The sequence below is a fragment of the Lissotriton helveticus genome, chromosome 7 (genome assembly GCF_964261635.1).
Source record: "Lissotriton helveticus chromosome 7, aLisHel1.1, whole genome shotgun sequence".
NCBI lineage: Eukaryota > Metazoa > Chordata > Amphibia > Caudata > Salamandridae > Lissotriton > Lissotriton helveticus.
Genome location: NC_136068.1, coordinates 216,770,112 through 216,914,290, shown reverse-complemented (window position 1 = coordinate 216,914,290; position 144,179 = coordinate 216,770,112). Strand labels below are relative to the sequence as shown.

Here is a 144,179-nt window from a genome sequence, read left to right as displayed (position 1 = left end):
TTTGTCACATTTCTGCCCAGTTACATTGACAGGCTCCTAAGGTTGGCATGGCCTCATTCAACGCAGATCCACCTGTTCTAAAAGGGCATTAAGGCTGAAGAAGAGTCAGTGACGAAACAAAATGTGAGCTGTATGACCCCTTACCCTCCATAGTGGGAAACATAATGATGTCCTTGAAAATGCTAGCCTTCGGCCGCCAGTCTGCGCCACAGTGGCACCCTGCACTTTCTCCTGTCTACTGGGGACGTGTCGAGGGCGAGCAAACATGTCTCTCAGGACCTCCGGCATAGACGCGTCGACACGTCCATACGCAGGCACTGTTGTGATGCGTGGTGTGCGCATTGACGTGCTTCTGGCGACCTGTTGACCCCGGGATGTCACTATCTCCTCCGGTTTCGCGCCTGCCGCACAGAAACAGACGGGCCTACTTGCATCAGAGTTCAGGTAGGTCAAAGGTCACCTATACAACAGGTTGTGCAAATATGTCACTCTGTGAATCCTCAAGCAGGAAAAAAAAAACACGACGCCGCCTCCTGGAACTTAACAGCCAATAACCTGATCAATCATTACTCCCTTGAGGGCTGTGGTTTCTTGTAAATTGTTTATGAATATGTTGTTTATGGCCGAGTTCCAAGGGGAGGGATGGACACCTGATGATGTCAGTGACAAGCCTCCTTCACTCACCTGTGGCAGCAGGGCGGGCTCTGAAACCCAAGACAACTATTTAAAGCCACACAGAAGAACAGTAAGTCAACAACACTTCAAGAGCAAGAGACGACTCGAAGAACCTAGAAACCTCCTGAGCGTAGTCAAGGAACTTAAAGAGACGAACCCATTTTACAACTGACTGAGTCCTCCAGCCACATTCAAAGAAAAAGGTAAGCCAAATACCGACATTTAAAAAAATACAATTTCTTAATTTAAATGACATTTTATTACGCTTTTTTTTCCAGCTGTGTTGTTTGTTGAACTATTCACTATAAGTCTTCTATTTCATTTTGTATTGAAAGATTGGTTCAGAAATTGAATAATTAGCAAAATTTATCAAATGCTCCCTAATATTTTCTAGCGATGTAATTTGTTAGCTGAAGGTGCTTTGCACTACTGTACTTCACCTTTTCTATATTGTAATTGTTGTTGTATTTATATAGTGCTTACTACACCTGACGAGGCGTCGAAGTGCTTTTCGGCGAGTAGTACGCTACTCCGAAACCCAAAAAGGTTTATTGGTGTATTAGTATACGGAAATTTAAGATTAATTTGAGTGGTGGACATGCGAGTCTTTTAGTTGGATTGAGTAGGATAATGGAGGGATAGAGGAGGGATGAGTCTAGAAAGTGTTTATTTGGGAGATCATAGTAGTAAGATGAGGTTTGCGATTCGTCTCTCACTCGTCTTCAAGAGGAAACTCTAGACTTAGAGCCAGTCATACTAATCCCTTTTGTGGTCGCAAATGGTCAGATTAGTAAAACCAGACCATTTGTGATAACAAAATTACCTTGTTGCATGCATTGTTAGAGAATCACGGTTTGTGTTTAAGACTAAATACTGAATTGATGTTTGGGAAGGGCATGTTTAGGCGTTCCTTCAAAATATTGATTCAGAGTTGGATGTAATAATGTTTTGCTACAAAAATATGGTCACGAAACATTAATATTTTACCTACTACTGAAAGGTAGAGGTAAACCACTCGCAAACGGAAAGGGGTTCTCAAGAGACACTCCTAGAGAATGTTGACAAAAACATCTTTAAGAGTATAAAATGTTTGTTAAGCTTTTCTTTTATTTTTTAAACACACCCTGTTTTACTTTAGGGAAAAAAGGCTGCATTAAAAAAAAAAAAGCTTTATTTAAAGACAATCACACACATGGTGGTCTGCTGACACCAGCGGTGGGCGCAATTTGTGACGTTCTTTGTTGATATTCATGAGCTACGTCGAATTGAGATCAAGTGACACTTGGTATTTTGCAAAATGACTCATTAGTACATAGGCAAAATGCAGCAATGGTTGCAAAAGTACTGGTTTCAATTGCGACCTGTATTTTGCAGCCAGAGTTTAGAACAACTACATCCAGTAGTCTGTTACCCTTGTGGACTAATGCCCACCATAAAAAGAGATCTCCGCAGGCTTGGTGGAGCTCTCTGTGCCTTTAAAGGCTCCTCTGAAAGCACTAATAGTTTGCTGAGTGGCCACCATGTTTCATGCAACCACTGAGCAAACTTTTCTGTTTTACAAAACAAACTCCCAAACCAGGAGTTTGTTTATGTAAAATAAGAAACAAACAACGCTGACACTCTGGAGTTTTCTCCCAGGTTGTAGACGTTATTTTTATTTTCTGTTCGGGCTGGCAGGCTTTCCATGGTGGTCCAAGAAAGAAAGAAAAAGTACATGGGGCTGTCGGGTCTAAATAGGGCGGATTGTCTGGTGTACTTACGCCGATGTCCACAAGTCCATCGGGCCATCAATGTAAGGATTCCTCTGGAAGTTTGCATTAGAATTCTGAACTTTCTGGGCACATTGCAGGTCTGCTAGACAACATTTTGTCAGGTAAAACAATGCAAGTCTTCTGGACATCATTTTATCAGGTAAATCCATGAATTGAGGCTGTTCCGTTCTTCTCACTGAAGAACTTGACTGAAGAAGCAATAGACCACCTCCCCCACTTTCAGCCCTATTTTACTTTCTCCAGACAACTGTTTTACCTACGTTTCAACTTCCTTAAACAGTTTGCTTGTCATCACCTCCATATGGGGATTGGAGAAACGTGGTTGGCAAATCCCGCCGTGTTTCACATCCCTCTGTTTGTGTTCTACATATTCTTATGTCTTCACCAGACTCCAGTCTCAATAAATACCTGGTGAGCTGCCCGCTGGTGACCCCAGCATTCAATACAACAACCCCAATAGAACTGCTTCCATAATATAATTGATTAGATATAATGCCACTTTGGTTGCTTTGGTTTTTGGATCAGATGTTTACATTCAAAATGTATAGATTTTCCATAACCTGAACCGTCTTTCTCAGCCTCTGTGTGTTCTGTGGGTCTTTGATTTCAGGTTTACCAGCACATTTTTGATGGATTCATTTATGTGACACCTTAGACTGGGCAGTTAGGCTTAAATGCCCTGTTAGATATATATGTTGTGCTCAATGTGAGAAGTGTGTAGTTTACAGTCACGTCAAAGATTTATAGGCGAGGGAATGAAAGAACAGAGAACAAAACAATTTCTATTTTGTCACAAATTTGGTCAAATGGAACTTAGGTTCAGAAGTTGATCTCATCCTTTATTTATTTTTTTACTGCTTTTTTTCTAACTTGAACCTGGGCGAAGGGCATTAGCGGTCTTTACAACAGAACCAGACTATGTCACACATTTTCTTTCCTATTCAGGTACAGGGAGATTAGGTGATTTACCCAAAACCACAGGCTCTTGAGCCTAAGCTAGGATTTAAACTTTCAAACCTGTGTCCAATATTCAAAAGTCAGCTGCTCTAGCCACTAGACCATTGAGCCACATGTCCTTGCTTTTATATCTGGCAATTTAACAAATAGGCCACATCTCTTGTCTATTGACGCCTGCATTCCATCATTCACCTGCATAGTCAAAAGACGTGATGAGGAATATCGTTGACCAGGAGGTAGGGGAGACAAGCAGCACAGCAGTCTCCAAAACATGTATGAAGTGTTAAAGCAGACAGGAGACAAGGGAGTGAGGGGTGTTCGCAATCTGTCACCCTCAGTAGAGTTGAGACGTCACCGACCAGCATGAGTCGACATCTGCAGAAGACAAAGAGCAACCAAGGCCCCCTTGAAGCAGCCAACAATAACATATGGCACATTTATTAAAATATTTATGAGATGCTGCATGCAGACAAACATTAATGCCTTCATTATATCGACCCTGTTAATTGCGATATATGCAGTAACTCCTGTTACCAAACCTATCGCAATTATGAGTTGAGATAATGTCCACTATGTCTAAACTGCAGATATTTATTTGGGGGAAAATGGATGGTATTTACCAGGAAATGCAGCATCAAAATCCACCTTATTCCCTCTAAACTCCCAATTGTGTGGTCCAAATTGCACCTGATAAATTCCCGCTCAACAGAGTCAGATTTTTCTGGTGTGATAAATATCGTACCAGTTATCTGGCCACTTGAAATATAAAGTTGTTCTGTGAGTGTACACTTCATAATTGACTACAGGGAGGAACTTAAAGACGGTTGTGATACCTTTTGAGGGCCAGGTAGTCCAAAGCACACGAGAGGGCGCCCATAGCTTAAGCTTTAACTACTGATAACTAACCTGTTAGTACTACTTCACAAGAAGTGTAGGCTAGCCCAGCTGGGATAAGCATGAAGACAGGAATGTGCAATCCTCACCTTGGCAGGAAAGAAGGCAACATCAATGGATCAATGTTGGGTGTTAAGTAGGCCTGTGCGTAATTTTTCTCCTGACATTTTGTGAAATTCTAGGAAAATTGTGTGAAATTACACAAAATTACACAAATATTTAGCACGGTATCTCCTGTGACTTTTCTAGGTGAAGGCACAGTGCAGGAGAGAGGAGAGGGTTTTTTTTAATCAGAAAATGTCTTTCAAAGAGAACTTCTCTACCCTAAGTAGTCTTTCTTAAGCAAAAATAGTGTTTATTTTTTAATATGTGAAATGGCTAAAATTTCAGATTTAATGTGAAATTTGGTAATTTTGTGGGATTATGCCTGTGAAATGAAAATTATGCACAGGCCTAATATAAAGAAGGAAAAAAGGTTGTAAATTGTCTGACATTCCACAAAACCTTCTGATTAAGCCTTAACCCCACCCCACACCCCCACCACCAGCTTTAGAGGCTTCAGACTTGATGTTGGTTTCATAATACAGCATGCAGTCAATTCACGGGCTTCATGGATACCAACCTTAGGGAACTCTTGCTGGCAGTGCTTAATTTGAGCCAGTAGTTGTAGGTGGGGACAACCAGCACTTATGTTTGTGGGCCAGCACGTATTTTTCTTCAAAATGCTTAGATTCAGAGCAAGAACAATAGAGAGATCAGCATAAAAAGGTGAAAGAAGGGGGAACAGAAAGATGGAAAAACTGTGACAAAGGGAGAAAGCAGGGATGAAAAGACCAAGAGTGAGATGGTGTATTAAAGAGGCATGTGTGGAATCAGGACTATGGTCCCTTGGTATTCAGCACCTGGCCTTCTATAGCACCAGCCACTGGAATCTTTGGTCCCAGTTACCTATTCTATTACAAATGAGGCACTTTTTGTTGGTAACCACCGTACAAGTCAGAGGCCACCAAAGTCATCTGCGGCGTCCCTCAAGGATCCTCACTGAGCCCCACCCTCTTCAACGTCTACATGAGCCCCCTCGCGACCATCGCACGCCAACACAACCTCAACATAATCTCCTACGCTGACGACACCCAGCTGATCCTCTCCCTGACCAACGACCCCGCCACCGCCAGAGCCAACCTGCACGAAGGGATGAGAGACGTAGCCGAATGGATGACGACCAGCCGCCTGAAACTGAACTCAGACAAGACGGAGGTCCTCATCCTGGGCTCCACGCCCTCCGCCTGGGACGACTCCTGGTGGCCCCCCGCCCTGGGCACCGCACCCAAACCGACGGACCACGCACGCAACCTGGGCTTCATCCTGGACTCCTCCCTCTCCATGACCAGACAAGTCAACGCCGTCTCCTCGTCATGCTTCAACATCCTGCGCATGCTACGGAAGATCTTCCGGTGGATCCCCACCGAGACGAGGAAGACGGTCACCCAAGCCCTCGTCACCAGCCGACTGGACTACGGCAACGCCCTCTACGCCGGAACCACTGCCAAACTCCAGAAGAGACTCCAGCGGATCCAGAACGCCTCGGCGAGACTCATCCTCGACATCCCCCGACGCAGCCACATCTCCGGACACCTGAGAGATCTGCACTGGCTCCCGGTCAACAAGAGAATCACCTTCCGTCTCCTCACCCACGCGCACAAAGCCCTACACGACCAAGGCCCGACCTACCTCAACAACCGGATCAACTTCTACACTCCCAAGCGCCTCCTCAGATCAACCAACCACGCCCTCGCTGCCGTCCCCCGCATCCGAAGAGCGACAACAGGAGGAAGATCCTTCTCCTACCTGGCCGCCAAGACCTGGAACTCACTTCCGACCAATCTGCGCCTGACCCGAGACCACCTCTCCTTCAGGAGGAAGCTCAAGACCTGGCTGTTCGAGCAGTAGCGGCACCCCCCCCCCCCCCCAGCGCCTTGAGACCCTACGGGTGAGTAGTGCGCTCTACAAATGACCTGATTGATTGATTGATTGAACCCAACGGGTAGGGCCATTGTGTGCTTTTTATTCATTCCTTAGATAGGCTATTATAGCAATATGTAAAAATAAACTGTCACCCCATCTTTAGAGTAGGCTATAATGGGTGTCTTAATTAAAGAAGGAATCAGACTTAACATCATTGATACTAAATTTATGGAGTATCTGAAATCTTCTTTTCCATCTTCTATTCCGTCAGATGATTCATTCGCTGAGACACACTTCAGTCTCTCCTAAGATGGCGCCGCTCTTGCAGAATGAGGGTAAGATCACCAGCAAGATGGTCCAAGGGGAACTGAACAGCTTGAGCCCAGATGTAAGAGCCTTTGTGGTGGGCAGTGCCAAGGTGTGCCAGCCCGAGAGCATCCACATCTGCGACGGGTCCGAGGAGGAGAACGAGGGGATCCTGACCCTCATGGAGGAGCGCAACATGATCAAGAGGCTGACCAAGTATGAGAACTGGTGAGTGAAGGGCGTCCTCTCCTAGACGGGTCCGTAGTCTATAAATACATGTTTATTTCACAGCCAATTTGCAGTTTGACTCCTGAGACCTAGAGATTCTCTAGTAACTAATTTAATAGTCTAGGGTTGTGACAGGATATAAATGACGATGAGGAGAGATATCAGATTTCTGCAAACAGATTGTACCAGTTGGTAGAAATAACTTGACAGTTCTCCGCATTTCATAAACATAAAGGTGTTTTCAGAAGGCAATCTGCCACATTCAAGGATACACTTGTCTCTCATTTAGCTGCCCATAAGTAACTTGCGGTTTGAAGTCCCATGGTATTTGTTGAAGAGTACTTACACAGTCTGTCCTCTCTTTCCATAGCTGGCTGGCTCTTACTGATCCTAAGGATGTAGCCCGAATTGAGAGCAAGACGGTCATTGTTACTCAAGAGCAGAGGGACACCGTGCCCATCTCCAAGACTGGAACCAGTCAGCTGGGGCGCTGGATGTCGGAGGACGACTTCGATAAGGCATTTAAGGCCAGGTTTCCAGGATGCATGAAAGGTGAGGCTTAAAATACAACATCATTTAGAAAGCCCACAAAGATGACGAGGGAACAAAAATAATTGATGCACAAGATTCTTTAACATGTTGAAAATATGTCGAATACCATACATAGCAATGTTTAATACTTTAGCTTAGAGGTACATTGAAAATATTTGGGGACCATTGTAGGATAAGAATCTCTGTGTTGGTTGGAAGTGCCAATCAAATTATTCAATACAGGGAAATAGCAGATTTTGTTAATGGTCTCATAAATAATGCCACGTGTAGGAATCAACCAAGCCAATGTTATGACAAACATTGACTACATGAAGTTGATTGGTTAATACATCTGCCAAAGACCAATGTATACAGAGATAAATAGGAGTTTGGCCTGTTGTTTTGTAGAGTGGATAGGATGTTGACAGTAAATCATGTAAACCAATAGACAGCTGGCACACATATTCTACAGCTAACTGTAGGACAATGACACACCCTCTTCTTAAACAGGAAGGTAGATGGGTAGATGGATCATCAGTGCACTATGTTGGAAGTTGCTAATTGATAAATAGAAAAAATTGGACTGAAAGAAATAGGGAAAACAGGAATGGTGGCAAACCATTGCTTTTGATTTGTGGCAGCAAAATGGAGGCGGAAAATGTCTGATACTCCAAACCTTTCCTCATTCAGAGTTCGCACATTTAACTGGATCGGAGATGGTGTTAATCCCCAGTTTCATGAGAAAATGTGTCCACTAGTTAAGACACCTTATAAAGCCTAAAAAGTCATAAACACAAAAATTAAATAAATGATTGAGTCCAATAATTGAGTTAGAGATCAATCAAAAGTTAAAGTGTTTTATTTCAAAACTCAAGAATAAAGCGTTACACAGTCAGTGTCATGAAAGCCCTCCAATGCGAAGTTATACAGAATATGCAAAAATCTGAAATTATTCTAAGTCCCAAATAGAAGAAATCAGAAATAAAACAGACAGCATCCCATTCTAGCATTCAGGAAGGCTCTGTATCATGCCCAAAATCAAGGTGTTTTTATACATTATTTTCGCAAATGACATTAAAGTGACCATGAACTCACTGTGGTGTGAATAAATGTATAATTTCATCAGCAAATCAGGACACATGAAAAATAAAAATCACATTGCCTTCTAAGCACTAACCCACCACATGAATACATTATTCAGCTCCGCTCCCTCTATGCTAATGTCGCCTGGAGATGCTAGAACATAACTACATACATGAACAATAAGGCATTATGTAATGAATGGAGCACAGTGTTTCAAATTGTGGAGGAACAGCGAAAAGTTATTCAAGAGCAGACTAGTAACAATAGAAATAAACCATTATATTTCAGCTTGACTGTGTGCTGAAGAGTTTGCAAGGAGAGAAGATGGGTAGGGGAGAAGACAGGATGAATGGCAGAGATTGACTTCTATTTTTGAGAATATGGAGTTTGCACTAATAATGTGGTCTATTTAACATACATCAAGAAAAATACTCATAAACATCATAGAAAATGAATTCCAAAAGCAATAGCACTACAGCAGTGTATACATGCTAAATCGGGTGTGAAAATGCATGTAGCACATTGTTTATGACGCACAACAAAAATATGAATTCATAAAAATCTCTCACAGTTTCCATCTCTTATCAAGACCAATTAGTTAACTTTTAAGTGAAATCTGTATGTAATTGATGAGATCAATTGTGATTGTTTACGCGTTTTTTTTAAAAGTGCATCCAGATTTTTTCGGTTTATAAAAGGCTCCCCTTCAGGTCATGAGTGTTCACCATGAAGATAGGCAGTCTAGTCTGTGTGACCTGTGGTACATAATGCCATCTCTATGGCAACTTTCCTTGACATGAAACCTGTGTTGTTTTGTAGGTCGCACCATGTACGTCATCCCTTACAGTATGGGTCCCATTGGGTCGCCCCTGTCCAAGATTGGGATTGAGCTGACGGATTCGCCGTACGTCGTGGCCAGCATGAGGATCATGACCCGGATGGGCACCGACATCTTACGAGCCCTGGGCGATGGCGAGTTTGTGAAATGCCTCCATTCGGTCGGCTGCCCCTTACCACTGCAAAGTAGGTTAACAACAGGTTATAGGGAAGTTTCCCTTCCTCTTTCTCTCCATCTGGTTCAATTTTCATATTAAAGTTGCACTTATTGTATGTCTGCAGATCCTTTGGTGAACAACTGGCCATGTAACCCTGATCAGACACTTATTGCGCACATACCCGAACGCAGAGAGATCGTGTCCTTCGGCAGCGGCTACGGAGGAAACTCCTTGTTGGGGAAAAAGTGTTTTGCACTGAGGATCGCCAGCAGGATTGCCAAGGAGGAGGGATGGCTGGCTGAACACATGCTGGTAAGAGATGGTTATATCTACATGAAAGTCATACAGTGTACTGTAGGCACCAAACACTAAAACATATGACAATTGTCTTGCTTTATCATCAGCTTTTAGGCAATATGTGATAGTCAAGGCCACTGAAATTATATGATTCTGCGGCTCTGGTGTTTTCCGCTTCATTATGGATTTACTGCATTTGCCGCATCATCCCTCATTTGCTGCATAATCTGCAAAATTTAACAAAAACAAGCTCAAATGCATTAAAAGTTACAAAAAACACAACAATATGTGTTCCCGTGCAGTGGAAGGCCCTTCTTAAAGGTTGACTGGTCATCTTCCCATTGCTTATTGCTGTATTTGGTTGTGAACCTGGTACTAACGAGGTGAAATATTTGCCCAGACTTTGTTCCAATGTGCAAAAAATGACAAAATAATGAAGTAATACTATCACAAATTGTGTCACAATTTAGTCAATGCTGTAACATAATTTGGTCCTCCCCTGCTGCATAATTCCAGTGGCCCTGGATAAAGTGTGAGATCCCTATCAAAAGCAGGTGGACATGTTGAATACAATTGCAGACATAGTGACAGATCTAAGATGTAATTATTATTGTAATGGTAGTAAAGTACATGCACATTTAGCGTAGTTGAGAGCCGGCAACCGCAGTCGTTCAGGGTTAAGTCGCAAATTCTATGCGAATGGCACGAGAATGTAACTAAATGTGTGCACAATGGAGGAAAGGAGCCCTAAAGAGGATATCATGGAATCCATTAGATACATCAGAGGCATAAACACAGTACAGGTGATAAACATGCTTCAGAGAGGCTGTATAGCACCTTATCGCTGCTCAAATATAGCCCTACAGATATATCATGACCATAATATCGTCTATGAAAATATTGTCAAGTTAAGAGTGGATTTCCAATTGTTAACTCCATCAGAACAATATTCTGGGATTCACAATATAAATGTAGGTCACTAGGTCTCCCAGAATATTTTGGTACAACTCTCTTCAGGAGATCAAGTAACATTAGAACTGACAGGAAAATGTGAACGTGTGAAATGCAAAGGCTCTAACGCTAAGTCGCTGTAAATTTGGTGTGATAATTGCTCACACATATTTTGAGATACCCTGGTGTGCATTCATTAGCAGGTGGGCAATTACTGCGCCAAGTTAGTTTCAGAGTTTGTAATGGGAGCTAAAGCTGTAATTGTGCTTGTTTCCTCCTTCTGAGGTGGACAAACTCTGCTCTGTTGTCCCACAACATGTGTGGCTTACTGTACTAGGTGAAAATCATGCAGTCAAACACCTGCAGGATGATGCAGTTTGTAAACTTGGTGCAAACAGTCACACATGCAAATCTAATCAGGGAGGACTTTTGTGAAATTCTATTAGACTATTAATTGGAGTTTACAGGGTGAGACCAACACGTTGTTACATTGCTGGTAAAGTTGTGTGCAGCTACCAACACAGTTACATCTCTCTCACGACAGACAACTTACCTTTTAGTGAACAACTAGATAACGCTACTTTGTAGGCTTACAGACCATCATGGCATCGGGCTGCACCAGTGGCATAGCTAGAGCTTTTGCCGCCCGGGGCTGTCCCGAGTTTGCTGCTCCGTGATGGCCGGTGCATGTAAGTGCGCGAGGGGGTAAGTCAACAGACAATGGCGAGGGAAAATAACATTTAAAAAAAGAAAACCCCTTACCTGGGCGCTCGCCGAAATTGCTCACCTCACCCGCCGCCCCCCAAAAAAGTGCTGCACAGGGTGGACCTCCCCCCCGCCCCAGCTACGCCACTGAGCTGCATTTAAGTGTAAATCTTTTATAAGTTCGATCTGTCAGTAGTTTAGAAATACCTTTATGTAGAGTGTCTTAAAAGAAGCACAGGTATCTGAGAGTTTGCAGCGGGAAACATTGTTTACAATGCGGTGTTTACACCACTACCTTAACAGCGATGCCATTACAACGCAAGTTGTTACTACGACTTGCGCTGGATGGCGCTGTTGGATAAGGAATATTGTAATTTTATATTCCAACACCTTCCCTACTGTTACGTGGGCTGGTGTTGGAATATAAAATTATAATAATCCTCAATCCGCGTACACCAACGCAAGTCGTTGTAACGACTTGCATTGTAATGGCAGCATTGTAAAGTACCACAATCTAAAAGATTGCATTGTACTGATGTACATCCGTTTGCAGCACAGCAAATCATAGAAAAAATACCAAAATACACTGGTTCTCTCTCTCTTATGGCTGCGGATAAACGGACTGAAATTGTCGTAATCCGTATTCCTCCTTTTTCTTAACATCCATGAAGCATTGTGAAGTCCAGAAGGACTATATGCATGTCGGATGTACGTTGTTACAACGCATGCCTTTACCACGCATGCTTTTACAACGCAGGTTTTTCAACGCAAGTCGTTACAATGACTTGCGTTGGGGGGGTGCTGGATAGTGAATAGTTTAATTTACTATTCCAACTCCAGTCCCCGTGGATAGTAGGGAAGGTGTTGGGTAGTAAATTAAACTATTACCTATCCTAGAGCGCCCCCCAGCGCAATTCGTTGTAATGACTTGCGTTGAAAAACCTGCGTTGTAAAGGCACTGCGTGGTAAAAGTTGCGTTGTAAAGGATGTTTCCAATGCATGTCACTACTCTTTAAACAACCGGAATCTATATGTTGTGGATCCTGAATATTGACTACAGAATATAGTTGAACATTAATATCACAGACAGAATACCAAGGGACAATATATCAAAAGGTAAGTATGTATAGATTATATATATGTTTGCAAAGTACAGAGATGTGGAGTTAGTATAGAATTTCTATACCAACTCCACATCTACATATCTTGACAATATATATATATATGTGGAATTAACAATAGTAAATCTGTACTTCACTCTGTGCACTTACCTTTCGATATGTTGTCCATCTGTAATTATGTCCGCAGTGTTAGTATATCACGATAATGTTGTTTCGAAATTCCAGAGTACAATCATTTTTAGGAAGTGAACACAGGAGGGCACATATTGATGGAGCATCAGGTGATCTGATAGACAAAAATAAGGATATAAAGACAGTAGGAATTGTCATCTGTGGAGGATGATAGAAGAAATATGATATTATATTTACTTATTTATTCATTTGTGAATTCATTATATAACAAATCACAATTCAACCTGCACGCTGTACAATATAGCAACAGGTGGGATTGGGTCTGCCCATTCACATCCTAATAAGTAACCAATGAAGGCATAACATCAAAAAAAGATCATGACAACAGTTCAAACCAGTTCCAATAAGGAGCATAAGAAATGAATAACTAACACAGCCGTCTGATGCTATGGGGGATTAAGTGGGGAGAAAAGGAAAAGTTTAGAAAGTTTTGAACAAATTAGGAAATATTGAGTAAATATAAAAGAGATCATTTAGGACAAAGACATTTTTAAATAAAGCTTGAGGTTGGTTGATATTGGGTTCCGGCCAGTTCTTTAAAGCAGCAAAAATACTATCACTCTTGAAAAGAAACGTGTCCTTCATTTGGCTTCGAGAAAGGAGCCCTGTTCAACAGCCCAGAGAGATGCTTGTAGCGAAAAGATTATGCAGGTGCCTGTTTCCTGCAAGGTGACACCAAGGCTGGGACGCTGAAGGAGGAAGCCCGCTTGATGAAGCAGAGGAACCTGCACTGTTCAAGATGGGGGAGTAGGCCCCTGTAAAGTGAGACAGAAGAAAGGCCCAGCAAACTCATGAAGGCCACCTTCAAGAAGAGAAGTGCCCTGGAAGTACAGTGACCTTGCAGCCCAGCTGCTCTGCTCAATCCCATGATATAATCAAGAATGTTAAGGACTTGAGGGGAGCATTTAGAAATTATGTTTGTTGGTGACCCTGCATTGTCCCTGACCCTCTTCATACCATTTTTGAATTTCTGGTAGCCTATATTTGCCCGTTTGCATCTCGCGAGGTACTCAGTGTTTTTCCTTTTCACACGCATGTTGGATAAGGCTCTCTGCATTCAACATGTATTCTCAGGTCAGTCATGTTTGTAACAGGTCTCTCCACTGCTCTGTCCACTAGCATCTGGATCTCTGGTAGCACGCAAGTTTGTTTCTGTTGTGAATTTGGGAGCTAGTTCCTAGCATCCCAAAAGTGTCAACTTTTGGCTTGAGATGAACCTCTCATCGTTTTGTGTACTGGGTTTAGGTCCTCTTACTCTCAGGGACTGAATTTCATTTCCTAAACCGTCTAGGCTCACACTCCCTGAGTTGCACAAACCTGCACCCTGACCCAACGCTGATGAAAACCCGATCTCAAAATACTTAGCGCTGCTTCTATGTTCCACTGAATTAGTACTGTCATCTCAGACCGCAATCGGAAGTTCACAAAGACACCTGAATATGAACGTACCCAAACCTTTTCCATGCGGAAAGATTGGCCAAAGATTCCCATGATATTTGCTTCTAAACTTTAACGGATGCTATTCTTCTACATAAAGAATGTTATGTCATTTTCTTTATGCAAAGTAAAAAACAATGTATTTTATTAAATAGCTATCCATGAGCAGATCTTGGAGAATTTACTCTGTTTAGGTACTTACGTCATGCAATATCTGTATTTCAAAACCTCTACTATCTTCTGCAGTCATTCAAGACTAAGGGCCTGCTTTAGATCTCAGCAGATGGGTTACTCGGTCACAACGGTGAAGGACATTCCATTACAGGTACTGCCCAGCAACCTCTGACTGCCCCAGATGCCCTAAATCATCTGTAGGACTTGACATTCCCATGTACACATCTAATATGTCTGCAGCAATGATCACAGAGAGAATCTTCTTGAACCTTCTCCAAAGGGTTCCAAACAGCTTGAAGTGACTCAAACATCCTTAGTCTCATGTTGGATACGTGGAAAATATTGCGATACCTTGTTTCTAGTAAGTAGATAGGAGAAAACAGGCGTCTGTTCCATTAGAGCAGAGTGAGCAGTAATTTGTGTTTTTTGGTTGGTGTGACAATACATGGGACACTCCACAGTGAGCAAACATCTGTTTATCTTCCACAGATATTGGGAATTACAAATCCAGAGGGTGAGAAGAAATATTTTGCAGCGGCCTTCCCTAGTGCATGTGGGAAAACCAACATGGCCATGATGAACCCAACGCTGCCCGGGTGGAAAATTGAGTGTGTGGGAGATGACATTGCCTGGATGAAGTTTGATGAACAAGGTAACTTGCTCATGTCTAAGGATTTTGGCTGCTTTACTCTTATACATTAAGAGCTTTAAGACCTGCTTTTGGTTCAGGATAGTGAGACGGATTCACCAATTCCAGCTGGTCTCTCTGCAGCAAAATATAGGGATTGCTAGTTACTTTCCAATGCATGGGGAATAATACTGGTTCCATGTGCTTTTTACCATTCCAGGGAATATAATGGCACAAGTCTGCATCAGTTCACCACCTGCTTGGAGCAGATGGCAAACGGATGCAGGGATCCTGTTATGGTATCTGGTGTAGGGAGGTGGAGTTGGGAGAAGGGCCAGGAGTGGGAGGAAGAGCCAGGGAAGCTTTTGCTACCCCTGCATGCTGAAAGAAGATGAGGGGCAGGGGGTGGGGCTATGCTGCACCCCAGTGTCTTCTCTGTCAGGAACACAGTCTCAAAGCTCGGGATTAGCAAATCAAGTAATTGAACTCATCATAATTTGGGACCCAGAGATACCCAAAAATCTGTAATTAACCGGAGCACTAATCTAAGGCACACCATTCCAGGTTGTACTTAATAAGGTTGTATATGATGCACTATGTGAGGGCAAGTCTTTAGTTTCTTTCTAACAGATAACATTGCTGTGTTGCTGTGCCTATGACAGTCAGGCGAGAGAGAAATATCTCACCCACCGACGAGCATATCATAATCTTATCAGGATAACAAAAACTGCCCACTACGCAGAGAGAATTTTGGATGCAGAGAACTCAGCAAAAGAGCTGTTCTGTGTATACAAATCTCTTGCTGTCTCCGAATCCACAGCAGGACCAGAGGACTGCTCTTTGGCTGCCTGTAATCGTATTGCCGACTACTTCAGCGACAAAGTGTCCAAAATATACTCCGCCTTCCCTGCCCAACCAGCGATAGATGGAAAAGTTGAGGCATCAGTTAGAGAGGTAGATGGTCACAATCTGCTGCTCAATTTCTTCACCCCACCAGCTGAAGACCTGATCAACATATGTAGATCAGTGAAATCAGGTTCCCCACGGGACCCAGCATCTCCTAAACGGCTGGGGGACAGCCTGACAACATTAGAGCCATATATCAGGCACCTGCTGGACATTTCCTTTAGGTCCAGCACTGTGCCTTGGGAATGGAAACAAGCAGTTGTGCTCCCCCTTCGCAAGAAGCCTAATATTAGCTTCGAAAAGCTGGAGAACCTGCGCCCCATTTCCCTCCTTCCTTACTTCTCGAAAGTGGCTGAGAAGTTGGTGAATCGGCAGCTAATGCAGTTTGTGGAAGAGTCTAATCTCCTTCACCCCACCCAATTCGGATTCAGACCTCGACATTCGACGGAGTCGGCACTCCTCATGGCTTCCGAATCCATCAGGCAGGGGGTCGACGAGGGCCACACTATGGCCCTGATCCTGCTGGACCTCAGCGCCGCGTTCGACACTGTGGCACATCCCATCTTGCTACAGTGTCTGAACAAGGCAGGGCTGGGTGATGCAGCGCTAAAATGGATCCAGTGGTTCCTATCGGGCCGTGGCTTCCAAGTCAGGCAGGGCGACTGCTATTCCAGGCGAATGGCATTGGACCAAGGGGTACCACAGGGCTCGTCCCTAAGCCCAACGCTTTTTAATCTATATGTGGCCCCAGTCGCCTCCATAGTGGAGAGCTACGGTCTGCGCTTGGTGTCATACGCTGACGACACGCAGCTGGTCATCTCCCTATCGCGTGCACCCGGCCTTGCGGCAGACATCTTCAGAGCATGCATGCAAGATCTTGCTGCCTGGATGTCTGCCAACTGCCTTAAACTTAACGGCAACAAGACCGAGGTGCTGGTGGTAGGGGAGACCGAGCGGCGTGGACGTCAGCGTGGTGGCCTCCTTGCTTGGGAATGGCACCCACCCCCTGCCTGGAGGCGAGGAATCTAGGGGTCTGGTTCGACTCCGATCTAACCTTTGGCACCCAGGTCAACCGGGTGGTTGGCACCTGTTTCGGGATCCTCAAGACCCTCAGGAAGGTTCTGGAGTTCCTTCCCACCAAAGCCCGCCGAACACTAGTGCATGCTCTAGTCACGTCCAAGTTGGACTATGGCAACCTTCTCTACCTGGGAATCCCTGAGAAGAATCTGAGCCGCCTTCAGGTCTTGCAAAACGCCGCTGCTCGGCTAGTCCTCAGACTACCGAGAAGATCAGCCTCCAAAGCCGCGCTCCAAGCCTTGCACTGGCTTCCTGTCAGGAGCAGGATAGAATTCAAGGCCCTCTGCACCTGCCATAGGATCATCAACGGCAGGGCACCCTCTCCACTTCAGGATCTCTTGACACAATACGAGCCATCCCGTACGCTAAGATCCTCTGGCTCAGGGCGCCTAACTATTCCAAAGGTGTCCAGAGCGAGGATGGGTGGCAGATCCTTTAGGTACCTTGCCGCAACCTGCTGGAATAAACTCCCGGTAGCGCTGCGCCTGGAACCATCAGAGTCTATCTTCAGGGCTGAGCTGAAAACATTTCTCTTTGCCAGATAGCGGGCCTCCCCTCTGATCTTCCTCTGAACACGCTCGCATCTAAGCGCGGGGACACGCCGTTGTGCGTCACCATTGCGCTCTACAAGAATGCCTATTATTATTATTATTATTATTATTGTTGCAGGTAACCTCAGGGCTATTAATCCAGAGAATGGATTTTTTGGTGTTGCTCCTGGAACATCAGTCAAGACAAACCCAAATGCCATGAAGACCATCGAGATGAACACAATCTTCACCAATGTTGGGGAGACCAGTGATGGAGGCATTTACTGGGAGGGCATTGGAGATATCCTGGAACCTGGGGTGACTCTGACATCATGGAAGAACAAGGAATGGACACCTGACAGTGGTAAGAAGGAGCGCACAGACACTTCTGAAAGTAGAGCTTTTTTTTATCCCTTTTTGGGCTAGCTTGTAGACTTGATCTTTGGTTCTCATATGTTCCATTGCCTTTTCATCACTCCAGATGAGCCTTGTGCCCATCCCAACTCCCGGTTCTGCACTCCCGCCAACCAGTGTCCCATCATTGATCCGGCATGGGAATCCCCTGAGGGCGTGCCCATCGAGGGCATCATTTTTGGAGGCCGCAGACCTAAAGGTAACTACTGTTAATCATTTTTTGAAGAATTTAAAACTAGCCTCTTTGTGTGCAGAGTTGCATACAATTGGTGACAAGTATGTAGTCACTATTTATCCGTTTACCCACAACAACTTGGCATCGTAAAATAGAAGGGTGGAAACATTTCCACAGTTGAAAATGGAGAGAACCAACCAGATGCAAGACACCCGTCTCTGCAGCTCCTGCCACGCAGGAGGGGACGGGGCAAACCTTTAGGGTCCCCGTTAAAACCAAGGGCAATATATATATGTGTGAGATATGGGATACCTAATTGCCCCTCAACACATTTTGCAGTGGGTCCCATCATTTTGTAGTATACCACTGGTGCCAACATAGTGCTTATAAAAGGCATTGCTTCTGTAGCACAAGCGCCTAAAACGGATTTGTCTCCTACAAGTATAAACACGGTTATCCCATGAACTGTAGGAGCAGAATGATAAGCGCTGTGCTGCATCATTTTCTTCAAGTCCATTTTTCCCCTGTTACTGGTCCACCCCATCACTCTTGCAGGAGGGTGATGATTCTGTACCTGTACCGCCTGTCAATAAACACTGAACCTCACTTTTTTCCCCACACAAAGTAAAATCCTGGCATCGTTTTATTTAAGATGCTTGAAAGAAATCTTGTATTATACTGACCCACTGGTTGAGTCTAAAATATAGATGTCTGAGTACTATCCCCACAACCATTCATCTCAAGCATCCAGTAATAAACCACGGGCCATATTATCAAGAAAGGGCAATACATTATTACCGCTTTTATCGGCAGGAAACTGCGGCTAAAGCGGCGATAATGGCTTGATAATATGCCCTTGTGAATTCCCATAGAAGCCCAGGTTAACACCAAAACCTGGGCTTCTATTGGAATTTACAAAGGCATATTATCAAGCCCATTATCGCCGCTTTAGCGAAGTTTCCTGCCGATAAAAGCGGCGATAATGTATCGCCTTTTCTTGATAATATGGCCCCACATTTCTTTTTGACTTCGTCACATGGCGATTTTTAACATCGCCCAATAAACCCCAAATCTGGATTAAAAAAATGTAGACCTTGAACCTCCCCCAAAATACCTCTATTGACCCCTGGTAATGTGTGCACATTTGGGGAATTGATACAGAATAACATCATCTGTGCCAGAAATAATAAGCAATTTAGTTGATTTTGAAAAAAGCCTATAAGTAGGGCCACTGGAATTATGCTGCAAGGAAGGAACAAATTATAGAGCAAGAAACTGAAAATTATGCAACATAATATGGCACATTGTGTGATGGTAGCAATTCATTATTTTGTCATTGTTACACATTTTAACACTGTCTGGACAGAGGTTTCACCTAATTAGTACTAGTGTAACACCAAACCACAGCACTATGCAACTGAAAGGTGAAGTACCTTCTGCAATGCAGCAACAAGTGTCGCTGTATTTTTAGTAACATTTGTTCCGTTTGAGCTAAAAACAACTTTTTTGGATAAAAAGCTGCCAATTATACAGCAGGAGATGAGTTATGTGGCAAATGACACAAATCAATAATTATGTGAAAGATGCTGCAGAATCAATTCCAGTGGCCCTGCCATTAAGGATCTGCCAAAATATGGCTGATTCTTAGTGCGGTCTACATCTCTTCGCCTTAAGACTTTCGACTGATCACTGTGTCCTGAAGTTATTTTATAGGCGTAATGGGGGAATATGGAGAGTGATTTATTAGACTTACCCTGTACCAATAAGCCACATTTGTGGCATGATTTGTATTACTTTCACAATAAATTCCCAGTGGAATGGTTAAAAAAAATAGTTTTTTGTAATCATAACTAATTGGTAGAAGTTGCCATGGTTTTCCGATCGAATATGGGACTTATGGTCTTCCTCTGGTCTGCAGGTGTTCCTTTGGTCTATGAAGCTCTGAGCTGGGCGCATGGGGTGTTTGTAGGGGCGGCCATGAGATCTGAGTCCACAGCTGCCGCAGAGCACAAAGGTAAGTCAAATTTAAATTTTGTGCTATTAAATGACTTGCAAGGTCTGCTCTGTCACCGTCTGGTTGAATCTACACCAGCGTTCAAACAAAACAAGGTCATTTTTTAAAAATATAGGGGCATATTATCAAGCCCAATTTCGCCTCTTTCGCGGCCGTTTTCGTCCGAAAAGCGACAATTTAAATATCGATCTATTATCAAGGACGTGCTAACACATGTTTCCTTCAGTTAGCAGCCGTCTTTTCTGAATGTCAGCGATTATTATCGCTAATGACATGCAAAGTGGGTGATCCTCACAGAACAACATGGAAAAACATCGATAATACTGGATTACGATATTTACAAGGATGCCCCAGACCCGCGAATCGATTATCAAAGTCGCGCTAAGGCCCCTTCATCGAAAGGATTTTAACTCCTTCTATTAATCCGACTTAGTCATCTGTAACATGGGAGGTGGATCTCAGGGCTAAGTCCAAACCTGCCTATTATCAAGGTTTACATTATCGCAGAGCATTTTTCGCTGCTTTTCCCACGCTAATCCATGTTATCGCCCTCTATCGCTGGATTTCACATCGGTTGGGGAAAGGCGTTGATAATACGTCGCTAACCGGGTTCTAAAATCCAGCGATGGACGGCGATAATGAGAATCGCGCTATGGGTGATTTACGATAATTATCTCATGTGCTTGATAAGATGCCCCATATTTTTCTGTACTTGCAATTAAGACTCCCTGCCACTCCTTTGACACAAAAAGACAAACCTTCAAACAAAGTACCTAAAATTGGACACCATAATTTCCAAACTCAACTGTCTTTAAAAAAAACTCACCCTGACTAACAAAAAGTTTTTTTAAATGAGTGTGTATAAGTCTGTGCTCTCCCCTAAAAATAACTTGTGTAATTTACATGTGATTCTTTACTCATTCAATTTCAGGCAAAGTCATCATGCACGATCCTTTCGCCATGAGGCCTTTCTTCGGCTACAACTTCGGCCGCTACCTCGCCCACTGGCTGAGCATGGAGCACTTCCCCGCCGCCAAACTACCCAAGATCTTCCATGTAAACTGGTTCCGCAAAGATGCACAAGGTAACTTCCTCTGGCCCGGATATGGTGAGAACTCCCGTGTTCTGGAGTGGATGTTCCGAAGGATCAATGGCGAGGGGTGTGCGGAGCGCACAGCCGTCGGCTATGTGCCCACTGCCACGGACTTCAACTTAAAAGGGCTGGGAGATGTCAACATGGCAGAGCTGTTCCACCTGTCCAGGGAATTCTGGGAAGAGGAGGTGGAAGACATCAAGAAATACTTCGATGAACAAGTCAACACGGACCTTCCATATGAAATAGAGCGGGAGCTCCTCGAGCTGGAAAATAGAATTAAACAGCTGTGAGCTGCAGCTCAGAGTGATTGGTGAATCACTTAATGAACATAATTGAACAATAACTAAGAAACCTCGAGAACTGAGGTACAGGCAAAGGCCAGTTGTGGTGACTACTATATTGTTATGTATATAGTAAAGTCCCATTAAAAGTTGATACAATGACTGCGGCAGTCCGGAAAAGCCTCAGTAAAGCCTATAGCAGCACTGTATCAGCAATGCTTAGAATGTTTAGCTATGAAAACATATAAGAGTCATGTGCCAGAGGTTGCTATGCAGTTGGACCTGTGGTCTTCAGTTTTTTTCTGACTTCCCGAGTAATGGTAAATTTTACACAACGTCCACTTCAACAAAGGGAGTCTAGGAAGAGGATGAGTGTGAAAGCAACAGATGGAATGCAAAAATAGTAAGCTCACATCCTTATCACCTCTTGCTTTTATACTACACAAAAAAGTGGCAAAACATATGGATTTTAAAAAACAATGCAAGATAGAGTGAAACTCAATGAATCGTTGGATAGCTGCACGGTTTCAGGAGGATGATTGAAACTGTACCTTAAGAAGGAAATGGGCAATAAAAGATGAGAGAAAATTAAAAGATTACATTTTATAGCAATATATAGGTCTCTGTCTACATTAATATGTAAATAGTGCAAGCAAATTCTACTATATCTCATAAATATTTTTTTCTAGAACACGTTTGTATTAATTCCAATTGCTTTTATAACTGAGCTGTTATAATTAATAAATTATATTTTAACAAACATTTGAATATATTCCTAATTTTACTAGTTTAACCACAACTTGGGAGGGTCTTAATGCTGTCAAGGAGGAAAGACATCAAAATTCAGTTTATGTAAATGTATTTTCAACCATATTCCGTATGCGTGATTTTCACTGGTCAATAAGTAAAACTTTATTCAATCATTATCAGGTAAGATCATAAAACAGCAGTAAATTATCAATTATTCCCACGGACAACGTACAAAAACAGTTCATAATTTCTTTTTTTTAAAAAGACATTTGAAAAGAGGATAACAAATTCGTTCTGAATTTCAATGTATGCATGCACAGATGGCAGATTAAATATGGGCTAAAATACAGTATATAATTGAAAATGTTTTAGGGAGTTAAAACAATATATACCAGAAACAGTTATGGTCCCAGAGTCTTTCGTTTTTTCATGCAGACCCATAAGAATGAGCCTACTGAGAAGCACGCTAGATGGTCACTCGCTGTACACATATGAGATACAATAGTTTTTTTTTATATCTTGTTTTTTATTCTGACCGGCAATTACACATCTTGCATTATTTTATACAGTCAAGTACAATACATAGCTGACATTTAAAAAACTGTCCTGTAGAATACATACAATCCTGTGTTCTGGACATCACACAGCAGTTCACATAACCTTGGGTACAAGCCGCAGTATCATGCCTCCCTCCCTCACATATACCCGCTCAACACTTGACTTTCACAAAAATAACCAACTTGCTTTTTCACTTTGAGGATCCTTGTCTGTGTGTGGAAATGTTGGTAGCCGCACCTAACATTCAGTCTGAAGTGTCTTGTAGATACACCATCAGTGGCTCCCAAAAGTCTCTGGGTCTGGACGCCTCTGGTATTTCTTCAGCATATGTCTCTAGTGTCGTTTTACAGTACGTCATGTCCGTGATCCAGTCTTTTAGTCTGGGTGGTCTCTTGATGAGATACAATAGTTAGCTTTCAAAAACCAATATCCAAAAGGTTAAAAACAATACTTTATTATTGTTGCTCAACATGTAAGGGCGTTCCAAACCTTTTCAAATAAGTTGCTCTAGTTCACACCACTTGTTACCAAGCTATGACCCTGACTGGTGCAGAGAAAGCACTTGACCACATTAGGTAGAACTCCTCCGATGGACATCTTGGAATTGTTTCAAAACAATTAAAAGATGACCTCTACTCACTGTATTAACAGAGGTCAGTGGATGGACCAATAGAGGAGTTGCAAGTAGAGAGGGAGAGAAAATAGTTGTTCAGGCACTACAATGCATGTACCTGACTTGAGCAATGGAAGGACGCAACTCATCCAATCAAAATATGGTGAGACTGAAATACTCCGGTACAGTGGCACAATGAAACTCGAGGGCCTCCCCCCTGCAGAGTACATGCAGGACACCCCCATGCTCCTGCCCCAGTCAGGAGCTCTCAGGCTAGGGGCTCACAGCACATGCAAAGTGCCAGACGGGGCGGGCCCCTTGGTGATGCCCCCTACCCACTGCAGGGACTGCAGTGGCTAATATTACACCACTGCTTCTGAGTGATAAACACAAGAAGGGAATGGAAAGTATAGGAAAACTGAATAATATGTGGAATGGGTGAGTGCCCTTATCGTGCAATATTATAACAATGCCTCAAAGATGATACTTCGGTTCACAACAACAATCCTTAGTTTAGTCCTGGTAGTGTGGCAAAGAGCAGTAAGGTGTTACTGGAAGAACATGTGTTAAGTATTTTACAGTACCATAAAGGTTCATAAGTAATTGACAAAACTTGAGAAAAATACAACACCAATTTATAAAAATAGAGAATATTTTTAGGTAAATTTAGTCACCAAAAAAACTAAACAGCATACATATAACCGGAGTTATGGATTTTCAAAACATTAGAAAATAAATGCATTGAATAGTGCAGATGTTTAACATTGCGATCAATGGGAAAATCTGCTAGTGACAATCAGTCACTTAGGGCTTGAGTTGTATTTTAACCTTGCAGGGTAGAAGTCCTTGGGTTCCTAGGACCTGGGCCCAACACTCAGTTCAATTTTACCTGGTCCATGGCGTCTGGATGTAGTGGTTGTCCCGGCTGTCAGTGGTCTTTAAACAGGAGTCACACTCAAGATGCTTTTACAATAGGGACGACGCCACCAGAAAGGGGATGCAAATACATAAGAACTGGGTCATTGCTTGCATTGGTCGCAGATGTTGTGAAGTGCTCTCTTCATGTAGCGTCGAGTTAAGGGGTCAGTTACCCTACTAGTAGGTAGTTGTTAGACCTAGCATATCTTGGCGTGATTACCCCTGACTTTTTGCCTCTGCCTTCTTTGCTTTTAGATGCTTTGGGTACTTTGCCATTGCTGATCAGTGTCAAAGTACAAGTGTCCCCTATGTAAAATGTAATGGTGATTGGTTGGCCATGATTGGTATGTTTGCCTCACTAGTAAAAGTCCCTAGTGATGTGCCCTGTGTGTGCCAGGTCTAGTAGTGCAAGAGCGTGCAGAGAAGGGAACTCAGGCCTTCAGTGTAGGATCTGCGCGCAGAATGCTAAGTTAGCATGCAGTCCTGACAAGTGCAGCCACTTGTCAATCCTGACATTCCCTTTTACATACATGTTGGGCACCCCTGTGGTAGATCCCAGTTAACCCCTGGGCAGGGTGCAGTGTAGGTAAAAGGCAGAACATATGCTGAGGAGTGTGCTATGTCCTGATAGCGAAAAACTCTCCATTTCATTCTTCACTGCTGAAGGGCCATCCAGCCCATAGGACAGAATGGAGGATGCTGGGTGTTGTGTTTGTTAGCCTAGTTTCCTTTCAGTTTATAATGGAGAGGTGAAGCTTAGATTGTATGAACTCACAGTGTTATAACACATCTTTCTGTGAAGGTGGTTTTGTCACTGTGTGTTCATAAACCACTCTTTTAGAAAGTGGCTGAGTTTTGTGCTCTGAGCATTTCTGTGTGTCTCTGAAATGTGGATTGTCTGTCTGGATCTGAGAGGTGAGAGGAGCTGGAGAGGTCTTGACCCAGGAAGAGGTTGAGATGGCACGAGGATGCCCAGCATCTGGAGAGTAGGGGGTAGGAGATGCCTGTGAGGTGAAAAGGCCTGGGCTGGTGCTATAAACCAATTGACCCATCTCCTGCTCAGTGATTAAGGATCCAGACCCCCAGTATCAAAGGAAGAGAGGTGACAATGGGAGGGAGACACCCAGAACTGATTTAGGGAGGGGTCAGGGACCCTTGGGCACTTATGAACTTCAAAGACATTAAGGGGTATATCTAGGAGAGTGGAAACCCCTGACAGGGGGAATAAAACATATATGGATTGAGACTGTAAAGGCTTGGACCCATTCTGTGGTCAAGAGGAACCTATGCTAAAGAAGGAGCAACTGAAGAGACTGCTGTGGACAGACCAATCCTTGCTTCGTGACATGGGGCTGGTCTGCAGTTTGCTGTTCTAACTAAGGGAGAGGCTGTTGGGACTGTGCTTGGAGGCGCTGGGTCCCCCTGCTTGAAGAAGACTGTGCTTTGTGCTGTGTCTTGTAACCCCCAAGGGCCTGAGGTGAGCTGGCTCCCTGTTTGGAAAATACAGGATCATAAAAGTTCAGGAGAAGTCCCAAGCAACGTGGTGTGCACGTGCTTTTGCAGTTTGTGACCCTCAGAAGTTGTGCCGTGTGATCGTGGGTACGCAGGAGTAAGCTAAGCCTCAGACACGCTGGGTGCATATCGAAGTGCAGGCCAAGGCGTTGGTGAGGAGCGCCTGGTCGTGGTGTGCATGGGGAGATGATGTGAGGCTCGGACATGCAGTGTGTGTGTTGTGGTGCAGCCCGAGTGTTGGTGAGGAGCTCCTGGGCCTCGTGTGCACCAAAGGAAGAAGCGAGACTCTGACGTGCTGGGTGCTTGTCGGGGTGCAGCCAGGTTGCTGGTGAGCGTCGGGGCATTGTGTGCACTAACAGAAGAAGTGGGTCTCGGACATGCTGGGTGCGTGTTGTGGTGCAGCCCGGGTGTTGGTGAAGAGCGCCTGGGCCTTGTAGGCACCAACAGAAGAAGTGAGTCTCGGACGCGCTGGGGGCATGTAGTGGTGCAGCCAGGGCATTGGTGAGGAGCACCTGGACATCGTGTGCACCAGAAGAAGTGAGCCTCGGACGAACAGAGTGCGTGTCTTGGTGCAGCCAGGGCGTTGGTGAAGAGCGCCTGGACATCGTATGCACCGGGAGAAAAGGGGAGACTCGAACGCACAAGGTGCGTCCTGAGGTGCTAGCGGAGCAATGATGAAGAGCGCCGGATCATCGTGAGCACCAGAGAAGAGGCGAGTCTCAGATGCGCAGTGTACGTGTACGAAGTGCAACCTGAAGCGCTGGTGAGGAGTGCCTGAGTAGGTGGTGCACCGAATTGGAAGTAAAGTCTCCGCAGTGCTGAGGCCGGATCTCGTCAGCCACGGCCCGTGGAGGGAGTTTTGGTGGGGCAGAGAAGCGAGGCGGGCCGGGGAGGAACAGGGTGGGGTTGCTAAAAACTGGAGTATGGATAATTGAAGGTAAGTAAACAATTTAATAAGTAAAACGAATTTTGTAGCGCGTCCTGCATCGCATTTTGCGATGCAGGGCGCGCTACGAAATTCATTTTATTAATTAAATTGTTTACTTACCTTCAATTATCCATACTCCAGTTTTTAGCACCCCCCACCCTGCCCTTACCCCGCCCTGCCTCTCCGCCTCACCGAAACTCCCTCCACGGGCCGTGGCTGGATCTCGGTGTGGACTGAGACTGCTTGAAGGAGGGCCAAGTCATTGGGCCCCCTGAGTCACTTACAGCAGCCCGGACTGGCAGCCATGGAAGAGCTGAGCCGCCGGCCTGAGTCCGCCGCAACCTGTGACAGAGTTCTGAATCAAAGCCCAAGGCACTAATGTTGGAGAGGAGAGTGGGGTCACGCCCCCTAGGTTATGTGGATCAACACCTGGGGTGGGGTGCGGGCCCGGAGGGACACTCTCTCGGCCTCCCGTTTCAGTCAGCTGCTTGAGCCGATGCTTCATCTCGGATCCCGGCCCGTGATGAACCAAGGAGTGGCAGTGCTGGGACCGGAGTAGGAAGCAGTACTTTTGTGTCATCATTTGATCCTGTCATGTATTCCTATAGGTTCTGAATCGATCCCCCTATTCCTGACCCTATTCTGGTTAAACTAACTATCAAGTTAACTAACAGTCAGCCCATGAGGCAAGAAAAGCCCCCATGATGCAGATACCGTTATCTGACGCAGTCACACTACGGCACAGGAACGTGTTATCTGATTAGGTCATAACGCTTGAGATCTAATTAGACAAGCGACATTCCTCCAGCCCCTGATAAGGCATACGACGTTCTCATAACAAATCAAACCTATGACAACCTGGAAAATCCGTGCGGCCATTGTTTTGATTTCACAGAGAACTTCAGTAAAAGAATGTGCTAACGAGCAAGTCGTATGACATCTTTATTGACGTATCTATGTCCATCCTTACGTCAATCTCGGCACCTTTAAGGTATAAATATTGCCGATCTTGCCCTATGCAAACACACGCGTGGTGACGAGACGGAGCAGCCATACTTGCCGAAGCCCAGAAGCAGAGCAGACCCCGCTGGCAGCAGCCCCGCCTTCCTGACGCGCTGAGAGACGCGCTGCTATCTCAAGCCGAGAGACCCAGCACCGGCGCTTCCGGGCAGCCCTCGCAGGCAGCCTGGAATATCGAGAGCAGAGAAAGAGATACCATTCCTCATTCATCCTAACTTCCAGGTACAGAACTGAATAACCCCTCACAGAGAATTCTTTAGTTATTCACTTGGCAAAAACAAACTTAACTTAAACTGTAACTTTCTATTCCCGCCCACGCATTAGACTTAGGTCAGGTACACGGGGTAGGCGTATTTAGAAACACCAGTTGAGTACGTTTAGTCAAATGTATATGTGTATGTAATATATTTTAATCATTTTAAACATCATATGGCTCAGAAACCATATCAATGTTTTTACAGTATTATTTTATACTATTGCTTTTAATGTATGCACTTTACTTAACTATAAGTATTGCAATAATATCGATCCATTTCTCTTGTACGAGAAAAGAGACTGATCAATAAATAACACCTTTTTATTGAACACGCCCGTCTCTTCCTTTTCTCTACAATCTGATGAGACTAAGAATGCACGTACTGACTGAGTAAAATAATTGCCTTGTGCTCACACGACTCTCGAGATTGACTCTTGATTAGGGGAGAGCAAAGTTGTCATGTTCTATGGTTGTCAGAAACTAAATCCCTTCTTGTCTAATCAGGGAAGTTAATTCCTCCTTGAACATTCGAGAACGTTTCTAGCGAACTCTGAGCTACGCTGGCAAACCCAAAACTTAAGTCTAGTATCGACAGTAGTAGACCTAGTTAACATCTGGCCTAGGCCTTTACTGCTGTAGGTATTATTCCAATGCGCAGAGCCTATTGGGAAGATAGGAACTACACTACATGGCGCCCAACGCGTTTGGAACGGGCGATAAAACTAACGTAAGACATTTAGAGTAACTCAGTCGTGCTTTCTCACTCAGACCCCTTTTCCCAAATACTCCAAAGACGTCTGGAGTGGGTGAAAGGTAATATCCTTCAAAACCTCGCAGGAGGGAACTCCTATGTATGGTTCTTGGTATAGTCAACGTTGAAGGATAAAACAGTTCCAAAATATTGTGCATCTAATCTCTGTTTCCATAAGAAACCTGATCTGCAAACAAACAAAATAAGCTTCCTGTCGGTAAAATGGCAGAGAGTGATGAAGAAAGAGAGGCAGTTAGATTAGCAACTGAACTCGCAGCAGCTGATGCTACCATGCAGGCTGCAGACGGGGATATAATACTCATCCCGGTCATCAAAAGGAGATCTATAACTCTAAAACTTATAGAAAATGGACTGACACCTAGAGGTGGCACAGTCATATTCGTAATTGAGGCACACGAATATCGGCAGACAGAGGTATACTATTCATGGATACATTTTCCAGCAGCAAATGCTGTAACAAAGTACTTCCACTATTACAAAATAGAGGAACCTCCTAATGAGTACACTCCTTTCGAGGAGGTGGAAGTACCACTCAAATTTCAAGAGCATTTGCTCTTATTTGATGGCGCCCTAATACATAACAATCACATTACAAGGCTTGGTCCTTTAGGTAGACCAGGAGCAACGTGGCCGGTCTTAGCCGGATACACACCACACCCAGACATCGAAGGGATGTCTACAGGAGAGCTGTTAATACAGCTGAAACAATTACTAAAAATTCATAGACAATTGGTTCTGTATGTAATGCGGACTTCAACAATTCAGCCAGCGATTAAACTTCCACAGCTGACCCCTCACCAGGGGAACACAAATAAAATTACACCACAGAACATCCAATCCTGCCTAGGTAAAGTTCCGGCTAAACGGGAACAGATACCATTCTGGTTGGCACAGAAAATCACCCAAATAGAGGCGGTGTTTCCTGACACCACCTCGCTAGAAAAACACAGGATTCTGACTATATGTCTCCCAATGGGAATCGCACCACACATAGAGGACTGTGACACTTGGGGTACAGTCTTTGCTTCCATCTACACAAAAACGCACGGTGTTCCATCCATTTCGGTGATACCAGATGTGCTAAAACAAATTCAAGATGAATACGGTCCAGAACCTGCTTTAACTCTTGGTATGAAATTACTGAAAGACTTCAAGCAGGTCTCGGCTATATTATTAGCCAACATAAAAGGTGAAGCAGCAAACGTGGCGATCCGCCAGAGGTTAAAAGAGACAGATATAGCAGACCAACCAGCTGAAATTGCCAGAATCATAGAAAAATCCTATGAGGAACTAGGTAGAGATAGTTTAGGTGGAATACCAGTAAAACCGCAACTGACTGAAAGTCCAGAAAAAATATTTTTTAATAAGAATTCACCAAAAAAGAACTGGGATGGAAATAAACAATCCAATCCTAAAGAAAAGAAATTCCAGTCCAGAGGAAGGTCTCCTAGGCGAAGAGAAAAATCTCCAAACCAAAGACAGAGGTCACCGCAGAGTGACCCCTCTGGGAATAGATATAACCTTAGAAATAGGGATAATATTAAAAAACCTGATAGATATCAAGACATTGATACACGTCCCTCTCAATCTTTTCAAACTTCCTCGCAGAAATCGGAAAGAAGAGGACGATCAGAACAAAGAGAAGAGCACGCCAAGTCCAAAGACAAGGAACCTGCTCAGCTAAAAAAGAAATTACAATTTCCAAAAAAGAAGGTAGCCAGTATCAAGGTAGTTAACAATGCCGAGAATACTGAGGACACAACTGAAAAACGGAGAGTGGGCTCAGACAATGCTAGACAGCGCAGCAGAGGTGAGCATAGCTCGCAAAGTCCTTATGAATCATCTGGAGACAGTGGACACGAATGAATACCTTCAAGTGGAAACTGCAGACACCAGAGTTAGCAAACCCCACAAGATATACGAGATAACATTACGTATAGAGGGAGATAAGACTAGGAAAATAAGGGGACTATTTTGGGATAATCTCTCCAAGGGCTATGATATCCTTCTAGCTGAAAAAGACTGGCCACCAGAGTTCATGGCGAAGAAATAATTATGCCTGCCTTCTCGAATCAAATCCCGATTCATAAAAAATACACACTTGCTAGAAAGTGGGCAGTGGCCTTAGCACCTGCTTTATATAAAAATCATGTAGGATGGGATGAGGATTCTCCTCCTCACAAAATCCAGTTAAAATCACAACCTACTGCACAAAGGCAGTACCCAATTAAGCAAGAAGCTAAAAAACAGGTAAATGAAATACTAGATCAGCTAGAATACCAGGGGGTGATTGAAACTTGCACCTCACAAATGAACAATCCTTTGTTTCCGGTCTCCAAACCAGACAACTCATATCATCTAGTTTTGGATTACCGACACCTTAACACATGTTGCAAAACTTTTGCAGTGCAAAACTCACACAGTGCTGCACTAATGAATAACATAGTGCGCAAAAAATACAAAACAACCTTGGGCATCTCCAATGGATTCTTTTGTCAAAACATAGCACCAGAGAGCAGATATTTAACTGCATTCTCAGTAAATGGCACTCAAAAGCAATTCTGTCGGTTAGCCCAGGGGTACAAGAACAGCCCGGGGGTATTCTCAGCGAGAGTAACAGAATTACTACAACTATATGATGATGAAGCATTATCTTATGTCGATGACATTTACTTAACAGACGATGACTTGGATACTCACTTGAAAAGAGTGAACACCATAATACTTGGGTTCGCTGCAGAGGGTTACAAATTCAACTTCAAAAAGTCCAGAATTGCCCATCTAACAGTCTTGTACGTAGGATATGAATTATCAAGTATAGCATGGTTGACAATTTTCTAAAATCTAGAATATGAAAAAACATATCCTCTGCCAATCGACATTCTGCCTCTACGACACTACGCCTGTGTAATCTATACAGACGGACATGCTCAACCCTCCGTTTGGGGAGAACAAGCATACAACCCCACATGTGAGATTACAAAAGAAGTGTGGCGCGGAGGTAAACTAAAACCTCTATTAACAAAATCACACTCAGTAGAAACTAATTCAGAACAACAAACTGAAATAATAGCTTTGAAAATGGCGCTAGATAATGCGGATCGCGAATTCCCGACACTTATAGTGTCAGATTCATATTACTGCGTCAAATCATAGAACAGCGATTTGCAGACATGGATTCAAAACGGTTACAAAGATGACACAGATGCACCAATACAGCAGAAACTGCTCTGGGAACAAATAGCTCTTTTACAAAAAGAACTACCAAAGACTCACGTGACTCACTCACTGAGTCATCAGCGTGATGGCGTTCACGTTGTAGGGAATTCATTGGCTGAAACAGCCGCAGCGGCAGCCACTAAATCGGCTCCCGTAGTTCGAAAAAAGCGTACATTAAAATACATTGACGGTGAAACATTGCTGGCGGTGAAAACGTCATCAAAAGGCGACTGCTCAGCGTTACCGATCAACTATCCACTCAATTATACATACATAATCGATGCAAACTCCGTCCCTTTTGCTCGAATCCCTGGAGTGGGGGATAGAGTGATTCCAAACATGGACAGGAGAAGCTTGTTAATCGCAGACGCACATATAGGTGAGGGTCTTGGACACCTCAAACTGAAAGATTCTCTGGAAGAATTACAATCACGGTACTGGTGGCCAGGCATGAGCCTACATCATACCATGTTTGTAAAAAACTGCCCAAACTGCAACAGAAATCGCAGTGGGGAGAGAAAAAATATAATACGGTGGAATCTGACTGCAGATAACATCACCAGGAAAAAGAATGGCTTGCGATTAACATATACAGGCTAGTTTCCACTTATAATGTAGATCCTCAGCACTCGGCTGACGTCCGGACTGTTATACAAAGATTTGCGAGTCTAAATGGCATATACGCTAAGAGCATGTTACGTTTGACCATTGCTTTCACTCAGGCCCACCAGCCTGGGGGGAAACATGGCCAAATGAGCACAGCCCAGCGGGAATCTTCTCACTTCCTTCCTGAGGGTACGGGATGGTGTAAAGAAAAAACCAAGGCATAAAGCAATCTATAGCAGAAAGGATAGTAGGTTCGGGAGCTGGGTGGGTCAAACATCTAATAAGTGTCCAACGTAGTCTAAATAACTTGCCAAGAAATTCTCTGAAGGGATTCAGTCCGTACGAATTATTATTTGGAACTAGAATGATTATCTCTGACCTCGACAGTCAGACTTCAGTGGTTAAAGAAAAAAGCTTTGATGTCAAAGACCGTTTGGCTATTTTGCAGGACTTAAACAAAACAAGAAAAGACCTGAGCAACATACAGTTGAAACAACAGCCAACAACCACTGAAGAATCACCACCTGTCCCAGCAAGACCTGTCTGGATTCCAAAAGTCGGGGATCTAGTCAGGGAGAAGATCGCGGTAAAGAAGGAATTTGGGCCTTCTTACAGAAAAGCAGTTCCTGTCTTGTCTATCAACGGGACAAGATCAGTTGTACTACCGCCACTTGCTGGAAAAAAGGAGAACCGAGTTGTATCCATCGACCTGGTAAAACCACAACATGTGGCCGATAACAAACAGTAGGCCAAGTGGACTCCCAATAAGTAGCAGAACACCAAGGTTTGCTACCAGTACAGAGGTCCTAACGAAGAGGCTCATCACATTCGAAACGCCTACAGAAGAACAACAAGGACTATGCAACAATGCAATAGAACTCAGACCTCTGAAAACCCAAATAAAAACATTTAGCAGAGACACACCAATCTACAATGAAGTACCAAGTGAAAATGCAAGAAACAAAAATCCTGAAGCAATTGGAACAATTGACAGAACTGCATCCGGGTACTTCATCAACTTCGATGATTCCTCTGAAGGCTTCAGTGAATCAAAGACACAGCCATCATCAAAATCCTTTAAAGACAAAGCTAAGGAACTTTTGAAACAACTGAAAGAAACATATCTGATTTCTCCATGGATTGAATTTTGGGTGGGTTTTGGTGCATTTATCCTCATACTTTGGCTCATCATGGTATTTACTTTGGGACGCTTCATTGAGGGAAAATATGCTAAAATGGACACAGCAAGTCAGAACATCAACTTGATCCTCAAACCACACACATCTTCACACATCGAGAAAAGAGAACTTTCTTCAGCCAACTTCACAGCCAATCCGATACCTGGTGGGGTAGCCTGGGACAACACTGACTATGAAATTTATGGTCCGGTCGAGATCCTGAAATATCCACACCAAATCAAGATCTCCTTGAGTGACTTTGCAAAACCAAACTCATTTGCTGATGATTGGGACTTCGAAAGCATTAATAATATGATGTCTGATTTAGTAATGTCTGCTAAATTTACCAAACATGATTATTTGCAAGGTTCTACAAATTATGATAGTATGTATTGCTATAACCACTATGGTAACCATTTTTTACATAAATCTGCACAACCTAGAAATGTTTTAAATTATAATCAATGGGAACATTGTGCTACACCTCCAAAAGGGAGCTCAAGAACCGTTTATGACAAATATTCATATTTTTCAGGTTTTAACACAAGTAATGCTGAAACATTTTATTTTAAATTGTCAAACAAGACAGGGATGAAAACCATGATAACCAACACAAAATTGATATATTCAGAATCATTCTTCGAAAAAATGAATACTTTTGGATTTGATTATTGGGACAAAAATGTTGATTTGAAAAGTGTTTGGGGTACAAAAGAATGGCAAGTACAGGGTTTAGAAGCTTTGTTTAGAGCCTGCATGATCCCAGAACAAATGATATTTTTAAATGACATTGTTCAACAAACCACCTGTCTTGGCTTAGCCAAAATCAAAGATTTAAATAAACCGTCTATTCCAAAGCCAACAATGTTTAGCAATAGCTCTGATACAGATGAAGAGATAGACGTAAACCATATATTAAACCAAAACAGAACACATCCTGATTGGAAACAATGGTTGATCTGGCCCACAGATACAAATAACTGTCAGGACAGATTCCTGAATAAAACACAGGGGTTCAAAATGACCAGGCCAGACCCTAGATATCCCCAAAGACATCACCCAGGGATAATAACAACCTACAGTGTGGGCAAATTATGCCTTCAATGGCTACAAACTTCCACACTGCCTGAAATTAAGCAACACCTAACTTTACTTACTGATGGTGCTGACTTGCGTGATTTCATAATGGGACCACGCAAACAGCGTCAAAAGCGTTTCAAAGCAGCCTCTGTATATGCAGCATACAATGAGGCCTGGAAGGTTACTCAAATTGAGACAGCAGAGAGAATACGGGAAATTGACCGTATTAATTTGGAAAAATCACTTTCTGTAGTGGACAATGGGTTAATGACTCTGTCCTCCAGAATTTTTTCATTGGACAGCATTGTGTCTTCAGCAATCGATATATTATCGCAAGACTTACTGTTATTACAACATGGTCAGTCACAATTGCGTTCTATTGTACAGCTTGGCTGGACGTTACAAAATCTGCGTTCAGGCTATGTGCCTTGGCGTTTAATCAACACAACGTCACTATTCCAAATCTTTAACCTTACTGATAGACAAATCGGTATGGCGCAAAAGGGTGCTGATTATACAATCTTGAGCATTGAAAAACTAGAAAGATTACCAATGACAATGTCAGAACGACCTGTCAGTGAATGGATAATACACGGAATCATAAATATTCCAATCTCAACCTTCAGGTTTCAATACTGCCAAAAATATATACAGGCTGGCATGTACGAGAAATTGGGAAAGGGGTACCTTAAAACAACTTGGAACCTTCCCTATTCACATGCATGTGTCAGTAATAAAGGACAGAAAGTGTTTCTTAGTGGCAACAATTGTGCTATGTCACTAAGCGGCACGCCTCTGTGTAACGGAATTAGTTTGCATGGAGCCTGTGAAGGGAATTCATACAACCTTTCATGTCACCAGCAAGGCGCACCTGCAACTGAAATAGAACCATTCTTTCAAAGACTCTATAATGGGAGTTACATTCTTATTGTAGACCGCAGATGTTGTAGTCTTATGCCCGGGACCCCTTATCTAGTCACTACGACTGCGAAGGTCAAGTGCTGTGGACGTTCTTTGTTCCCCAGCTCCTTTCCAGACAGGGAGGCAAGGGCATGGCCCAATTTGAAAATTACTTCTATTCGAATAGATACTTTAAGCAGAAGGAAAACAGTGCTTCTTCAGACGCCTACAAGGCTCACGTCATCAAAAGAAACGTATGATCTACAAGTCGCAAGGACGACTGCAGAGATACATACATTATTATCAACTAATTCCCCCGTACATTTCGCGGAAATCCTGAGCGAAATCTTAAATATTTCTGATACCACTGGGGTCTCAAAGGTATTTAAGACAGTATTTTCGATGGCATTAACACCATTCAAAGCCATACTGGGTATTTTTCCAGATTTCGTCCATTCGATTTTTGGCGGACTTCCCCTGATCCTGGGACTAATTGCAGGAATCCTATTCTTAGTCCTTATTTTTCGTTATGGCAACCCATGTCACAGATCAAACTCTCGCGACAATGGAAGATACGATCCTAGCCATTGGATACCGGGACCGGATATCAAAAATCCTGGGACTCTCCCGGCTTAGAGACCTGAACATGACTTGGTTTCTATCATTTCGACCAATGTGGCAAAGGTGTGTTTTACCTGTACTAAGGTGTCTGCTATGCGGAGAAGAATGCGTGTTAGACACCTGTCTGACGCTACAATCGGATGCGCCAGTGGATGCAGATACATTGTTGGTTCCTACCAAGGTTCACGCTTTGTGCTGCCCTCAAAGGCTGCCAATCCTGATGACGGCATTCGTGGAATCTTCACCACTACGATTGAAGAGTAGTGAAGTTCAAGATGAAAGCAGCATCGATCAGGTACGACCTTCTGTCAGCAATGCGAATCAGAATGTCAATGGAGACAATCATGCGCACGAATGCATGGTTACACCTATTTCCGACTTAGTGGAACTTTCCCATGAAGCTGTTGACAGTTTTTTCGAAAGCCTTAATGATATGATGTTCTCTCCAGAACAGAAATAGAGACTTTTGAGCAAGCTCGCACACGGCGTTCCCTGAATTCGGCCTTCAACTTTAAAAATAAAGTCACATGAACAATTTTTCCCACGAGTTCACGGACAACAATTTTTTAGCAGCCCCAAATTATTTTTTACAAAATTTTCGGGACACTTATCTTCTGCTTAAAGTAAGAAACTATTCCTAGAGAACTAAGATTTCTATTTTTAGATACTTTATAAACTTTAGTTGCCCGCTGGTATGTTCACAAATATTTTATTATGTGATGAAATGGTCTCGGACTTCCTTTCTGTATAGCCATATTAAGAGCCATTTCATGTGTATTTCTCATATACCAAATAAGCAATAATGTCTACAAATGCGTGTTTACTTTAGCGTTTAATTCATAGCTTGAGTGCATACAATATATATGACTGCAATTTTTCAGTATATTTGAAAATTTCAAAATGCATTTATGTATTTTGGGGTGGTAAGGTATACACTATACTCTATAGTATGTTGTACTATGTTATACTATGCATAGATTAGTAAATATGACCATAGTTAGCGTGGAGTGGGTGTCATGTATTCCTATAGGTTCTGAATCGATCCCCCTATTCCTGACCCTATTCTGGTTAAACTAACTATCAAGTTAACTAACAGTCAGCCCATGAGGCAAGAAAAGCCCCCATGATGCAGATACCGTTATCTGACGCAGTCACACTACGGCACAGGAACGTGTTATCTGATTAGGTCATAACGCTTGAGATCTAATTAGACAAGCGACATTCCTCCAGCCCCTGATAAGGCATACGACGTTCTCATAACAAATCAAACCTATGACAACCTGGAAAATCCGTGCGGCCATTGTTTTGATTTCACAGAGAACTTCAGTAAAAGAATGTGCTAACGAGCAAGTCGTATGACATCTTTATTGACGTATCTATGTCCATCCTTACGTCAATCTCGGCACCTTTAAGGTATAAATATTGCCGATCTTGCCCTATGCAAACACACGCGTGGTGACGAGACGGAGCAGCCATACTTGCCGAAGCCCAGAAGCAGAGCAGACCCCGCTGGCAGCAGCCCCGCCTTCCTGACGCGCTGAGAGACGCGCTGCTATCTCAAGCCGAGAGACCCAGCACCGGCGCTTCCGGGCAGCCCTCGCAGGCAGCCTGGAATATCGAGAGCAGAGAAAGAGATACCATTCCTCATTCATCCTAACTTCCAGGTACAGAACTGAATAACCCCTCACAGAGAATTCTTTAGTTATTCACTTGGCAAAAACAAACTTAACTTAAACTGTAACTTTCTATTCCCGCCCACGCATTAGACTTAGGTCAGGTACACGGGGTAGGCGTATTTAGAAACACCAGTTGAGTACGTTTAGTCAAATGTATATGTGTATGTAATATATTTTAAACATTTTAAACATCATATGGCTCAGAAACCATATCAATGTTTTTACAGTATTATTTTATACTATTGCTTTTAATGTATGCACTTTACTTAACTATAAGTATTGCAATAATATCGATCCATTTCTCTTGTACGAGAAAAGAGACTGATCAATAAATAACACCTTTTTATTGAACACGCCCGTCTCTTCCTTTTCTCTACAATCTGATGAGACTAAAAATGCACGTACTGACTGAGTAAAATAATTGCCTTGTGCTCACACGACTCTCGAGATTGACTCTTGATTAGGGGAGAGCAAAGTTGTCATGTTCTATGGTTGTCAGAAACTAAATCCCTTCTTGTCTAATCAGGGAAGTTAATTCCTCCTTGAAAATTCGAGAAAGTTTCTAGCGAACTCTGAGCTACGCTGGCAAACCCAAAACTTACGTCTAGTATCGACAGTAGTAGACCTAGTTAACGTCTGGCCTAGGCCTTTACTGCTGTAGGTATTATTCCAATGCGCAGAGCCTATTGGGAAGATAGGAACTACACTACAATCCATGAAGGGGGCACTGGTAATGGAGCACGTAAAACTGTTGTATTACACTTTGCATTATTGCTGCTAACGAACTATCGAACTGTCGTATGATGCCTGTCCTTATTTGGGCCTGACTAACTATATACTTGGTGCGCTACGAACTGCCTTCTTTTTCCCCTGCATATTACCGGATTGTAATGTGATGCATTGCATTATTTCTTCAGTGCACAGTATCTGAGTATAACGTGGCGCAGTGTATTATTCCTTCATTGCACTGTACAGGATTGTAGTGTGACCCATTGCTTTGTTTCTTCCTAGTACTGGGCATGCTGGTGGTGATAAGCATTGCATTATTTCTTCAATTGCAAAGTATATGACTGTGGCGCTATGTATGGCATTGTTTCTCTGTTGCACAGTGAGAATATCGTTACGCATTGCAGTATTTGTTTCCTTTTGCAACATGTGTGATTCTAGCAATACGACTAGCCTAACCTTATGGAAACGGTTGGAAGTGAGCTTAACTGTTGTTTAGGAGCGGTGGTTTAGATTAGAATCTACCAACCCACCGAAAAGAATACTACCCATTCTTTTATGTTGATTTTGTATTGTGTGGTCTATTCGTATAATTGCTTATATCAAGAGTATACTCATTTTATCAAAACTTGTGTGGAGTCTATTTGTGGGGACATCATGGGGTTACTGTGAGCGTGGTTGCACATATTGAACACTCGTGCCTCGGAGATTAGCCTGGCTGCTTGTGCCAAGCTACAAAGGGGTGAGCAGGGCTATCTCAGAAGGTGTCCTTACTTAGTCTAATGTTGAAGCGAGAGGTCGGGGACTCCCGCCTCCATTATTTGGTGGCGGTGGTAAGCGATTAGGACCCCCACTTCCAACAGCAGTCAACAAGCTTTTGTAGTGGTAAAAGTAATGAAAACAAACATCTACGTCTTCCGGTCCAGGGTAGTGTGGTAGCAGCTTGAAACTTCTGTGAAAGCCAGAGTAAAACTCCCAGAATGCACTTCACCATTTACTTTTGGGCAATCCATCAGAGGGGCAGATGGCCAGTGAGTCTTTAGATACAGAGCATTGTGTTATCTGCACTGTGCAGGGGACTGGTCCCACCAATCCTGGGGAGTCTGAGGGTGCATCTGGCTTCCACAGGGGTTTCTCGCATCAGGAGTGTCGAGTTTTAGCTAAGGAAAGGGGCTGTTCACTCAATTCCAAGTCTGTCGCCTCCGGGAAAATATATTCCTCTTTTGCTTTGTGCTATTGGGCAGGGTCCTGTTGTCAGTGACATGGTTCTCTTCTTTTTCCTTCATTGAAGTAGATAGTTAAGATCTCTGGTTCTGGTGTCAGGGGTGTCCCTTAAATCCTAGATTTAGGGGAGTTAGGCATATGGGAGCTACATGTTTACATTCTTAATATACTGCACCCTGCCTACTGAACACATGAGACCTTCTCTAGGGGTAACTGGCATGTACTTAAGAGCAGTGCTGTGAGCCTGTCACACATGGTGAGGACAAAGTCAAAATGGAGCAGTGAACAATGTTCCTGCAGCCTGCAATGGTGGGCCAGCTGTTATCTGTTTCCCGGGTCACTTGGGTGACATAAACAGTGCTTCATTCTCTGAGTATACCTTTACCACCCATGCCCTGAGTACCACATTACCACTTACCAGGTAATTACCAGGGGGCATGGTCTCTGTTAATTGGGCATGTCAATTACACATGTTACTTTTAGGGAGACAGCACTGGCACTGGAGCCTGGTTGACAGGCTTCAGTGCACTGTCACCTTCAAAATAGCACCTAGTAGTCCAAATGGGGCAAAAAGTGAGGGGGTTATCTGTAAAAAGCCCTGCTTTCTTACAGCAGTGGTTACCAAACCTCTTTGACCCGCGGCTCCTTTGACCGTGGCTCCCCATTACATTACTATTTTTTGATGGGGGGCAGAGAATGTTAGGCCTGATTTCAGAAACAAATATAATAGACATATATAATTTAAAAAACAAAATGACTGCTACATCACACCCCTGTGACATTTGGCAACCACTGAAAGGTTAAATACAGTCCCATACCATTGACCCCTGAAGGAACGACCTACACGCGTACATTGCTGATTGTTTTTTCCACGTGTTGGCCGGGTATTGTGTACAACCCAAGATATTCCTTGTGAGGGTAAAGAATGTACCTCTATACCAGTAATATTGCTTTGATTGTACTTCGTGAGATTGCTGCTTTCTACTTACTATTTCTTTTGTACTTGATTAAGTATGCCGAATATGCTCCTTTGTATCAGTCTTTTGTTTGGTGTTGTCTGTAATGAGACGTCTTTCTAAGGACCCTCTCACCGGAATTCCCAAATGCCATGGTTTTGACATATAAAGGTTGCCTAGTCTTGATTCCGTTGCATGCCTGTTTCTTCCACGAGTCTACACTTCCTGTCTCTTGGTCTCACTCATGCATTTTTTATTATCTTATCTTTCAGTTCATTCTTCTTGCTCCTTTTTTTTTTGCTTTTCTTTAACTTGCTCTCTGTCTAAGTCAAGTGATGAAAAATAAGAACAAGTAACTAAAACACAGTACTGGTGCCTACCACCGGCAACCAACTGCACTGATTAAGCACTGAAGAGGTCTCAGGCGGCCTATGCAAACAAGAATTCTGTCCTTAGTTAGATCCAGCATTCTTGTGGTTTAGATCCCTGTAAAAGTGTTTTCTGTCTAGTTTTTTATGTTTTATAACGTGTTGTTTTACAGTCACTTTTGGAGGCCTCATTTTTCTGAATGCGCTATCTGAATGTGCTATCTGTACATTTTGGAACATCATACTGTTGCTGCTTTATGAAAATAAGGTTTATGATGCATTCCTAGCGACTGGCTCAATATTTGCACATTCTTTCTGAATCATTTATTTAATGTCTCCAATAGCTTTCTCTGATTAACTTTTGCACTGCAAATACTTTTCATTGCTAATTTGACTCTGTACCTCCGAGAACATTGACTTTGCCATGATGGATTCTTCTCAGCAACTGCAACCGCGGCGCCCCTGGCTGGTTTTAGTGGCGCACCAGGGTGCTGTGGCGCACAGTTTGGGAACCACTGTCTTACAGAAATCCATTGACTCTGAGGATAGGAATTGAGTTAGACAAAAAAACATTGAATCATGAGCAAGGGGCAGATCCAGAGCCTACTGTAAATATATGTTCGATACCATAGAATTCTGACAAATGTCTGTAGCCAGGACCACTGGTATTTTGTGATTCTGCAACCGTGGTGGTTTCTGCATAAGTATGGATTTGCCACATAATCCAACATTTGCTGCATGATTTACACATTTTACTAAAAAACAAATGGTTTCTAGCTCAAATGGATCAAAATTGACTAAAAATGTGGGGATACGTGTTGCTTTGAAGAGGAAGTCCGTTTGCAAGAGTTGATTGGTCACCTTTCAATTGTCTATTTCTGTATTTGAGTGTTAACCTGTTATTAATGAGATTGAATCCTTGCACAGGTAGTGTTACAGTGCACAAAAAAGACAAACTAATGCAGTAATATTGTCAGAAAATGTGCCCCTTTTCGCTGCTTAATTTTCCTTTTCTTGCAGCATCATTTAATCAACTCTGCCACATAACTTGGTCCTCCCTTGTCACATAATTCCATTGGCCCTGCATATAGCAGTCTGAACAGGCGTAATAAGTGATTATTAGATACTGTAGGTCTTCAATTGAGAAGCTAAAGCTGTCAGTGGGTCGGACACCTTCTTGGAATCAAGGATTAAACAACTGTTTAAATCCACATGCTTTGGGACTATCCCAGTCTAAACTGCAAATCTCCCGTTCTGACTTCAGGACCACGAACAGCTGCCCGCCTCTCCCACCGCCCACCATCCCGGCACGTATCCCCGATCCCAGACTGCATAATTATGTCCATGCACCAGCACTGCACGTGACAGGTTAAAGGTGTACACACCGATCTGGAACGTCTAAGAAACTAAAACTGTTTATTTTCTCATTTAAAGTGTTTATTTTCTTATTTAAAGCAGTTTTGTGTGATGTTAGATTAAAACCAGGATGTGATTTGTTTCATCCGTTTCCATTTTTTAAAACAATCCTGTGAAGTTATTTTCCCGACATTTTAAGAAAGTGATGGCAGATTTCAAAATCTTGCGTCTGCTGCTGGATTTACTAACCGAAATAATTTTTTAAAACCTGTTTTTATTATTTTATTGGCATTTTTCGGACACTATGTTTACAAGCACTACATCCAGTGGCCCTCAATGGGCCCCTCTATCTTTAATCATAGTACGTGTACTCACATGTCCAGCGTAAATAACAAATGGTAAACTAAAATAGGGGGTTAGAGTGCCTTTCAAACCGGCCATAGAGAAGCATGGCTCTGCTGTCGATATTAATCACAGTACACCTTATCACTCCTACATAAAGAGAGGAAAATGGATGCCTAATATAATAATCACATCGGGTTATCAGGCCCCGTTGTCGCAGCCTCTCCCCTTCCTGAAGGTGATCCCTTCCTCTGCACAGGCAGCCACAACCCAAAACCACGGCAAACACCACGCGCCGCACCCCCACCCCCGTCCAATCCCACCATGCCAGCGCTCGAGCACTTTCCTTCGGGGTGACGTAATCGTAACGTGGTGCTGAATAGTCGTGACAGGAACATATCCCAGTCGGTGGTTATCGAGGTCTGCTCACCTCTCATAGTCACATCAGTGAGAAGCGTTGCATATTCCCCGGTACCACTCGCGAGCTCACCTCCCGGTGTGGCTAAGGGGGTAGAGCTGCCGCTGCTGTCCCACTGCACCGCGAGGGGTCGTTTCGCCAGTATCAACTCTTGATCGGAAAACTTAACAGCTTCAGAGAGTTTCTTGGGTCTTGGAATGAACCCCGACTGACACGTCCTCCGTTCCCCCTAATTGCCAGTTTTTTTTAAATTTTTTTATTTAGTACACTCGCTCCAGTGGGGTGACGCACATTGATAGGCGCCCCTTCAGAATGTGGTGAGGGAGGGGGTCCCTCTTAGTTTCCAATGGCTCACAAATATTCACGGGCGGACTATTCCACATTGATGCCACATTGACTAAAATACGTCACTTGAAGGAGCACCATTAAACCACTCATAGGTGGTGGGTGGCATGCAATCACACGCTCAGCCGCCTGCAACTGCTATATATGGCTGCATTCCATTCCTCCATTTTCTTCCCATTTCGGAAGTCCGGATGGGGAGCGGTGTTATAATTGCTTCTCACCATTTGCAATCAGCAAATTATTTTTAACCCCGGCTCCGATTGCAACAGTGCCGGGGCCCTAGACATGCTGGGGCTTATTTACAAGCCTCTTGCGCCACCGGTACGGTACGTCACTTTTTTCAGCGTGGACAAAAGTGACGCACCGACGGCTCAAGGGGCTTCTAAATAAGCCCCGTTATGCTTTGTTGCATTATTCGTGTTGTCTTATGTTACATTATGGTGTGCTACGGCATAGGTTTGTTTTCTAGTCCAAAGCTGTCTTACTTGTTTTATGCGTGGCTGCAATTGGCATGAGGTGGATAATTATGTAGTGTTGTGGCTGCCGTTAGTGCAGCAGGTGTAGTGGCACCAGGCTCCATGGACAGTAGAGGGCTACTTAATTCCAATTATGGCGCCTTTATCCAGCAAAGGTCGCGGTGGGGTAGCCATTCCTCTAACATTAAAACCCTCACTAATTCACTTCAATTAAGTGATTCTGAGGCCACAGGTAATCCTGCCTCCATGGGGGGTTAATGATGTGGTTGCCTACGTGGCATCGGCCACTGGCGACTGCTTGTGGCTTGATTTCAGCTCACACAGCTCCAAAGAGGATTAAGTTGTGTCCATGGAGCACAAAGAGGCTGCGCCGGAAAATACAGGACGGTTCCTGTCCCAGGCTGAGGAAAACTGCCTGCTGTTATCGGCCTTCCATTTGAAATAACGGCCGCCCGGTCAACGTCAGAGCTGTGATGCGCCTCCGCGCGCCAGTCCAGGTGCTAATGTTATAAGGCGCCTCCTGTTGGTCGGGAGATGAGAGAGGCGCCTTTTAGCCCGAGGAACAACCCCAGGATACAAAAAACGTGTTTACGACGGGAGTTGAAACATTATTATTTTTAAAGTGGGAGGCTTTATCAACCATGAAAGATGGGGTTCAAAATTAAGGGCAATCAGATCTACGAAAAGATAGGCCCAAACGCGTTTGTCCCAGTGTGAGGTTCCTTTTCATTGCGAAAGCAATTCTAGCGTGCTCGCGAGCATTGTGGAAGCAGACATGATCTCATTTAGCCAAACACCAAAGATGTTATATTTGTATTTAAAAATTACGGGGCAGATTTACAAGCCCCTGCGCCACTAGTAGTTCACTTTTTGTGACGTACCGGTGGCGTATCTTACTGCTCTATATTTACAAGGACAGGAACATGGCTTTTCCTTTTTTTGTAAATATGGCCTGTTTACGCGCAGCACTTTGCGTGAAAGGGGCATTCCATGGGTGTTGCTGTGGGTGTTCCCACGCAACAAGACACATTTCTAGATTTACAATGAATCGTAAATCTGGAAATGCGTGTGAATGCTACGACTCCCCAGGGGAGGCGTAGGGAGGTGCAACAAGGAGAAATGTTTTCATTTCTCCTCGTTTTTTTCCTCTTTCAATGTGTGCTGCATTCTACAGCACACATTGAAAGAGGAAAATGCCTTCAGTGATTGTTTCTTTGTAGGAATTGGCACAATAACAATCTCCCCACGACGCAGGCATCCTTGGACCATGGTGCAAGGGTGCCTGCGACGGCGCATGGTTGAAGTTTGTGCGCCAGCGCAGGGGGAAGCACAGAGATGCGACATATTGCTGTAAATATGTTGCATCCCTGTGCTTTGAAAGTGACACTGTGCGGCGCAGCCAAATGGTTTATGTTCCGCTCTGAGGGCCTTATTTACACGCCCCTTGCGCCGGCAGTACGTCACTTTTCCCCATTAAAAGTGACGCACCGGCAGCGCAAGGGGCTTGTAAATAAGCCCCTTAGTCACTTTCATTGTAAATCTGCCCCGACATTCCTGGCGAGTAGATGATGTCCTGAATTTTGACCTCTTGTCCTGAATTTTTGTCCTGAATTTTGACCCTTTGTGCTGAATTTTTACACTCACCGTCCAGAATTTGCACCAATGCCAGTTGGTCACCCTACTTGTAGGCTCGGCAGTTGATATGTTCGAGGCTATTGACAAAAGCCGCAGGAAATGCTATATTGCCATATGTAATTGAGGGAAGCAGCTTGGGCACTGCCAGTAAGCGCTCTTGCTCTCCTGTCCAAAAACATGGGGCAAAGAAGCTCTCTGCCTCAGCCTGGCACTGCGGGGGGGACTTACTTCTGGTAGCAACGGTGATTCCAGCAACAAAACACTTACTGATCTGTGCAATGCTGGCATTTTCTGTGAGACTGTGGGATCAGTGCTAAGATACTTTTAAGATTTCTCAAAAGGATCTAATTGTTTATATTTTGTTTCTTTCCGTGCACTTCATTGCTTGGTTTACTCATGAGAAAGTGTCACACATTTGGCAGTTGGATGTCATTCATAAGAATGGTACAAAAGGGGGTGGTGATGGACGGAGCATCTGAATCAATCAAACACTCACACCCAGTCAATAGATCTGGGTTTCATCCATCACCGTTCTTTAGCCCACTCTGCCACCCCAGTTCAGACGTGGCTATATGCAAATCAGTCTGACCCTGTGCCTCATGGGAACAGTCCAGCCCGAACTGCCAAGCCATGTCTTCCCTGGACCGGAAACAAGCTTCCAAGGACCGGTTTCTGGCATTCCAGCCGTCTTCAGCCCGGCTTGCTTGAATCCAGTGGCAAAGGGAGCAAGGGACTCACGTCTGAGCATACCCTGCCACACTTATGGCGGCCAAAAGAGGTACAAAAGGGGGGGGTGATGGACGGAGCATCTGAATCAATCAAACACTCACACCCAGTCAATAGATCTGGGTTTGATCCATCACCGTTCTTTAGCCCACTCTGCCACCCCAGTTCAGACATGGCTTAAACCCAGATCTTTAGACTGGGTGTGAGTGTTTGGTTGATTCAGATGCTCCGCGCATCACCACCCCCTTTTGTACCACTTTTGGCCGCCATAAGTGTGGCAGGGTATGCTCAGACGTGAGTCCCTTGCTCACTTTGCCACTGGATTCAAGCAAGCCAGGCTGAAGACGGCTGGAATGCCAGAAACCGGTCCTCGGAAGCTTGTTTCCGGTCCAGGGAAGACATGGCTTGGCAGTTCGGGCTGGTCTGTTCCCATGAGGCACAGGGTCAGACTGATTCGCATATAGCCATGTCTGAACTGGGGTGGCAGAGTGGGCTAAAGAACGGTGATGGATTAAACCCAGATCTTTAGACTGGGTGTGAGTGTTTGATTGATTCAGATGCTCCGTCCATCACCACCCCCTTTTGTAACACTTTTGGCCGCCATAAGTGTGGCAGGGTATGCTCAGACGTGAGTCCCTTGCTCACTTTGCCACTGGATTCAAGCAAGCCAGGCTGAAGACGGCTGGAATGCCAGAAACCGGTCCTCGGAAGCTTCTTTCCGGTCCAGGGAAGGCTTGGCAGTTCGGGCTGGACTGTTCCCATGAGGCACAGGGTCAGACTGATTTGCATACAGCCATGTCTGAACTGGGGTGGCAGAGTGAGCTAAAGAACGGTGATGGATTAAACCCAGATCTTTAGACTGGGTGTGAGTGTTTGATTGATTCAGATGCTCCGTCCATCACCACCCCCTTTTGTACCACTTTTGGCCACCATAAGTGTGGTAGGGTATGCTCAGACGTGAGTCCCTTGCTCACTTTGCCACTGGATTCAAGCAAGCCAGGCTGAAGACGGCTGGAATGCCAGAAACCGGTCCTCGGAAGCTTGTTTCCGGTCCAGGGAAGACATGGCTTTGCAGTTCGGGCTGGACTGTTCCCATGAGGCACAGGGTCAGACTGATTTGCATATAGCCATGTCTGAACTGGGGTGGCAGAGTGGGCTAAAGAACGGTGATGGATTAAACCCAGATCTTTAGACTGGGTGTGAATGTTTGATTGATTCAGATGCTCCGTCCATCACCACCCCCTTTTGTACCACTCATAAGAATGAGACATTGTAGCACTAAATAAACACAAGTCACTATTCACCACTGCACCAACCAGGATTCAATTCTCTGGCTCTCTGGTTCAGTGCATTAACGAATAGAGGTCCCACGTGGAAAGCCTGGACAGACTCCCATAAGTGTCCTTCCATTCATGTTGCTTTGCAGCTGTTTAAAGATCTTCTATGAGTTTCTTGTTGCTCCAATGGACGTAATTTCTGAAATATTTTTTTCTCATCTTTATTGCTTGATTTTTGCTAGCGAGAAAGTGTCACTCATAATTACGCTGAATGTATGAAAATGTCACACATAAGCAATCTGAAACCTTGGCTGCTATGTCAGCAGCACATGTTGAAATGTTGAGGCCTGCCAATGAGGGTACACAACACTATTCCATATTAAATGCCTAGTGGAGCCTGCTGTGCGCTGCTGCTACAAGGCCCTCGAGTTACTCCTCGTGCTTGAATATACAGCTTAATTCTGCTAACATTGCACGTTTCTGTTTCTTTCGGCCGCACACTGTACTTCGGCCGCGTCCAGAAAACGTGTCCAAAGTGAGCAAACACACCCCTGACGGGCCTCCTCGTTGCGCATGCGCGCTCGCGCTGCCATTACGTGCTGTTGGCCACGAGCCGACCGAGGGTTGTTGTTGTCACCTCACCCGCAATCCAGAAACAGGCAGATCTCCCTGCATCACAATCCGAGTAGGTTAAAGGTCAAGTGCACAACGTATGAAAGCGTCACTCTGGGAGTCTGTCAACAGGACAAAAACACCACTGGAACTCAACGACCACTAATCTGATCAATGATTACCCGCGGGGGGGCTTATTTTTTTGTAGACAGTTAGTTTACAGCTTTGAGGCCCTTTGTACTTCAGTCTACATTATGGGCCGCGTTCCAAGTGGCTGGACGTCGCTCTCTGACGTCAGAGGCGGGCCTGCCCACTTACCTGCGTGAGGGGGGGGGGGGGGGGGGGGGGGTTGACGTGCCCTCAACGACTATTTAATAGAGGCCAGGAGCATCTTTAGCCAAAAGACTCGAAGAGCAAAGGAAGAGAAGACCCCAAGAATCGAGGAAGACCCCGAAGATCTCCGAGAGAATTTGAAGAACTGAGGAAGAGAGCGGAGCGGATATTTACAAGAAAAAGTAAGTAAAACCATGAAGCGGAACGATTACTTCATTTAGATCATGCTTTAAAATATATAATGCGTGCATGTTTTCTTTAATTGCCAATCTATTAGTCACCTTGGTCTTTGTATTTGTTCTGAGTATTTTCCACACGAATATGTATTTGGCGCTGAGCAGCATACAATGGTCACTTTAACACAGTATAATTAATTTATAATTTATGTTACCTGCAGAGTTCTGTCTTTCTTTCTTTCATCCTTTTTCTTTCTTTCTCGAATTTTGATGCACGAAGGACTGTATATCGTTTTAGGGGTTATTTGATACTTTTGGCCACAATTCTACTCGCCTGGTATCAGTTTTTATGAAGTCTTCCACTGCGGGGTGTGTGTGTGGGGGGGGGATTTTGTCTCTTATACAAGAGCCCTTCTCACATCACATCTGATAGGTACGATAGTTATCGACCTCGGGCAGATGAAAGGAAGAGTCAGTCCTGTTAGGAAAAGCGCATATTCCAGCATTGGCTCTCAGCCAGCTGAGCTTTCTCACCATCAGCAGAAAATAGTCACAACAGGAAGCTGTAGTCGTGCATTCTTTCCCAGCATCACCGATGCATCAGTCCAAAGAGGCGCCACGGGGACCATTTACCAGACAAATCAGCCTAGTTAGAAGCACCTTAAAGACAGAGCTCTCAGCCGTCTTTCTACCCGTGTGCACTTTAGCGCCAACATTGTTCTGATGCTTCATTCAGAGGCCTGAATGCAATGTGTGTTGACAGTCGTGCACATATGTCCATACTCAAACTTAGTCACCAGTGCACACGTCCGGTGAGGGACGTTGAGACTACATGCAATAATTGTGATCACAATTAAGAGTGCGCTATGGGACTCCACATTCCGTGTGATCTTGAGCAAACACGCCATTTCACGATCAACGGCGTAGTAAGGGTGCCGGGGGCCTTGTGCATGCAAGGAAAATGCCCCCACCCCCCTCGATTACTAATAAATGACAGCAATAGCCAGGGTTCATGGGCCCCTGAGGGCACTTGGCCTCGGTGTCACTGCACCTGCTGCAGTGGCACAGAGGTGTTCCAAGTGGATTTACGTGTAACTAAGCCATGCTGGAGCTTAAATAGCGCACATGCATTATTATTGAAATATCTCTTATATTCCGCTGTTTCCCTTCATTGTGCTGTGTACATCTGTTATTGGGATATCCGATTCCTCACCCTGACTTCTTGGAGTTTACACGCTGTTCATTCCTTGTTTCACTTTCACGACTACTCGCCCAGGGGCCTGTGATTTCTGCCCTCCGTGACTGTATGGTGTAAAAAATATGGAGCCCGGGATAAAATGTTATAAAGCGCCCCTCCATACTTTTAACCGATATTTAAGGTATTTAGGGTCAGCAATTGAAATTTGTGCTTATAAGTTAAATGTAGTATTTGTAAGTATATGTATATAAAAGTTATATGTAAGATTCCTCGTCCAATCGGGAGTGCAGAGGAGCTGCACCTCTGTGTGTGCGGCACGTGCGCTCGATCCACTCGAGTCCTGCACTCACCAGCACCGGCAGGAACCACACGGAGCTAAGGCAGGGACAGGGCGGGCACAAAGCTTATGCAGGGACTGTGTGGAGCTCATGCAGGGACCGCATGGGTCCCATGCAGTGCCTACACAGAACTCATCCATGTACTACACAGAGCTCTTGCTGGGATTACACAGAGCTCATACAGGCCCCTTCCTCCCCCCTTCATATTACAACTCTTTCCTATCGCTCCCTTTAAAGTATGCAGCCATTCGCTTTGTTTCTCACGCTATGCCCTTCTGTTAAATTAGGCTATAACCAGGAATTATACGGGGGGGGGGGGGGGGGGGGAAATTAGGCGGCAAGGTTGACTAAATTATACATAAAGAAAAAGCACCTTATGCGGCACTGTGCAGTACACACATATATATATTATATACGTAAAAGTACCAGTTTAACATCCAAATAGAGTAATAGGCCATTTAAGGGTGACCAGTGAATCTTTGCACAGGGCCTTCCACTGCGTGGCAACATGGGTCGCCACAATTTTGGCAACTTTTGATCCGTATGAGCTAGAAACGCCATTTTTTGTTGTTAACATCGGCAGATTATGAAGCAGACGGGTTATGTGGCAAATCCATAATTATGCGGAAAGCTGTCACTGTTTTTCTGTCTTTCTTCCTTTGTGCTTTTCCCGCTTTTTGCTCTGTACTTAAGTTCAATTAGGACAACTAATTGCCAGACCCCTAGAATGAGTGCCAGTGGGCCCCTCTCCTGCAACCACCGTCTCAAATTAAGTACTATTGCTTCTCTCTCCGCTTCAATCCAGCATTAAACTTTACCAAGAATTGTTACATGCCCTGAAGGGGCAGTTTGTGATTCTTTGAGATTGTAGATGCGTGGGATTGGTGCTGTTAAGATTGAAAGGATACTTCATCATGCTTTAAATTCAACAAAGTGCCCGAAGACACTCCAGGTGGTGTGTGCCACGCAAGTGTTGCTAGTGGTGGTGCCCGAAACATACTGAGATCAGCATCTGTGGTCGGCATCCTCCTGGCAGGGTGTTGCCCGCTTTTATCAAACAGGGCAGGTGTTGGTTGGTCGTTAACGGTGTCAGTCGAGAAAACTCTAGTTGGGAGCCGAGGGGAAGGGTTATCTCCCGTCTGTCCTATCTGTCCCTTATTTCCTTAATTTAAATGAATATTTGGTGCAATGCTGACGCTCTTCGGTCTCTCCTAAGATGGCGCCCCTGCTGCAGACCGAGCTGAAGATCACCAGCAGGATGATCCAGGGTGACCTGAACAGCCTGAGCCCAGGCGTGAGGGCCTTTGTGGTGGGCAATGCCAAGGTGTGCCAGCCCGAGAGCATCCACATCTGTGACGGGTCCGAGGGGGAGAACGAGCGGATCCTGGCGCTCATGGAGGAGAGCGGCATGGTCAAGAGGCTGACCAAGTATGAGAACTGGTGAGTGAAGGGCGCCCTCTGCCGGGGAAGGGTGGGCTCTGTGTCCAGGAAACACTTGTTTAAATCACGACCCGCTCTTAATTAAGCCTTCTCTTTAGTAGTCTTGCCTCCAGTGCCACATATGTAGCAGCATATAGTGTAACATGTCTTTTACGTACAGATCGACTAACTGGCTCGTTCCCTCACAGATAAACCCACTCACTCACACATACCTTTGACATTTGGAAATTGGGGAAAGTCTGCTCATTTACTGTTAGTAGCTGCCTTATTACACCTTATGTAATATTATGGGAATCTCTGTACAAAGTGCCCTGGAGATTTAAGCGAATATTAGTCATCATCACCCTAGAATAATAATGCTCAAATCCTTTAACCCTAGCAGTTTTAAAGACTTATTTCACGGATATCGGATATGTACATCATTTTTAAGTCACCACTCTGAAATATAGGAGGAAACTAGTGTGGAGCAGCAGTGAAAGCGGTGGTTCGGGGCAGTGCTTAATTTGTAAACGAATAGCTGGCTGCTGTTGCCGAAAATGTTGTTCAGGCCCTTGCGCCGGTGCTCTCGGAGGTGGGGGGTAGGGGCGAGAACCAATTATACCCAGTCTTGATCTCACTTCGTGACCCTTTTAATCGACCGCCCAACACTCATTGCCTATTTGTCTCACTTTTTTTTGCCCCAGACTTCGTTTTTCCGTAACCACCGTCCTCCTTTCCTCATTATGTGTTTTTTTGTTGCTCTGGGTCAGGGGTACTCATAGTACGGCCCGCGGGCCGCTGGCGGCCCGGCAAGCCTTCCCCGGCGGCCCGCGGACCTTTCAGACATCGTACCCGAGTTTTTTTTTTTTTGGTTTTATTTTAAATGCTGTCTGCAACCTGAGCTGACTCCGGGACTCTGCTGCCTGTGGGGGCCGGGCGATTTCCACTGTAGTCAGAGGGGCGCTGAGAGGTGAAAATGGCCTCATTAACATGCTAATGGTCTTTTAAAGACCTCTGAAATGATTGGGTGCGGCTGTGTGCGCGCGCCTGGAAGCTGTCACAGCCCGGGAAAGGGGGGGGGGGGGGAAGGGCACACAGGCAGGGTACTTGCCCAAGCCCAATATTTACTGCCGAGACCCCCTCCCACCCCTGGGCTCTTGCTCGCAGTTAATGGCCCTTCTGGTAGAGCCCGCAGCCCTGCTCTGCTCGCCATCAGGACCAATCATCTCCACCGCAGCCCACGTGTGGCTATCGATGGCTTCTCTTGCCCCGGGGTCCCGCTTTGATATGCTAATCCGCCTGAGTCCAAAACTCTGCAGAGATCATATTAATGTTGCTCATACCGAGCCCGGCCTCCCCGCAGCTGCATATGCACAGATCCAATTTCAAAAGAAATTAACGAGGGCGGATTCTCTGCTTTTAATGAGTTGAAAGTATGTTTGGTAGTATGTTTCCCTGTAAAGCGCTTCAGCCGCAAAATCTCAAAGCGCTGTATTGGTAGTTGGTGTTATGTAATTCTATCGCTTGTCGACTTCTTATTGGCCCCAGAGAGATGAAAGGTCGAGGGGGTGCGCCAGAACTGGAACCGGTGGTTTGCAGGCTGCCCACAAGCCCTTGCAGCATGTGCATTATTCCACTGAGCAGATTTACATGGTTCCTTTACATTCGAAGAAAGTGTAAACTGCCTTTAACTAATAGTCGGGGCGTTTAATAATACTCCCTTGTTATTCTGCATGAAAACTCTGCCCCTTTGGAGCTGCCACGTCTAAATATTTGGATGAAAAGATAACACGCTGACACTTGGCCCCTGTCGTTTGTGATGTGAAGTCTGGATGGCAAACTCAGAGAAGTTACGGTTTGGCTGCATTTGTGATCACGCAGCCGTCCTGCCCCAGGCATCTTTCGATGCTTAAACAGCGCCGTCGCCCCTGGGCCAAGAAGAGAGGCCACGACAGCCACGAGAGCGCCTCTCCCATCGCCCTGGGCAACGTAAAATACAAACCACTTTCTCTGAAAAACATTCTTTTTCTACTGTTGGGGGTGGGCAGAGGGAGTTCAGTGGAATTAATACAATCTGATATCGTTTGGGTTTTAAGAGATCTCAGGCTTGTCAGATCGCTTCGAGGTGAATGGCATTGGACTGGCAGGCGCTCTTGTCTCGGGCTATAAACATTGGCGGCGTGGATGTAATTACCGCCAGTATCTCTGGAAATCTCGGGCTCGCCGCCCAGCGAGATGCGCTGAGGCCCAGCTCTTGTTTACATTGTTAGTATGAACTGTCACTTTAAATGGGCTCACCTGCGACATAAAGCAAAAAATAGCCATGTGGTGTCATTGGAAAAGAACCACACCCTTTATGTTATGCAGATTTGTAGAGCGCACTATTACCCAGAAGGGTATCCTGGTGCTGAGCAGGTGTGAATGTAGCCAAATCTAGGACCTATTCGAAAAGCCACGTCTTCGTCTTCTTGTGGAATGCAGCGAGGAGGAGGCTCTTAGGTGTAGTGGCAGGTCTTTCCACGCTTTAGGAGCAATGTAGTATACGTGAGGGAAGGGGAGTGAGGGAGGGAGAGAGGGAAGGGGAGGGAGTGAGGGGAAGGGAAGGGGAGTGAGGGAGGGAAAGGGGGAATAGGGGGAAGGGGAGTGAGGGGAAGGGAATGGGTGTGAATGTGAGTGAGGGAAGGAGAGGGAAGGAGGAGGGAGGGAGAGGGAGGGAGAAGGAAGGAGAGGGAGGGAGAGGGAAGGAGAGGGAGGGAGAGGGAAGGAGAGGGAGGGAGAGGGAAGGAGAGAGGGAGACAGTCAGAATGAGGGAGAGATAGGGAGAGAGAGGTAGTGAGAGGGAGTGAGACAGTCAGAGTGAGTGAGACAGAGGGAGACTGGGGAGGGAGAGAGGGAGATAGAGGGAGACAGAGAGAGAGAGAGAGAGAGAGAGAGAGAGAGAGAGAGAGAAAGAGAGAAAGAGAGAGAGGTGTATATGCCTGGTATGGTAGCTCAGTGGATGAAGGCGTCTGCTGCAGGGACCTGTGTTCAACCTCATGGTCGCAGTTTTTTTGTTGTTGCTCTAGGCCCGCCCCCTCCCCCACTGACCCCGCCCCCACCGGTGCGGCCCTCGGACACAAACCACACTGTAAATTTGGCCCCCAAGAGAAAGTTTGTGAGTACCCATGCTCTGGGTCAAAGTTTGTAAATGAAAAATTAGTGCCGGTCTTCAACAATGAGCGCTGGTGGGTCCCAACTGCAACCTCGAGCTCATGTTAAGCACTGGTGGGTGATATGAAGCTATTACAAATATACTCCATTACTTTATCCAAATCATTCAACAGTGGAACACATTCCCTGCACGTGTGCTATGATACACACACGGTCACAATTCTCAATGGCACTTCCCATAGTACAGTTTCTGTCGTGGTATTTGTCTAAGAGTCCTGACGCAGTCCGTCCTCTCTTTCCACAGCTGGCTGGCTCTCACCGACCCCAGGGATGTGGCCCGAATCGAGAGCAGGACGGTCATCGTTACTCAAGAGCAGAGGGACACCGTGCCCCTCTCCAAGACCGGAACCAGCCAGCTCGGGCGCTGGATGTCCGAGGGGGACTTCGATAAGGCGTTCAAGGCCCGGTTTCCAGGATGCATGAAAGGTGAGAGTTAACTTAAGAGACAGTATCATTCAGGGAGATATGCTAACAGTGACAATCACCAGATTCACTTTTTTTCTTTTAAATCGCAAAAAAGCTTCCCGAATTTTTCATTTGTGAATTTCTTTGATTGTGAGTAAATTGTTTATGACCTGTTTTACATATTTGTCCTTCATTTTGAACCCGTTTTGTTTCACAGGTCGCACCATGTACGTCATCCCTTTCAGCATGGGTCCCATTGGGTCGCCCCTGTCCAAGATTGGGATTGAGCTGACGGACTCGCCGTACGTCGTGGCCAGCATGAGGATCATGACCCGGATGGGCACCGACGTCTTGAGAGCCCTGGGCAGCGGCGAGTTTGTGAAATGCCTCCACTCGGTCGGCTGCCCCCTACCACTGAAAAGTATGTTAGTGACGTGTTCTTGTGGTCATTCCCTTACACCCATCCCTAGGCTGACATGCGGCTAGTGAGTCCAGGCGCATTAGTAAGGCATCTTCCTGTGTGTCCACAGAACCCTTGGTGAACAACTGGCCCTGTAACCCGGATATGACGCTCATCGCACACGTTCCTGAACGCAGAGAGATCGTGTCCTTCGGCAGCGGCTACGGAGGGAACTCCTTGTTGGGGAAAAAGTGCTTTGCGCTGAGGATCGCCAGCAGGATTGCCAAGGAGGAGGGATGGCTGGCTGAACACATGCTGGTAAGAGATGGATAAAGGAATATTATGTAGACTCAAAACGCCAACAACATCCAAGGGCCTTATTGAGACTTTGGTGGACGGTTACTCCATTACAAAGATGACGGGTATACTATTCACCTTATTACAAGTGCACTACAGCCTAATGCACATGTAATAAGGCAGATGGGAACTCCCATCGACCTTATTACAAGTGCATTCACCAACATCTAAATTAGGCCCTAAATCAATGGCTACTGTCTTTCATCTCCATAAGCAGTTATCAAAATAAAACTGGACATAATACAAATGCCACCAAGTAAAATGTATAGCACAGTCGCCATTGTAGGCAAGCAGATAGTAGTACATCACATAACTAATATCTAATAATACCAGAAGTAAAGGCTAAATTGAGGCAATCAAGAGTGCTGCAAACAATGTTTTGATCTCTTTATTTTTTATTTTTTTGTCTTTTTCCCAAGTTTTATATAGTGAAAACTTGACCCAAATGTATCAGAGCTCTTTACACGAGCACCAGTTGCATTACATGAGGACACATTCATTTTTGTTAGGCACTGGGAGGTTAAGTGATTTGCGCAGAATCACAAGATATTGCACCTCCTTGCCGAGACTTGAACCTGGTTCCCCAGATTTGAGGTTGACTGCCCTAGCTGTTAGGCCACATCTACCATCTTTATACTTGAAGCTTTACAAGGAAAAGCTAGAGAACTTAAATATTTTCACACTGGAGGAAAGAGTGCATCAAAGAACCATTAGATAAAGCTGATGCAATACTTATAGGGTGTAAAATCAGTAAATGTGGTAAACATTTTTCAGTTATAAAGTACTAATAAACATTGATATTGGACCAGGAGAAAGCTGAAGGATTGGTTGATTTAAAATCTGAACATACTTTGAGAAGGGAACAGTAGTACCTGCTTGGATTATACCATTTTAAAAAGATGTATGAAACACTGTAAATTAATTTAAAACAACCTTCGATAGAACTTGTTATAGCTGTGTAATGCGAAGTGCAAATTTAGTAGCATATTCTCTTCCTATGGTCTTGAGTGTAACTGATGGTGGACTCTCTTAATGTGCCAAAGACACAGCATTCTTCTACTACCCACGTAGGCAGAAGTAGTCTAGATTCAGAATGCTAAAGAGACCAACAAGGGAGTGGAGGGTGGAAAATCTGGAAACCATGGATAGTTGGCGGTGGTAAAATCGAGGTCAGAGGTCCTAGGAATGGAAATGCAGGAAATAGAATATGATTGAAGTAGAATCAAATACATATAGGACAGGTGGATGAGGCCCCAGGTAAGCAGGGGCTACAGCAGAGTTTCTTGTTTAATATTACGCAAATACATTGAAAAAGAGCCCAGATACACTCATTATCGACCTTATCATAAAACCACTTACCCACAAAAATCTAAATCACAGACCTCAGTGGTTAGAATCATCTAAAACTATCTCTTGGAAAAGAAATAACGCAAATATATTGCACCAAAAATTTTGTTCTACCGCAGACATGCAGAAAACTTTGGTTTGTTCAATGAAGAGAATTATAGATCAAAGCAGTGTGCCCCATTTTGCACAATGATTGATGCAAAATGGTAAGTAGTAAGCAACCAACTATTTTTTTCCACAGATATTGGGCATCACAAACCCAGATGGTGAGAAGAAGTATTTTGCAGCCGCCTTCCCTAGTGCATGTGGGAAAACCAACTTGGCCATGATGAACCCAACTTTGCCTGGCTGGAAAGTTGAGTGTGTAGGAGATGATATTGCCTGGATGAAGTTTGATGAACAAGGTAACCTGCTTATTGTATGGCTACAGATGACCTTTATGACGTAATTTGAATGGTGTGCTACATTCTACGCAAGTCTTCCGTTCCTTTCTAATCAACTGCTTTGCTCTGTTGCAGGTAACCTCAGGGCTATTAATCCTGAGAACGGATTTTTTGGTGTTGCTCCTGGAACGTCAGAAAAGACAAACCCGAACGCCATGAAGACCATCGAGAAGAACACAATCTTCACCAATGTTGGGGAGACCAGTGATGGAGGCATCTACTGGGAGGGCATGGAGAAGACCGTTGAATGCGGAGTGACTCTGACCTCATGGAAGAACAAGGAATGGACTCAGGACTGTGGTAAGGAGGAGAATGCTCTGTACATATAAAACGTAACACATTCCCACTCTATTGTGTAGACTTGTTGTCTGATGCTCAGGCGTCTTCTCATATTTTCTTTCACTCTAGATGAGCCATGTGCCCACCCCAACTCCCGGTTCTGCACTCCTGCCAGCCAGTGTCCCATCATTGATCCGGCATGGGAATCCCCTGAGGGCGTGCCCATCGAGGGCATCATTTTTGGAGGACGGAGACCCAAAGGTGACAATTCTAAAAAACTTTGAATGGAAGAAATACTGCACACCTTCAGTGGCTGTTTATTTAATCGCTGTTTAGTCAGATAATTAAAAAAGAAACTGTTTTGGGGCATGTTGTATAAAATAACTTTTGGTAGATTGCACTTAATTTGCATTGATACTAAATCACCAGTAATAATACTAGTAAAAGATTCTGTTAAATATTTGCACTTAGCAAAAATGTCAATTTAAGGAGAAGTATCTGGAAGCAATATTTTTAGTACAAGTGCAAAAAATATAATTCGTGAGTTATTGGAGAATTGAGATTAATAGGGTACCGCACTATTTTGTGTCTTTGCTCTTCCACTATGGTCACTCTTTGGTAACTGTTCTAAGCATGTTTTTCTGTTTTCTGACCCTGCTCTGATCATGTTTTCTGTAAAGGGAGATTTGTGCATTTACTGCTCTTTCTGTCAGTACCTACTTCACATTACTCTTGTGACAACTCGCCTCTAATGCCTCTGTGCTCTAATAGTGCATCTCCATTGAAATATGCTAATCTATTCTACAGTTTTTATACCCTGTGGTATTTGAGTGTCTGTGTTCTTTTTACCCTCTCATTTCATCATCTAACCTACAGACAGTTAGATCCTCACATTTCTACATTGGATTTTTTCCCTTCCTGGGTCTCAGTCTTTCAAACTCAAACAGTAATTTTTCACATAATTTATGACACCCTTGTTCAGGATCAGAAATTATTGATCCATCTGAATCGTAGCAAAACTTGCTAGTTGACCAACGCGTCCATTGTAGAAATCTGTGTGTATCCTGAAGGTCCCAGGTATGAACTATTGTGGGTTCACTCAATCTTTCATTATTCTGTGGCCACTCAAATGAGTTACTTTAAGTTTGCAACTAATTACCTCCTGTTATTAGCAACCTGAAAAGAGACAAATGGTAGAGATCCCTAAATAGGCACGGGTATTCTTATTATGTATAACAACCCCTCTGCCTAAAATTCTAATCACATTCTCTCCCATTGTCAAGAGACCTGAAGACCCCTGTGGTTTTCACGATGTTAAGACCACATCTCTCTCTATCTCTCTTACATCCAGTGCTTTAAATGGATAGCGTACCTGCACTTCTTTAATTTGAAGGGGAGAGTACCTGCACTCCTCAGCACTGCCGCAATACATTTAATGAGAAAGTACCAGCAATTCTCAGGAACAAATAGGTGCTCTGAATACAGACTACCAGCACCTCTATATTTCCACTTAAACCACCTCTTACATCCATAAACTGTATCCCATTACCAACATTTTTTCACTGATAACAGCATCCCAAAGCTTTTTTGAAGCCCTGTTGGCTCTAGATAGGGCCCGAAGAAACAAACGTTTATTAAAAGACCTGTACTTGTATAGACATAGCACTGAGCTGTTGAAGTTTTAAGTTCTATGTACAAAATGCACACAATAGAGATATTGTTGGACTTCTGTCTGAACACACCGTTCTCTGATTTGTAGGTGTTCCTTTGGTCTATGAAGCACTGAACTGGCAGCATGGAGTGTTTGTGGGGGCGGCCATGAGATCTGAGTCAACAGCAGCCGCAGAGCACAAAGGTGAGTCCAACGTCAGGTGTGCCCTATAAAATGCACTACTGTGACACCTGTACGCCAGAAACTACCCCAACATTCAAATGATTGACTGACGTGAAAGTTTCTTTCTTCCTCTTCTCAGCCTGAAAATAATAATTTTCTCCTCCCTATAAAAGCTCCTCTTTAAGACTAATAGCCTGACATGGTACGGACTCTCCCTCAGGCCCTTATGCTCACAGTCACACTGACAATGACCTCATGTTTTGGTTTCCCCATATGCAGGTTTTACCTCTGATATACTTCCTTGTAAAACCCACCTCTCTGAATGTAAACAAATGTGCGACCATTATGTATATCTAAAATAATATAACTTACGATTGACGTATTCCTATTTCCCTGTATTTTCAGGTAAAATCATCATGCATGACCCTTTTGCCATGAGACCTTTCTTTGGTTACAACTTTGGCCGCTACCTCGCCCACTGGCTGAGCATGGAGCACTTCCCTGCTGCCAAACTGCCCAAAATCTTCCACGTCAACTGGTTCCGCAAAGACACACAAGGTAGCTTCCTCTGGCCCGGCTATGGTGAGAACTCCCGTGTTCTGGAGTGGATGTTCCGAAGGATCAACGGTGAGGAGTGTGCGGAGCGCACTGCCATCGGTTATATGCCTACTACCACAGACTTCAACTTAAAAGGTCTCAAAGATGTCAACATGGCAGAGCTTTTCCACTTGTCCAGGGACTTCTGGGAAGAGGAGGTGGAAGACATCAAGAAATACTTTGAAGAACAAGTCAATGCTGACCTCCCATATGAAATAGAGCGGGAGCTTCTCGAGCTGGAGAACAGAATTAAACAGATGTGAGCTGCTGGTCAAAGAGGGATTCATGAACCATTATGTGAATAGACTTCACCAACACTTCTGAGAATTCACTCACTAAGAACCAGATAAAGGCCCAGGACTAATTGCTCCTAGATTGGGCTGTAAAGAGTATGGACATATGTATGGCCAGCTCAGTGAATACACAGAGGCACAGTAGAGCTGGCCACTTTAATACTGTCTCTTGTATGCTTAGAATTATTGTTTACATTTATCTGTACATTATGGATATGTTAAAAGTTGGTATGTATTTGAAGCCAGTGGATGCTTTGAAGATTTCTTGTGATTTTACTGACCTCAGTTAAATCCATCAAGGCTGAGCTTCAACTCAGGGATTTCCGAACAATTAGTGCTGGTCTTCAACAATGAGCGCTGGTGGGTCCCAACTGCAACCTCGAGCTCATGTTAAGCACTGGTGGAACATTATATTTGTGAATGTACGAGAGGGAAACATGAACTGTGTAAATGTACCTTGGCGTTTCCACCTTGTTGTAGAAATTTGGAATTTCATTAGTAATCCTGGATTTCAAAATAATTTAATAATGACGTAAATTCTGCACGTGGTATCAAATTAGCCTCTTTGTTGTAAATAATTAAGCAATGATATATGAGAGAAAGAGAAGCAAATACTATGTAGTTGAAACATGTACAGGGTATATACAGTCTTTATTTATTTTTAAAATGTATGTGTGTCTATATATTTCAAAACGATTTGTTTCCAATTCAATACATTTTAAAACAATCGTTGTACATTTATTGCACCTTATTTTTCTAAGCCGTATTTTCTGTAATTTCAATTGTTTTTCATCATTGTTCTACTATTTATTAAATCACTTTTTTTTTACAAACCTTTGAAAGTGGTCCTGATTTAAATAAACATGAGGCAACCCTCTGTTTCTAGGAACACAAGCTTAATAAACTATGAAAAAATATTGATTTCTCACGATCTGATTGTGCAGTTTTTCCCATTTTAGACGGTAATGTGTAACATCTCCCACTGCCTTAGGTGCTTCCTGACTAATTACTTCCAAATGCATGATTGCTATAAACTTGTATGTTTTTTATAGAGGAACATGATCACAGAGAAACTTACTATTGTGGGATGGATGAACACTTCTTTTATTTGATATAACTCAACAATATCTTTGTAGAAATGCTTGAGCAGCACAAGTGGATGTAAACTTCTTTTATTTGATATAACTCAAAAATATCTTCGTAAGAATGCTTGAGCAGCACTAGTGGTAAATGGAGAAAAACATTACTTGTTAACATCTCATTTCAGTGCCCTCCGTGTGGCCTCCACACAACAACTTAATCAGAGTTTGGTAGGGTTTAATCATACATTTAGAAACAAATCAATGTAGACCAATCTGAACATAATCATATAAAAACAGAGAGACCAAGATAAAACCAAACCTCCTAAAGAGATTTACTCTATATAATGCAAAGCAGATCTATAACTCTATGAAGATGATTCAGACGGTCAGGAAAAATAATTGAGTATTACATTTCATCTGATGATTCTCCAAAGTAAACTTGAACAAGCTATCTATCTCTCCCTACAATACTTTAAAGGGGCACCCTAAGCTAAGAAGCATTCGATAAGGGTGAAATCAGAAAGGTGTCAGCTGTCGGACTCTTCAGTAGAATATGCTCCAACTATGGGAAAAATAGCATTAAGCCACATAAGTAGAAGCACACATCTGCCCCCTGTGAAAATCTAAGATAACTCTCCTGTAACTCACTTCATTCATTATAAAATATTAGTTACAATCAGAGTAGACAATCCCACATGATCTTTGCTGAGGAATTTCTATAGCTCAAGTACAACTGGATACTTTCACCACCTTTCCCACTTCGATAATTTGCAACTTCGCTCGTCCTTGGTCATTGCTCTCCTCTCCCATGAGAGCTCGCCTCCTTGCTCGTTACTGCACCTCTCCTTGCCAACGTTGTCTTTTCGTACCTTGCTGTCTGATGAAAAAAACCTTCCTATGCTAACTAATGAGGCTTTCTCTCTCTATACTTACAGTGGGAAAAAAATACTAGTACATTCATTCTACATTGAAGGTTAAATACAAATTACATTTTAAACTCTAAACGTGAGCATGGCCCAAACTGTTTCTCGAGGCCCACACTAGCCAACTTTAGTAGTGCCCAGGGTTATAGAATATGCACATTTCTACACAAACAATAAATAGAGCTCTTTAATACCTGTATAAATTGTAAATTATTATGAAGATATAATTCTAAATACACCTGCATGAAATAAATTCTCTTAACACGTATAAATGCTTAAACACAAGTTTACACATATTCAAATTTAATAACCTCACAAGGGGACACATTTATGTTAAATCATCCCATCACATTAATGTAAGTGTCACATAAACCTTTATTAATCACGTTCTATATGTTATTTTAATCCAGGTTACGCGTTCCGTTGTGCAAGCGAAACGCGTAACCAAGATTAAAATCAACCTCTGGTGTTTGCAGACCTCCGAGTGATCGCTTTATTTGTGTACCTAGAAATATATATATATATATATATATATATATATTTCGAACAAACTCCTTCACAGAAAGAGGAAAGGCCACACTTGAGGAGGTTTGCGGAAGCGCTTTTATTATTATTATTATTTTAATATATATTCAATCGAAGTCTTTGGTATGTCTGAGCCGCATGAGACGGCGGGCACACAGTGGGGTCGCCACCCCCGTAAATGCACACCAATCCTGGTAAAATACTTCTCCATTGCCGGGAAAGAAATCCAGAGCCGTGGCCACTATATTAGTGCTCAGCGTGATTTATTGGCACGAGAAACACCCAACGCGTTTAGAAGTTTCCTCACTTCTTTTTCACGGCTGAGGTAACATTGTAGCCATTCTTTTTCTTAAAGGTACATCACATTTTACAAAACGTGCACGTGATAATAGAAATAAACAAAATATTGCAGTTACATTCTTTGTCAGTAACTCAGAATCAATAAAGTTTGTCATGTATTCTGTTATTCTGAAGTGTGCAACCAATATATAAATGCTGTTTTTCGGTATTGCTTTTTACTGAATGGCATAATTAAACAAGACCCGAGTGATACAACCTCTCTATTTGTCCGTTCCAAACGGACTGTCTCGTACAAACAACAATTCTGCCCAAGTGTGCTAGCCATTCGTTAAAGTAAATGGTAATTGTGGACACTCCATGTTCACTAAACCAAAATTAAATGCTATATCTCAAACATTTATAAATTGTAGATCTTCAAACCAAATTTTGCCCCAGTGGCCATAAATTATCCAGAATATACATGTTATTCATTCTTCACATCTAAAAAAAACATAGAAATTCACTGAAAAAAACAAATACAAAAGTTACAGGGGTGTTATAGTTAGGAATAAGCTTTTTAAAAAACTTAGAAATTCACTGAAAAAATAAAGGTTACATGGAGGTTATAGTTAGGCTCAGATTTTAGTTTTATAAAACCAGTGAAATTCAGCAATGCGCTGCTTATGACCTCCCACAATACATCACTAATGAGATGGTCAGTGACATCACTGATGATATCTCAAATGACATCACTGATGACATAATCCACAGAATCAATGACCCACCCACTCATACCCTCATAGAACCTTTCATACACCCACTCGCACACAACCATTCACATACCCATACCAGTACTTACGCACCCACTCACTGATTCATAGATCTACACACACATCCACTCACTCACCCATACAGTCACTCATACACCCACTCAGTCAATAATACAGCCACTGACATATTCACTGATACACCCATACAGTCATTCACACACTGAGTCAGTTACCCATACAGCTTCTCATGCACCTAATCACTTACCCATACAGTCAATCACACAGCAACTTATACATACAGATAAACGCACGCCCACTCACTTGCTCATAGAGACACTAACACAAACTCACTCACTTACACAGTCAGTGACACAAACACACGCTCACCCATACAGCCACTCTCACATTCACTCACCAATACAGTTACTCATACACCCCATCACACAACTACACTGCCTTTCACATACCCAATTACTGAGCCACACAGCCCTACACACAGCCACCCATAAAGGCCTTCACACACACACTCACTAACCTATACAGCCACTGAGTCACCCACTCACTGATTCATACAGGCAGTCACACAACCTTTCATCCACCGACACAGACACTCAGACAACCATACAGGTATTCAGCCAACCAGTCACTCATTTAACCATTCACACACCCATGCAGCCACTTAAACACCAACTGACAGACTGACACAGAAATTCATATGACCAGTCACTCACCCATACATTCACTGAGACACCTAATCACTCACTTATACTGTCAGTCATGCACCCACTGAATCATCCACACAGGCACTCATACACCCACGGATTCACCAATACACCTTGGTATATATATTTAACACTCATAAACGTTTTAAAAACACTCACAGTCACTGGATGATGTCATCAGTGATGTCAATTGAGATGTCATTAGTGATGTCATCAGTGATGTCACTGGCCATGTCATGAGTGATATAATATGTGAGGTCATAAGCAGTGCATTGAGGGGGCACAAGTTATAGTTAGCTGAATTTGACTGGTTTTGTACAAGTGAAATCTGAGCCTAACTACAATGTCCTTGTAACCTTTGGTTTTCTCAGTGAATATATATCTGAATCTTAGATTTACAGACGTCTACAGTATCATTCCTTGACCTTGAAGTTTATATCCAACATGGGGTGATCCATACTTGTACAGTCAGGAAGCTGACAGCAGGAAACTCTATCCTCCATGCCGGAAGCTTTCACCCTCAGAGACTCAAAATAAGTATTCCGTATGCTGAGCATCTGAGGATGAAACGCAATTGTAGCAAGGAACTGGCCTTAGCAGATGCTCAGGACTCCGTAACTAAAAGATTCATTTAGAGAGGCTTCAACCCTGCACTATTAGACCAGGCATGTAAGAAAGTAAATGAGATCGAGAGGAGGATGTTCCTCAGGCCAGATGTAGAGAAGATGACGAGAAAGAAGAAGATCACAGGAGACCAAATAAGAATGATTACTGGATTTAGTGCCTACCAGTCTAAGGTGAGAGATAATCTGTTTAGGCACTGGCATCTAGTAGAAAGAGACCCGATTCTTAATGGGTTGCTACCACTCAGACCTTTGATCACCTTAAATAAGGCTAATGACCTGGTAGTCAGCAGCCCAGAAGTAAATAAAGTGGAAAGCTGGTTAAAAGTTAGTCCCGTATTTCACAAATGCTTTAAATGTAAAGCTTGCATAATTGGTCGCAATGAAAGGCACTCGCCACTCATGAACAGTCCATGGAAAATCAGGTGCTCTTTGAATTGCAGAAGTGAATACGTCGTATATGTTTTACAATGCACATGCCCAAAAATGTATATGGGCAGTACCATTCATATGGTACATATCCGCATTCTGCAGCACCTAAGGGCTATCAAAAACAATGATAGAAATTATGTGGGCGCATGACATATTAACATATTCCTCAAAGGTAATTTGAATGACCTGTCCTACTATGCGATTGATCAAGTCCCCAAACTCAGAAGAGGCGGCAATCGAGAGGGCAAACTTCGCCAACTTGAATCCAGATACATTCTGCTGTTTAACTCCAAGATTCCATTTGGACTTGATGTTGAAGAAGATTTACATGCCTATTTAATATATTTCAGGTGTCTAGATTCAGAGGTTTTAATGTAGCAGAGTTAGGAGTTTTTATAGTGGCAATGACAGACGTGTTTGGTAAAAGGAGCGGTGTAAGGTAAATAACAGTTTTATTGGTTTTTTCTTTTTTTAAAGAATAATATTTTAAGGGGGTAGTTAAAGTGTAGTTCCCTAGGCACTTAGATATAATATGAGAATAGAATGAGGTTGCTCTAATAGTCTAGGATGAAATACCAGGTTGATGCATTTGCACTTTGTGGCTCATGAGTGGGCCATACTCAGTTAATATCAAAGTACTGTATTGCACTTGCACTTTATTACATGATTTGGCACTAGGATGATACATCAGTTGATGCACTTGCACTTGATGTTTCATGAGTGGGTCATGTACAGTTGATATCAAAGTACTGTATTGCATTTGCACTTTTTTGAGTAATTTTGCACTGGTATATAGACCATAATTTGAAGTCTAATAATGTAGCACTTGCACTTTCAGATTAATTTCTAGATGCAGCATTGTCTAAAATATGGAAAACAACTGAATAAGTCTTTGAGATGTAATAGGAGGCTAAGATACAATTGATGGACAGCACTTGCACTTTATTGAATAATGTTTGATTTAAGATTAAGTATTTGGTTGTATTAATCTTTATTGGCAGTGACCCCCTACTTAAACAAAATACCTATGATTCTGTTAGCAACATGTCATTCAATTTAAGTATTTGCATTATTCATATTGGTACACACCATTTCTTAGTTCTCGGCCTAGTGTACACTGCGCAGCAGTGTCGCGCAGCCGAGACTTAATGTTTTCCTAGAGTGGGGCTTGAACCCGCCCCTCTTCTCCATTGGCTGGCTTCCTAAACGGAGGCCAGCCATTGGAGAAGAGGGGCGTCACTCCGTTCAAGCCCCGTCTTTTTGGGATAGAGGGGTGTGTTTTTGCTGTTCTTTCTCTCCCTGATGTCATCGGGAGAGAGCAGCCCCTCATCACGCTGCCTGCACGCCCAAGTCAGCTCTCTGATTGGTGTTCCTTATTAACCAATCAGAAGGACGACTTGGGCGTGCAGGCAGCGTGAGCAGACACATTGCCTCCTCTCCCCCCAATTCATTCCCTCGATCTTCTCCCCTGAAATCGTGCATTTGTGGGCAAGGGATAAACTGCGCGGTGTTGGGGAGTTGCGAGGAAATTGTCCACTTTAACCTTCCCTGAGGGGGCAAAGTATTATGCATATGAAGGGTTTATGGAAGGGTTTTGTAGCGCTACACATAGAATGAGTGGGCGTGCAGTCCGAGGCGCTGTGCCATTCACTCAGAAGTCGTGGTCCACGTCCCAGCCCCCTCGCCCCTCACTGTGTGACTAATCGCTGACTGCTGTGTGCTCTGTTAAACATGCACTCACAACGTGCAGCACTAGGCCTCCCCCGCTCCCCTCTGCCTCTGTCTGCCCCCTTCGGCACCCCCCAAAGTGCCTCGGTAACCATGACCAGAAGACAGGCGCTGCGGTTCCCAGGTGGCCCGTGCGCTCCATTTTGACTCATCCAGCCTCCAACGACCTGTTTTATTTTCTTCAGCGGCGCGTTTTTCTCCCGACATTGTGTTTTGTTGTCTATAAAGCCACAGACCGCCCGTGGGAGGCGGGGGAAGACCAGGGCCTGAATGTCATGGCCGAGTGGGGCATACTCAGTTAATATTAATGTACTGTGTTGCACTTGCACTTTATTACATAATTTGGCACCAGCACCTTGATTAGAATGATACATCAGTTGATGGACTTGCACTTGATGTTTCATGAGTGGGTCATGTACAGTTGATATCAAAGTACTGTATTGGATTTGCACTTTTTTGAATAATTTTTGCACTGGTATATAGACCATAATTTGAAGTCTAATAATGAAGCACTTGCACTTTCTGATTAATTCCTAGATGCAGCATTGTCTAAAAATTGGTAAACAACTGAATAAGTCTGTGAGATGTAATCGGAGGCTCAGGTACAATTGATGAACAGCACTTGCACTTTATTGAATAATGTTTGATTTAAGATTACATATTTGGTTGTAATAATCTTTATTGGCAGTGACCCCCTGCTTAAACAAAATACCTATGATTCTGTTAGAAACATTTCATTCAATTTGAGTATTTGCATTATTCATATTGGTACATACCATTTCATGAATTTTTAATGAAGATGGGGCAAATTATTTTTTGTAGTAGACTGGATCAACTACAACATAGAATGAGATGCATCATTTTTAGTGGAATGTTATAATGCAAGGAAGTCTAAGTATTCATGCACATGAAGATTGTAAAATAGTTCTGAAAGAGAACACAGGCACATGCCTTGTATGTCATGAGGAACTATGGTACATTGAAGGCATTATGCACTAGCACTTTAACGAGGAACAAGCAAAATGTAACAATGAAGTTGTATTTGTTGCTTTATTTGCAAACTAGCAATAGAATTGAAAAAAGAATTGCAGTAACCATTGCAGTTCGTTTCCATGTAGACTGACATATTTTTGCATAGGCCTAGGGAAAGAAGTGACTCCTCTGCTGCATTCAGCACACAATCCGATAAATAATGGTATTGGTGTTTTTGGAGTAGCATGAGGTGCTGTTTCTCTGTTCAATTTCGTTTCCATGCTCCCCTTCGCCTTGCCGGACATTTGGGTTTCACGCCTTCTTGCCTTTCTCCTTTCCCTTCTACTTTTAGTCCTGAGTTTTTTGCCGGTAAATTCCTAGGGCGTAGGGTTTCCCTGCGACATCGTCTAACATACTCAAGTTCTTCTCCCAGAGTTGGTTTGATGGCATTTTGGGTTGCCCGATTTCTTTCTCTTTTACCCTCCGTGTCAGACTCGCTCTCATGAGCCGAGCTCGAATCCGAAATAGAAGCAGCCCCTGCCACGGACTGCCCCATATTATTGGAATTCGCCCCTTGTGTTCTCCCATCTTCCTTTGCCTTTCTGAATGTATCAAACTTTCTGGCAAACGTGAAGATATGCCCGTTGGCATAATCATCTTTGTCCCGCTGGAATGTATACACTTTTCTTTGTGTGATTTTGTCCTCCTCCTTTTTTAATCTACTTGACATTTCATCATAGAATTTCTGTTTCTGTTGTGAGTCGTTGTGCGTCTGAATTTCATCATTCAACTCATCGATAATTGTTTGAATATCATCCCTATCGCTTGCGCGGCCCCTCCTCCTGGAGCCTTTGGTGGCCCTGGGGACCACCACCCCCAGGGCCGGCTCCTGCAGTTTCCCGGGGTACCCTCCTCCAGGACACTGCTGTTTGCGGCCCCGTCCTGCCATAGCAAACTTGCTTTGGATTTTAGAAGAGAGAGCAGGAAACCTGCTCTCTCTTCCAAAATCTAACGCAGATTGCTTTTCCACACTGGGAGCTGCATGTTAGCAGCTCCCCATGTGGAAAAGCAAGGAGGCAGGGAGCCGGCAGGGATAGTGGGGGCATTGAGGCTCCCCCCACGGTCCCCAACGAGTGGCCAAGCCCCTGGGGATGGGGTCCCCAGGGCCAGTAGTAGGGCTAGTTTGCCCCCAGGGACCCTCAGGATCGAAGATTAATTAATTCCCCAACTTAAAACACGCCACAGGGCGTGTTTGCACAGATGTCACCTAAGGCCCCGCCCTCTTCATTCACCTCTGTGCAAACGCACCCCCTTGCGAGTTGTAAATTGGGGAATTAATACCCCTTCAACACTGAGGGTCCCTGGGGGTCAACTAGCCCACCAGGTACCTCCAGTATGCACCAGGGAGCTGCGTTGCAGAGTGGTGGTCCAGGCCGTGCCCCTTTTTACACCTCTCTGCAACGCAGCTCTGTGGTGCTTACCTAGTGGGCTAGTTGGACCCTAGGGACTCTCAGGATTCAAGAAGATTTAATCTCCCAACTTAAAACGGCCACAGGGCGCGTTTACACAGTAGTGAAAGGAGGGGGCGGGGCCTGAGGAGACGAGTGCAAATACATCATGTGGCACGTTTTAAGTTGGGGAAATAAGTCCCCTTCAATCCTGAGGGCCCTGGGGGCCAACTAGCCCACCGGGTGCTTCCAGTAAGTGCCACTGTGTTGTGTTGCAGAGAGGTGGTCCAGGACGTACCCCTTTTTACACCTCTCAGCAACGCAGCTCTGTGGCGCTAACTGGAGATACCTGGTGGGCTAGTTGGACCCAAGGGACACTCAGGATTCAAGGGGTCTTTATCCCCGAAATTAAAACGGCCACAGGGCGTGTTTGCACATGTCAGCTCAGCCCCCCTCCCTTCACCAGTGTGCAAACGCGCCCTGTCGCACATTTTAATTAGATAGTTTTAATCCCCCTGCCCTATTATGTACTAGGGTCTTACAGAGGAGGCCATGGTAATCACAGGGGTACCCCAAAGCATAGTGTTCCCTAGTGTATGTAGGTGTTTAACCACTTGCACGCTAATGACAAAGCCAGCTCGTCATGGGCTTTACCTATGGTGCGCTCATGACGAGCTGGCTTTGTCATGAACAAGCCTTTTTCTACTTCTTCAGCGCACAGCGGGAAAACGCGGTAGCGCTGAAGCAGTTACTGTATAAGTGTCTTTTAGCATAGCACTGGCTCTAGGACTGGTTAGTCAGAGTCAGTTACCACCAGTACCCATCAGAAAAATTTAAGGGGTGCAGGGTGATTTTGCAACAAGGCGTCTTTCTGCTCCTCTGTTTGTTCTTTCTACACATCTTCCTTCTTCCTGCACTTTTCTTCATTTTTGAGGAATTCTGTTGCTTCTTTCTGCATTTGTTTTTCTTCTTTCTGTGTGTTTTTTCTTCTTTCTTCACATGTCCTACCTCTGTAGGCATAGTTAGAAACTAGCATTTAAAAAACCTTTGAAATTAACTGAAAAAACCATAGGTTTCAGGCACGTTATAGTTACAAATTAGCATTTAAAAAACCTTTGAAATTCACTGAAAAAACCATAGGTTTCAGGCACGCTGTAGTTAGGAATAAGCATTTAAAAAACCTTATAAATTCACTGAAAAAACCATAGGTTTCAGGGGCAGTATAGTTAGTTGGACATTTCACTAGTACAAAACCATTGAAATTCCCCCGTTATGGTTAGTTTATCTAACTATAACTTGCGCACCCGCAATGCACTGCTGATGACGTCACATATTACATTACTCATGACATGGTCAGTGACATCACTCATGACATCTCAAATGGCATCACTGATGACATCATCCTTGTGATAGAGTGGCAGACCTCCTCTCACCCTAATATAACCTTTGATACACACACTCAAAAATAGAAATTAACATTTTGAAAACAATGGACACACCAATACCAGTTACAACACACCTATTCAGTACTTCCAAGATCTACTCACACATCCACTCATTCAGCAACAGTCCTATACACTCATACATGTAGTCACTCATCATATGTACTCTTACACATCCTGTTACACATCGACACTCATCCATAGAGTTACTCACACACATAGTCACACATGAAAACAAAGTATCAAACATCCATTAAATTGCATATACAGTTACACACACACCACCACACTTACTGCTACAGAAACCTACGCATACTTACTGTCTTAAGCAATCACGTATAGAATCACATACTAATTTATACAGGAACTCTTCCAATCTCTCACTCACATATACTCACTTATATACACCAATACTCACATATACTAGTTTAAAACATATGTAGTTTCTCATAAACACACTATTGAGACAGTCATTCATTCACTAACACACCCATACACACACTCATCCACCCATACAGTCCTGCACACACGCTGTCTTCAACACATACAAACAGTGAGTCACTCATTCATGAATCTATACACTACGTAATACCCCCCAGCGAACCATACAGACACTCAGACACTCATACTGATACTCAAAAAACCAACTAACAACCTATATAGACACTCATTTAGCTACTCACCAACCCATGCCGCTACTTATACACAAAGTGAGAGACTGTTACAGATATTTAAATATTTAAACATTACTCGCTAACCCATGTATTCACTAAGATACACTTAATCAGTCAGTTATACAATCAATTTTTCAGCAAAAAAATCATCCATTTAGACACTTATATACCCATTTATTCTTCCATCAACCTTGAAATTTACATACATAAAACATATTTAATTTTCAGAAAAACACATATTCACTGGATGATGTCATCAGTGATATCATCAGTGATGTAATTTGAGATTTCATCAGTGATGTCATGAGTAATGTCACTGACCATGTCATGAGTGATGTAATATGTGACATCATCTGCAGTGCATTGCAGGCGCGCAAGTTATAGTTAGCTGAACTAACTATAACGGGGGAATTTCAATGGTTTTGTACGAGTGAAATGTCCAACTAATTATAATGCCCCCGAAACCTATGATGTTTTCAGTGAATTTCTAAGGTTTTTTAAATGCTAATTCTTAACTACAGTGTGCCTGAAACCTATGTTTTTTTCAGTGAATTTCAAAGGTTTTTTAAATGCTAATTTGTAACTATAACGTGCCTCCTCCTGGGAGCACCCCCCGTTGGGCGGTGGCGCGATTCTCGCCGGTAGAGCAAAAACCCGTCAATAAGATCCACAAAACAGCAATAATACGTGCTCTCAGGATCCTGGTACAAGGATTTTATTGAAGGGTATGGTTACACGTTTCAGAAGTGGACTTCCTTGTTCACACACCAACCATGTGAAAACACTCACATTTTATAGTCTCGGTCATAACAATAGACAAAGGACAGCATGTGCAGGTTTCCAAGGAAACCATGGCATCCATCTTACAGTGAAAGAAACTTGTATGAATACTGTTTCCAAACAATCAGCCATAATACCACAAAGCACATAAATACGTTTTCAACATTAAATTCATGTTAAAAACATCTCATACGTTTAGAAATATACACCCTGTAATTGAATCCAGCAAGGGTATGATCAGGAAGTGCTGAAATGCGCATAACCCTGAAAGGATACGGGGAAAAAATGAAAAGCCCTGATGAGCCTGTATACCCTTCCAAGCATGCATAGCATATGTATCAATACTAGCGCCAAGTGGCAGTTATATTAAAGTGTATATGCAACCGCTGGCTTCCGTGTTAATAAAATGCAATCCAAGATCATAAATCTAAATTGGATGGTAAAAGAAGAAGCTCAGCTAGCATGCTTTATTGCTGTACTAAAGCAGAGAATGAAAACAGTAGGGGGCCTTATCAATGTGTCATGTCTTCCAATGCAAACTAAAGACTACCTCATATCTGTACAATAGTAGAAACTCAATACATGCGCCTCGTGGCGTAAAACTATTACCAAACATCAGAATTTGCATATAATTACAAAAGCTATAGGGTGCAATACTAGCGCCAAGTGGCTCTGACGTACTAAACTGTAGTTAATGTTTCCAGTCCTTGAGACTAAAAAGCAAGCCTTAATATCGTGACTGTATATGAGAAAAAACTATGATAAAGCAAAGAGAAAAACGTATTAAATAAAGAAACCAAAGTCTTATCTATAATTTCGTGATGCACTCATCCGAGAGGTGAAGAAAAGGGTAGATGGCCCGCGATGTGCCCGCAAAAATTTTGGTAGGCCCCTTCCTTCCCTCCTGTGAATAAAAAGATTTAAAAAAATTAAAATTAAAATTGAAAAATTTGAAAAAACTATTCAATAATTGCATACATATGTCAATACAAAAAGAGCATTTAGAATATAGATTTCATTATACTTCAAGCATCATGTATGAAAAGGTCAACCGGATATACAGTTAGAGAGTACAAACATTCCATCTTATTATTCCTCTATCAGATGTGTGGCAAGTTCTTCATCTAGGTTATGCCCTGTGGGGGAACGGGTCTCGAGCTCAATGATCCATTTGGATTCCTTTTTCCTAAGTATTAGCTCTCTGTTTCCCACTCTTGAGCTCCCCAAACTTTGTTCAATGATAAAGTACTTCATCAATGAGCTATTTGATAGATGAAACTCAGCAAAATGCCTTGCCATAGGATAATGGGGATCTTTGTTGTTTATGGCCCTAAGGTGTTCTAGGACCCGTTTCTTGGCCATATGAGTTGTGCTCCCTACGTAACGTTTGTCACAAGGACATGTCAAATTGTAAATGACATATGCAGAGCTACATGTTAAAATTTGTAAAATAGTTTTTTTCTTGTTAGTATATGGGATGCAGAAATCTTTAACCATATGGCTCGTTTTGCAAGCTTTACAGTGTCCACAGGGTTAGAAACCTTTAAGATTATGCAATGATTTATTTGGTGGTTCTGTAATATCGCCTTGCATTAGTATATCCATGAGACTCTGAATTTTGCGATAAGTAATTTTGGGTCTCTCACTTAATGTGGGTCCTACTATCTGATCGCTTTTGAGGAAGTTCCAATTCTCATTAAGAATTTTCTGTATTTTCTTGGAGCTGTTGTTATATTTAAGGATGACACATGTCTCATACGAGTCAGTTTCCTTGCTCTTTTCTCCCAGAGTACTTGCTATGTCAGTATTTTTGATTTTATCAACTGCTCTGTTAAGTACCCACTCAGGATAACCCCTTTCCTTGAAACGTTTGATCATGATAGCCTCTTCTATTTTATAGTTTTCTTCCGTGCTACAGTTCCTTTTTGCTCTAAGGAGCTACCCGTAGGGGATGCTCTATTTTAGTGTTTCTGGGTGGTGGCTCTGAGCGTGAAGGATACTATTCCCAGCTGTTTCTTTACGAAACAGCCTGGTTTCCAAAATATGCTCAACTTCTTTGACCTTAACCTAAAAAAATGTTTTTTCCTTTCTGTCCATATGATGTGTCAATGTTATATTATACACATTGGTATTCAATTTGAGGATGAATTCATTAGCTTCATCTTCGCTACCCTCAAAGATAAGGAAAAAGTATTCAATGTAGCGCAACCAGGACTTGACTTTTCTGAAATACTGGAATAGGGTTGTGTCCTTTCTGATCTCCTCCTACCATAGGCCCAAGAAGAGAGGCAAAAACTGGGGGCAAAACATGACCCATGGCTGTCCCCAGTATTTGCTTAAATAGTTCCCCATTAAACATAAAGATATTATTCTGTAGACATAATAACATCATGTCTATCAACATTTTAGTATGTTCCAAATATTGTATGTTTCTTTCATTGAGAAAATGGGATGGGTTCATGCATTGATACCTTGATTGTGGTCAATAACAGCATAAAGACTAGAAACATCCATAGTTATAAACAAGTAATTGGTTTCCCATTGTAACTCCAACAGTAGAGAAAGTGCTGCATTACGGAGAGGTAAAATGTACTATTCCCCCTCCAGTTAGTGGAAGAGTAGGCTCATTTTTTGATTGAGGAGTGATAAATTGACTATTCCCACTCCAGTTAGTGCCAAAGTATGGAAAGTGTTGGATTGTGGAGGGCAAAATTGACTATTTCCACTCCAGTCACTGCAACAGTAGGGAAAGTGTTGGATTGTGGAGGGGTAAAATTTACTATTCCCAATCCAGTCAGTGCAACAGTAGGGAAAGCGCTAGATTGCGGAGGGGTAAAATTTACTATTCCCACTTCAATCAGAGCAACGTTAGAAATAAACAAATTCTCTTCAACACATTACAATAATTTCAAAAACATAGTACACAAATAAAAATATAAATATGTTAAAAAAATACAAATATATTTTATATTAAACAATAAATAAATTAGGACCCAGGCATATGTGGCCTGCGCTGGTCCCCTAGTTGGGAGGACTGTATCTCCCACTACGCCGATGACATTCTCTTATTCCTGGCCTCACCGAGAAAGTCGCTGGTGATCGTTTTAGATATCTTGGCGATCTTTGGTAGATCCTCTGGATTCTCCGTTCTCCGTTAACTGGAGTAAACCCCTCAGCTACATCCTCAGTGGAGACCCATCTATTCCACCTCAGGGCTGCCCAATCCAAATCAATGCAGTGGGCTTCAAATACCCAGGTATTTCTATCTCCTTAGATCCAACACTCCGTTTTAATTCCAATCTTCTCCCGCCGCTGCAGAGGCCCAAGCGCGACATAGAAATCTGGAAAACTCTTCTGCTTTCACTATTGGACAGAGCAGCCCTCTTCGAAATGATGTCACTGCCCGCTTTCTTTATGCACTGCAGAACACATTCGACCCTGTTCCAACAACATACTTTAAAGAGGTTGAAAGTGTCCGGGTTTGCTCCGCTGGATCTGTTTGATGCTAGTAAGGGTCCACCTCCAGATGTTACCAACACCCTGAGTATGAATATACAGGGTGTTCGAACCATCAGGCGAGGGAAAAAAGGAAGGAAAGGGTGGGAACGGCTGGGAAGGAGATCTGAAAAGACAAAAGATACAGGTAAGACAAAACACTCAAATGACAGACTACTCTCAATAATTCTCGCTACAATTATCTATACCTGGCAAACAACTAATAGGACCCTCTTCTAGCTCGAGACCTCCCTGTAAAACAAGAGCAAGTTAGGAGAACATCAGAAGGGAATAACAATAGACTTCATATACCATTGCTCTATATGTGATTGTAACCATGAGCCTACCATAGACTCCAACCGGACCCTGTGTATATTAAGTTGTCTTTGTTCTTCCCAAATAATAGATCAAAAGGAACTGAACCAGAAAAGACCCTTAATGCTCCTTAAAGGTCATTGACTGCGTATGCAAAAAAGGCCCGTGTCCATACTTGACGAGCGAGTTCAGAAATGAATACAAATCCCCAATTGCGTTGATTAAGAATAAAGCAACCCAAAACTGGAAGCGCGCAGTTGCGACCACTACCACGCTCCAGCAGAGAACCAAAAAACGGGGATGAATGACAACCGGTAACACGTGGAAGACTAATAACTCAAAAAGATAATATACTAAAAAGGAAGCGTGTAGTTGCGAACACCACTACGCTCCTTTAAAACCACAAGACAATCCATTCTGTCATACGGCAGCAGAAAGTAATTTCCATACTCTAGCCAAAAGTCGCCCAAGAAACAAAAACAGCAGCGCGTAGCCGAAACTACAGCGTTCTGCTCCAAAAGCCTCACAAATGGCTAACGCAATCCCAACGGACACAGAGAACAGGAATACTGTAACGTGTAGTCAGAGCCACAATGCTCCGCTCCACACTCGGGGAATGTTTTCTCACGGAGGCAGAACGAACGAACACAACACCGGCGAATCCTTTGTGCTCCGAGGACGCTCCTCCTTCCTTCTAATCTAAACAGGTAACAAACAGAATTACGCGCATCTACCGATGCGCGAGGCTCACTTAAGTACATCCTGCCCCACTGCCCCCTGGGACTCGTAGTTCTATACATTAGGCAGGGGCGATATGTCCCGAACCTCACATTATGTCCGTCCTCCTAGCGCCTCCTAGGCCCAGGTTTGGAGGGAAACCTGCGATGGAAAGAGCAAACAGCAGCGGGGGCATGCACATCCTGGACCTGTACCCATGAGTCATCCTCTGCTGAGTACCCTTTCCAGGACACAAGATACCACAGCACACCTCGTCGAACCCGGGAGTCCTTAATGCTTCGCACCTCATACTCCACTCCCCCATCACAGAGGATCGAAGGCGGGGCACGGTTCCTGGCAGAGAAAGCAGGCTTCAAGACACTGCAATGAAATACAGGATGGATTCTCAATGTACCCAGCAGCTTCAGCTTATAAGCCACAGGGTTAATCTTTTTCAGAACCAGATAAGGGCCAATGTACCTAGGGTGAAAAACACTACGCAATTTGAAGCGGATATTCCTAGTGGAAAGCCACACCTTGTCTCCCACCTGGTAGTCTGGCCCAGATCGCCGGTGTTTGTCTTCCCATCTTTTATAGTCATTTTTGGGCTTTACCAGATGTGTTCTGATTTGGTTGTGAACAGCATGTATATGCCTAACGTGCGCCAAAACAGACAGGTGATTCTCAACCGCCTCAGGTATTTGTACAGGAAGTATTTTTGCATCAAATCCGTATGTCGCACAGAAAGGTGACACTCCCAAGGAACGGTGCCAAGCATTGTTGTAAGACACTTATGCTAACCACAACAAAGACACCCATGAATCCTGAGCCTTTTCAGCATAGCAACGGAGAAACTGTTTCAGAGTTTGATTGAGTTTTTCTGTTTGCCCATCAGTTTGAGGGTGGAAGCTGGTAGAAAGCGTGGAAGTGATGTGAAGCGCCTGACACCACCCTTTCCAAAATCTGGCAATGAATTGTGGACCCCTCACCAATCACCTCAGGTATTCCATGTAGACATATAACATTACTCAACAACAGCTGAGCCGTTTGCCCTACAGTCGGTAGATTGATGCAATGCATGAAGTGTCCCATTTTAGGTGAGACTATCGATAACCACCAGAATTGCCGAAAACCCCTGATCAGCGGGCAACCCAGTTACAAAATCCAGACTGATATTCTGCCATGGTTTTTGGGGGGGTAGGCATAAGTTTCATTCTTGGCTCTGGCACAGATTTCACAATGAGACACCCAGGAAGTGATGTCCGAATGCATAGTGTTCCACCAAAAATATCTTTGCACCAGGTGGAATGTCTTATGTATCTCTGGATGCCCAGCCAGGGGTGCCACATGACACCAGGTGAACGCTCGTTTCTGTAATCCTACCGTGGGTAGGAACAGTTTGTTATCATGGAACGGCAATCCCTGTTTCATCTTGCGACCCCCCTCCTTTGACACCCATGCCAGCCATTGGACAGGGGTTTTTTGTCTTTTGATTTGATCCAAAAACTCCTCTGTTTGTACCACACATATCACCTTAGCAGGTTCTATGATGGCGTCTAATGTTCGATCTGGGGTTTCCTCCACGTTCAAATGTCTGGAGAGAGAGTCCGCCTTCCTATTTTCCACACCGGGTCTGAAAGTGATAACGAAATCGTACTCTGCAAAGAAGAGCATCCATCTCATCTGTCTTTGGGAGAGATGTCTTGCGGTCCTCATATACTGTAAATTTCGATGATCAGAGTATACCGATATCGGATAAACAGCACCCCATAGGTACTGCCTCCACTCCTGAAAAGCCTTTTTAATGGCTAACAGCTCTTTTTCCGCCACATTGTAATTTCTTTCCCATACACTGAGTTTCTTAGATAGATAGGCAACAGGATGCAATTGACCAGTGACAGAGTCTCTCTGTGACAGGATGGCACCGATGGCTTCGTTTGAGGCATCAGCCTCTACCACAAATGGGAATTCTGGTTTGGGATGCGTCAACACCGGGGCCGTAGTGAAAGCACGTTTCAGATAGTCAAAAGCAACCTCTGCCTCCTCTGTCCAATGAAAAGGCACTCCTTTTCTGAGCAGGCGTGTCAAAGGAACCGCCACTTTGGAGAAGTTACAGATAAACCAGCGGTAATAGTTGGCAAATCCCAGAAAACATTGGACTTCTTTCATAGTCTTAGGGATGGGCCAGGATTGAACTGCCTGCACTTTCCTCTCAGACATTTGCAGACCTGCAGGTGAGAGCATTACTCCCAAGAACTCCACTTCTGTCACCCCAAACTCACATTTGCTTAGCTTGCAATACAGACTATGGTCTTGTAGTGTTTGTAGAACCTTCTATACTTGAACAGTGTGTCTTTCTACTTCTTCTGAGTAGATCAAGATATCGTCGATATATACGACTACACATAAGTCCACAAATTCTTTTAATACACCATTTAGGAAGTATTGAAATGCCGCTGGGGCATTGCACAGGCCAAACGGCATGACTGAGTACTCATAAAGCCCATAGTGTGTCTTAAAAGCCGTTTTCCACTCGTCCCCTGCTCTTACTCTGACCAAGTGGTAGGCCCCTCTCAAATCCAGTCTAGTGTATATCCTGGCATTTCTTACTTGATCAAGCAAGACTGAGATGAGAGGCAAACGGTATCTATTACGGACTGTATTCTTATTTAGCATGTGGTAGTCCACACATGCTCTCAAGTCACCATTTGCTTTCACAATGAAAAACAAAGGCGAAGCAGCTGGTGACCTGAAGGTCGTATGAATCCTATTTGCACATAGTGATCCAGATACTCCTTTAAGTGCTTTGTTTCTGGAATTGACAGGGCATACACTCTGCAGGACGGAATGGTAGCTCCATCAATCAGATCTATCCTGCAGTCATACTCCCTATGGGGGGGCAACTGCTCAGCCTTTGTTTCACTGAATACATCTCAGTATGCATGATACTCGATAGGTAATATCACCTCCTTTTCCGCTACCGTAGCTACAACATAGGGTATCAATGAAGGAGCTGATGTTTTCGTTTCAAGGGAGGTTATATGAGTTTGACATTCTTCTGACAGAAATTGGATAGATTTGTCTGCCCAATTGATTGTAGGATTGTGATGACTCAACCATGGCATTCCTAAAATGATTTTGTACTGTGGGGCTTCAATTATGTTCAATGCCAATTTGTCTCTGTGCTCCCCCTGAGTAATGGGAACGGTGAGACTCACTGCCTGAGTTTGTTCCGTGATAAGCCCTGATTTCAAGGGTTTACCATCCACTGCAACCACCTTCTCAGGGTTCTTTCTTGTCACTCTCTTGAGCGCTAGACTGGTTACTAGTCCATCATCAATGAAATTGCCTGTAGCCCCAGAGTCAATCATAACCAAAACTTGCTGATCTACTTGGTCACTCTCTAATCTCATAGGGATAACAATATGGGATTCAGTTTCACTAATAGCCATGATAGTTAATGAAGGGATCTTCCATGTCTTTTCCTTAACAGACTGCTCCCCTCTTTCATCTACCGGTGACATGGTTGACAGAGCTATTCTTTTGTTTCTGGACCAACCTCCCGTATTCTTTGGTTTAGTTGGACATTCTCTGACATAATGTCCTTTTTTACCGCAGTACATACAGAGTCCCTGCACTCTACGGCTCTCTCTTTCCTCTTTGGATAAAGGGGCTCTAACAGCATTTACTTCCATGGGTTCTCCTCCACATTCAAGGTTCGATATGGGTTTGCGAGACGGCGTTTCCGCTCTGAGATAACCTCTATCCCATTTGCGTCGATCACCACTTCTTTCTAGCAGCCTCCCATCTAATCTTAGAGTCAAATTGATCATGTCAATACAGTGAGTGGGTTGGGGATCGATCTGAGCATTGACATCTTTCAGACCATCCCTTAAACCTTGATAAAACAAGGACATGCGTTTCTCTTCGGGCCATGAGGTTTCAGCCACTAATCGATTAAAGGTGGTAAGATAGGTTAAAAGATCGCTCCTACCCTGTCTGAGTTCCAGTAACTCCTTATCCGCACTAAAAGTGGTGGCTCTCCTGTCAAACACTCTCTCAAATTCTGCTCTAAAGGCTGCCCAATCAGATAACATCGCATCATTATTCCTTACCAGAGGTACAGCCCAATTACCCGCATAACCCACCAGATACGAGATGGCAAATGCCACTCTAGAGTGATTGTTAGGAAACGATGCAGGTTTACAAGAAAAGTGGAACATTATTTGTGTCAGAAAAATCTGGGTCTTTAGTGGATCCCCTGAGTATCTCTCTGGACTGGCTAACGGAATGGGAGGAAGTACTGTAACCTGTATCTGCTGATTTAATGCTGTGGCATCAAAAGGATTCCTAGACAACTTATTGACTTTATCCCTTAAAGCAGCAACCTCTGTCTTAGAGGAGGCCAACTCTTGTTGAACCAACATCAAAGCCTGGAGAACATTGTCCATGGTAGCCATTACTAGAATCACCCAAACCGGGCGGAGCAATAATTAGTGGGCACGTAATTCTGTCCGGGTTTGCTCCGCAGGATCTGTTTGATGCTAGTAAGGGTCCACCTCCAGATGTTACCAACACCCTGAGTATGAATATACAGGGTGTTCGAACCATCAGGCGAGGGAAAAAAGGAAGGAAAGTGTGTGAACGGCTGGGAAGGAGATCTGAAAAGACAAAAGATACAGGTAAGACAAATCACTCAAATGACATACTACTCTCAATAATTCTCGCTACAATTATCTATACCTGGCAAACAACTGATAGGACCCTCTTCTAGCTCGAGACCTCCCTGTAAAACAAGAGCAAGTTAGGAGAACATCAGAAGGGAATAACAATAGACTTCATATACCATTGCTCTATATGTGATTGTAACCATGAGCCTACCATAGACTCCAACCGGACCCTGTGTATATTAAGTTGTCTTTGTCCTTCCCAAATAATAGATCAAAAGGAACTGAACCAGAAAAGACCCTTAATGCTCCTTAAAGGTCATTGACAGCGTATGCAAAAAAGCCCGTGTCCATACTTGACGAGCGAGTTCAGAAATTAATACAAATCCCCAATTGCGTTGATTAAGAATAAAGCAACCCAAAACTGGAAGCATGTAGTTGCGACCACTACCACGCTCCAGCAGAGAACCAAAAAACGGGGATGAATGACAACCGGTAACACGTGGAAGACCACCACTGTGCTCCAGTTTAATAACTCAAAAAGATAATATACTCAAAAGGAAGTGTGTAGTTGCGAACACCACTACGCTCCTTTAAAACCACAAGACAATCCATTCTGTCATACGGCAGCAGAAAGTCATTTCCATACTCTAGCCAAAAGTCGCCCAAGACACGGAAACAGCAGCGCGTAGCCGAAACTACAGCGTTCTGCTCCAAAAGCCTCAAAAATGGCTAACGCAATCCCAACGGACACAGAGGACAGGAATACGGTAACGTGTAGTCAGAGCCACAACGCTCCGCTCCACACTCGGGGAATGTTTACTCACGGAGGCAGAACGAATGAACACAACACCGGCAAATCCTTTGTGCTCCGAGGACGCTCCTCCTTCCTTCTAATCCAAACAGGTAACAAACAGAATTACGCGCATCTGCCGATGCGCGAGGCTCACTTAAGTACATCCTGCCCCACTGCCCCCTGGGACTCATAGTTCTATACATTAGGCAGGCGCGATATGTCCCGAACCTCACAGAAAGCCTACAAAGAGACCTCTTGTGGGCCGGGGCACCTCGTATAGCATTGACCAAACTTACTTTGAACTGGTACGACAGGGGGATTAGCCTCCAGGACATCAAAAAATACTATTAGGCGGCACACCTGGCTGCCATCAATCATGGCACCTATGGCCGACAAGATGACTCGGGCTATTTCATGGACAGATGGTTGCTGCCAGGAGGGAACTACAATAGAGCCCTCTATTCTAAACCCAAGCGGTACCTCCTGACTGGACCAACTTACCACTCAGTCAAAATATGGCACACGGTCAACAAAGCCATGGGCTGGGAGAGGACACTCACATTGGCAACCCCCTTATGGGACTCCGAAAAACTGGGTAGCTTATGGAGAACGAAGGGTTTTGATAAAAGGGACCTCATCAGGATTTTACAGGTCAAGGATATGTGGGAGAAGGGCAAAGTGAAAACGTTTGCCTCTCTGCAGCAACAACATGAGTTAGCTAATTCAGAACATTTTAGATACACCCAGATCCATCAGGCACTGCATTCCCACTTCCTGAAAGGCACATCCCCTCCAGACCCCTCCCCATTAGAGGATCGATTGTTTGATGGTCACCTACCCGAGAAAGTCATCTTGCTAACCTATAAGAAATTGATCAATAATACTGCAGACCCCCTCGGACCACTACGTGAGAAGTGGGTGAGGGATGGCATTGATTTAGATGATGAAGACTGGCAGGAAGCAGTATCCTCCACAAGAGTAATGGCGATCTTGGCTAGTCTGAGGCTGATACAACTCAAAATCCTCCAGAGAATATATGTCACAGGACCTTGTCTGGTATGCATGGGTAGGGCTGAAATGAGAGATTGTCGGCGACAATGCAGTCAGGAAGGCACATTCCTACACATCCTATGGGAATGCAACTATATACAGGCGTATTGGTGCAAAATCCATGACATTTTAAGTGAAGCTCTCACAATCATCCTCCGCCCGGAAAACGTAGATGCCTATTGAACACATGGGAACCCACTGACCTAAACAGTCATCACACAGAGTGGGTTACATTGGGGTACATGCTGCTCAAAAGTAACATTGCATGATTGTGGGGAGCATCCCACCCACCTACATTAGAGACATGGGAAGAAGACCTAGACTGGTGTATGTATAGAGAAAAGACTGTTTATATAGCCCGGGCTGCCCAAAAAAGTGGTCAAAATATGGGACACATGGAATTCCTACCGAGGGAATATTTGTGACCCGCCACACAGCATTGATTCGGAAGATCCCCCCCACCCCATAACCTGTTCCCACAGTACTCTAATGAAAACTTGTCTATTATTGATTTCTCTGATTGAACTGTAGTTGATTCCTCTGTGTTGTATGCTACAAGTTGATGAATGCTTAATAAAAAGAATTATAAAAAATAAATCATTTAAAATTAAATACATATTACAATGTTAAATACATCTTATAAATACCTACATATACTAAAACATTTAAAATACAAAAATATTTTTCATTTAAATAAATAATATTATTTTTAAATTATTTGTTAACTAAAAATATTTATTAAATATTTTAATTTTAGTTATTTCCCACCCTATAACCCTCCATAACTCACAACCCGCACCTAAAACTTAACTTTAAAAAACTAAATATTTCCACTATAAACAATTAATTGTCAATAAACGAATGCGTTCAAGGGGTCATTGTCCCAAGGCACCAGATTGGATCATCTTTGTATGTCAGTCTCTGTAGAGTCTCACCCATTAGCGAAAAAGTTGGGTATCCACTGGCGACAGGTGTCCCCCATTCATGATCGCTGAGATTCTTTCGTGCTACATCTTTCTCGCACCCTTCACAATGTGATGTCCTAAGTAGAGAACTTCTGTCACACGGCACTGCAACTTGCTTGGAGACACTTTGGGCCATATTTATCAAAGTTAGGTTTTGCGATTCTCAAATAGCGAATTTTTGAGAACCGCTATTTGAGAATTGCAAAACGCTATGTATGTAGGATTTGCGATAAACTTTGTGAATCCTACATATTCCTTCATTACAAATCGCAAATTGCGATTCACAATTAAGGAATACCTCCCTATTCATTCCTATGGGCCTAGAGGCCCATAGGAATGAATGGGAAGAAATTCTCAATTTGCGATTCCCAATTAGAGAATCGCAAATTGAGAATGCAATTTCAAGTGTGCCAGGGTGTCAAAAGTAAAGGAAGGTGGGAGACCCAGTACACCCTTGCGTGCTTGGGCAGATACTGAACGTTTAGAAGATGCCAGCAAAGCAATTAATTTGAAGAAATTATTACCAGATTTCAGACTTGAATCTTATTTATATATATTAGTCTGTTCAATCAAAATTGGTATCTGATCTCAATTAAATTGTTTGTCTACCAATTGGCCAAGAAAATCATTTAAGTAGAAAGATCAAAAATAAAAATGAAGAAACACGGGAAATCTTTTTTATCAAAAAAATTTTTTTTAATATATTTATCATGAGTTCATATGGTACATTTCAACAGTTAAAGTTGGTTATATTGCTTTCAAATGAAAAAGAAATGTCTAAATTATTCCTATAATTCATCAGAACAAAAAGTCCAATCCAATAAATCAAAACAGCAAGTGACTCTTATTTTTCTTAAATTAAAGGTCACTTGTATTATTAATAGTAGGCCTCGAGGCCGGCGGTCCCGTTTCCCGATAGGGTGGCAGGCGGGCAAAGCCCGCCCGCCATCCTAATGGCCCCCTAAGTATCTATCTACTAAGAGAATATCTCTGGGGGTTAGGGGAGGGGGTGGATCACTCCATCCACAAAGACCCATCCCTGTTCCACCTATTTTGTTGACTAATTCACTGTCTGATAACCCACTTTTCCTTTTCATCTATCACATGCCCAGGCATCACCCACCAAAGCACAGAAGAGCCCTCCAGGCACCAAATTGGAAGGAAGTGGGGATTTGACATCTGCTCCTATGCAGATGACACACAGCTGATGGTGGCCCTGGACGAAAAACCAGATATTATTAAATCCAAACTGCATAACTGTCTTTCGGATATGGCCCAGTGGATGCACTCACATTGCCTGAAACTGAACGCCGAAAAATCTGAGATCCTTCTGTTTGGCAGTGCCAAACGCGTGTGGGATGTGACGTGGTGGCCACCCTCGCTTGGTATGGCCCCCATCCCGAAACAACACGGAAGGAATCTGGGCGTCATTATGGATGACGCATTGTCCATGAAAGATCATGTGCGATCCCTTTGTGGCAAAGGCTTCTCCATCTTGAAGCTTCTTGCCAGACTATTTCCCTGGATACCCCTGGATTGCAGACGTTCGGTCACTCAAGCCTTGCTAGTTAGCCGTCTGGACTACGGCAACACGCTGTTTGTGGGCATGAACGAGTATCTGTTCACATGCCTACAAGTACTACAGAATTCGGCGGCTAAACTTATCTGCAATAAAGGTAAGTTTGAATCTGCCTCGGAGTGCCTGAAGAAACTGCACTGGCTGCCGATGCGCCAGAGAGTGGTCTTCAAACTGCTTGGTCATACCTACAAGGCCCTCCATAAGACAGGTCCTACTATTCTCCAGGGGAAGATTGAATTTTATGTCCCCACAAGAAATCTGCGTTCACTCCAGTCTGCCCTCGCCAGAACTACACGCATATATAAAAGAAGGACCGGGGGTCGCTCATTTTCTTACCTGGCAGCAAAGAAATGGAATGAGCTACCTCAAGACCTAAGACATACCACTAACTACCTCCTGTTTCGAAAAAAACTAAAAACCTTCCTCTTTCCCAAACCTTAAGGACCGCCTCAGTGCTAACTTGCGGTAGTCTCAGTCCAGGTATAAGTGCCTTGATATCCCTTGGGATGAGTGTTGCGCTCTATAAATACCGCAAATAAATACATAAAGTGCTATAAATATAATCAGCATAACATATCCTGAACTCTAATTGGAAATAACTATCATAAATGTCCCCATGCTTCCTATTACCATGGGGGTACACTCTGGCGGGCATCATGGATCAGCACACACAGCATGTGCTGCACTTGTTAAAGGCAGGGCCCATTTCAGGCACCCAAATAACACCAATTTCTAGGCCAGGAATGACCACAGGAAGGGGCTACCAGCACTTCGTTTTCATTACTCTCTGTCTCTTTAGTCACTTTAACTGCTGCTGCAGTTTGCATTGTTCTAAGAGATATATCTTTAACATGCCCATGTGTTCATACCCCCCTCTCACTGGTTTTGAGTGAGACAGGGAATGGCAATAGTAACCCTCATGACCTCAGGAGTGTTCTCTCATGAAGATCAGGGGAGGCGTGTTAAATGGACTCACGATGAGCCCATTCAGTCAAACACTCTCTTTCTGTCTGACTGTTGAGGTCATTTTCTAACCTGTTTGAACCTAGAAGTCCTGAGTGGGTTAATTTTAAGTGCCTTTGAGGGTATTGCCCAGAAAATGTCCACTTTGCTGAAAGCGCCCACAAGACAGGCAAAACCTTGTGAGAATGGTTTGATAGCCTTGTTGAATTTGAAAGTGGCCCTCAAAATGGACCCTAGAGATAAAGATAATATCTGTGCATACTGCAGGATCTATAAAATGGATCTTGCCTCTTGCAAGGCAAGGTTAAGAAAGAGTGCTTCAGAGAACCGACTTACATGTCTATGAAGTGGGGGATTGTGCCATGTTTTGGAGGGTAATTAATTGCCCTGGTCTTGCATGTCAAAATTACTCTACTCTTTGCCATCACATAACTGAGGCTCAGTGGATGGCACATTTTGAGGAGATCTACAACGGGGATGTAGTGGGATAGGAGGTTACCTTGGCAACATCTTTCACAGGACAACCAGATATTGCCTTTACACTTCAGGAAGTGACCAATGGTATCCAAGCTCTATTGCCTGCTAAAGCACCAGGACCAGACGGGATTCCCCCAGATTTGTTAACAGATTATATCAATATTTGGGCTCCCGTTCTGTTAATGGTTTTTAACGCTGCTATGAAAGAGAGTTCTTCATCATCATGGACCTCTGTCATAATTGTTATCATTTTTAAGAAGGGTAATAAGGACAATTCCCAATGCTGTTGTCATACCTTCCTGAGTGATGCAGTGGTGAAGGTCCTGAGCAAGGTGGTGCTTGATAGGCTGGCGAGCTGGGCAGAGGACCATGATATTATCTCTGATGTCCATCCAGTATGGGTTCAGACACGGTAGATCAACTACAGACCAGTGCCTCAACCTGTACTTGATTATAAACAAGTATACTGCTGCTAGGCCTGAATCCATCCAAGCTCTCCTTTATAGACTTAACATCCATGTTTGACAGGGTCAATCTTTTAAAACTCTGTCATACTTTTACTTTCCCAGGAGATTGCTTCTAAAACTGCCCATCTGTTGAGCGATTCACATGCCCACACATCAGCTGCAGTCAAATATTCCCAGAGGGGGGCTTGTACCCGAAAGTTTGGCACGAGCAAAGGGGTGCGATAGGGATACACCCATGCCCCTTTTCTGTTCATGTTATATGTCAATGGTCTGGAGCAAGCCGTACTGTCTGTGGGAGCTGACTGCCTGAGTCCAGGCTCAAGGTCATTTCCTGTTTTATTGTACACAGGTGATGCGGTCCAATGGCAAGTACTGCAGTGGGTTTACAACTCTTATTGGATACGCTTGTTGATTTCATGGCAAGCCTTGACCTTGCGGTTAATTTTACCAAACTACACAAGATGGTTGCAGACCCCAAAAACCCATGGTCCAAAACCCTTAAGGCAGGATCACACACACTAGCTAAAGTCCCATTAATCCCATACCTTAGGGCATTGTTTGACCACTGCAGAAACTGGAAACTCCTTGGGAATCAAAGGAAATAGAGCTTCCTGTGACATCAGCTGCTATCCATAGATTTGCGCAGCATCTGGGGTCACGTCTTCTACCAGTACTAATCAAAGTGTATCTGCTGAAGTGCGTATCCAAGGTGCTTTATGGTAGCGAGGTGTGGGGGTACACAAGAGTTGACAGCATTCAGGTCATTGAAAACGTATTTCCAAGGTGGGTGTTGCATGTTCTCCGAAGCACTCTGGCATTTACTGTACATGAGGAATTGGGTATTCAGTACTTAGCTGACAAGATCGCATTAAGGCCATTAATATGCTGAATTAAAATATGATCAAGCAGGGAATCACAGCTGAATACGCTGAGTCAAAGGCGTATGCTAGTAAGATTCCTTGAATCGCCTATATTAGGGCATATCTACTATCTGCGGAGGGAGGATTAATTCTACAGTTCAGAGTTCCGTGAACCTTGCAGAGGGTAAATTGGTTAAGCACACTTTTCATGAACACAAGGCACTTCTAAGGAACAATCTTCTTGAACACTAGCCAAGTGTTCTAAGGAACAATCTGAGCTTTGGAAACCCATGAATATGAGTCTTATGCTAGTAAGGCTGTCCCCCACATGAAATCTTTTTGTGCAATCTTGGGAATGAGAGGGACAGATTTTTACTAAACAGATTTAGACTCAATATGATACACAACCCTTTGGCTTTGTCAACGGGTTGGAGTCCTCTGAGGAAATTGGGTTCCTGTGGCTGCGACTCCCAGTCACCTCAGGATACTCTCCACTTCACACTGTTTTGTTTGTATTTTACAAGCTCAAGGAACATGTTTATTAAACCTTTATTGACATCTCTTAATTTTAGACAAGCACGCCCAGCCCTGTTGTTTCTTCAGCTTTCATCAGATACGCATATTACTTTTAAAGTGTGTTGTTTTCCTAGAGCTGTAATAAGAATAGAATATATGCTTGTATAATTAGTGTACCGGCACCAGTCTTTATAATATGCGAGCAGTTTTAAGAGTATTTTTCTCTGTGCATTCCATTTCTATCCTATACAGTGCTTTTTAAGGTTCAGTGACAGAATATCGACCACAAAAATATAGAAGTAAAGAAAATTGAGGGGAAAATATAGGATATAAAAATATCCACTCCCTAAAATTAAAAAGGTAAGTACAAAAATATCATAACAAATATGGTTTACTATATTATAGTTGTATCAAATATCGATTTTAAAATATATATCATTTAAAATACTAAAATAAACATACACAAATACTTACTTTAATTTATAAAAATATATAATTAAATGTATATTTCAATGAATACAACAAATAATCTTCCTTTAAAAATGTAAACATACAAGCACACATATAAATATTTGAAAAAATCTTATTTATTTTTGGTTGAGTTGGCTACTCATTATGTATAGTTTATTTTGGATACTTAAATGTATATTAAAGTATGATATAGGCCCACTTGGGCTGAATTGCATTCCATGACGAATATAATTTGGACTTGTATCTGCACAGGAGTATAATGGTACCCATGCATTTGGGTTATGTATATTTTGAAGGTGACAAATTGATTGGAGTGGGAACAAAATTCCCACTCCAGTCAGTGGAACAGTAGAGAAAGTGTTCAATTGCGGAGGGGTAACGTACTATTCCCACTCCAGTCAGTGCAATAGTAGGGAAAGCGCTGGATTGTGAAGGGGTAAAATTTACTATTCTCACTCCAGTCAGTGCAACAGTAGTGAAAAGTGTTGGATTGCGGAAGGATAAGATGTATTATTCCCACACCAGTCAGAGCAACATTAAAAAGAAATACAATATCTTGAACACATTTAAATTATTTTAAAAAAATCGAAATAAATTACAATAAAAATATTTTGAATATAAAATTCAAATACATCTAATATTAAAAATAAAAAAATAAAAACATATTTCAATGTTAAATACATATCACAAATACCTACAAATATTAATTGAATAAAATAGAAAAATAATTTTCATAAAAATAAACCATTTCATTTAAAAAGTAATTAATAACTAAAATACATTTATTACATATATTTAATTTAGTTATTTCCCACTCTAAAACCACACAAAACTCACCACCTGTACCTAAAACTTAACTAAAACAAGAAATGATATACACTAATAACATAAATATATATCAACGAACCAATCCTCATTAAGTACTAATTATTAATTATTTAATTTATGATTTTCCCACAGTGTACTCCCACAAAACACAATTACCATAATTCATTATCAATTAATTAATTCATGTTAATTAAAAACTAATTATTAATTCATATTTTTTTTATTACGTCCTACCTTTTACCCCTGTAAACCCAACAACCCACACAGAAAATGAATTCCCCAAAATGTAAAGCACAATTAACACTATCAATTAAATATTATTAAATAAAAAATAATCATTCCTTTATTATAATGTAATTACTTCCCACCCAATTCCCCTATAAAACATACATTTTATTTAGTTACATTTAATTACTACTAAAAATGTAACACATATATTAGAAAACATAAATACTCGTACAAAACAATTACATCACATACATTTAAAATATACACCAACATACATAACAACAATTAAAAAACGATTTTTTAAACAACTATATTTCTGCTAATGATAATGAGTTCTATATTTCAAAAATCTATAATACTTACCTTAAAATCGATATTCTTGTCCACTATATTCTTACTTACGATATTTCTGTCACCATATTTGCAACTCGATAATTGTGTCAGTGGATATTACTGACTCTATATTTTGTCTCATACCACTTTTTACCTGCTTTTGAGAATCATATTAGAGAAATCTTTTTCTACTGCTTTGAATGTGCTTTTATGGTTACAACATAACTGAAAAAGTCTATTTTAATTGAATATACCCGTTTGTTCATCCCAGAAGTGATAATGTCGGACAATTAGCAGTGACATGCTAGCATCTACTTGTGAAAGGCTACCTCTGCCCTCTCACCCTCTGGGCTGTTTAACCTTTCATTCACCACAAACAAAAATGAGGCAAAAAGTCATGTAAAACATTTTATATCGCATTCCAGGTCTGACAATATGCACTGACATATAATGAGAGCAGCTGGAAGTATGGTTATCTGTGGCTGCTAGGTTTTCTGTGTAATCATGCATTTTCTTCACTTGGCAAATAATGTACCTTCAGGTGAATACATTGAAGATTTCACCAAAAAACAAATGTTGTTTCTAGCACCAACAGATCAAAAGTTATTTTTAAAAGTGCTACATATAATTGTGAGCAGTGGCACATCCTTTGCAAAGAAGCAGGCAACTGCATTGTGGGACTTATAGTTTTGTTTTCAATACTAGTATTTTGGAGACAAAAACCCGGCATGCAGAATGCCAGAATTGGTGTAAGGTGTTCTGCTGACATTAAGGGGTTGATTAGGATGGCTGGGAGACCGCCATCGACAGGCTGTCCTTGGCGGTGTCCCCACCATTCTGAGCAGCTTTCCCGTCCACCAGATTTTGATGGCGGGCGGAAAGCCCAACCACCACAAATCCGAGTCCGCCAGTGTGTTCGTGGGCCTGAAATCCCTACAATTGTGGCGGTGCCTTTTACGCACCACCGTAGGGATTACAATGTCCCTCATTGCCAGCCTTTCCATGGCGGTTCACCCGCCATGGAAAAGCTGACTGAGAGGGACATTTGGGGCCTATAGCAGGCCCCCTGTCACGCCTGCACCCAGGTTTACGGCACTTTTCTCTGCACCATGTGGCAGGCACAGCATGATGCCCGCCACGTAGTGCAGGGAAATGTTACATGTGCCGTCATTACATTGCGGCGGGTATCGGAGCACAGCGGCACCCAATCCATTAAAAAAAATAGGTAGTGCGATCGCTGTGGTGACGGTTGCATCATGATTACCCATGTGGGACTTCCGCCTTATAGGCTGGCAGTCCCTCTCCCCGATATGATGGCGGACGGACTGAAGTCTGTCTGCATTTATGAGCCCCTAAGCCCTTTATCAGCTATGTTTTACTATTTTACAAAGTAATTTAGTTCTTTTACAAATACTGCTTGTTTTATACAAAAATAAAGTAAACCCTGCTCACAAAATTGGAGATGGTTCACTCTTACATTCATGTCATGCATTAAAACAAGCATTGACAATGTAATTCATTTTGTCTTTTGTCTAAAGATGAGTTTAATACCAAGCTTCACGTCAAAACAAAGGTGCCACAACAGTAGCCACGGCGCAACCTTCTTTGGCACACAAACGCAGTAAAAGATGGATGCAGTAGAGACATCACACGGTTCTCTCACACATACAGTGGAGGTAGCTAAGTCACTAAATGAGGAGTGTGAGGAGGTAAAGGATTTTATCAAAAAATAGGAGCTACATAAGAAAAAAAAAGGCAGAAAAATGTGGTGTCCTCAACTCAAAACAATATACAGCAACAAAACCCCACTCTCCAATCATCCCAGAGAATTCTTTAATAAATACAATACTCAACGGGTCCCTTTGTCAATTTTAAGCTAAAGGGCCAATCCACAATTGTGGGAGTTCTAAAAAAGTGTGAATCACAAGAGAAACTGGCATAAAAAGGTGACAGTCACTGATGTAACAATAAAGGGCGAACCACTGAAAATAAGAACAGGAAGTGCCTCACTCAGACCATTTTCATCAGCCTGTCAGAAGGAGCTACTGACTGGCTACTATCTCATCATGGGCATTTTCTCAATTATGCAGGAAAAAAAACTTTAATTAGTAAGATATTTAGCATGTAAATAAAAACACTCAGACATGCTCACACCATAAAATGTCAAATGGCCAATATGTTTCATTGCGAAAGAGGACAATACTGTCACCCAAAAGTGTACGGTATCACTTTACGAACAAGTGAAGGCCTACCAGTGGTAACAAGGTTCCTGCAGTGAGTAATAACAGCACATTGATCCCCTTGTGGTGCTGCGTTGTATGCTTTTGCCACCCCCATTGAACGCTGTTAAATGTAGACCTCAGGACTAAAGGTCTAGATATCTCGTATCAAATACTGCGAAATAGGCCCTGATGGTTTAGGGATGTTTTACAAGTGCATTCAATATATCCTTTATTTTTCCATAAGATGTGTCAACAGCACTGGAAGCAACACTTCTTAATAGAACAGGCACATATTGGGCAGAAACAGTTTAAGCTTCCATTCGTCAGAGGACAGACACAACTGGAGCAGCAGTAGTGCAAGCTTTCCCCATCACAGGACAGGTACAATTCAGGTATGAGCAGTGCAAGCTGTGCTTTCTGACAGAGCAGGTACAGTATGACAGCAGCCGCGGCACGTGGAGGGAGTTCCATGGGGCAGACAGGCGGGGCGGGGGAGGGGCAGGGTGGGGGTGGTAAACACCGGAATATGGATGATTGCAGGTAAGTTAACAATTAAATTAATAAAACGAATTTCGTAGCGCGCCCTGCATCGCATTTTACGATGCAGGGCGCCCCACGAAATTCGTTTCCCCGCAGAACAGATTCAGCATCAGAGATTAGTACAAACTTGTATCGATCACTTAACGTGCACATTAAGGCATGTGTGACGTAAGTAACAGACATGTACATGTCATTCATGAGTGACACATAGGTTACAGACGGATCTCTAGAGCGGGTGCTTAACTTCCTGAGAGGAATAGGTGTAGGTAGAAGAGTGAGTGGATATACAAGTTCAGACACCATTTCACTCGGGTGATATTCCACGTCAGCTCCGGAAAGTCCTGCTGCTGTCACTCAGAAAACTGCTGTAACTTCTGGTGTCACATCCTGCAGTCTTGCTGCTGTCACTTCCTTTAGATTCAGCAGTTTACATTCACATGCACATTTGTCAAAGGCTGAGCCATTGTTATACCAGTATCTTCCTTCCTATATTTTACATACTCTCCTCTCTCACTCTTTTCATTCACTCACACACCAATGTCTGTTCTTCATTTGATACCCCGCTCTCTATTTACTTCTCACTTCACTCAGGCTCACCACACACCACTCTTCCCGACGGACTACTCGCTGTTGTACTTCACATATTTCTTTCTTACATTTTCCATGTATGTATCTTCTAGTTACGCCTTCTCCAAACACCCTTCTCTCAAAGACACCCTTTTCTGTCTGACTGACTGACTGACTGTCCCACACATTCCTCCTACCATCTCATTGCGACTCACACACACTCACAGCCTTACTGTTGAACTAAATTCTCCTCTCACAGACATATACATTCCATCCCCTCTTTGACATCCCCCTTTCACTCCCAAACCCGCTGACTTGCCCAGCCTTCTTATACACTTAGCTTCCCTTACAATGAACCTCCCCGTCTCCCTTTCACTGTTTCCCTCTCTGACTTACACAGACTCCCCAACTCAAGGGCAGAGGAGGTTTTTAGGGTCCATATCACCATTTCGAAGGTTGATCATTTGTGAAAATGATGCCGGTAAAAACACAGCTGTGCTCCACAGTTTGGCAGTTTGACTTAGAGAAAATCTGAAGCAGGATTGATGGCTTACATCAACGCTGTCAAGATTTCAAAATGAAACTTGGATATTTAGTTGGGAAATTGGTGAATATTTTAAAGGCTGTAATGATGAACGGACGCAGTGACGATTCAAGATTTATTGGTAATATAGGAGGAAACAGGTGAGCGCCAGGCAGCACGGCTTCCACTCCAGGACACCAGTAGCAACTGACACCCTGGCTTGGAAACCGCGAGGAACTCACAGAGTATTCCTTGCCACACTCACCTAGGTACATTAAAGGGAAACATAATACATAAGTGGGGAAATACAAAGCATAACTAAGATAACTATACAACACATCCCCCCTCTTTGGAAAATAAAAACATAAACTGGAGGAGAAATGCAAGAAAAAAAAACCAATACAAGTGATAAGATGAGAGCATACACTACATGCAACTACATAACGTATTCCTTCAGCCATGCAGGCAGAACTCTTCTTCTCTTACCAATGTCACCTGTGTCTATACTCCTGTCAACACCCTCCTCAACAAGTTCAGTGTTAAAATCAGAAGTACTCGGAATGTTAAAATCAGAATCCTCACAAAAGGAGTGGTATCCAGAAGAAGGATGTCTTCTTCTCTAATTAATTTTCGTGTTGACCTGGTTTGTCTTTGCTGATTCACAACCCTCAACGTTTTCAGTTGGCACACAACCATCAAGACCCAAATCAGATTGTATGGTACTGTGATTAAAATAATCCTCCAACCACTCAAAATTTATGGATGTTCAAGGACTGGTGTTTCCTCATCATGCTGCTGTTCTAAGTCAAAAGCAACATTTTTGAGGTACCAAACTCTTCCATCCTTAAGTCTAATTGCATTACGGAGACCCTCTGCCATTTGTTGTGGTGCCTCAAACTTGCTTTCACCTTTAGGAACATTAATAGGTCTTTTAATGCGAACCCAGTCCCCAACCCTTACAGGAACATCTTTGGTGCCATGACGTGTCATAATGTTCCTTACTTTTCATATGAACAAATTCTAATTTTTTCCTCACTTCATCAGGTGACCATTGTTCTACTCTATCTTCCATAAGCCAATTGGGGCTGAACTTACATCTAGGCGTCCTACCTCTCATCATGATAAAGGGGGATAAACCAGTGGCAGCCTGCGTTGTAACTCTGTAATCCCAAACTGCTTTTTGTATATATAACTTCCAATCTAACCGTTTGCTCATTGCAGCCTGAATTACACCTTTTTTAACACTGTGTGAAAGAGTTCTACAGTGCCATTGCCACTGGGGTTATATAGTGAGGTTGTCTTGTGCTTGATACCACATTTCTTAAAAAAATCTTTAGCAATATTGGACGTAAATTGTACCCCATTATCACTCAACACACTTACGGGCAATCCTTTCAATACAAATAGCTTGTCCAAAAACTTTAGAACAGTGTGTGTGTCCACTTTTTCTATTATCTTAACCATAGGCCACTTGGTAAATAAGTCAATTGCAACTAGGCCATATTCTTTAGATTCTCCAACGGGTACAAAAATATCTATCGCTATTACTTCCCAAGGAAGATTAGGAATCAACTCTTCACTCATCTGAGTTCTCAAAGTCTTTAGGGATTTATCTGCAGAGGAACAAACTGAACACTCTCTCACAAACTTCTCTACTTCCTTGTCAACACCCGGCCACCAAAAAATGCCTTTTACCACCAATTTGGTTCTAACTACCGCAAAATGTCCTTCATGGCACAATTGTGACACTTTTCTTTGTAAAACTTTCGGTGGAATTATTCTGTCACCTCTCAGTAACAAACCTTTATCAAATGACAGTTCCATTCGTACATCTCAGAAAGGTATCAAATCCCCACTAATATTGTGTTTCTTAGGCCACCCTTTACAAATATAGTTAGAAACAGCTTGTAACACTTCATCTTTAGATTATTCTTCCACCCATTCAGTGTTGGTAATGACTGGTGTACAAGAATCTTGAATCAAGGCAATACTGAAATTACCCCAGGGATCATCCACACATTCCTCTAGAGGTGCTGGTAGTCTAGACAAGCAGTCAGCCACTACATTGTCTTGACCGGTACATAGATAGTCTTGTAAATGTATTCCTTCATTCTCATGGATATCCTTGCTAACCTGGCAGAAGCTCCAACACTGCCCTCACTAGTCAAAATTCTTACCAAAGGTCGATGATCTGTGTGGATAGTAACATGCCTACCCCAAACAAAAGCCAGAAAGTCTTCTAACGCCCAAGCACAGGCCAGTGCCTCCCTTTCTATGATGGGATATTTGCTTTCTGCAGGGGATAAGGCTCTGAATGCAAACAAAATGATCTTTGGTAGCCATTACACATTTTCTGTGAAAGAACTGCTCCCAGTCCTTTATCACTAGCACCAGTAGTCAAAAGACATTCTAAGTTGGGATCAAAGCTGCTTAAGGCATTCACATTATCCAAATCGGCTTTGATCATTGAAAATTCTCTCTCACATTAAGTATGACCACTCAAATTTTACATTCTTTTTTAAGAGTGAGAGTATATTGTATACTTTGCTGGCAAAGTTGGGTATGTACTTCGCGCAATATTCTATCATGCCCAAAAAAGATCTGACTTCATCTTTAGTACCCGGAGCAGGTGATTCCACAATGGCATTTATAAGTGAAGGTTTGGGTTTCACACCATCCTTACTTATAATATGTCCTAAGTACGATACATTTCTCTGTGCGAATTTACACTTGCTAAGTTCCACACTTAACCCAGCTTTTTGGAATATTTCCAAAACTTCATTGAGAAAATGGTCATGTTCTTTCTTACTAGTGGCAGCAATAAGGATATCATCCTGGAAAAAACTCACGCCTTTCACTCCTCCAAACAGCCTGTGCATCAGCTGCTGAAAACCAGCAGTGGCTGAAGCAAGAGCAAATGGCATTCACCTGAAGTGGTAACACCCGAAAGGCGTAATGAATGCTGTGAGTTTCCTCGACTCAGGTGACAGTATGACCTGGTGGTAAGCTGCTGATAGGTCTATGGTGGAAAACCAGCTTGCCCCCCTAAGAGAAGAAACCATTTTATTGATTTTAGGAAGGAGAAATCTTTCAATAACGATGTTACTATTTAGATGGCGTAAATCAATGCACAAACTGATTTTTCTATTCCTTTTGCTTGCGACGATGACCGGAGAAATCCATTCAGAACTCTCCACTTCTTCAATCACACCCTTAGCCAATAAACCTTGTAACTCCTACTTGACCTCGTCTCTTATCAGTATAGGAATCGGTCTCACCTTATGGACTTTAGGTTCTGCCTGTTTCTCAAGTACAATCTTGTGTTCGAACCCTTTGAGTGCCCCTAAACTCTTCCCAAAAACTCTTGGAATTTTGTTTACCAATACATCGCCCAGTTTAGTTGTCTCATCCATTATAAGTACCTTTTCTTCCCTATTCAGATCCAGGATGATGTGTAGATTATTTTGATCTAACCAACCAAGTACAGATGGACCACGTTTTGCTACATACAATTTACCTCTCGCTGACCTCCCTTTGAACAAACAGGTAAGCCAAACGGGAACAACGGAGGAACTCCTGGAACTCTTTTTGGGCCAGACTACAATACGATATAAGGTCCAACAACCCTGTGAGGTATGGCGCACCATAAATAGATTAGGGGGCAAGGCCCCCCAAAGTTGCATCGTCCAGCATACTGGAGTCTGAGCGGTTCCTCTTTCTATATAACCATTTCAATGACCCTCCACAGCATGATCTGACTTACAAATAGTGTAATGATACTGAGGGCAGCATGGCCCCGGAGGCGCAACCTATGCCTCACAAGTCACCTCTCAGGCACTCATACACAGTGAGAACAAATCAAAAGCAGATCGGAAAGGTCGCAAGGATGGTGCCCCTGGTGTGGAAGGCATTTCACCGGCCCTTTTCAAGGAGGATCCAGCTTTTTTGACCACTCAGCTAGGCCTGCTCTACCTTTCCATCTTAGAAAAGTGTACCATCCCGGCCTCATGGCAAGGATCGATCCTTGTTCCGATTTTCAAAGGTGGAGAGAAAAAATCTCCAGGTAACTACCGCTTTGTCGCCTTAATTGACAATGATGCGAAATATTTCTCAGGCATACTGTTAAATTTTCTGAGGAAATGGGCCGACGCAAGCTCAATAATCCTGCCAAATCAGACTGGATTCATTAGTAACACTGGCACAACAGTCAACCTCATTACACTTTCTCTATTGATCGACCAGGCTGAATCCAGCACTAGCCCCAAATACATGGGGCTCATAGACTACAAATCAGCCTTTGACAAGGTCAAAAGGAAGAAGCTGTGGCAGACACTTTCCCCTTCTGAACATTCCAAATAGCTTACTTAGGGCCTTGCAGCTCTTGCATCAGGACTCGTGGGTCAGGATCAAGATCGGAGATGGCTCACGACTGTCTCTACCATTACCAACAACACAAGGCGTCAAGCCAGTGTGCGTCCTTGCTCCCACACTTTTCAATCTATTCCTGTTTGATCTTTGGCAGCCCTCAATCTAGTCAACTCACATCCACCCAAGATAGGAAGCCTTCGTCTGTCAAATCTTCTGTACGCCGACGACCTGGTCCTTCTTAGTCATACCAAAATAGGATTACAACGTCTTTTGGATGCAACTGGCACGTATTCTAACAAGAATGGGCTACAGATAAACAACAAGAAAACTAAAATTCTTGTGGTCCGTACATCAGTGCCCAAAAACCCGGCATGGTTCCTAAATCAGGAAAGAATAGAAGCAACCATATGCCATTAGTATTTAGGAGTCTTCTTTAACAACAATGGCAGATATGCGAACCAGCTAGGTGAATTGAAAAAGAAAGGAATTGCATCGTCCTTCGCACTTAACTCCATTAAAAGAACGAAATGGCCCAACTTTCACTCCAATCCTCCAGGTGGCTCAGGCAAATGTCATTCCAACTCTAACTTACGGGTGTGAGGCCCTAAAAGGGCTGGATAGCACGCTATTAGAAAAAACTGTTGCAAAAATTTACAGAACAGTCTTCCAGCTACCACCTTCACTTCACCAGCACAAATCAGTTTGGAATTTGGAATCTGTAAACAGTCACTGGGCCGTATGGCGACTTTTTTAATAAGGTGCCATGAGCTGAGGGCGTCAAAGGAAGTCAGCTTGGCCCACTACCTTTGGAGCCAGCTGGACACAAGTCGATGGCAGGCAGGGAACCGCTATCTGTCCTGTGGCCTTACCACTCTTTGCCTGAGAAACCTCTGGGCCTTACATGCAAGCCAACACAAGTTTAGGAGGCTAGCAAAACTCTGTGTGAAACGACTTTCTTCAGTAGAAGACAGGGCCAGCCTTTCGGCATGGAGTTACGATTGGATGACCCTTTGTACCTATCCACAGTTGAAACATCAGAGCTACCTAACGACTACCTTTAATGCTCCAGTTCTTAAGGCGGAGAATGGGGATGATTCCTTTGAACTGCTATCTCCCTAAATGGAAAAGAGACCGTGCTCAGGAAACGTGCTGGCTCTGCAGTAAACTTAGGGAAGACATACTGCATGTGCTATTGATCTAGCTGTAATTTTACGGTAATTTCTCAATGCAAAACCTCATCTACTTCTATTTACCACTGAAAAGGTTTTGGGCCCTTGACACTGTATATCACCTTCAGGAGACTTTACAGAAAACATGAAAAATCAAAATACAATTATTATTTAAGCCAATGAAGAGAGTTGTGAGTATTTTTAAAGGGTTTTATTTTCTTAGTTAAAAGTGAAGTTTTTCTCTTCCTTTATTCATTAGAAAAATATCAATCAGGTTACAGAACTGAAAAAATTGGAAAAATAGCATTTATACGGATGAATTAAAGTCTGCATACAAGGCATTCCAAGTAAGAATAAAATGTGGCGCAAAATTGTCAGTCAGAAACTTTTAAAGAGTTTCTAAGAAAAGAGGCTATTCAATAATTAATAATAGCAAAAATCTCCCATAAAGAGAAATAAATGCATAGGACAAATACATATTTTCAAAAGCAATTAGTCAAAGCATGAAATTTAAAGTTTAGCACCTAAAATCTAAACCTGTTCTGTTTCTCTCCGCTCCCTCTCTGCCTCGCTGTGCTGGTCTGTCTCTCTGTCTCAGGAGCTGCAAAATAGCCCCCACAGACGCAGCCCCTCCTTCTCTCCCTTCCCCGTTTCTGTGTCCAGCACAGAAGCTGGGTCTGACCCTCAGGAAAAAATTAGCAAAAAGCCACCCCTCCCACTTGTAAGCCATATTTCAAGCAAAAGTCCACGTGCTTGGGCCCCGTAGCTGGTCCAATCAGAACTTCAAGACACCTCACCTCCCCATGGGGTGACTGGACATGTCATTAATCAGGCGTGTTCCTTTTCAAAGTTTAGTCTTGTGCTAGATTACTTCACATCCTTATACTTTAAAAACAATTAAATTTTTCTGTAACAAAAAGTATTAATTGTGAGTTTTCTCTTCACTCCACTGTTTAAACAGTCTACAAAAAAATATGCAACATAGTGAAGGTGAGACAGAAACAGGAGGGCGTGATTTATTAATAAAGTCCTTTCATTGAAAGTTGGTAGGGAAGAGGAGCACATTCCATTCTAATCTTCAAGGGCAATACAAACTGCAGTAAGCTGAGTCTACTAAAGCAAACTGAAATCACATGGTTTTTTTCATTGCAAAAACACATTTCAGCACATTTCTACTCTTGCAAAAATACATGTTAATTCAGTACATTGTTATGCTATTTTGAAAGTACAAATATATTTTCTAAATGAATGTGCATTCTATAGTGAGATTACATATTGATTAATCATATTTAAACATGGCTGTTTAATTAATTGAGCACGTTTTTAAAAGTAAAGCACTTTTAAACTGAAAGCATTCTGACCAGGCCTTATTTCATATTTTCACTTGTAGGCACCAAAAGTGTTACCCTTTAAAAGCATCTGATTCATGTTTTCACTTTTCCTGCACCAAAATCTGCCACTTAAAAAAGAATACATATGACCAGGCCTTATGTCTTGTTTTCATTTTGCTTGCGCCAAAATCTGTGTGCCATTTGAGAAATGCTGTCTGCAGCTTTTTGTCATATAATAATGCATACATTTTATAGGTGAAATCTGAGCTCCATCACTATGCTTGTGCCCTAATCTTCTAGAGGATAGAAGAACCCTATTACTGGGCTGGATCGATAAGGATGTTAGATCTTGCAGAGGAGCAGTGCTGGCCTGCTTCGACCCCAGGAACACCATACTAAACTACGCCTTGGTCAAGTTTATGGACGATTCGCAAAAAAGCTAGAGGAGGTGAGACAGGCTTTGGACTCTCGGCCTTGGACCTAGTCCTCTTGCCTATTTGTACTCCATCCCTTGCCGGCCTGGATCACGGACAGCTTTAAAAATAATAATAATAATAATTAAAAAAATTAAAAATAAAAAAAGCTAAAAGGAGGGAAGATGCACATAGGCTAGTCGGCCTGGGACTTAAATCTCTAGTCTATTTGGGATTGCCGTCTCCTTGTCTGAACACAATCGATCAAAAGCCAAGGACAGTGCATTTGTAACAGAGTTTTATATGTCATGATGACGGCTGACTTTTAATTGTATGCAAAGTTTTTAATCATTTTACCTCTTTTATATACAGTAATGATTCTCTACATTGTAGATTGTTGCAAGGGTTTTAACCGCATGCGTGATGCGCGAATTCCCCGCCCATGCTGACTCCGCCTTGCGAAGGCGGAGTCATGACGGAACGGTTCCGTCATGAGCACAGCTCAACCGACGCTCATGACGGAACCGTTCCGTCATGAGCATAGAAGGGGTTAACAAGTCACACAATTTAATAATAATGATACACGTGCTTTTCACTGGTCACGTTCCTACTCGCTGTTTAAATATGAAATAAAAGAGCTTTCAAAACCTGATATCCAAAAGGTTAAAAACATTTCTTTATTTTTGTTGCTTAACACGTAAGTGCTTTCCAAACCTTTTCAAATAAAATGTTCTAGTTCACACCACTTGCTACCAAGCTATGACCCTGACTGATGCAGAGAAGCACTTGACCACATTTGGTAGAACTGCTCCAATGGCCATTTTGGAATTGTTTCAAAACAATTAAAAGATGGACGATACTCACTGTATTAACAGAGGTCAGTGGATGGACCAATAGGGGAGTTGCAAGTAGAGATGGACAGAAAATAGTTGTCCATGCACTACAATGCACGTTCCTGACATGAGCAATGGAAGGACGCAACTCATCCAATCAAAATATGGTGGAACCTAAATACTCCATTACAGTGGCGTAATGAAACTCGAGGGCCTCCCCCCCCTGCAAAGTACATGCAGGATCCCCCACGCCCACGTTCCTGACCCAGTCAGGATCTCTCAGGCTAGGGGCTCACTGCCCATGCAAAATGCCGGAGGGGGCTCCTTGGGGATGCCCCCTCCCCACTACAGTGACTGCTGTGGCTAATATTACACCACTGATTCTTAGGGATAAACAAAATAATAGGAAGGGAAACTATAGGAAAGCGGAGTAATATGTGGTATGGGTGATTGCCCTTATCATGCAATATTATAACAATGCCTCAAAGAGGGTCCTTGTCTTCACAACAATAATCCTTATTTTAGTCCTGAGAGTGTGGCAAAGAGCAGTCAGGTGTTACTGGAAGAACATGTGTTAAATATTTTAAAGTACCATAAGGGTTCATAAGTAATCGACAATAATTGAGACAAATACAACACCAATTTATATAAAAAGAGTATATTTTTAGGTAAGTTTAGTCACCAAAACAAACTAAACAGCAAACATATAACTGGAGTTATAGGTTTTCAAAACATTTGAAAATAAATGCTTTAAACTGTGCAGATGTTTAACATTGTGGTCAATGGGAAAATCTGCTAGTGACAATCAGTCACTTAGATCTTGAGTTGTGTTTTACCCTTGCAAGGTAGACGTCCTTGCGTTCCTAGGACCTGGGCCCAACAGTCAGTTCAATTTTACCTGCCCCATGGTGTCTGGATACAGTGGATGTCCTGGCTGTCAGTGCTCTTTAAATGGGAGTCACGCCCAAGCTGCTTTTACCATAGGGACGACGCCACCAGAAAGGGGATGCAAATACACAAGAATGGGGTAATTGCTTGCCTTGGTTGCAGGTGTTGTGAAGTGCCCTCTTCGTGTAGCGTCGAGTTAAGGGGTCACTTACCCAATGAAAACAAACTTCTACGTCTTCCGATCCAGGGGAGTGCGGTAGCAGCTTCAAACTTCAGTGAAAGCCAGACTACCACTCTCAGAATGCACTTCACCATTTACTTTTGGGCAATCCATCGGAGGGACCAATGGCCAGTGATTCTTTAGATACAGAGCGTTGTGTTACCTGCACTGTGCAGGGGACTGGTCCCACCCAACTGGGGAGTCTGAGGGTGCATCTGGCTTCCACAGGGGTTTCTCACTTCGGGAGTGTTGAGTTTTAACTAAGGACAAGGGCTGTTCACTCAGTTCCAATCCTGTTGCCTCCGGGACACAATTTTCCTCTTTTGCTTTGTGCTATTGGGCAGGGTCCTCTTGTCAGTGACATGGTTCTCCTCTTTGTCCTTCTTTGAAGAAGATGGTGCAGGTCTCCGGTTCTGGTGTCAGGGGTGTCCATTAAATCCTAGATTTAGGGGAGTTAGGCATCTGGGAGCTACATGTCTACATTCTTAATATACTGCACCCTGCCTCCTGGGCACAAGAGACTTTCTCAAGGGGTGACTGACATGTACTTAAGATCAGTGCTGTGACCCTGTCACACATGGTGAGGACAAAGTCAAAATGGAGCAGTGAACAATGTCCCTGCAGTCTGCAATGGCAGGCCAGCTGTCATCTGTTTCCAAGGTCACTCGGGTGACATAAACAGTGCTGCAGGCTCTGAGTATACCTTTACCACCCATGCCCTGAGCACCACATTACCACTTACCAGATAAATACCAAGGGGCATGGTCTCTGTCAATTGGGCATGTCAATTACTCATGTTACTTTTAGGGAGACAGCACTGGCACTGGAGCCTGGTTGGCAGGCTTCAGTGCACTGTCACCTTCGAAAACCAGCACCTAGTAGTCCAAATGGGGCAAAAAGTAAGGGGGCATCTGTAAAAAGCCCTGTTTTCTTACAGAAATCCATTGACTCTGGAGATAGGAAATGAGTTAGTCAAAAAAACATTGAATCATGACCAAGGGGCAGATCCAAAGACTATTGTAAATATATGTTCGATACAATAGATTTCGGACAAATGTCTATCGCCAGGACCACTGGTATTTTGTGACTCTGCAACCGTAGTGTGTTCTGCATGAGTATGGATTTGCCACATAATCCAACATTTGCTGCACGATTTACACATTTTACTAAAAACAAATGCTTTCTAGCTCAAACGGATCAAAATTTACTAAAAACATGGGGACACATGTTGCTTTGAAGTGGAAGCCCCCTTGCAACAGTTGATTGGTCACCTTTCAATTGATTCAAGAATTCAACAAGTCCAATAAGACCAACTCTTGGGACCCTTCACAGTAGTACCCTCGTAACTCAAAAATGCCAACTCTATGTCCACAAATACATAATTACACAATACAAGGAATGGTGAAGCCAACAAATATAAAGGAGCAACATATGGTCTATTAAAAAATAAACAGTTTATTACAAATTAATAAAATCACAGGTAATACACATCAATAAAATGCCATATGTTAGACTTGTTTCTGGATCTTTTTTGTATGAGGAAAAAATTGATCCTTATTCACATCTAAAATCATACAGGGTCAGGATATTCACAGTATATGCAGTGTATAGAAAAACACAATCATCAAAAATATCCAATTTAACAAAAATTGTCGTTATTCACAATATCTGCAGTTATAAAATCACAATTGTCAAAGATGTCCAATTAAAAAGTTGTCGACGCAGCGTTTCGGTGTATTATGATATCACCTTCATCAGGACAAGACAGTTCTGTACAATAGAAAACGTACAATTAGAGACATATACTGTGAATATCCTGACCCTGTATGATTTTAGATGTGGATAAGGATACATTTTTTCCTTATACAAAAAGATCCAGAAACAAGTCTAACATATGGCATTTTATTGATGTGTATTACCTGTGATTTTATTAATTTGTAATAAACTGTTTATTTTTTAATAGACCATATGTTGCTCCTTTATATTTGTTGGCTTCACCATTCCTTGTATTGTGTAATTATGTATTTGTGGAGATAGAGTTGGCATTTTTGAGTTACGAGGGTACTACTGTGAAGGGTCCCAAGAGTTGGTCTTATTGGACCTGTTGAATTCTTGAATTTTTTCTCTCCTGGTCCTTTATTGAACCCTTAAGGAGTCCTCCCTTCCTTTTATTACTTAACTCACCTTTCAATTGCCAATTTCTGTATTTAAGTGTTAAACTGTTATTAATGAGATTGCAGTGTTACAGTGCACAAAAGAAGACAAATTAATGCAGTAATATTGTCAGAAAATGTGGCCCTTTTCGCTGCTTAATTTTCCTTTTCATGCAGCATAATTGAATCAACTCTGACACATAACTTGGTCCTCACTTGTCACATAATTCCATTGGCCCTGCATATAGCAGTCTGAGCAAGCGTAATAAGTGATTATTAGATACTGTAGGTCTTCAATGGAGAAGCTAAAGCTGTCAGTGGGTCGGACACCTTCTTGGAATCAAGGATTAAACAACTGTTTAAATCCACATGCTTTGAGATTCTCCCAGTCTAAACTACAAATCTCCCGTTCTGACTTCAGGACCACGAACAGCTGCCCGCCTCTCCCACCGCCCACCATCCCTCCCGGCACGTATCCCCGATCCCAGACTGCATAATTCTATGTCAGGACAGGAGGCTCCGATTATGCTTTCTCATTTCTTTATGAAATGCTCAGCAGCCAATAAAAAAACAGAACTACAAATCCCATGAACACTTGGGAACAACCATAGAGGATACACTATATAAGGTCCAAACACTAGTCCGTCTTCCTCTTTCTTTGCTGCTCCGCAGCCAGTTAAGTCTATTTCCATTTACTTATACTACATTTGTAATTTGGTTACATTGTTGCATGCGCTTACTTTCCTGAAGTACTCCGCTGCTTGGTTTCAGGTTGCGCTGCATTGTTTCAGCTGTTACGCGGTGCTCGCGTGTGTTGTTCTTTCGGCTTTTTCCTTTGTGCCGGTTAACTTGTACCGCTTGCTCGCGGCGTCTTCTGGGGAGCGCGTGTCGCCTCCCTGCGCCTGGCCGCTTGTGCCCGGTAGCTTAGTGGAGCGGGAGCAGGGGTCGTCGGCTCCTTGGGGGAGCGCGAGCGCTCTCGAGCCGGTTGTGGCAGTGGCTGCAGCGTCGCGCATGCGCGCTGCGTTTATTTCCGGTTGCTGGCTCTTTCCTCACGCCGGTTTCGCTGACTGAACGCTTCCCAGCGCTCTTGCCCACAGCCCTGCACTTTCGACCCCATTTTGACGCCGGAGCACAGGAAAGTGTTCTGGTTGTAATTTCCTATGCATAGGCTCTGCCTAGAGTGATTAATAGTTGGCAGGCTTATCTCCCTCCACATTCTAATCTATTTGCTCAGTGTTTGGTTGTTTCCAGCCTTACTCAAGCCTGCTTTGGGGTTGTCACTCCCCCTTTACTGGTATCTCTGATACTCCATATTGTTACAGTCTTGTGGGCATTGACTTTCTGCACACTGGTGCAATGGCTGATTTCTATGACGCAGATGCAGACTGTTATTATGATGAGGAGGAGGATACTTCTCTTGAGTATGACTTGGTCGAGGAGTTGGATAAAGGTGTTCAACTTTCTGTTAACAAGGCACTTGTGAGGGCTATTAATCCCCTAAAACGTCATCTCAATGCCTATGCTATTCAGCAGGGCTGGTTGCCGCCTTCCCAAAAGTCCGCAAAGTCCCCTCTTAACCCTCACAAATCAGACTTCCAGAGACTGGCGAAGGTTTTATCTTCAGATAAGCCCAAATCTTCTGCGTCTCTTTATACGGAAGATTCCGACCATGGTCACGCCTCTTCAGATCATGATTCCCCTCCTGCAAAACGCCTCCGTAAGGAGCATTTTGTTGACGCTCCTGAGCGTCCCCGCCTTCTCAATTTCGAACCGGAGGACATGGTTCATCCAAATTCAACTTCATGGTTACCCGCTCCGGCGGTGGCGGCTTATCTTGAGGCACATGTTCGCCATCCCTTTGAGGCGCCTGTCCGGGCTCGGCTTCGCTCTGAGTGCCCGAGACCGGACCTTGCGGACCATATTGCTGAGACTCCGGAGGTGGACCCTATGATGGTCACCTACCTTAAAAAATACTCTAAGGATCCGAAGAAAGGCCTGGACCGCTCCTGGCGGTCTTGTCAGGATAAATTGATGGACATGTTGGGTCCCCTAGCTAAGATCCTAGACCTGGGTTTCAAGGCCAAGGAGGCCTCGGCAACTGTTAATCCTGACGAACTCATAGAGTGGGCCCAGAGGGCAGTGTGCATGTTTGGAAATGCTAATTGTGCCATTTCAGCAGAACGACGTCGATCCATTCTCCTGAAACTGGATCCGAAATTGGCAGAATTGGCTACCTCTGAGGCCGGTCCAGAAGCGCAGGGCCTTCTGTTTGGACAGCCTTTCTTAAAGGAGCTGACTAAGTTTGTGTCCACCTTCAGCGGCATCGATAAAGCGCAGGCCTCCTTGCGCCGGGCCATGCGTCCGGTTTTCGCCAAGGCCGGACGACAAAGGGGACGATCGTTCGGCCGTGGATCTCAACAACAGTCCCAGAGGGGTGCCTCGCAGCAACGTGGTGGTCACTACGACTCTGGCTACTCCACCCGCGCCAACTTCTATCCTTCCCGTAAAGGAAAAGGACAGTACGGCAAAGGACGTTCTGGTGGCCACCAAGGCCAATATCAAGATTCCGGAGCTACAGGTGAGCCTCATTCAAGCTTGCGATGTGATGTTGGGGGGCAGAGTGCAATATTTTCTGAACAATTGGCGTATGATCTCCAACGATGCTTGGGTGTTGGAAACCGTTCAAGGGTTCAAGATAGAGTTCTATCACCCAATACATCAAACCCGTCTGCCGACCCCTATGCTTTTTTCGAGTCACTCTCAGACTTGTCTGTCGGAGGAGATAGACTTGCTCCTCAGCAAAGGGGCGATTGTTCCTACCCTACGCCATCCGCAGGGCTTTGTCAGCTCAGTCTTTCTGGTCGAGAAAAAAGGAGGTGGGTCTCGCCTGGTTCTCAACCTGAAGGACTTCAACAGCGGGGTGCTCTACAGGCACTTCAAGATGGAGGGCATCCATCTTCTGCGGGATCTCCTACGGGAAGGGGATTGGATGGTCCGTCTGGACCTGAAAGATGCGTATTTGTCCATCCCGATTTACGGGCCCCATCGCAGGTTCCTACAGTTTCAATGGCTGAATCAGTGGTACGAGTATCGAGTTCTCCCATTCGGCCTTTCGTCGGCACCATGGTGCTTCACGAAATTGTTGAGGCCAGTTGTAGAGCATCTTCGTTCCAGGGGGGTCCGATTGATTATTTACCTGGACGACATTCTTTTTATGGCAGATTGCCCTCTCAAGCTTCTGCAACATCTGGAGTGGTCTGTCACTCTCTTGCAGTCTCTGGGATTTCTAGTCAATGTTCCGAAATCGGTTTTGGTTCCCACTCAGTCTATCGATTTTCTGGGGTTTCAGATAGATTCATTGACTTGTCAGCTTCTCTTGCCCAATCAGAAACTCCGCTACATCAGGAGAGAGTTGACGTCTGTTATTTCCAAACAGACTGTGTCATTGAGGTCGTTGGCACGTGTGGTAGGTCTTCTAGCGTCCTCCATTCAGGCAATTTTTCCGGGTCCTCTCCATTACAGGGCGATGCAACGCCTGAAGATTCAACATCTCCGGAAAGGCCTCCGATACTCGGATCAAATTCCTCTCTCAGAGGAGGTGCGGATGGAGATGCAGTGGTGGCTAGACCACATGGAGGCCTGGAATGGTCGAGCCCTGTTCGGGTCGTCTCCGGAGCTGGTGATCGAATCGGATGCCAGTCGATGGGGTTGGGGAGCCCGTTGCGGGTCAGTTTCGACAGGGGGTCGTTGGTCTCCCCAGGAGTTGTCTCTCCATATCAATTGTCTGGAACTCCTAGCGGGTTCCTTTGCGATTCGGTGTTTCTCCCCCCTACAGGCGAATTGTTGCATTCTTCTCAGGATGGACAATGTGTCGGCAGTCCGCTATATCAACAAATTGGGCGGGACACGGTCCAAGATATTAGCGGAGATTGCCAAGGATTTTTGGCATTTTTGCCTCCACCGGAAGATCACGGTTATTGCAGAGTACCTCCCGGGCCGCGACAATCAGGTTGCGGATTGGCACTCCCGACATCTTCGGGATTTCAGCGACTGGAGACTTCACCCTCGAGTCTTCCGCGCCATTCTTCGGCTTTGGGGTCAGTGTCACCTAGACCTTTTCGCCTCTCGCCTCAATGCACAGCTTCCCCGGTTTTACAGCTGGAGACCGGACCCCTTAGCTCTGGCCACGGATGCTTTTCTCCAACAGTGGCCGTCGACTCTTTGTTATGCATTTCCCCCGTTCATGATGCTTCCCAGAGTCCTTGCTTACACCAAACGGTTTCGAGCGGAGCTGATTCTGATTGCTCCCTTGTGGAAAGCTCAAGCGTGGTTTCCGGTTCTCTTGGAAATGTGCTGTGCACCTCCCCTCCTTCTTCCCCTGAAGCGGAATCTGTTGCTGGATCCCCTCGGAGATCCGCATCCCCTCATTCTCGCCGGCACTCTCCAGTTGCTGGCATGGCGAATCTCGGGGATCGTTGGTCGATCCCAGGAATTTCTAGCGAAGCTGCCACTTTCATTAGTAACGCCTGGTCTCCCAATACCCACAAGCGGTATCGAGGAGCCTGGAAACGCTGGAGTGATTGGTGTGTTCAACGGGAGGTTGATCCCGTTTCGGCGGATATCAGTCTAGTCATTAATTTTTTGTCCTCTTTGGCCACTTCTGGTTTGGCTTATCGGACCGTTAATAGTTTTCGTTCTGCCATTTCGGCAGGCCATATCCACGTTGATGGTAAGCCTGTTGGTGAACATCATTTGCTGTCCAAACTCCTAAAAGGTATTCGCCTCGCAAAACCTCCCACACCGAAATATGTGTCTTTGTGGGATGTTTCGATTGTTCTGAAATTTTTGATGAATTGGCCTACTAATCTTTTGTTATCTCGCAAACAGTTGTCTGCAAAACTGACCATGTTACTGTGTCTAGTTTCTTGCAAACGTGTTTCGGATATTCGTGCTTTGGATCTTGCGGGTCGCTGTTTCACCCCTGAGGGGGTTACTTTCAATCTCTCTAGGAGGACTAAAACCAACACCTCCTCCATAACGTATCCTTCTTTTCCGGATCATCCCAATCTTTGTGTTGTCCAGTGTTTGAAAGATTACGAGGTGAGTACCGCTTCTTTACGTGCTGACATGCAAGGTCAGTTGTTGATCGCCTTGCAGAAGCCTTTCCGCCCTGTTGCACCGGCTACTTGAGCTCGCTGGGTGCGCTGGCTCATGTCCGAGGCAGGCATTGATGTTTCTGTGTTTGGTGCACATTCTGCTAGAGGCGCGATGGCCTCAAAGGCTTATTCCATGGGTGCTACTTTGTTTGACATCATGAAAGCTGCTGACTGGTCTTCGGACTCTGTTTTCAAGCAATTTTACTATAAACCAATTGTTACTGTTGCTTCTGTTGTGGTGGACAAGCTTTAAACAAGCATAATCGGAGCCTCCTGTCCTGACATAGAATTCAAAATTTGCAAACATTCGTGACAAGAATTTTCAATTCTATTAAGGACTAGGAGGCGAGGATTATCCCACCCTATGGTAACTCTGTTGCATTATCATGTATTGTACAATATTGCATACTGTTGCAGTTTTATTTCCTTGTTTCTTTCCCCCCCTGATCTGCTTTGATTATTCTCTCCGTTATTTGGATATTACGGCTATGTGTCTTTTGCAGGTTCAGACCAGAAGTGATATGGTTTTTCTGCCTCGAGAGTTTCCTCTGCCACCTTGTTCACGGACCCAGGATGTCTCCATCTTCTGCTTCAGGCTCCTTTGGATTTCGGCAACTTGTTTGGAACTTTTGTTGTTGCTGTACCTGGGATTGTTTTTTGATGTGGAACTGTTTACCCAAAGAAAGAGGAAGACGGACTAGTGTTTGGACCTTATATAGTGTATCCTCTATGGTTGTTCCCAAGTGTTCATGGGATTTGTAGTTCTGTTTTTTTATTGGCTGCTGAGCATTTCATAAAGAAATGAGAAAGCATAATCCTCGCCTCCTAGTCCTTAATAGAATTGAAAATTCTTGTCACGAATGTTTGCAAATTTTGAATTATGTCCATGCACCAGCACTGCACGTGACAGGTTAAAGGTGTACACACCGCTCTGGAACGTCTAAGAAACTAAAACTGTGTTTATTTTCATATTTAAAGTGTCTATTTTCTTATTTAAAGTAGTTTTGTGTGATGTAAGATTAAAACCAGGATGTGATTTGTTTCATCCGTTTCAATTTTTTAAAACAATCCTGTGAAGTTATTTTTCCCGACATTTTAAGAAAGTGATGGCAGATTTCAAAATCTTGCGTCTGCTGCTGGATTTAATAACCGAAACATTTTTTAAAACATGTTTTTATTGTTTTATTGGCATTTTTCGGACACTATGTTTACAAGCACTACAGTAGCCCTCAATGGGCCCCTCTATCTTTAAACATAGTACGTGTACTCACATGTCCAGCGTAAATAACAAATGGTAAACTAAAATTGGGTTAGTGTGCCTTTCAAAAGGGAGAGCATCCGACCGGCCATAGAGAAGCATGACTCTGCTGTTGATATTAATCACAGTACACCTTATCATTCCTAAAAAAGAGAGGAAAAGGGATACCTAATATAATAATCACATCAGGTTATCAGGCCCCGTTGTCGCAGCCTCTCCCCTTCCTGAAGGTGATCCCTTCCTCTGCACAGGCAGCAACAACCCAAAAACACGGCAAACACAACGCGCCGCCGCACCCCCACCCCCGCCCAATCCCACCTTGCCAGCGCTCGAGCACTTTCCTTCGAGGTGACGTAATCGTAATGTGGTGCTGAATAGTCGTGACATATCCCACTCTGTGGTTCTCGAGGTCTGCTCACCTCTTACAGTCACATCAGTGAGAAGCGTTGCATATTCCCCAGTCCCCCTCACGAGCTCAACTCCCGGTGTGGCTAATGGGTAGAGCTGCTGCTGATGTCCCACTGCACCGCGAGGGGTTGTTACGCCAATATCAACGCTTGAATGGCAAACGTAACAGCTCCAAAGAGTTTCTTGGGTCTTGGAATTAACCCCAACGGACACGTCCTCGGTCCTCCCTAATTGCCAGTTGTCTTTTTAATTTATTTTTATTTAGTACACTCGCTCCAGTGGGGTGACGCAAATTGATAGGCGCCCCCTGCAGAATGTGGTGGGAGAGGGGGTCCCTCTTAGATTCCAATGGCTCACAAATATTCACGGGCGGACTATGCCACATTGGCTAAAGTACGTCACTTGAAGGAGCACCATTAAAACACTCATAGGTGATGGGTGGCATGCAATCACACGCTCAGCCGCCGGCAACTACCACAGATATCCATTCCTCAATTTTCTGCCCATTTCGGAAGTCCAGATGGGGAGCGGCGTTATGATTGCTTCTCTCAATATTTGCAATCAGCAAATTATGTTTAACCCCGGCTCCGATTGCAACAGTCCCGGGGCCCTAGACATGCTGGGGCTTATTTACAAACCTCTTGCGCCAACGGTACGGTACGTCACTTTTTTTTGCGTGAACAAAAGTGACACCCCGACGGCTCAAGGGGCTTGTAAATACGCACTGTTATGCTGTGTTGCATTATTTCGTGTTGCCTTTGCGTTACATTATGTTGTGCTACGGTATAGGTTTATTTTCTAGTCCAAAGCTGTCTTACTTGTTTTATGCATGCATGGCTGCAATTGGCATGACGTCGATAATTATGTAGTGTTGTGGCTGGCATTAGTGCAGCAGGTGTAGAGGCACCAGGCTCCATGGACGGTGGAGGGCTACTTAATTCCAATTATGGCGCCTTCATCTCGCCAGATCTGGTGAGGGTAGCCATTCCCCTCACATTAAAACCCTCACTAATTCACTTCAATTACGTGATTTTGAGGCCACATGTAAGCCTGCCTCCATGGGGGGTTAATGATGTGGTTGCCTACGTGGCATCGGCCACTGGCGACGTGCTTGTGGCTCTAAGCTTGATTTCAGCTCACACAGCTCCAGAGAGGATTAAGTTGTGTCCCTGGAGCACTAAGAGGCTGCGCCGGAAAATACAGGACGGTTCCTGTCCCAGGCTGAGGTAAACTGCCTGCTGTTATCAGCCTTCCGTTTGAAATAACGGCCGCCCTGTCAACGTCAGAGCTGTGAGGCGCCTCCGCGCGCCCGTCCAGGTGCTCCTGTTGGTCTGGAGATGAGAGAGGCGCCTTTTAGCCCGAGGAACACCCCCAGGATACAAAAAAAACGTGTTTAAGACGGGGGTTGAAACATTATTATTTTTAAAGAGGGAGGCTTTATCAACCATGAAAGATGGGGTTCAAAATTAAAGAAATCAGATCTACGAAATGATAGGCCCAAACGCGTTTGTCCCAGCGTGATGTTCCTTTTCACTTGTGAAAGCAATTCTAGTGTGCTCGCGGGCGTTGTGGAAGCAGACATGATCTCATTTAGCCAAACACCAAAGAGGTTATATTTGTATTTAAAAATTACCTGGCAGATTTACAACCCCCTGCCCCACTAGTACCTCACTTTTTGTGACGTACTGGTAGCGTATCTAACTGCTCCATATTTACAAGGACAGGAAAAGCCACCCTGCACAGCTTTTCCTATCCTTGTAAATATGGCCCCTTTACGCGCAGCACTTTGTGTGAAAGGGGCGTTCCATGGGTGTTTCTGTGGGTGTTCCCACGCAACACCCATAGAATGAGACACATTTCCAGATATACGAGGAATCGTAAATCTGGAAATGCGTGTGAATCCTACGACTCCCCAGGGGAGGCGTAGCGAGGCGCACGAGGAGAAATGTTTTCATTTCCCCTCGTTTTTTACTCTTTCAATGGGTGCTGCGTCCAAACAGCACGCATTGAAAGAGGAAAATGCCTGTAGTGATTGTTTCTGTGCAGGAAGGGGCACAAAAACAATCTCCCCACGATGCAGGCATCCTAGGACCATGGTGCAAGGGTGCCTGCGCCGGCGCATGGCTGCAGTTTGTGCGCTAGCGAAGGGCGAAGCACTGAGATGCAACATATTGTAAATATGTTGCATCCCTGTGCTTTGAAAGTGACCCAGTGCAGTGCAGCCAAATAGTTTATGTTCTGCGCTGAGGGGCTTATTTACAAGCCCCTTGTGCCGCCAGTAGGTCACTTTTCCCATTAAAAGTGAAGCACCGGCAGCGCAAGGGGCTTGTAAATAAGCTTCTCAGTCGCTTTCATTGTAAATCTGCCCGACATTCCTTGCGAGTAGAATCACAAAAAAAAACTGGATTGAATGAGGGAGTGGAGCCAGTCACCTATCTTGTCCGTTCCGTGCAGGTTGGCAGGGATGGGTTAGCATAGCTTCAGTCAGATGTGAGGATAGTTTCTCTGATACGTTGCTAAGAGGTGTTGAAAGAGGTAGTTTCTAGCTGGCGGAACACCATCAGGATACATCTGGGGCTGGTGAAGCTGCACGTCTGGCTGGGTCAGAGTCAGTCACATACCAGATGATTGTCACTGCAAGATTGGTCGGCTGGGACAGGTTGATATACACCAGGACAGCGCATCTTAAGGGCTGACAGCACTAGGCCAGAGTCAGTGACATTTTGGGCCACCGACAGTGAAAATACGTACAAACTAGGCCAGAGTCCTTCACACTTGGGCCCAAACGGCAGCAAAAGGGTTTTAGTGGTGGGACACGCTTATTCACGTATGGGGCTGCCCATCTGCGAGGTTAATAGTGCAGGTCGTAGGCCAGAAGAGTTGGGGTAGCGTCCAACACAGAGCAGGCATCTTATTTTTTAAAGGCAATAGGTCTGAAGAAGAACCAATCTTTCAGATGAATTTCAGATTAGAGAGACAGACACACACGCAAACACACGTGTATATATTTAAGTATTTAAGTTAAGTTGTGAACCTGGAATGGTGTGAAGGCTGGTTGAAAGCTGAGCCTGCACAACACTGTGATTAACATGCATGTTCACCCCATCCTCTAAAAAAAACCAACAAAAAAAAAACAGGACATGTCTTTGTTTTAGCAGAAAGTGTCAGGACGTCAGGATAGTACTTGAAAAACTGCTACTATGCGGGCAAATGCAGGTTGTCTGATCACCCTGTCTCAGTGCAATGCCTTCGACTTTCACCCGCCAGTCAGACGTGTAAAGCGGGCTACTCCTATGCACTAATTATCTATCTGCTGAGATAATACCTCTGGGGGTAGGGGAGGGGGTGGACCACTACTTCCACAAAGGCCCATCCCTGTTCCACCTATTTTGTCCACTCATTCACTGTCTCATATCCCACTTTTCCTTTTCATCTATCACATGCTGAGCCCTCACCCCCATCAGAGCTCAGAAGAGACCTCCAGACACCATAAAGTGCTATAAATATAATCAGCGTAACATATTCTGAACTCTAATAGCAAATAACTACCATAAATGTCCCCGTGCTTCTATTTACCATAGGGGTACAGTCTGGCGGCCATCATGGACCAGCACCTACAGCGTGTGCTGCACTTGTTAAAGGCAGGGCCCATTTCAGGCACCCCATCCAAATAACACCAACTTCTGGGCCAGGGACGGCCACAGGAAGGGGCTACAATCACTTTGTTTTTCTGGTTCCCTGTCTCTTTAGGAACTTTATCTGACGCTGCTGTTCGCATTGTTCTGGTAGATATCTATTTAACACACCTATTTGTGTATCCCAGAATTGTTATTTTAGACATTTAGCAGTGACATGCCAGCATCTGCATTTTAAAGACTGTCTCTGCCCTCTCACCCGCTGGGCTGTTCAAACCTTGATTGCCCACAAGCAAAAAACGAGAAAGTCATGTAAAACATTTTATGGTTTAAATCTTTTATTATTTTCATCAGAACAGGAAAAACAAAGAGACCACATTCGTCAATCGGTACATCAGTTCTGAGCCACATACAGGGAACCTCCATCATTCGTAACGCTATAGAAATACAAGAAGTGTCCACAGTACAGGGTCCCCGTAGTGGGAAGCACGGGTCTCGGTTTCTGCCCCACTCCGTCTCCCTCCCTTGTTCCCTCCTTGTCCAGTTAACACAAGAATGTATGTTAAGATTGCATTTCAGAAGTCTGACAATTGGCACTGAGATATAATCATGCCCACTGACATTATGGTTATCTGTGGCTGCTGGGTTTTCTGCGTGAGGATGTATTCTTTACATGACAGATAGTGCCCCAGCTGCTGCATAATTTGAAGATTTCCCCAAAAAATAAAATCTTGTTTTTAGCTTCAGTAGATCAAACGTTATTAAAGAAAAAGTGCTGCACATAATTCTGAGCAGTGGCACATCCTTTGCAAAGATGCAGTCACCTGCATTGTGGGACTTTTAGTTTTCTTTTCCATACTGGTGTTTTGGACACAAAAACCAGACATGCAGAGTGCTGTCGGTTGCTTTCGGGCGTAAGGCAGTGGTTCCCAAACTTTTTTGACCCGTGGCTCCCTTGACCTAATTGGCAGTTGGCCGTGGCTCCCCACCATTTTTTTACCGGCACACCGGGGTGCTGCGGCGCACACTTTGGGAACCACCGTAGTAGACCTTTGTACTCTCTACCATTCCTATGTGACTCTTAGAATTTATCCATTTGTATCTCTTCCTTGAGTGACTTTACAACCTGTACATTTGCAATTTTTTCTATTTGTCTCTTCCCTGTGTGACTTTATAACTTGTACATTTGCAATTTTTTTCTGCTTGTATCTTTTATGTAACGCATGTAATCCTAAGTCCTTATGTATCGCAACTGGTTCTCATGTAAAGTGCTCTGACACCTTCGGGTAATGTTCGCGCTATATAAAAAGAAAAGGTGATGTCAGAAGTCATTAATAGGCAAAAAGCTTTTCATCCATTAAATTTATGACTACAAATAGAGGACATGATGACCTAAAAAGAATTTCTGATCCATCTTCATGCATGAATACTAAAGGTTATTCTTTAAATATAAAAATACTCCTTGACTGGATTAGGCATTCACTATAACAAATAGGTGCTCGTATGTATGTTACTCTAGTAACACTTGTAGTTATTTGCTTGCTGTGTTTATGTCCTGCCTGACACACAGCGCCATCTAGCGCTAGTCCATCTGTAAACCATGTCTGGGGTCGGCTCACTGCTGCTGAGGAGGGGAGCCTGCAGAATCTGCGCCGATAATGGCCTAGTGACAGATTCTGCAGGCTGTGTGAGTAAGGGCTTTCATGTTCCCAGCGGCTCTGATCACTTATACTCTTAAGTGTTTGTTTGTTTTAATCGCGCATAATTATCTGGTGATCTGGCACTCTGGACTTCTGACATCGCTGCACAGGAGGGGAGGCCACATACTATCTTTCCCAAATAGTGCGGCGGCGCCCCTGGCTACTGATAACGGCGCACCAGGGCGCCGCGGCGCACAGTTTGGGAACCACAGGCGTAAGGTGTTCTGCTGACAGTAAGCCACTTGTCAGCTATGTTTGACTATTTTACAAAGTCATTTAGTCCTTTTACAAAAACTGCTTGTTTTATACATAAAACCAAAAGTCAACTCTGCTTACAACATTTGTGAGGGTTCACTTTTGCATTCATCTCATACATTAAAACAAGCATTAGCAATGCATATCATTTTGGGCCAGATGTACGACCTGCAAAATAGAGCATCGCAAATTGCGAGTCATTTGGGCCTCGCAATTTGCGATGCACTATTTTGCATATACAACAGTGTGTTTTACACTGTTTGCTATTCCCAATGGGGTCGTAAATTGCGAGGCTCATGAATATTAATGAACCTCTCACAATTTGCGAGCCCATTGGGAATGACAGGGCCTCCCAGGGTTGGTGGCCTGCTGGGGTCAGCAGACCACCATGTCTGGGACTGCTTTTTTAATAAAACAGTTTTTTTTTAATGCAGCCTGTTTTCCTTAAAGGAAAACTGTATGCATTTAAAAAAGAAAAATAAAACTTTCCAGTTTCATTTTTTTTAAGGGCAGGCAGTGGTCTCTGGGACCCCACCCTGCTCTTAAAAAATATTTTCCAACATACTCTTTCCCTTTGCGAGTGGTTTACCATCTACTTGAAGTAGGTGGTAAACAACGAGTGTTTTGCAGCCGCAAATATGGTCGAAAATCACTAGTACTTAGCATGTTGACTCGCTATTAGGAAAGGACGCCCCTTCCTAATAGCGAGAGTCGCAAATGCTATTTTGTGAGTCAGTGACTCGCAAAATTGCATTTGTACATGCTATTACTCTTTACTAAAATAGGCAAAAAGTGTTAGGATCAAATTGGGTGTCATCTGTAAAGAAATTAAAGTAATGTTGTGTCCACAGAACCTACAAATCGGAATCTGCAAGAGAGAGTTGAAACGCTAGGCAAAGAATTGTCCTACAAATGCGACTCTCATTATTAAAGCGGGAAAAAATTGGTACATTTTATGTTAAACTAATGGCTAAATAAAATGAGTTTTCCGTATGTGGATATCTTACCAAATCAGCTACTAAGAAATGAATTGTTGAAAGTAAGAATTGGACTCAACCCCTGTATGACAAGTGATATGGTAAAAGCAAAAATAATCCATACAGGAGGAAAATGTACTTGTGGTTTGAACACAAAATGTGATAAGTTGCCAATTCTATTGGACTGCTTAAAAATTAAACAACAGCGGAGACGGTGTTTACGCCCAATATTCCTGAAATATGGGATTATGACCCGTGGGAATGCTGCAGAACTATTAACTGACATGCACTTTTTAGTTACAGCATGTGCCATTGGGAGATTCAAGACAGCACTCAGCACAATGTTGATAGAGTTTTAGTATTTATGAGGGTTTGTGTATTTTAAGGGACTAGCTTTAGATATTTTATGTGAATGTAAATTTTAAAAGGGCAGATTCTTATAACTTATTAGATGAAAGTGACCATTTATTATGCATCTGTTATTTTCGTTTAACCCCTTGCACGCTGATGACGGAACCGCTCCGTCATCAGCTGCGGGTGCGCTGTGCTGATGACGGAGCGGTTCCGTCATGGCCCGCTCGCCGTTCATGCGCTGAGCGAATTCCGCGCCTGGGCTGAGCGTTCTATTGAGCGGGGCGGGCCATGACGGAACCGCTCCGTCACAAGCACAGCCCAACCGCGGCTGGTGACGGAGCGGTTCCGTCACCAGCATGCGGCCGCCGCGCGGCCGACCCGCCCCCTTAGCACTGCGGCGGAATAGCCGCCGCAGTGAAGGGGTTAAAAAATGTTTCATAAGATATTTTATAAAATAATGGACATAAATTGTTGAATTGTTTAAAGGCCAATAGTCTAAATAAACATATCTTTAATAATGATGGGTTGGCAGTGTACCTTTCCCTCTTATCCCCTCTTTTGTTCGTTATTTACTACTCTTTATAGTATGTTATTTATTGTTTCCTTGTTATTCCTCGTTCTTTCTTGCTCTTTGTTACTTTTACTGTGCAGGGTTTTTGCAGAGGGTTGCATATGGTGCAAGTTTTTCTTTTTTTTTTTTTGTAAAAAAGCTGTTCCTCTCTGCTGTCTGTGTCCTCTCTGTACCTCTCTGTGCTACCCCTGATTCACTCTTTCGAGGTATGCCCCCAACTTGAGAGCACCAGGATCAACCTCACTTGCCTGATCTGTTGTGGAGGAGAGCTGGAAGCCTAGAAGCTGGGCGGGCGGATGGGGGGTCGAAGAGCAAAGGAGGAGCCGAGCGAGGTTGGGGTGGGGCACCAAAGCTGGGACACCGAAGCTGCGACGGAAAGCTGCAACCACTTCTAGACTTCATGAGAACTGCCAGCAAGCTCTCTTGCTCTCCTGACCAAAAACTAGGCCTGGGTGGCAAATTCCGTTCCACTCTTGGAATTTGCGGAATTTGGGTAAAAATTCCATGATCCGGGGCTTCGTAGAATTTTTTGCTTGCTCACGCTTTCAAAAGGCGGGTCCGTGAGATATTCCCCCCCCCCGAGCATGCAAACAGCATTCACAAACAGGAAAAAAGCATCGCGAATGGGCGGAACAAGCAATTCCTCGTGTTCGCGGAACTCTGCGTGCTCGTAAATTTTTTACCGTTTCACAGACCTTTGTGTAGCGTGACTACGCAAATTCCGCCCACCCCTACCAAAAACATGGGGCAAAGAAGCTCTCTGCCTCAGTCAGGCACTGCAGTGGGGACTTACGTCTGGTAGCAATGGTGAGTCCAGCAACAGAGCACTTACTGTTGTGCAATGCGGGCATTTTCTGTGAGACTGTGGGACAGGTGCTAAGATAGTTTTAAGACTTCTCATTTCGCAAAAAGATCTAATTGATTATATTTTATGTCTTTCCGTGCAATTCATTGCTTGGTTTTACTCATGAGAAAGTGTCACACATATGGCAGATGGATGTCACTCATAAGACTGGGACCTTGTAGCACTAAACAAACACAAGTCACTATTCACTACTGCACCGACCAGGATTCAATTCTCTGGCTCGCTGGTTCAGTGCAGTAACTAGTAGAGGTCCCACGTGGAAAGACTTCACAGACTCCCATTAGTGCCCTTCCATTTATGTTGCTTTGAAGCAGTTTAAAGATCTTCTTTGAGTTTCTAGTTGCTCCAATGGGCGTAATTTCTGATTTTGTTTTTTCTCATCTTCATTGCTTGATTTTTTGTAGCGAGAAAGTGTCACTCATAGTCGTTGTATGTTACCCATAATTACACTGAATTTATGAAAATGTCACACATAAGCAATCTGAAACCTTGGCAGCTATGTCAGCTGCACATGTTGAAACGTTGAGGCCTGCCAATGGGGGTACACAACACTATTCCATATTAAATGCCTAGTGGAGCCTGTACGCTGCTGCTACAAGGCCCTCGAGTTACTCCTCCTGCCTGAATACACAGCCTAATTCTGCTAACATTGCACCTTTCTGTTTCTTTCAGTCCCACACTGTACTTCGGCCGCGTCCAGGAAACGTGTCCAAAGTGAGCAAACACACCCCTGACGGGCCTCCTCTTTGCGCATGCGCGCTCGCGCTGCCATTACGTGCTGTTGGCCGCGAGCCGACCGAGGGCTGTTGTTGTCACCTCATCTGCAATCCAGAAACGGGCAGATCTCCCTGCATCACAATCCGAGTAGGTTAAAGGTCAAGTACACAACGTATGAAAGCGTCACTCTGGGAGTCCGTCAACAGGACAAAAACACCACTGGAACTCAACGACCACTAATCTGATCAATGATTACCCGCGGGGGCCTTATTTTTCGTAGATAGTTTCTGTTTACAGCTTTGAGGCCCTTTGTACTAAGTCTACAGTAGTTTGTTATGGGCCGCGTTCCAAGTGGCTGGACCTCGCTCTCTGACGTCAGAGGCGGGTCTACCCACTTACCTGCGTGAGGGAGGGGGGTTGACGTGCCCTCAACGACTATTTAATAGAGGCCAGGAGCATCTTTAGCCAACAAGACTTGAAGAGCAAAGGAAGAGAAGACCCCAAGAACCGAGGAAGACCCCGCAGATCTCCGAGAGAATTTGAAGAACTGAGAAAGAGAGCGAAGCTGATTTTTACAAGAACTCGAAGAAAAAGTAAGTAAAACCATGAAGTAAAACAGTTACTTAATTTAGATCATGTTTTAAAATATATAATGCGTGCATGTTTTCTTTATTTGTTAATTTATTGGTCACCTTGGTCTTTGTATTTGTTTAGAGTATTTTCCACACGAATATTTATTTGGCGTTGAGCAGCATATAATGGTCACTTTGACACATAATAATTCATATAGTCCAAGTTTCATTCATATGTATTTTTAAGTTACCTGCAAAGTACTTTTTCTTCCCTTGTTTCCTTTCTTTCTTGCATTTTGCTGCACGAAGGATTTTCGGGCAAGTTGTATACTTTTGGCTACAATTCTACTTGCCTGGTAACATTTTTAACAATAGCTCAGTTTTTATAGAGTCGTCCACGTGGGGTGGGGGGTGGGGCTGACTTCTCTTATGCAAGAGCCCTTCTTACATCACATCTTATGTGTACAGTTTTTTATGATGTGAATGGGCATATTTTTTGATCGAATATGGATGTATATATATGTGCACGAGAGTTATCGACCTCAGGCAGATGAAAGGAAGAGTCAGCCCTGTTAGGAAAAGGCATATCACAGTATTGGCTCTTAGCCCCTGTTTGTAATGATAACAGTCGGCTGTGGGAAGCTGGTGGAGGTGGCTTTTGGAGTTTTGGAGTCAAGTTTGCAAATCAAGAAAACCAGGACTGGCTGACATCGCCCACATGACGGGAAAACTTGAGAGCTCGATAACTGAAGCAAATTAAACCACACATTCACTCTTTGGCCTCTCTGGGGCGAGATCGGAGCTCACGCGCTGGCTTCTCTGATGCAATCGCATCTTAGGGGTGAGCGAGGGGAGGCAATGAGTCGGATGGTGCAAGCCACCTTTCGTGACGTCACTTCCAGTGACACCACCTAATTTAGAGCGTCCCCCCACTTCTTTTTTAAGGACTTGTGCCCTGGTGCTAGGGGTCTAGTGCAAGCAAGAAACACCCCCCCTCCCCCATTGCGAGTAAATTTCAGCAATAACCAGGGTTCATGGGCTCTGCGGTCACTGGGCCACGGTGCCACTGCACCTGCTGCACCATTGATAGCCACTCCCCTATTGCAGATGGCCTTAAGAGTAACCGAGTCGTGCTGGAGCCCAAATAACACATTTTATCATGGAAAGATGTCTTCTTTTTTGTTCGATGTACTGTGTACATCTGTCCTTACATATCATTACTGATGAGTTATTGAAGCTTCACGCTGTTCATTCATTGATTCACTTTCACATTTAGTCGGCCAGGGGCCTGTGATTTGTGGCGCTCACAACTGTTTGAGGTTAAAAAATGAAGCCCGGGATAAAATGTTAAAAGGCGCCCCTCCATGTTTTTAAGAGATAATTCAAATATTTAGGGTCAGAAAGTGAAATTGGTGCACGTAAATTATATGCAAGGGACGTCATCCAAGTGGGGATGCAGGTGCGCTCAGCTGCACTTCAGTATGTGTGGCACGTGCGCTCGATCCACTCAGGTCAGCAGCAGGAACCACACGGAGCTCATAGGGACTGCACAGAGTTTATGCAGGGACCACATGGAGCTCATGGCGTTGCGCGCACGGACCTCATGCAGGGACTACAACACAAAGGCCACGCATAGATGTAAAGAGAGCTCGCGCAGAGATGTGCGGAGCTCGTGCACGCACCACACGGAGCTCATGCTGGGACCACCCGGTATTCTGCATAAGCTCATAGTTCATACAGGGACCGAACGAGCCAATGGAGGCACTACACGGGGTCAGGCAGGGACAACACAGAGCTCAGACAAGCATTACATGGGGTTCATGCAGAAACTTCACAACTCATGCGTGCACTGCTTGGGGTCAGGCAGGGATGACACAGCTCGTGCAGGCACCACCCAGAGCTCCACAGAGACTGCACGGAATTTGCGTAGAGACAGCTCAGAGGCTGCACTGGGATATTTTACATTGCACGACATAAGTCCCAGCGTCACCACGGGGGTGAGGCAGGCCCTCCAGTGAGACCCCGAAGACACCCAGTGCAGCTGGTTAGTGAACCCGGCGAGCGCTGCAGGTCCCCACTGAGCTCCTGCAGATGCGGCATTGGCCACAAGTGCTGCCGAGCACACAGCACCTCCATTTCTTCACCCTATACTAACTTTCTCAGTTCTCTTTCCATTTACATACCGCCTGTCATCGTTTCACGTAGTATCACTTCTCTGCGGCTGTCTCCCCCTCTTCCCTCATGATGTGCCCAAGTATATTTCCCAAAACGATTTTTTTTCATTCTCTCCTCGAAATCTCTCAGCCCTTTCCCCTTCATTTTATATCTCTTTTAAACTCCCATCGGTGCCCCTTTTGACTATCCGGGTTTAAGCTTTGTTTCTCAATCTGCCCCTTCCCCCCCTGTTAAATTGGGTTATAATCCGAGTAAGTGGAATCATAAAGCAGGAGAAGGCCAAATGCGACAGGGTTGTCAAAATTATGCAGCAATAAGAGGCACATTATGTGACCTAACACAGCCGCCCATTCTGTGATAATATTACTGCAAAATGTTATCTTTTTTCACATATTAACACTGTCTGGTCAAAGGTTTCACCTTAGAAATACCAGTTTAACATCCAAACAGAGTAATATGCAACTGGAGGAAGACCAGTCAATCTTTGCATAGGGTCTTCCACTGCGTGGCAACATGGGTTGCCTCAAGTTTGGCAAGTTGGGATCCCTATGACCTAGAAACACAATATTTTAGTTAAAATCTGCAGATTGTGCAGCAGATGGGTTATGTGGCAGATGCAGCAAATCCATATTTTATGCAGAAAACTGTCACTGTTTTTTCTATCTTTCTCGTCTTCCGTCTTCCTCCTTTTGTGCTTTTCTCTCTTGTGCTCTGGGTCAAAGTCTGATTAGGAGAAATAATTGCTAGTCCTCAAGAAGGACTTCAAGCTAGGCGCCCAGAGACACTGCGAGCAGTGTGTGCTACACAAGTGCTGCTTGTAGCTGCTGTTGCTAGTGGTGGTGTCTGAACATACTGAGCTCAGCATCTTTGGTCGCCATCCGGCTGGCAGGGTGGCCCTTAACGGTGTCAGTCGAGAAAACTCTAGTTGGGAGCCGAGGGGAAGGGTTATCTCCCGTCTTTCCTATTTGTCCCTTATTTCCTTAATTTCAATTAATGATTGGTGCAATGCTGACGCTCTTCGGTCTCTCCTAAGATGGCGCCCCTGCTGCAGACCGAGCTGAAGATCACCAGCAGGATGGTCCAGGGGGACCTGAACAGCCTGAGTCCAGACGTGAGGGCCTTTGTGGTGGGCAATGCCAAGGTGTGCCAGCCCGAGAGCATCCACATCTGTGACGGGTCCGAGGGGGAGAACGAGCGGATCCTGGCGCTCATGGAGGAGAGCGGCATGGTCAAGAGGCTGACCAAGTATGAGAACTGGTGAGTGGAGGGCGCCCTCTGCCGGGGAAGGGTGGGCTCTGTGTCCAGGAAACACTTGTTTAAATCACGACCCCCTCTTAATTAAGCCTTCTCTTTAGTAGTCTTGCCTCCAGTGCCACATATGTAGCAGCATAGGGTGTAACATGTCTTTTACGTACAGATCGACTAACTGGATCGTTTCCTCACAGATAAACCCACTCGTACACATACCTTTGACATTTGGGGGAAATCTGCCTATTAGTGTTATTCGCTGACTTGTTACACAGTTGGGAATATTATGAGAATCCCTGTACAAAGTCTCCTGGAGACCTAAGCGAAAATAATTGGGCAGCAACCTAAAATGACAATACCCCAGTTTAAAAAAAATAACTTTCACGGGCATGTACATAATTTCTATGAAACTGCTATAAAATGCGGTGCAAAACTATTCTGTAGCAGCAGTACAATGTGGCGGTGTAGTGCTTAATTTGTAAAAGAATATCTGCTGAGTCCCAAAGTTTTATTCAGGCGCCAATCCCGGTGCTCTCGGACGTCGGGACGCCGAATACCAAATAAACATAGTTGCATTCCACTTCTTTGGCCATTTAATCGACCTCCAGACTCTCCTTGCCTCTTTCTTTCATTTTTTAGGTATTTTTTTTCCCCGCCGCTACCTCTCCCCTTTGTCACTGTTTTTCCGTAATTAATGACCGTCCTCTTCCCCCCTTTAGTGTTTCACTTTCTTTTGCTCTGGGTCAAAGTTTGTAGAGGAAACATTATTGATTTGCCGGTGGGTCCTAGCTGTCACCTCGAGCTCATATTAAGCACGGACGGGGGATATGAAGCTATTACAAAGATATTACCCTACTTTATCCAGATAAGATAACACATCCCTAAACGTTTGGTGGCCCTAAGGTATACACACACTCACAATTCTCCACGACATTCTTCATAGTACATTTTCTATGGGTATTTGTCTAAGAGGCCTGATGCAGTCCGTCCTCTCTTTCCACAGCTGGCTGGCTCTCACCGACCCCAGGGATGTGGCCCGAATCGAGAGCAGGACGGTCATCGTTACTCAAGAGCAGAGGGACACCGTGCCCCTCTCCAAGACCGGAACCAGCCAGCTCGGGCGCTGGATGTCCGAGGGGGACTTCGATAAGGCGTTCAAGGCCCGGTTTCCAGGTTGTATGAAAGGTGAGGGTTAAAAGACAGAATCATTCAGGGAGATAACAGTGACAATCACCAAAATCACTATTTCATTTGTGAAGTTCTTCGATTGCGAGTAAATTGTTTATGACCTCTTTTACATATTTGTCCTTCATTTTGAACCCGTTTTGTTCCACAGGTCGCACCATGTACGTCATCCCTTTCAGCATGGGTCCCATTGGGTCGCCCCTGTCCAAGATTGGGATTGAGCTGACGGACTCGCCGTACGTCGTGGCCAGCATGAGGATCATGACCCGGATGGGCACCGACGTCTTGAGAGCCCTGGGCAGCGGCGAGTTTGTGAAATGCCTCCACTCGGTCGGCTGCCCCCTACCACTGAAAAGTATGTTAGTGACGTGTTCTTGTGGTCATTCTCTTACACCCATCCCTAAGCTGACATACGGCCAGTGAGTCCAGGCGCATTAGTGAGGCATCTTCTTGTGTGTCCACAGAACCCTTGGTGAACAACTGGCCCTGTAACCCGGATATGACGCTCATCGCACACGTTCCTGAACGTAGAGAGATCGTGTCCTTCGGCAGCGGCTACGGAGGGAACTCCTTGTTGGGGAAAAAGTGCTTTGCACTGAGGATCGCCAGCAGGATTGCCAAGGAGGAGGGATGGCTGGCTGAACACATGCTGGTAAGAGATGGCTAAAGGAATATTAGAATATTCTGTAGACTCAAAACACCAACAACATCCAATGGCCTTATCGAGACTTTGGTGGACTATTACTCCATTACAAAGATGACGGATATACTATTCACCTTATTACAAGTGCACTACACCCTAATGCACATGTAATAAGGCAGATGGGAACTCCCATCGACCTTATTACAAGTGCAATCACCAACATCTAAATTAGGCCGTAAGTCAGTGACTGCTCTTTCATCTCCATAAGAAGTTATCGAACAAAACTGGATATAATAGAAATGCCACTAAGTAAAATGTATAGCACAGTCGCCAGTGTAGGCAAGCAGATAGTAGTACATCACAAAACTAATATGTAATAATACCAGAAGTAAAGGCTAAATTGAGGCAATCAAGAGTGCTGCAAACAATGTTCAGGACACATTCATTTTTGTTAGGCACTGGGAGATTAAGTGATTTTCGCAGAATCACTATTTCATTGCCGAGACTTGAACCAGGTTCTCCAGATTTGAGGTTGACTGCCCTAGCTGTTAGGCCACATCTACCATCTTTATACTTGAAGCTTTACAAGGAAAAGCTAGAGAACTTAAATATTTTCACACTGGAGGAAAGAGTGCATCAGAGAACCATTAGATAAAGCTGATGCAATACTTATAGGGTGTAAAATCAGTAAAAGTGGTAAACATTTTTCAGTTATAAAGTACTAATAAGCATTGATATTGGACTAGGAGAGAGCTGAAGTATGGGTGGATTTAAAATCTGAACATACTTTGAGAAGGGAACAGTCGTACCTGCTTGGATTATACCATTTTAAAAAGATGCATGAAACACTGTAAATTAATTTAAAACAACCTTCGATAGAACTTGTTACAGCTGTGTAATGCGAAGTGCAAATTTAGTAGCATATTCTCTTCCTATGATCTTGAGTGTAACTGATGGTGGACTCTCTTAATATGCCAAAGACACATCATTCCTCTACTACCCACGTAGGCAGAAGTAGTCTAGATGCAGAATGCTAAAGAGACCAACAAGGGAGTGGAGGGTGGGAAATCTGGAAACCAGGCTTAGTTGGCGGTGGTAACATTGAGGTCGGAGGTCCTAGGAATGGAAATGCAGGAAATTGAATATGATTGTTGTAGAATCAAATACATATAGGACAAGTGGATGAGGCCCCAGGTAAGCAGGGGCTACAGCAGAGTTTCTTGTTTAATATTACGCAAATAAATTGAAAAAGAGCCAGATACACTCATTATCGACCTTATCATAAAACCACTTACCCTCAAAAATCTAGACCACAGACCTCAGTGGTTAGAATCATCTAAAACTATCTCTTGGAAAAGAAATAACGCAAATATATTGCACCAAAAATGTTGTTCTACTGCAGACATGCAGAAAACTTTGTTTGTTCAATGAACAGAATTATAGATCAAAGCAGCATGCCCCATTTTGTACAATGATTGATGCTATATTAAGTAGTAAGCAACCAACTCTTTTTTCCTCAGATATTGGGCATCACAAACCCAGATGGTGAGAAGAAGTATTTTGCAGCCGCCTTCCCTAGTGCATGTGGGAAAACCAACTTGGCCATGATGAACCCAACTTTGCCTGGCTGGAAAGTTGAGTGTGTGGGAGATGATATTGCCTGGATGAAGTTTGATGAACAAGGTAAGCTGCTTATTGTAGGGCTACAGATGACCTTTATGACGTAATTTGAATGGTGTGCTACATTCTACGCAAGTCTTTCTTTCCTTTCTAATCACCTGCTTTGCTCTGTTGCAGGTAACCTCAGAGCTATTAATCCTGAGAATGGATTTTTTGGTGTTGCTCCTGGAACGTCAGAAATGACAAACCCGAACGCCATGAAGACCATCGAGAAGAACACAATCTTCACCAATGTTGGGGAGACCAGTGATGGAGGCATCTACTGGGAGGGCATCGAGAAGACAGAGGAATCGGGAGTGACTCTGACCTCATGGAAGAACAAGGAATGGACTCAGGACAGTGGTAAGGAGGAGAATGCTCTATACATGTAACACATTACCACTCTATTGTGTAGACTTGGTGTCTGATGCTCAGACGTCTTCTCATATTTTCTTTCATTCTAGATGAGCCTTGTGCCCATCCCAACTCCCGGTTCTGCACTCCTGCCAGCCAGTGCCCCATCATTGATCCGGCATGGGAATCCCCTGAGGGCGTGCCCATCGAGGGCATCATTTTTGGAGGACGGAGACCCAAAGGTGAACATTCTAAAACATTTTTAATAGAAGACATACTGCACACCTTCAGTTCAATAGCTGATTATTTGATCACTGTTTAGTCAGATAATTAAAAAAGAAACTGTTTTGGGGCATGTTGTATAAAATAACTTGTGGTAGATTGCACTTAATTTGCATGGATACTAAATCACCAATAATAATACTAGTAAAAGATTCTGTTAAATATTTGTACTCAGCAAAAATGTCAATTTAAGGAGAAGTATCTGGAAGCAATAATTTTAGTTCAAGTGCAAAAAATATAATTCATGGGTTATTGGAGAATTGTGATTAATGGGGTACAGCCCTATTTTGTGTCTTTGCTCTTCCACTATGGTCACTCTTTGGTAACTGTTCTAAGCATGTTTTTCTGTTTTCTGACCTTGCTCTAATCATGTTTTCTGTAAAGGGAGATTTGTGCATTTACTGCTCTTTCTGTCAGTACCTACTTCACATTACTCTTGTGACAACTCGCCTCTAATGCCTCTGTGTTCTAATAGTGCATCTCCATTGAAATATGCTAATCTATTCTACAGTGTTTATACCTTGTGGTATTTGAGTGTCTGTGTTCTTTTTACCCTCTCATTTTCTTATCTAACCTACACACAGTTAGATCCTCACATTTTTACATTGGATTTTTTCCCTACCTGGGTCTCAGTCTTTCAAACTCAGTAATTTTTCACATAATTTATGACACCCATGTTCAAGGATCAGAAATTATTGATCCATCTGAATCGTAGCAAAACTCGCTAGTCGACCAATGCGTCCATTGTAGAAATCTGCGTATATCCTGAAGGTCCCAGGTATGAACTATTGTGGGTCCACTAAATCTTTCATTCTTCTGTGGTCACTCAAATGAGTTACTGTAAGTTTGCAACTAATTACCTCCTGTTATCAGCAACCCGAAAAGAGACAAATGGTAGAGATTCCTAAACAAGCACTGGTATTCTTATTATGTATAACAACCCCTCTGCCTAAAATCCTAATCAAATTATCTCCCATTATCAAGAGACCTGAAGACCCCTGTGGTTTTCACGATGTTAAGACCACATCTCTCTCTATCTCTCTTACATCCAGTGCTTTAAATGGATAGCGTACCTGCACTTCTTTAATTTGAAGGGGAGAGTACCTGCACTCCTCAGCACTGCCGCAATACATTTAATGAGAAAGTACCAGCAATTCTCAGGAACAAATAGGTGCTCTGAATACAGACTACCAGCACCTCTATATATCCACTTAAACCACCTCTTACATCCATAAACTGTATCCCGTTACCAACATTTTTTCACTGATAACAGCATCCCAAAGCTTTCTTGAAGCCCTGTTGGCTCTAGATAGGGCCCGACGAAACAATCTTTTATTAAAATACCTGTACTTGTATAGACATAGCACTGAGCTGTTGAAGTCTTTAGGTTCTATGTACAAAATGCACACAATAGAGATATTGTAGGACTTCTGTCTGAACACACCGTTCTCTGATTTGTAGGTGTTCCTTTGGTCTATGAAGCACTGAACTGGCAGCATGGAGTGTTTGTGGGGGCCGCCATGAGATCTGAGTCAACAGCAGCCGCAGAGCACAAAGGTGAGTCAAACATCAGGTGTGCCCTATAAAATGCACTACTGTGACACCTGTGCGCCAGAAACTACCCCGACATTCACATGATCGACTGACGTGAACATTTCTTTCTGCCTCTTCTCAGCCTAAAAATATTAATTTTCTCCTCTCTATAAAAGCTCCTCTTTAAGGCTGATAGCCTGACATGTTACAGACTCTCCCTCAGGCCCTTATGCTCACAGTCACACTGACAATGACCTCAATGTGTTGGTTTCCCCATATGCAAGCTTACCTCTGATATACTTCTTTGTAAAACCCACCTCTCTGAATGCAAACAAATGTGCGACCATTATGATTATCTAAAATAATATAATGTACGATTGACGTGTTCCTATTTCCCTGTATTTTCAGGTAAAATCATCATGCACGATCCTTTCGCCATGAGACCATTCTTTGGTTACAACTTTGGCCGCTACCTCGCCCACTGGCTGAGCATGGAGCACTTCCCTGCTGCCAAACTGCCTAAAATCTTCCACGTCAACTGGTTCCGCAAAGACACACACAGTAACTTCCTCTGGCCCGGCTATGGTGAGAACTCCCGCGTTCTGGAGTGGATGTTCCGAAGGATCAACGGCGAGGAGTGTGCGGAGCGCACTGCCATCGGTTATGTGCCTACAACCACAGACTTCAACTTAAAAGGTCTCAAAGATGTCAACATGGCAGAGCTTTTCCACTTGTCCAGGGACTTCTGGGAAGAGGAGGTGGAAGACATCAAGAAATACTTTGAAGAACAAGTCAATGCTGACCTCCCATATGAAATAGAGCGGGAGCTTCTCGAGCTGGAGAACAGAATTAAACAGATGTGAGCTGCTGGTCAAAGAGGGATTCATGAACCATTATGTGAACAGAATTCACCAAAACGTCTGAGAATTCACTCACCGAGAACCAGATAAAGGCCCAGGAGTAATTGCTCCTAGATTGGGATGTAAAGAGTATGGACATACATACGGCCAGCTCAGTGAATACACAGAGACACAGTAGAGCTGGCCACTTGAGTACTGTCTCTTGTATGCTTGTAATTATTGTTTACGTTTATCTGTCCATTATGGATATGTTAAAAGTTGGTATATATTTGAAGCCAGTGGATGCTTTGAAGATTTCTTGTTATTTTACTGACCTCAGTTAAATCCATCAAGGCTGAGCTTCAACTCAGGTATTTCCGAACATTATATTTCTGAATGTAAGAGAGGGAAACATGAACTGTGCAAAGGAACCTTGGTGTTTCCATCTTGTTGTAGAAATTTGGAATCTCATTAGTAATCCTGGATTTCAAAACCATTTAATAATGATGTAAATTCTGCACATGGTATCAAGTTAGCCTCTTTGTTGTAAATAATTAAGCAATGGTATATGAGAGAAAGAGAAGCAAATGCTATATAGTTGAAACCTGTACAGGGTGTATATACATATTTATTTATTTTTAAAATGTATGTGTGTCTATATATTTCAAAACGATTTGTTTCCAATTCAATACATTTTAAAACAATTGTTGTACATTTATTGCATCTTATTTTTCTAAGCCGTGTTTTCTGTAATTTCAATTGTTTTTCATCATTGTTCTACTATTTATTAAATCACTTTTTTTTACAAACCTTTGAAAGTGGTCCTGATTTAGATAAACATGAGTCAACCCTCTGTTTCTAGGAACACGATCTTCTTAAACTATGAAAAAATATTGATTTCTCACGGTCTGATTGTGCAGTTTTTCCTATTTTAGACGGTAATGTGTAACATCTCCGTCTGCCTTAGGTGCTTCCTGACTAATTACTTCCAAATGCATGATTGCTACAAACTCGTATGTTTTTATAGAGGAACATGATCACAGAGAAACTTACTATTTTGGGATGGATGAAAAACGCTTTTATTTGATATAACTCAACAATATCTTCGTAAGAATGCTTGAGCAGCACAAGTGGTAAATGGAGAAAAACAATACTTGTTAACATCTCATTTCAGTGCCCTCCGTGTGGCCTCATAATAATCCACACAACAACTTAATCTGAGTTTGGTAGGGTTTAATTATACACTTAGAAACAAATCAATGTAGACCAATCTGAACATAATCATATAAAAAACAGAGAGACCAAGATAAAACCAAATCTCCTAAAGAGATTTACTCAAAGCAGACGTATAACTCTATGCCGATGATACAGACGATCAGGAAAAATAATTGAGTATTATATTTCATCTGATGATTCTCCAAAGCAAACATGAACAAGCTGTCTCTCCCTACAATACTTTAAAAGTGCAACCCTAAGCTAAGAAGCATTCGATAAGGGTGAAATCAGAAAGGTGTCAGCTGTCGAACTCTTCAGTAGCATATGCTCCAACCATGGGTAGGGCCGGACTGGGAACCAAAACCGGCCCTGGCAAAGTGCTCTCCCCCCCGGGGGGGTTGGGGGAGCAACCGAGCTCTTTGCCAGGGCCGGTTTTCGGACGATTTTGTTACAGGGCCGATTTTGCTGCATAAACAGCCCTGTAACAAAAACGGCCGCCAGGGACCCAAAACCGGCCCCCACCTTTGCGGCCTGCCGCGGGATTGCATGGTGCCCGCAACGGCCAGTCCGGGCCTGACCATGGGTCAAATAGCATAAAGCCACATAAGTATAAGCATACGTTTGCCCCAGGTGAAAATCTACAATAACTCTCCTGCAACTCACTTCATTCATTATAAAATATCAGTTGCAATCAGAGTAGACAATCCCACATGATCTTTGCTGTTGAATTTCCATAGCTCAAGTACAACTGGATACTTTCACCACCTTTCCCACATCAATAAGTTGCAACTTCGCTCGTCCTTGGTCATTCCTGTCCTCTCCCATGTGAACTCGCCTCCTTGCTCGTTAGTGCATTTTTCCTTGCCAACTTTGTCTTTTCGTACCTTGCTGTCTAAAGAAAAAAAAACCTTCCTATGCTAACTAATGAGGCTTTCTCTCTCCATACCTACAGTGGGAAAAAATTACTAGTACATACATTCTACATTGAAGGGTAAATACAAATTACATTTTAAACTCTAAACGTGAGCATAGACCAAGCTGTTCCTCGAGGCCCCCTGTAGCCAACTTTAGTAGTGCACAGGGTTATAGCATATGCACATTTCTACACACACAATAAATAGAGCTCTTTAATACCTATATACATTGTAAATTATTATGAAGATACAAATCTAAATACACCTGCTTGAAATAAATTCTCTTTACACGTATAAATGCTTAAACAATATTTTACACATATTAAAATTTAATAACCTCACAATAGGACACATTTATGTTAAATTATCCTATCACATTAATGTAAGTGTCACATAAACCTTTATTAATCACGTTCTATAGGTGATTTTAATCCAGGTTACTCGTTTCGTTGTGCAAGCGAAACACGTAACCTGGATTAAAATCAACCTCTGGTGTTTGCAGACCTCCGAGTGATCGCTTTATTTGTGTACCTAGAAATATATATATATACACATATATATAACCGACCGGAAGGCGCCAGTAGGTAGTTATAGTTAGGATGTAGCTTCCATCGGAATAGCGTTTTTTTTATTTGCCAATAACTTTGGCGTCGTTTGACGAACCCACGCACAATGTTCAAAACTAGTTTAACGCTCACGTCAGCTGCTGTCTCGAAAATTTCGGGGTGATTCATCAAGCGGGGGACCAAAAAAGGGGGGCCCCAAGATGCCTTTTTTCCATGTTAATTTCCATAGGAACTTTAGACCGGGCTACAGCCCAAACTGCTGAACGGAATTACACCAAATTTGTCAGAAAGGTAGCTGTTGGTCGAGAAAGCGACATTTTTGTGAAATGGTGTAATCTGTTCAGTAGTTTTGGAGATATTTAAAGACATTTTCAGTTGTATCTATAGGGATGCGGTGCATCAGTGACCCCTCCCGATCTCGTGCTGAGATCTGATTGGCTGCCAACACTTCAAACCAGGAAGAGTTGGCAGCCATCCTGTGACTCAGTTGAACTGAGTCACAGAAAAAAAGGGGCAGGGTATAAACAACCTGACCTCATAGGCCTCTGGGGGTGAGGGGGTTTCTGGCCAAAAAAGTATTAGAAAAAAAAGAATTTGCGGGAGTCGCGCTGGGGCTGTGAATCCCGCCAACAGATTTAAAAAAAATGACACACTGGATTCCCTGCTTCTTTAATTATGGGCCCCTTGATGGGCCAGATCCTGGTGGAATTTGTAATCATAGGAAGGTGGGCATACAGATCCCTTTTCCTGGGGCTTACTAATGCCCCAGGAACCCCACCTTCCAGGGGCTTCTTTAAAAAAAAAAAGTGGGGGAAAGCCGCATTGCCTCACCCTCTCCCCTCGAGACTGCCACCCCGGGCTCTTTGTTTAGTAAATGCAAGGGGCCAGGAAGACCCGCCAGCAGCCCCACGGGCCACCACCTCTCACAACATTAACTTTAAAACATGCGGGCCATGAGGACGCCCCTGCAGCCCTGGGGACCGTCTCCTCCATGGGCATGCAGCTCCCCTCAGCCACCTCCCTGGGGCTAAATTAGCTTTGGACGGTGGGTGTGCGGCTCCCCTCATGGAGCCATAGATGGCCCTTTGGACTTCCACCCCCGGGGCCGGCTCCTGGAATGTCTGGGGGTGCCCACCCCAGATTATTGTAGTTTTCTATGGCTTAAGCTATAGCAAACACTGCTCCACTTCGAGTATGCGAAAGGAGAAAATGCTCTCACTCACACAAAACGGAGCAGAATTGCTTTTACACACAGGGAGCTACCTGTTAGTAGCTTGCTATGTGTTAAAGCAATTCCTGCTCCCACAGGAGGCGGGGAGCTGGCAGGGACCGTGGGGGCCTTGAGGCTTCCTCTGCTGTCTCTAGCCTTTACAAAGTGGGTGACCTCGGTGTGACCAGGGCACCCACACTACAGACCCGACAACAGGGGAAGGGATCCCCGAGGCTGAAATAGGTCTAGGAGGAGGGCCGCATACCCCCCTTAAAAACAAAATTAACAAGGCGGCAGGCCCCAGGGGATGGGGTCCCTGGGGCCGAAAATGGCCTGAGAGAGGGGTGCATGGCCACCCCTCCCCATTGAAAAAAGGGTTGGTCCCTGGGGATGAGGTCCATGGGGCCGGAAACAGCCCAGGGAAAGAGGGCCAAGCAGCTGAGTTTGCAGAATGGTGGACTAAGGAGGCGTGGCCACCGAAAACCCTTCAGCAAACCACTGTGTGGGACATACCGAAGGCAACAGGAGGGGTAGTTGGCCCCCAAGTACCCTCAATAGCCAAGGGGACTTCATTCCCCTATTAGTAGTGTGCCAGGAGGCATATTTACAGAGTGGTGGAGAAAGGGGGCATGGCCTCTGACAACCTCTCAGCAATCCTGCTGTGTGGGACTTACTGGAGGTAACAGGAGGGGTAGTTGGTCCCTAAGGACGTCCTTAAAAAACCTACTTAAAAAAACATAGAAATTCACTGAAAAAAAACAAAGGTTGCAGGGGTGTTATAGTTAGGAATAAGCTTTTAAAAAAACGTAGAAATTCAATGAAAAAACAAAGGTTACATGGAGGTTATTGTTAGGGTCAGATGTTAGTTATATAAAACAAGTGAAATTCAGCAATGCACTGCTTTTGACCTCCCACATTACATCACTCATGACAAGGTCAGTGACATCACTGATGATATCTCAAATGACATCACTGATGACATAATTCACAGAATCAATGACCCACCCACTCACACCTTCATAGAACCTTTCATACACCAACTCACACACAACCAATCACAGACCCATACCAGTACTTACACACCCACTCACTGATTCATAGATCTACACACACATCCACTCACTCACCCATACAGTCACTCATACACCCACTCAGTCAATAATACAGCCACTGACATATTCACTGATACACCCATACAGCCATTCACAGACTGAGTCAGTTACCCATACAGCTACTCACACACCTAGTCACTTACCCATACAATCACACAGCCACTTATCCATACAGATAAACGCACACCCACTCACTTACTCATAGAGACACTAACACAAACTCACTTTTACAGTCACTGACACAAACACACACTCACCCATACAGCCACTCACATTCACTCATTCACCAATACAGTTACTCATATACCCCATCACACACCTACACTGCCTTTCACATACCCAGTTACTGAGCCACACAGCCCTACACACAGTCACCCATAAAGGCCTTCACACACACACTCACTAACCTATACAGCCACTGACTCACCCACTCACTCCTCAATACAGGCAGTCACACACCATTTAATCCACCCACACAGACACTCAGACAACCGTACTGGTACTCAGCTAACCAGTCACTCATTTATCCACTCACACACCCATGCAGCAACTTACCAACTGACAGATTGACACAGAAATTCATACACCCATTCACCCACCTATACATTCACTGAGACACCTAATTACTAACTTATACAGTCAGTCACGCACCCAATGAATCATCCACAAAGGCACTCATACACCCACAGATTCACCAATACACCTTGGTATATATATTTAACACTCATAAACTTTTTAAAAACACTCACAGTCACTGGATGATGTCATCAGTCATGTCAATTGAGATGTCGTTAGTGATGTCATGAGTGATGTCACTGGCCATGTCATCAGTGATATAATATGTGAGATCATAAGCAGTTCATTGAGAGCGCACAAGTTATAGTTAGCTGAATTTCACTGGTTTTGTACAAGTAAAATCTGAGCCTAACTATAATGTCCTTGTAACCTTTGGTTTTCTCAGTGAATATACATATATATCTGAATCTTAGATTTACAGACATCAGTTAGTCTACAGTATCATTCCTTGACCTTGAAGTTTATATCCAACATGGGGTGATCCATACTTGTACAGTCAGGAAGCTGACAGCAGGAAACTCTATCCGCCACGCCGGGAGCTTTCACCCTCAGAGACTCAAAATGAGTATTCCGTATGCTGAGCATCTGAGGATTAAACGCAATTGTAGCGAGGAACTGGCATTAGCAGAAGCTCAGGACTCCCTAACTAAAAGATTAATTCAGAGAGGCTGCAACCCTGCAATATTAGACCAGGCATGTAAGAAAGTAAATGAGATGAAGAGGGGGATGCTCCTGAGGCGAGATGTAGAGAAGATGAAGAGAAAGAAGAAGATCACAGGAGACCAAATAAGAATGATCACTGGATTTAGTGCCTACCAGTCTAAGGTGAGAGATAGTCTTTGTAGGTACTGGCATGTAGTAAAAAGAGACCCGATTCTTAATGGGTTGCTACCACGCAGACATTTGAGCACCTTCAATAAGGCTAATGACCTGGTTGTCAGCAGCCCAGAAGTAAATAAAGTGGAAGGCTGGTTGAAAGTTAGTCCCGGATTTCACAAATGCTTTAAATGTAAAACATGCATAATTGGTTGCAATGAAAGGCAGGTCATCTCGCCACTCATGAACAGTCCATGAAAAATCAGGTGCTCTTTGAATTGCAGAAGTGCATACGTTGTATATGTTTTACAATGCATGTGCCCAAAAATGTATGTGGGCAGTACCATTCATATGGTACATATCCGCATTCTGCAGCACCTAAGGGCTATCAAAAACAATCACAGAAATTATGTGGTCGCATGACATATTAATAAATTTCACAAAGCTAATTTGAATTACCTGTCCTATGCGATTGATCAAGTCCCCAAACTCAGAAGAGGCGGTAATCGAGAGGGCAAACTCCGCCAACTTGAATCCAGATACATTCTGCTGTTTAACTCCAAGATTCCATTTGGACTTAATGTTGAAGAAGATTTACATGTTCATTTAATATAGTTCAGGTATGTAGATTCAGAGGTTTTAATGTAGCAGAGTTAGGAGTTTTTATAGTGACAATGACAGACATTTTTGGTGAAAGGAGGGATGTAAGGTAAATAGAGTTTTATTGGGGTTTAAAATTTTTTTTTTAAAGAAGAATATTTTAAGGGGGTAGTTAAAGTGTAGTTCCCTGGGCCATAGATATAATATGAGAATAGAATGAGGTTGCTCTTGTAGTCTAGGATGAAATACCAGGTTGATGCATTTGCACTTTGTGGCTCATGCGTGGGCCATACTCAGTTAATATGAAAGTACTGTATTGCACTTGCACTTTATTACATAATTTGGCCCTAGCACCTTGACTAGGATGATACATCAGTTGATGCACATGCACTTGATGTTTCATGAGTGAGTCATGTACAGTTGATAGCAAAGTACTGTATTGAATTTGCACTTTTTTGAGTAATTTTGCACTGGTATATAGACCATAATTTGATGTCTAATAATGAAGCACTTGCACTTTCTGATTAATTCCTAGATGCAGAATTGTCTAAAAATTGGAAAACAACTGAATAAGTCTGTGAGATGTAATCTCTCAGACTTATTACATATGTAATTCAGATACAATTGATGAACAGCACTTGCACTTTATTGAATAATGTTTGATTTAAGATGAAGTATTTGGTTGTATTAATCTTTATTGGCAGTGACCCCCTGTTTAACAAATACCTATGGTTCTGTTAGCAATATGCCATTCAATTTGAGTATTTGCATTGTTCATATTGGAACACACCATTTCATGAATTTTAATGAAGATGGGGTAAATTATTTTTTGTAGTAGACTGGATCAACTACAACATAGAATGAGATGCATCATTTTTAGTGGAATGTTATAATGCAAGGAAGTCTAAGTATTCATCCACATGAATATTGTAAAAATCGAAAATAGTTCTGAGAGGGAACACAGGCACATGCCTTGTATGTCATGAAGAACTATGGTACATTGAATGCATTATGCACTAGCACTTTAACGAGGAGCAAGCAAAATGTAACAATGAAGTTGTATTTGTTGCTTTATTTGCAAACTAGCAATAGAATTGAAAAAAAGAATTGCAGTAACCATTGCAGTTCGTTTCCATGTAGACTGACATATTTTGCATACACTTTCCAACAATGCTTTCATTTGAAGTAGGTCTTTGCTGCCCATTCAAAGCAAGGGGTCATGTGACCATGCTACTCTGCTTTTTAAATGCACTGATGTAATAGCGATTGCTGTGTGATCAAGGCAGGAAGGGCCAAAACACGTAACAGCGTATTTTGAATTAAAGCGAGACACAATTGATAAATGCTACCCTGTGTCCGTTTCATTATTGAGGATTCGAAAGTGGTGTTCATATATATATATATATATATATATATATATATATATATATATATATATATATATATATATACATATATACATATATATATATATATATATATATATATATATATATATATATATATATATATATATATATATATTACCTACTGGCAGTCGCCAGTAGGTAGTTATAGTTAGGACTCATTCTCCATAGGAAATTCGCAACATTCTATTCCCAATAACTTTGGCGCCGGTTGATGCATCTTCGCAAAATTTTCAAAACGTGTGGCCTGCTCCAGTCCGCTCCTATCTTGAAAGTTTCGGGGTGATTTGTCAAGGGGGGAGAAAAAAGGGGATCCCAAAACCTGTTTTCCCCATGCAATTTCCCATAGGAAACTTTAGACACGGCTACAGCCCGAACTGCTGAATGGAAATACACCAAATTTGGCAAAAAGGTAGCCCTTGGTACAGAAAGAACTCTTTTTGTTACATGGTGTAAATCCATTAAGTAGTTGCTGAGAAAATCAAAATTCTAAAAAGTTTTGATATTTAGACGCACAGAGGATCCGAGGACCCTCCCGACCATGAGCTTTATTCTAATTGTCTGTCAACACTCCTAATCAGGAATTATTGGCAGCCATCTTGTGCCTTGGTAGAACCGAGGCACAAGATATCAGGAAAACAAACTGCAAAAAAAAGAAAAGGGGGCAGGGTAGAAACACCCTGACCACGTAGGCCTACTTAGGGGGTCCCACAAGGACCCCCAGGGCCCAAAAAAGATTTTTTTTTTAAATGGCAAAATGCGTGACAGTTCCGCAGATCCTGGCCGAAAAAAAACCCTGAAGCGCGGACTCCCGTGCTTCGTTAATATTTAGCCCCCGGGTGGGCCAAGTCCGCGGGGGCATTGGTAAAAATATTTGCGGGGCCCGTGGGGACCCCCGCAGCCCTGGGGACTGCCACCCCCCGGGGCTGTCAATTATTAATGTGCAGGAGGGAACTCAGGCCTCCCACAGCCCCGGGGCTTTTCTTTTTAATGAGTGGCGGGACCCTTCAAGGCCATCCCCCAAGCCCCGGGACCGCCACCCCCTGGGGCTTTTCTTTAATTTTTGCCGGGGGCACACGCTCCCCCCGCAGCCCCAGGGACCACCACCCGGGGCTTTATAAAAAAAAACTGTGTTGGGGGCTTTCTTTTTAATGAGTGGGGTAGGCCTTCAAGGCCCTCACCCAAGCCCCGGGGACCACCGCCCCAGGGGCTTTTCTTTAATTTTTGCGGGGGGCACATGGCCCCCCACACACCCCGGGGACTGCCACCTCCCCGGGGCACTAAGAATGTGGGGGCACACGGGCCCCCAAGCCCCGGGGACCACCACCTCCCTGGGGCTTTGTAATTGAAGGGAGAGGAGCCGCGTGGTCCCCCTCTAGGAGCCCTTGGTGGCCCTGGGGACCACCACCCCCCAGGGCCGGCTCCTGCAATGTCCCGAGGTGCCCACCCCGGGACACTGCTGTTTTCTAGGCCAGGACAGGAGCCTCGCGGCTCCCGTCCTGCCCTAGCAAACTTGCTTAGTATTTTATAAGCATCACAGAGCTGCGTTGCAGAGTGTTGTAAAAAGTGGCGTGGCCTCTGAACACCTCTCTGCAACACAGCTCGCTGGCGCAAATTGGAGGTACCTGGTGGGCTAGTTGGCCTCCAGGGACCCTCAGGATTGAAGATAAATGAATTCCCCCAACTTAAAAAGCGCCACAGGGCGTGTTTGCACACATGTCACATCAGGTCCCGCCCCCTTCATTCACCACTGTGCAAACGCACCCCCTGGCGAGTTGCAAGTTGGGGAATTAATTCCCCTTCAATACTGAGCGTCCCTGGGGGACAACTAGCCCTCCAGGTACCTCCAGTATGCGCCAGGGAGCTGCTTTGCAGAGATGTGTTCAGAAGCCACACCCCTTTTTACACCTCTCTGCAGCGCAG

At 43.6% G+C, this 144,179-nt stretch overlaps 3 protein-coding genes across 4 annotated transcripts; all 3 read left to right on the top strand.

The window, feature by feature from the left end:
- Positions 1 to 742: 742 nt before the first annotated feature.
- Positions 743 to 22,164, top strand: LOC144768371 (phosphoenolpyruvate carboxykinase, cytosolic [GTP]-like). The gene is made up of 10 exons (XM_078651971.1): positions 743 to 878; positions 6,535 to 6,797; positions 7,168 to 7,349; positions 9,231 to 9,434; positions 9,531 to 9,718; positions 14,773 to 14,935; positions 17,564 to 17,788; positions 17,906 to 18,037; positions 19,932 to 20,027; positions 20,959 to 22,164. The coding sequence occupies exons 2-10, from the start codon at positions 6,535 to 6,537 to the stop codon at positions 21,411 to 21,413; spliced, it is 1,908 nt and encodes a 635-aa protein (XP_078508097.1). The 5' UTR covers positions 743 to 878; the 3' UTR covers positions 21,414 to 22,164.
- A 26,682-nt stretch (positions 22,165 to 48,846) lies between these two features.
- LOC144768369 (phosphoenolpyruvate carboxykinase, cytosolic [GTP]-like) lies at positions 48,847 to 61,928 on the top strand. The gene is made up of 10 exons (XM_078651968.1): positions 48,847 to 48,987; positions 51,734 to 51,957; positions 55,391 to 55,572; positions 55,769 to 55,972; positions 56,082 to 56,269; positions 57,897 to 58,059; positions 58,174 to 58,398; positions 58,507 to 58,638; positions 60,137 to 60,232; positions 60,617 to 61,928. The coding sequence occupies exons 2-10, from the start codon at positions 51,734 to 51,736 to the stop codon at positions 61,069 to 61,071; spliced, it is 1,869 nt and encodes a 622-aa protein (XP_078508094.1). The 5' UTR covers positions 48,847 to 48,987; the 3' UTR covers positions 61,072 to 61,928.
- LOC144768370 (phosphoenolpyruvate carboxykinase, cytosolic [GTP]-like) lies at positions 48,884 to 134,650 on the top strand. 2 transcript variants are annotated; one of them, XM_078651970.1, is made up of 10 exons: positions 48,884 to 48,987; positions 127,132 to 127,355; positions 128,350 to 128,531; positions 128,683 to 128,886; positions 128,996 to 129,183; positions 130,695 to 130,857; positions 130,972 to 131,196; positions 131,298 to 131,429; positions 132,931 to 133,026; positions 133,411 to 134,650. In XM_078651970.1, the coding sequence occupies exons 2-10, from the start codon at positions 127,132 to 127,134 to the stop codon at positions 133,863 to 133,865; spliced, it is 1,869 nt and encodes a 622-aa protein (XP_078508096.1). In that variant the 5' UTR covers positions 48,884 to 48,987; the 3' UTR covers positions 133,866 to 134,650. The 2 variants fall into 2 exon arrangements, with proteins under 2 accessions (XP_078508096.1, XP_078508095.1); XM_078651969.1 differs by lacking the exon at positions 48,884 to 48,987 and adding an exon at positions 123,534 to 123,944.
- Positions 134,651 to 144,179: the final 9,529 nt, after the last annotated feature.

Excerpts from the sequence above, each read along its gene's own strand:
- LOC144768371 (XM_078651971.1), top strand. The coding sequence starts at position 6,535 with ATGATTCATTCGCTGAGACACACTTCAGTCTCTCCTAAGATGGCGCCG. Across the intron at positions 7,350-9,230 it reads GTTTCCAGGATGCATGAAAG|GTCGCACCATGTACGTCATC; the intron begins GTGAGGCTTAAA and ends GTTGTTTTGTAG. Across the intron at positions 18,038-19,931 it reads TGGAGGCCGCAGACCTAAAG|GTGTTCCTTTGGTCTATGAA; the intron begins GTAACTACTGTT and ends TCTGGTCTGCAG.
- LOC144768370 (XM_078651970.1), top strand. The coding sequence starts at position 127,132 with ATGGCGCCCCTGCTGCAGACCGAGCTGAAGATCACCAGCAGGATGGTC. Across the intron at positions 128,887-128,995 it reads CTGCCCCCTACCACTGAAAA|AACCCTTGGTGAACAACTGG; the intron begins GTATGTTAGTGA and ends GTGTGTCCACAG. Across the intron at positions 131,197-131,297 it reads GGAATGGACTCAGGACAGTG|ATGAGCCTTGTGCCCATCCC; the intron begins GTAAGGAGGAGA and ends CTTTCATTCTAG.
- LOC144768369 (XM_078651968.1), top strand. The coding sequence starts at position 51,734 with ATGGCGCCCCTGCTGCAGACCGAGCTGAAGATCACCAGCAGGATGATC. Across the intron at positions 55,573-55,768 it reads GTTTCCAGGATGCATGAAAG|GTCGCACCATGTACGTCATC; the intron begins GTGAGAGTTAAC and ends TTTGTTTCACAG. Across the intron at positions 58,060-58,173 it reads GATGAAGTTTGATGAACAAG|GTAACCTCAGGGCTATTAAT; the intron begins GTAACCTGCTTA and ends GCTCTGTTGCAG.